General features: G+C 42.3%; 1 protein-coding gene and 1 pseudogene across 3 annotated transcripts; one reads left to right on the top strand and one right to left on the bottom strand.

The window, feature by feature from the left end:
• The first annotated feature begins 13042 nt into the window (after nt 1–13042).
• LOC100429573 (uncharacterized) lies at nt 13043–13978 on the top strand (annotated as a pseudogene).
• A 27168-nt stretch (nt 13979–41146) lies between these two features.
• On the bottom strand, nt 41147–113301 carry TRMT9B (tRNA methyltransferase 9B (putative)). Of its 3 annotated transcripts, XM_015144778.3 has the most exons (5): nt 113162–113301; nt 73974–74140; nt 57523–57677; nt 52484–52657; nt 41147–44555 (listed from the first exon to the last, which is right to left on the bottom strand). In XM_015144778.3, the coding sequence occupies exons 2-5, from the start codon at nt 74030–74032 to the stop codon at nt 43519–43521; spliced, it is 1425 nt and encodes a 474-aa protein (XP_015000264.2). In that variant the 5' UTR covers nt 74033–74140; nt 113162–113301; the 3' UTR covers nt 41147–43518. The 3 variants fall into 3 exon arrangements, with proteins under 3 accessions (XP_015000264.2, XP_028708195.1, XP_015000269.1); XM_028852362.2 differs by lacking the exon at nt 113162–113301 and having other exon boundaries at nt 73943–74140; XM_015144783.3 differs by lacking the exons at nt 73974–74140; nt 113162–113301 and having other exon boundaries at nt 52548–52657; nt 57523–57537.
• Nucleotides 113302–144179: the final 30878 nt, after the last annotated feature.

The raw sequence follows: 144179 nt of genomic DNA, 5'->3' as shown, positions 1-144179 counted from the left end.
ACTGCCACCTCTGCCTCCCAGGTTCAAACAATTCTCCTGCCTCAGCCTCCCAAGTACCTGAGATTACAGGTGCCCACCACCACGCCCAGCTAATTTTTATATTTTTAATAGAGACGGAGTTTCTACTTGTTGACCAGGCTGCTCTCGAACTCCCGACCTCAGGTGATCCACCTGCCTCGGCCTCCCAAAGTACTAGGATTACAGGCATGAGCCACCGCATCTGGCCGAGTCAGCCCAGCCATCCTGACTTTTTGTTCTGGCAAAATTACTCTCTTCCATGTCTACCTTCCAAGTAGCTAAATCAGAGATCCGGCCTTGGGGCAGGCTTGAAGAATCCCTGTTTTTTGGTCCTCAAGAGGACCTACCAGGGTCTGGGACAATTCCAAGACTTGTGTTCTTAAAGAGGAAAGAAGCCTCACATACACGGCTCTCGCAGAGCTCAGGTAGAGCTCAGGCAAGGCTTGGGAGGCGGCCCTGAGGTTTGGGTGTGCCATCTATGATAACAGCTAAGAGATCTGAAGCCAGCTGTCTGGGTTCAAACCTCAATTCCAACAGCGCTGGCTGTGTAATGTTAGGCAACGTCCCCAGCCTCTCTGTGGTTCAGTTTCCTCACCGTAAAAGGGCCACAATAATAGAGCTGCTCTAAAAATTAAGTGAATTCGTGCATATAAGGTATTCAGAACAATGCTTGGCACATGGGGGACTTCAATAGACAAGTATTGAACAGAGTAACTTAGCAATTAGTAAAATACATTCATGCAGGCCAGGCACGGTGGCTCACGCCTGTAATTCCAAAACTTTGGGAGGCTGAGGCGAGAGGATCACTTGAGCCCAGGAGTTTGAGACTAGCATGGGCAACACAGCAATATTCCATCTCTAAAAATGTGTTTCTGTAACGTATATGTATATATACAATCATATATTCACAGTGTATTTATAATACACAAAATAGTGGAATACAGACTTAACTATACACAATGGTTACTTCTAGAGAAGGGGAAATGCAAATTTCAGCTTTTTATGCTACACATATATTCTTGTATCATCTGAAATATTTAAGCAAATTGTATGTATAAATTTGCCCCAAAACGCATAGCAGAACAATGTAGTTTTGACTCAAAAATCTTCAAATCATGATGGAATTGTTCTGTGAAAGTTATAGAGATGAAAATCTCCCTCCAGCCTAAATGCTCTTTCATATGACCTATATTACACACACCAATGCAGACGCCCCAATCTTTTCCCCACTGTCATAAGAAGTTTTCAGTGAACTGCATTCCCCTTTACAAACTAGATGATAGTTAGAGTTACCAGGCAAGAACGTGGATCCAGCTCTGCTTTTTCAAAGCCCAGTGTTCCTCACATAATAGCAATGCATTCTTCAACCGGTCCACTGCCCCCAACACCTGACCTCTCTGTTGTACACAACTCAGCGAGGCCTGGGAGAAAGCAGGTGCAAATTTCACTTACTCAGTAACAACACATCCCGCCTGATTCCTCTGCTGGGCTAGTTCTCAAGTCATCTTTTTCTAAGCTTTCATTCGGCTCTACCACATGTACCTAGGCTGGGTAAAATACTTTACCAGGTGTTTTTTTTTTTTTTTTTGAGACAGAGTTTCACTCTCTAGCCCAGGCTGGAGTGCAGTGACACCATCTCGGCTCACTGTAACCTCCACCTCCCGGGTTCAAACGATTCTCCTGCTTCAGCCTCTCAAGTAACTGGGACGACAGGCGCACCCAGGACTACCACCACACCCAGCTAATTTTTGTATTTTTAGTAAAGATGGGTTTCACCATATTGGCCAGGCTGGTCTCAAACTCCTGACCTCATGATCCTCCTGCCTTGGCCTCCCAAAGTGCTGGAATTACAGGTGTGAGTCACCACACCTGGCCTACTTTACCAGTTTTATTCCTGAATTAAACCTGTTATTACTATCAATAATGTCAATCAGTGCCATTTCATTCACCCTATGACACACACACACAAAGCACTCCATACTCGCTCCACCTATCTGCTTTTCTGCAATGGCCACAGTGTTCCCCATCTTACATGAGAGGCACAGACAAAGACAACGACTTCTCCAAGGTTTTGTAATTCACAATCAGTGGCAGAACCAACATGACCAACCACGTCTGGCCAAGGCCTGTGTTTCAGCCACACCATCTGGTTGCTGCCCCTAAGGCTTAATGGTCAAGTAACAGATCACTCCAATTGCAGAGGCTTCAGAAATGCCTTCCACCATGGTACAATGGACGGTTCGCTCTCAGGAGGGGAGGCAGGGGTGGGAATCAGCACACAGTTCTGCTAGGTTTCTCATGCAGGGCACAGACTATGTATTTTGTGCCTTGCTTTGCAGGTGAAATGTCTCCTGCCCCCTGTACAACAGCTTTCTTTGTCCTCTCCACATAAAAGTACAACTGAGTTCCTCAGGGGAAGGCAGTGATCACTGCCCTGTGCCACACCTGACTGATGTCCAAACAAGTGGACACACAGGCTCTTCTCTTATGGCCCAGGCTGCCCCCATCTGCTAAGCATCAAAAACTACACATAGGATTTGCAGAACATTAATGACATGGAGGTGACTGCTTTATCTCTGTTGAAAACTTACTGCACTCTCTTAAAAAAGGGAATTCAGGAAAAGCTGAACATTTGAAGCTGGCTGGCTGTAATCTTCAGCTGCTGAGAAAGCCTCAGCTCCTCGGTTCCACTGTGGAAATCCAACTCCTCCCTCAAAGTCCAACTCAAGTGCACCTCCTCTGCGGTGCCTGCCCCTTCCTCCCTTTCACAAGCATGTGTTCCCTCTGCAGTCCCAGAGCATTCTATCGCCACCTCTGGAGCCACACTGTCCCAGCCTACAGCCAGCTCAGTGCGCAGCTGCGTCTCCCTGTGTGTACCTGCAGGCCCCACCTGGGCTGGAAGGCTGCCTCCTTCTCCTCCGCACAGAGGTGGCACTCAGGAACTACTGAATGAGGGAGGGAGTGGAGGAGCAAGATCAGCCAAGGGCTACAGGGAGTGACCTGCAGCTCCCAGCAGGAACAGCCCCTGCCCTGCCAATCCGGAAGTGCTGGCTCTGTTCTCAGCAGGGCCGCTAAAAGCTCCGTTATAACAGCTCTAGGCCACAACGGTCAACTTGGTGTCAGGCCCTAGAGACACCAAAACTCCTAACAAATAAAGAGGCCGTGTATGCAGCATGCTGGTTAAAAGCACAGGCTTCGGAGTCAGAGCTTGAATTCCGCTTATTATGTGACCTTGAGCAAGATATTCAATGCGTCAGTCTCATTTTATCACCGGCAAAATGACGACATTATCTGCCACACAGTGTTGCTGAAAAAGTAAGAGAGGTGACAGACGCAAAGTGCTTGGCACTTACCTACTCTTACTGGTTTATTACAAAGAAGAGAATACGGGAACAGCCAAGTGCAAGAGATGCACAGGGCACACCACGGAGCAGAGATGTCGGGGCTCCCATGCCATCCCTGGAAGTGCCACCTCCCCAGCACCAAATGAGTTCACCAAACCAGAAGCTCCCCAAACCCAGTATTTAGAGGGTTTTATGGAGTTTTCATAACATCAACATGATTAAGTCATTGGTTACCCGTGACTAGCTCAATCTCCAGCCTGTCTCATCTCCCCTCCCAGAGGTAGGGGTGGGGCTGACATGTCCAACTCTATACTCATGACTCATCTTTCTGGCAACCAGCCCTGATCCTGAACCTGTCTAGGGGCCGAAGCCACCTGTCATCTCATTATCATACAAAAGACACTCCTATCACCCCAGAGATTCCAAAAGTCTTAGAAGCTCTTGTATCAGGTATTGAAACCTAAGACCAAATATTATAACCAATGATGTTCCTATCACTCAGGAAATTACAAGGGTTTTAGAAGCTCTGGGCCAAAAACCACGAAGAATACTAAATATATACACTATTGTACTATGTATCCCACTATCACAATAATTTTTTTTGAGACAGAGTCTACCTCTGTTGTCCAGGTTGCAGTGCAGTGGTGTGATCTCAGCTTATGGTGCGATCTCAGATCACTGCAACCTCCACCTCTCAGGTTCAAGCAATTCTTGTGCCTCATCCTCCTGAGTAGCTGGAACTACAGGTGTGCAACACTACAACTGACTAATTTTTGTATTTTTTAGTAGAGACGGGGTTTCACTGTGTTGGCCAGGCTGGCCTTCAACTCCTGGCCTCAAGTGATCTGCCCGCCTCAGCCTCCCAAAAATCTGGGATAAGTCATGAGCCACCGTGCCTGGCCTCACTATCACAATGATTATACTGAGAGGATGGGGGAGAAAAACGTGGGCAACAGGAGGAGCGGGGAAGGTAAGCAGCCTGAATTCTTGTCTTCCACAGTAGGACATCTCCCTGTCTTTCACACAATCTAGAACGAGCTAAAACATAAACACAGTAACCTCCAAGGAGCAGGTATCAGAGTGGAGAAGGGTAAGGTAGGGGATTGCTGGGTTTTGTCCTAAGCCTTGTTAATTTCTGACTCTTAGAGCTGTAGGCCTGTACAACTTTGCTAAAAATGAGTATTTACCTGTAATCCCAGCACTTTGGGAAGTCAAGGTGGGCGGATCACGAGGTCAGGAGATAAGACCATCCTGGCTAACACGGTGAAACCCCATCTCTACTAAAAATACAAAATATTAGCCGGGCGTGGTGGCAGGCGCCTGTAGTCCCAGCTACTCAGGAGGCTGAGGCAGGAGAATGGTGTGAACCCAGGAGGCAGAGCTTGCAGTGAGCTGAGACTATGCCACTGCACTCCAGCCTGGGCGACAGAGCGAGACTCCATCTCAAAAAAAAAAAAAAAAAGAATATTTAGTTTTTAAACAAAATCTGATACTTGACCAACAACAATAGTATATTAAGTGATATGGTTTTTTGGTTTTTTTGTTTGAGAGAGGGTCTTGCTCTGTTGCCTGGGCTGGAGTAGGTGGTATAATTCTAACTTACTACAGCCTCAAATTATTGGGATCAGGTGATCAACCTCTCGAGCAGCTAGAACCACAGGTGTGCACCACCATGCCCAGCATTCTTTATTTCTTTTTTTTTTTTTTTTTTTTTGGTAGAGGTGGAGGTCTCACTATGTTGCTGGTCTTAAACTGCTGACCTCAGTGGATCCTACTGCCTCAGCCTCCCTAAATTCTGGGATTACAGGTGTGAGCCACCACACCAGGCCAAAGTGGTGTATTCTAAAATTTTTTGGAATCCAACGAACTTTGAAAAAGTATGGAGAGCTATAAATCATCTCCCCATAAACACACATGGATGCATATACACAAAATTGTTGTACAGGATTTTGGGGACTTCATAAAGTTCTGAAAGCCAGGTTAAAAACCTTAGGATTATAGATTCTGGTTTTTTTTTTTTTTTTTCTTTTTCTTTTTTTTTTTTTTTTGAGACAGAATCTTGCTTTGTCGTTCAGGCTGGAGTGCAGTGGCGTGATCTCCGCTCACTGCAAGCTCTGCCTCCCAGGTTCACGCCATTCTCCTGCCTCAGCCTCCCGAGTACCTGGGACTACAGGCGCCCGCCACCATGCCCGGCTAATTTTTTGTATTTTTAGTAGAGGCAGGGTTTCACCATAGCCAGGATGGTCTCAATCTCCTGACCTCGTGATCCACCCTCCTCGGTCTCCCAAAGTCTGGGATTACAGGCATGAGCCACCGCGCCCGGCCCTAGATTCTGGTTTATTAAAGGAAATGCATTTCAAGTCAGAGTTTGTCATTTATTGCACAGGAAAATAAAAACTTCGTTAAGAAAATCAAAAACACCCACATGATAAAATGAGGTCCTGCTTGGTTTTAAACTACTTGGTGACCACCATCGGTTGTTTTCTTGACCACAGGATGCACCTAATTCCTAACTATTAATAAAGGTACAAACATTGTTTATTGGGCTTTTGGCTTCAGCCTTGAAACAATCAGATTCTCTCAAACTCAGGAATGTGAATGACTGTTGGGTTGATGCAGCTGTTTCCATTCTAGAAATGGACCTGTAATCATGTACTTTTCACCCAAGAAGAGTCCTTTGTGTAAAACTTGAAAAGGGAAGGTCCCAAATTCCCCATATGGTGTTTCTTCCAGTAGAGGAATTACTCTAATGACTTCTTAGCAAAACTTACATGATCAGGGCAGGTCATCAAAATACTCCAGAAAACAAAGTTTAGCTCTGTTTCTAATGGACCTGTCTCCACAGCTATCAGTCTCACCAACAGCCTCACATCAAGTCAGAGGAACGGTTTTTTCATTTAAGAAGGATCTTCATGGCTGGGTGTGGTCGCTCATGCCTGTAATCCCAGCACTTTGGGAGGCCAAGGTGGGCGGATCACGAGGTCAGGAGTTTGTGACCAGCCTGGCCAACATACTGAAACCCCGTCTGTACTAAAAATACAAAAATTAGCCAGGCTTGGTGGCACGTGCCTGTGGTCCCAGCTACTCAGGAGGCTGAGGCAGGAGAACTGCTTGAACCCGGGAGGTGGAAGTTGTGGTAAGCCAAGACTGCACCACTACACTTCAGCCCAGGCAAGAGAATGAGACTCCGTCTCAAAAAAAAAAAAAAAAAAAAGAGGGATCTTCATGTTCCTGCCAATTTGCAAAAAAAAAAAAAAAAAAAAAAAAAAAAAAAGATTGATATCTGCTAACCAGAGGCAATGAAAAGCACCTCCCAGGCTGCTGTAGAAAGTGGATCGGTAACTGTGGTGGGAGATTCCAACCCCTGAGACCTGTGACTATGTCATGCAGCAAAAGGGCTTTGCCACAGGCCTTAGGAAGAGTATCTTGGGCTATCCAGGGAGGTCCAATCTAATCCCATGCCTGTAATCTCCGCACTTTGGGAGGCTAAGGCAGGCGGATCACGAGATCAAGAGATGGAGACCATCCTGGCTAAAATGGTGAAACCCCATCTCTACTAAAAATACAAAAATTAGTCGGGCATCATGGCGGGCACCTGTAGTCTCAGCTACTCAGGAGGCTGAAGCCAGAGAATCACTTGAACCCGGGAGGTAGAGGTTGCAGTGAGCTGAGATCATGCTACTGCACTCCAGCCTGCGCAACAGTGCGAGACTCCATCTCAAAAAAATATTTTAAAATAGGGAATAGAACTTTCTCCGAGTGCAAGAAGAGAAATGCACACAGGGGAACTGGAGAGCCTGACCAGGTCCCTGGCCTACCTAGTCCTGAGCTGATGGGACCACGTGCAAAGACCAGATAGAGGCCTCAGGAGCTGAGGGCAGCTCCCAACAGATGGACAGCAAGGGAACAGACACCTCAGTCCTGCAACCACAAGGAACTATATTTGGCCAAAAGCACTTGGAAACAATTCTCCAGTGAGGAATGCAGCCCAGCCCACATGCTGATTTTTGCCCAGTGACATCCACGTCAGCCTTCTGCCCCATAGAACTGTGACATGATACAATTTCAATTGTTTTAAGTCACTAAATTTGTGGAAATATGGTAAAGCAGCAACAGAAATGAATACAGTGATTCACGTGGAAACCCCTAGAAGAGTGTCTGGCACAGTGTTGACACCTGACAAGCGTTTCCTGATTTCCTTACATCGCAAGGTAGGGCTGGCCACACTCCATCCAAAACCATAGATGATAGACTTGTTCTAACAAAACAGATTCAGTGAATTATAAATGGCCCAGAACACCTACAAATTTTAGGTTTCAGGTAAGTGATTGCCTTTCTTTTCACTTAGAAACCTCCCAATGCTCATCTTACTGATAAACTCTAAGTACCAGGCAGGAGACTAAACACCAGACAAACCCAGCCCCAGATGCCCTGAGGGAGCCCGTCCCAGCACTCACTCCGCTGCACTGAAATGATGTCCAGGTCAGTTGATCCCACTAGACCAAGAACTCCAGCTCTCCATGTGTGAGTCACCAGTGCTGCCTCTGCATCTCTGCTTCTAGGATGGTGCTTCTGCACTTCACAGGAAATCTGTATCAATGTTTGTCAACACTATATATGACAGTGTCACTTAATATCTGCACAGAAAACATCAATTCTTTGAGGACCAGGGCTGAGTTTATTAGCCTTTGTACTCCCACTGCCACTGTCTGAGACATCAGAGGCACTCGGTAGAAGTTGGTGAAGAGAAAGAAAAGGCAGAGGAGAGAGAGGAAAGCAGGGCCAACACCGCAGACACAGATTCCGAGGGGGCTGGAGGAGAGGCAGGACAGAGAAACTTCCTGGATGCTGGAATGGGGTTCACTGTGATACCTGCTGCTGGATTTCAAATGTCAAAGGTGACGCTTTGCTGACCTCGACGTCTGACTGCCCTTTAGCTTTCCCAACCTCAAGACAGGGCACTTAGAAACTGCAATGTAAAGAAATTATGCTTCATCAAAGCATTGGAATGTTATTTACATGGACGTTCATTATTGCCTTTTTTACATGGGAATGTAAATAATTGAAGAGATTGTTAAAGACTAAATCATGCACATTCAATAACTTTGTAAAATATTAATGATAACTGAAACACAAATTTTGATGTTCCCCAAAAATGCTAACATATAAAACAATACTGGCCAATTAAAGATAGAAAACGATCCTAATGAAGCTCCCTGACAGACACATTAAAACTTCTCTGTACATTAAACATTTGGGATTTCAAAGGAAAACCCAGATTCATTCCATTCTTAATATGGCGTTTAAAAAAAAAACTTAGGTAATACAATATTTCATTTAAAATTTACAAAATTCCATTACATTCATAATTTCGTTTGATCCTCAAAACAATCTCCTGAGTTAGGCAGAACAGGTATTACTAACAACTGACTCCATTTTACAGGTAAGGGAACTGAAGTTCAGCAAGTACTTGGGCTTAACAAAAGCTTTAATAGGGCCACATATCGAAATCAAATCCTCTGCTCAAAAGAACTAGAATAAGTTATCTTTTACATATTATTCATACTTATATCCTGTCAATATCCAAAAATGTTTTGAGGTAGCCTGCAATAATAGACACCTATCCAATAAAAACATTAAAATGAAAAACGGGGAAAAAAACAGCAGGTGATATGGGAGACAGACGAAGGTAGATAGCAAAGACTGAGACTTATAATCTAACAAAACTTCATCTCTGACCTTCCAGTTCCAGGGAGATAACGCTAAAGGAAACAAGATGCTTTATAGACTCATAAACTGACAAAAGAGAGGTTGCATCAGTTCTTAACTCTGAAACACTCCTAGCAGCCATAGCAAATCTCTAGGACAACATACCAATGGCATCAAAGCAAGAGTATACTTCAGTGATAGAGTGAGTTAAGTTCCCTGTTTGGGACCCAGGCCAGGGCTAGAGAAAAGAACTCTGAAATGTAGAGCTCAGAAATACATCCTCTATTGGCCACAGGCAGTGGCTCACACCTGTAATCCCCAGCACTCTGGAAGGCTGAGGCGGGCAGATCACGAAGTCAGGAGATGGAGACCATCCTGGCTAGCACAGTGAAATCCTGTTTCTACTGAAAATACAAAAAATTAGCCAGGCGTTGTGGCAGGCGCCTATAGTCCCAGCTGCTTGGGAGGCTGAGGTAGGAGAATGGAGTGAACCCAGGAGGCGGAGCTTGCAGTGAGCCGAGATCCTGCCACTGCACTCCAGCCTGGGCAACAGAGCAAAATTCCGTCTCCAAAAAAAAAAAAACAAAAAAACAAAAAAAAAACATATATATATACCTTCTGTCTTCTCCATACCCATGTGTCCCCTTCCGTGAGAGACTTCCTTTCATTTAATCCATATAAAAATCAAACCTACTCTAAATGAAAAATACCTCGACACAGAAGCAGCATTAACTAGTTAAGTTTTATTAAGACATTAATAAAATCTAGAAAACCATAAAGAAAATCTCGTCGCGTTTTGAAGCCCTCTCCTAAGATCAGATTCCCCAAAAGAACGAAGTGCATGGGGCATATAACAAAGATCTTTTCCTAAACTAAGAATGCAAATCAAAATAAAGGCAAAATCCTACTGAGCGAAGCAAAAATTGTAATTCAGTAGCTCAAGACTTGACCAAATGGCTATTTTTAATCCCTATAATCATCCAAATAACTAGGAATAGCAGAGAAAATTGTGTCTCCTTTCTACAGAGACACATGGCTTTAAGAAACTCAAGCACATCAAATTCCCACCTTACCAAACAGATAAATTGGAAAGGAGCTTAGTATTTTATTTTTAAATTATTTATTTACCTTTTTATTTTTTAGAGAAAGGGTTTCACTCCGTCACACAGACTGGAGTGCAGTGGCATGATTATAGCTCACTGCAGCTTCTAATCGGGCTCAAGTGATCCTCGCTCCTCAGCCTCCCAAAGCGCTGGCATTACAGGTGTAAACCACAGCACCCGGCCTGGCTCTTTTAAAGAATTAATTAGCATATTCCTTAGAATTGTAACTCCTTTATAGGTCATTCAACATGTGATGCAATTTTTTACAAGTGGTTTTTTTTTTTTTTTTTTTTTTTTTTTTTTGAGATGGAGTCTCACTCTGTCGCCCAGGGTGGAGTGCAGTGGTGCAATCTCGGCTCACTGCAACCTCCACCTCCTGGGTTCAAGTGATTCTCCTGCCTCAGCCTCCCGAGTAGCTGAGACTACAGGTGTGTGCCACCATATTCAGCTAATTTTTTGTATTTTTAGTGGAGACAGTGTTTCACCATATTAGCCAGGATGGTCTCCATCTTCTAACCTCGTAATCTGCCTGCCTTGCCCTCCCAAAGTGTTGGGATTACAGGTGTGAGCCACCACACCCGGCCACAAGTGGTAATTTTCAACTATGCTTCAAACCATTACACAAGCCAAGTACATCTACTCAAGGCACTCTCAAGTTTCCATTTACTCCCATTTTACTCGACAAAATAAAATGTTAAATTGGAACATATTTCACACGACACTTAAAAGATCAACAAAATGCTCCTGAAAAGTTCTGAGCTCAACAACTCCATTAATGAGAAAAAAAAAAACCAACTGGATATAGAGAAGATGCTGCACATAAAACACAATTGTGAAGAATATGCAAGATATTGCCAAAAAGCTGCTTAAGTTTTCATCATAGATACTTGTCCTTAACTCTGAGATAAAGTATATACTCATGTAACTAAACTCATTTAAAAGCAAACAAAGGGGAAGAAGAAAAAGAACTTCCACTTTAGAATCCGCATTTTCAAAGGCCTCCATTATTTACACCATTGCGGGGAAGAGAATTTTTCTCTGCTATATTTGCTTGAAAGAATTAAAGGTGTAGGGCAAAAATTCTTGGGAATTATTCAGTTTACGATCCTCAAATGTGAGAAAAATGAAGCCCAGAAGAGAAGGCCTTCCAGGAGAATTCCAGAGCCGGAGGTAGACCCAGTACATTGTTTTTGTTTTTGTTTTGAGCGGAAGTCTCACTCTATGGCCCAGGCTGGGGTGCAGTGCAGTCATTTCACTCACTGCAACCTCCGCCTCCTGGGTTCAAGCTGTTCTCCTGCCTCAGCCTCCTGAGGAGCTGCGATTACAGGCGCCCACCACCACGCCCAACTAATTTTTGTATTTTTAGTAGAGACAGGGTTTCACCATGTTGGCCAGGTTGGTCTCCAACTCCTGACCTCAAGTGATCCGCCTGCCTAGACCTCCCAAAGTCCTCGGATTACAGGCGTGAGCCACCGCACCCGGCCGACCTGGTAAGTTTTAATCAAGTACTCTGAACTATGCAACACTAGGAAGTAATAGAAAAAAAATTAATCTAAAATCCCTCTGGAGAGTCAAAGAATTGCAGATTTAAAATAGCATGACTACTTGGATTCATGGTATTGAAAAAGGACCTCGCATTTACCCGCATGTACAAACTGCCTGCGCACTTCTATCAGAGCATTTTTCAAGCTGTGCTACAGTTAACTATGTACTGCCCAAAGCCAATCTCTCTCTGCAGATCATAAGCTCTTAAACACCAGGACCTCAGGAGAACAAACAAAACTTCAGAAAGAAGGGAGCCACCAAACAGAGTTCATAGCAATGGGTCAGCAGGAGCTGATGACTGGAGGTGCGCGGTAGCGTTGGGGTCTGGGACAGCGGAGGGCAGAGAAGGCAAAAGGGCCTGCATGACACGCTACAGGGCTAGGAGCCACAGCTGTGGTGATTAGTTCAGTTTTGTCTCCTATGCCTGTTACTTATACACCATCTCTTGTTCAGAAAGAACTTCAGGTTGAGTATTTGGACTCCTTGAGCCTTCTGCTGTTTGTCTCCGGGACGTTTAACACTCTTAAAAGGGGAAAACTGTCCAGTTCGATTTTGCTTCCCGGTACATTACAGGTTTTTCAAAAGTTTGATGAAAGCATTCACTAAGGAGTGATTCCACTTTCTTCGGTGGCTGAGAAATACGCGTCTGAGGGGCAGCATCAGGTCTTCCCATCAAGCTGAGGTCGGAGTCTCCCCACCCACGGACCTCACCCTCGCTCTCCCCTCATAAATCTGACCTCTAACTGTAACTGCCTTGGTCTCATTCCGTGGGTGTGGATGCTCCTGCTTGAAACGCATTTTCCAGCCCGCCAAATTCTTGGGAGAGTTTCTTCCACTCTCCAAGCGCTGAGAGCTACAAAGTTCAATCTGGCTTTCCAGATTTTTTTTTCTTCCCATTACTAACGGAAAAAAATCAAGAAGCGCCGGGCAGAAGGGCCCTGCTCCCGCCAATAAGAGCCCAGCCCGGGGCCAGAGCAGGAAGTGCGGCGGTGGGACGCGCGGCTACAGCCCCTCGACCCCGGGGACCCGCCGGCCAGGGCAGAGGTCAGTGGGGTATGTGTGGCCGCTGCGCGACAGCTCCGGGCCCGCGCCTCTCGCTTCCTCCCGCCAGGCAAGTGAGAGGATAAACCATGGGGCGGGGGCAGTGCGCCCCCACCAACCGCGCCCCCCGCGCACGGACCTCCACTACACGCGCGTCCCAGGCGGGGTCGACCCAGACGAGCCACGGGGCGCCGCACAGCCCCACTAGCAGGGCGGCCAGGACACACGCGCGCGGGTCCACGCAGCCACCTATATAGGTGACAAAACACTCAGGAAGCCGTCATGCGGGGCCGGGAAAGAGCCCCCACGCAGAGTCACGGACTCCCTCGTCCGAGGGTCCGCGCAGTCCCCTCGGTGAGTCTGGCGAAGCAGTCTTGCGCGAGGGAGGGCGGAGAGGGCGGCGGAGTCTCCCACTCGCCATGACCTGGACCCCGCCCCACGAGTGGGTCCTCGCAGGGCCCCCTCTGCCGCACGCGGGGACCAGCCACGCCGCGGGGGACTGGGCAGAAGCCAGCGCCCGGGTCCATGCAGTCCCCTCCGCGGCAGACGCGGGGAGCCGGGGAGCAGTGGGGACCGGCCCCCACCCGCAGGGCGACCATGACCCCCGCGCGGGCCCACGCGGTACCGCAGCAGGCTCTAAGCCCCCGGTGCCGCCCAAGGCCGAGACAAAGCCCAGGCGCAAGGACCCTGGATCCCGACTTCGGACCCTGCGGAGCCCAGCTCGGAGCCGCCACGCCCGGGGCAGAGACCCCCGCCCGGTCCGGAGACCCCGTCGCCCGTGGCACCGTCTCACCTCAAGCCGCCGCCTCGCAGCGCTTGCTCCTCACCGCGGCGCCTGGGCCGACCGGAGCGCAGCTGAGCAGCCAACAGAGCCGCCGCAGCCTCAACAATGGAGCCCCGGGGCGGGGCCGCCGCCGCCGCTTCAGCTCGTGTTCCCAGCTCAGGATCCGGCTCGGATCAAGGAGCTGCAGCTGGCGCGGGGCTGCGGCCGGGAAACACACCGTGCAGGTGCACACGGCCCCGCCCGCCTCCCGCCGCCCCGCCCCCAGCGGAGCCGGGCGCCCAGGGTCCGCCCCCCGGCCAATGGGGAGCGAGCTGCGCGGAGAGGGCGGGGCCTGGGGGAACAAGGGGAGGTTGGGCGGGGCGGCGCTGGGACTGGGCGTGCGGCGTCCAGCGGGAGGACGGGACCCAAGAGCCCGCCAGATCCTGGCCTCCTAGAAGACCTAGCTCAACGTGCACCTGGAGTCTGGTCTACAGGACGCGCTTATCTCAAGCCCAGAACTCAGGCTTTTAGGGCAGAGAGCGAGAGACAGGCTTGCTTTACAAAAAGGGAAACTGAGGTCCAAGGAATAGGATTGCCTGCTGCCCGAAGTCACGTAGTCCCATTCACTCGTTCACCTTGTCATTCAGCAAACATTTGGAAGCACGTATGTTGGGCGTTAGGAGTGAAGTAGGGCAAGGCGCGGTGGCTCGCGCCTGTAATCCCAACACTTTGTGGAGCCGAGGCAGGTGGATCACTTGAGGCCAGGAGTTCGAAACCAGACTGGCCAACAAGATGAAACCCCATCTCTGCTAAAAATACAAAAACTTAGCCGATCGTGGTGGCGCGTACCTGTGATTCCAGCTACTGGGAAGGCTGAGGCAGGAGAATCGTTTGAACCTGGGAGGTGGAGGTTGCAGTGAGCTGAGATGGTGCCACTGCATGTGCTCCAGCCTGGGCGACAGAGTGAGACTCTGTCTCCAAAAAAAAAATTAATAGATGGGAAGTAGAAGCGAACTTAGGCCTTCCCTGAAGGAGCTCAGCCAAGGAGTACCTGAAATGTCTCTGCATCTCTTTAAGGTCTGATAAAGGAACCAGGAGCGAGCACTAATCACTTCCCTTTCCTGCCTCAGAGCTTTCACGTGTTTGCTGTTCCCCACCTGAAATGGCAAGTACCAATGGTATTTATTTATTTATAGAAATGAGGTCTCCCTATGTTGCCCAGGCTGGTCTCAAACTCCTGGCCTCAAGCTATCCTCTCCTCTCAGCCTCCCAAAGTGTTGGGATTACAGGCATGAACCACTGTCCCAGCCCTGATCCTCTATAAAACGTCTTTGCTCATCTTATTTGAGCTCCCTGCTTCATGTGACCCCACACCCTTGGTTTCCCTGTACCTCCATAGCTGCTCCTTGGTGGGTCCCAGGGACCCACCCCCTTCTCTGACCAACTTGTATATGTCTGAACTCAGGCCAAATGCCCTTCCATTTGCAGTGGGCACTGCCACAGGAAATCTCATGCCCTTCCGGGCTTCACAAACCATCCACATGCTCTGCTGCCAGCCAGAGACATCCATCCTAGTCAGATGCCCAGCCCTGACCTTTCCCAAAGCCCCAGTTGGACACAAGGAAGCATCTCAAATTTTCCGCGGGCCAAAACAGAGTGCTTTATTAGTGCCCTAACCTGCTCATCCACATTCTTGTGATTCTCTGTAAACAGCCCCTCCATCCACCCAGCTGCTCAGGTGAAAATCTCAAATCCTCCTCCAGTCCTTCCTCCCCGAACCTCTCATGCAGCCCTCTGCCTTCCTAGGACACTGAGCACCCCTCACTCCCAGTGCCGGCTGGGGTGCTGTCTGAGTGGCTGCCACCCACGTGGCATGAAGTGTGACCTCTTGCCCGGTGTGGTGGCTTACGCCTGTAGTCACAGCACTTTGGGAGGCTGAGGCGGGCAGATTGCTTGAGGCCAGGAGACTGGGACCAGCCTGGCCAATATGGTGAAACTAAAATACAACAATTAGTCAGGCATGGTAATGCGTGCCTATCATCCCGGCTACCCCACCCAGGAGGCTGAGGCAGGAAAATTGCTCGAACCTGGGAGGCAGAGGTTGCAGTGAGCCAATCACACCACTGCACTTCAGCCTGGGCAACAGAGTGAGAATCTGTCGCAAATTAAAAAAAAAAAAAAAGAAGAAGAAGAAGAAGAAGGAGAAGAAGTGTGACCTCTCTAAGGCAAGGCAGTGTCCCACTCTGATTCACTTCCATGTGCAAAACAGGACCTGCACCCTGAAGGCACTCACTCAGGGAGGCTGCTGGGATGGGTGGATGCACAGTTAGGGTTTTCATGGTGGCTGGGGCTGACCCCATCCCCATCGCTCTTCCCACACACACCTGCACACTCATCACTCCCACGCTCCCACCCACCACTGAAAGCCTGGCCCCTAATCTGATTTGCCTAACGAGGTCCCCGGATGAACAACACATGCTTCCCTACCTCTCCCCTGTTAGGGCCCCACCGTGTTCTGGGATGTACTCAGGGATCAGGAGAACAAAACCTCAGGGAGTGAAAGGACATTCCAGGGTGCAGGACTCGGCATCCCCCTCCATGCCCTCACCCCTGCCTGACCCCTGTACCTGGACAGCTCCTACCAACCCTTAAAGTCTCACCAAGTTCAGTGGTGGCAGCCACACCCTAAAGTGACTGTCCCCCCCAATGACCTATGACCTTGCATAGTCTTACTGACCTTGGGTACGAGCAAAACCGGTGACTGGCTTCTAACCCATAGAGCCTGGCAAACGCAATGGGATGTCAATGTCACATGCGTCACCTTCCCACACTAGAGAGAAAGGTTCCGCCTGCAGGCGCTACAGGAGGGAGATGCTGTGCTGAGAAAGGACCTTTGAAGGGGCCCCGTAGGCAAGGAAGCAAAAAGCTGGGCCCTTGCCAAGCGGGTCCGAGGAAATGAATTCGGCCAGTAACCTCGGCGGACCTGGAAATGGATTCTGCTCTGGTGGAGCCTCAGATGAGGATGCAGCCCAGCTGCTTAGCGTGAGATCCCAAGCACAGGACCCGCTAAAATGTGCTCAACTCCTAGCTTGCCAAAATTGGCTTAAAGGTGTGTGTTGTTTTAAGCTTCTAAGTTTTTAGTTATTGCCTATGAAAGTGTTAAAATATGAGACAATAACTTAATTCCCCTCCCCATCACACACATTCTTCTTTCTGGCATTCATCACAATTATACTTACTGATTTAAAATCTCCCTCTTGACTGGGTGCAGTGGCTCAGGAGTTCCAGACCAGCCTGGCCAACATGATGAAACCCCATCTCTACTAAAAATACAAAAATTTGCTAGATGTGGTGGTGCAATACTGTAATCCCAGCTACTCCGAAGGCTGAGGCAGGAGAATTGCTTGAATCCAGGAGGCAGAAGTTGCAGTGAGCCAAGATTACACTATTGCACTCCAGCCTGAGTGACAAGAACAAAACTGTCTCAAAAAAAAAAAAAAAAAAATTGTCTCTTGCCACCAGCATGAAAGTCCCATGAGAATAAAAATGGAAACTCTTGCTCATAACAGTGCCCCAAATGCCCAGCACAGTGTAGCTCTAGGGCAGTTGGTCGATGCTGGACGCTGCTGGTTGCAGGGCCCAGCTGGCCCTCCCAGCTGCCTTCTCCCTGGTCACCTTCCATTGTAGAGAACAGAATAGTTTCTTGCCTTTCCAGAGTTCCTCTTAGTGGGGATTGGCCAAGTGACATTGTCCTGCCCCGGGAGACATAAGCGGAAGTTGGCTGAAAGGTTTCTAGCCGTGGTGTGCTGGGGCAATTTGAACCAGGACATGACAGCTGACTGTCCATTGTTCAGGAATTCTGTAAGTTGGTTGTTCAACACATTCAGTACTTAAAAATATTAAATAATATAAACTCGCAAATTAAAAAATGCATTAGACCAGATGCAGTGACCCACGTCTAACACATTGGAAGCCTGAAGCAGGAAGATCACTTGAGCCCAGGAGTTCAAGACCGGCTTAGGCAAAAAAGGAAGACCCTGTCTCTACAAAAAATTTTAAAATTAGCTACGCATGGTGGTGTGTGCATGCAATCCTAGCCACTCAGGAGGCTGAGATGGGAGGATCGCTTGAGCCATCTGTTCAAGGCTCCAATGAGCTATGATAATGCACTGCACTCCAGCCTGGGTGACAGAGCCAGACCCTGTCTCAGAAATAAACATATTTCATATATTAATAAATTTATAATAAATGTGTATATATACACATTTATGTATTATAATTATATATTTAGACATAAATGTCTATTTCTTGTTTTATTTATTTATTTATTTTGAGACGGAGTTTAACCCTTGCCGCCCAGGCTGGAGTGCAATGACGCAATCTGTGCTCACCACAACCTCCACCTCCTGGGTTCAAGTGATTTTCCTGCTTCGGTCTCCTGAGTAGCTGGGATTACAGGCACGCACCACCACGCCTAGCTAATTTTTGTATCTTTAGTAGAGATGGGGGTTTCTCCATGTTGGTCAGGCTAGTCTCGAACTCCTGACCTCAGGTGATCTGCCCACCTCGGCCTCCCAAATTGCTGGGATTACAGATGTAAGCCACTGTGCTCAGCCTATATGATATATTTACATATTATAATTATGTATATTAATTTTATATAATTATATATAAATATAAATATAAAAACTTTCCTTGCCTTCTCTTGTTTCTACTGACAGTCAGTCCCATGACTTCAAATGCTCTCTACATGTAATAATTTTAAATGTATATTTTATATATATATATATATTTTTTTTTTTTTTTCTTTTTGAAACGGAGTCTCGCCCTGTTGCCAGGCTGGAGTACAATGGTGCAGTCTCAGCTCACTGCAACCTCTGACTCCCGGGTTCAAGCAATTCTCCTGCCTCAGCCTCCCAAGTAGCTGGGCTTATAGGCGCCCACCAGCTAATTTTTGTATTTTTAGTAGAGACAGGGTTTTGCCATGTTGGCTAGGTTGGTTTCGAACTCCTGACCTTAATTGATTGCCCACCTCGGCCTCCTAAAGTGCTGGGAATACAGGCGTAAGCCACCTTGGCAAAAAATATTTTTCTATTTCCAAACATTTTACATGAGAGGAAAGTGGAGAATAAATCATCTGACACTCTACTGTAAAAAAAATCTTTGTGCCTCTCTTCTTTTCATCTTTCCTAATTGTACATATTACCAAAATGTCTTTAGGTTGAGGTCCCCCCATGAAAACTTTACAGGGTGTTGTGTCCTCAGCCACCCTCCTGTCTTTTCCTAGTCCTGGCATTTTAGAACTGTCTGGGGATGACCCAGGATACCCACAGTGGCCATGTCTATTGGAGGGTCTAGTGAGTATCAGCCCCGGGGTCACCTCATCCCCAAGGACAGCCTGAGGTGGGGGTAGAGTCTCTCAGGGGAGCAGCTGGATGCTCTTGGCCTTAGAGGAATCTCCTGGTATAGTTTCATCTAAAATGGTGACCCCTTAGGGTTATTAAAATTTTAGGACATTAAAATTAATAGACAATTCAATGTAGGATCCACGGTGGACACACAGCATGTTTACAATTTTGTGAGTAATATCATCTCCCCCTCTAGACATTACGAACAGTATCAAAGATAAGTGTTCTCTGCAATATAGGGAGGAATATCATCCTCTCGCCAACTGGATATTAGGAACAATATCAAAGGAGTGTTTTTGACCCCTGTGATATTGGGAGTAGTATCATCCTCTCCCAGGTGGAAATTAGGAACAGTATCACCGGGGGCATGTACACCCCCTGCCATATTGAAAGTAATATCATCCTCTTCCCTCCTGGATCATGGGAACAACATCACTGGAGGTTGTATACTTTCTGCGATATTGGGAGTAACATCATCTTCTGTGCCTTGGAATATTGAGGACAATATCACGGGGGGGGGCGTGTACATCTTCTGCAATATTGGGAATAATATTATCCTCTCTCCCCCTGCATATTAGGAAAGATACCACAGAGTGGGTGTTCACCTCCTGCGATATGGGGATTAATACCATCTTCTCCCCTTCCGGATATCAGGAAGAGTATCACACGGGGGTGTACAGTGTCTGCGATACTGGGAGTAATATCAACCTCTTGGCCTTGTAACATTAAGAAGAATATCACACGGTGGATGTTCACTCCCTGGCATATTGGGAGTAATATCAGCCTCTTCCCTCCATGGATATTAGGAATAATATCCCAGGCTGGGTGTACGCCTCCTGCTCTACGGGGAGTAATATCATCCTCTCCCTTCTAGGATACTCATAACAATATCACAGGGTGGGTGAACACAGCCTGCGATACTGGAATTATCATCATCCTCTCCCCCTCCGAATACTACGAACAATATCACAGAAGAGCTGTACCCTCCCTGCGATATTGGGAGTCATATCATATGCTTCTTCTGTGGATATTAGGAGCAATATCACCAGGTGGCTGTCCATTCATTGCTATGTTGGGAGTCATGTTTTGAGAAATTCAGAAATGCTTTCTCAAAAATGAATAAAGTGAGATTGTCACCTCAAGTAAAATAACAAAGAGTATCTGTTGCCAAAGATAAAATCTGAACTCAAGAGAAAATAAAAACTATAGAAAACTTATGTCTATCACAGTGAGCTTGACGGTTTCCTTATAGAGACTATCCTGATAAGATTGGTGGTAATATTGTTAAAAAATGACTTTTGATGTTGTATAATAAAATTTGTTGAAATTGAAAGATCTATATAACTCAGTGAACCAGTATCTTCCAAATGTTACAAAATCATGCATGGATAAAATGTATTCAAAGTGCAGAATAAATCAATGGAATCCCTGTAACAGAGGAAAAACTCCATTGTTAAAGTTGCACAAAACTCCATTGTTAAGGCTGCAGATTCCACACTGAAATTAACTTCTGAGAAACTAGTACTTACTGAACTTAGGTATAGTGTCACACCATAAGCACCAATACCTGAAAAAGCTATTAAAATATTTCTCCCCTACACAGAGGCTGATTTTTCTTCACGAACTTCCACTAAAACACGTTATTACAACAGGCTGAGTGTAGAAGTGGAGTGGCTATGAGAATCCAGCTGTTTTCTATTAAGCTAGACATTAAAGAGATCTGTAAACTGTAAATAACATCACTATCCTCACTACATTTTTGTTTTGTTTTGGAAAATGCATTTTTCATAAACTGTGTTATTTATATTAACATATAATATATTACTTTTACTTTTATATGAATAAATAATTTAAGACTTCCCCAGTAATATTATTTAATTTATTTTATTTTGAGATTGAGTCTCACTCTGTCACCCAGGATAACGTGCGGTGGCACGATCTCAGCTCACTGCAACCTCACCTCCCATGTTCAAGTGATTCTCCTGCCTCAGCCTCCCAACTAGGTGGGATTACAAGCATGCACCACTATGCCCAGCTAATTTTTTTATTTTTAGTAGAGATGGAGTTTCTCCATGTTGGCCAGGCTAGTCTCGAACTCCTGACATCAAGTGATCTGCCCACCTTGGCTTCCCATAGTGCTGGGGTTACAGGTATGAGCTACCACTCCCAACCCTGAGTATTATTTGTGAATATAGTAAACATCAATAACCCACACTTAAAAAGCCATTTGGAATCCTCAATTTTTCAGAAAGTAGGTGGGTTCTGAGACCAAAATATTTGAGAACTTCAGATGCAGATTAGGCCTAAGAGAACTCGCCAGTGGCTCCACTGTACACGAAGCATTTTCTTCTCACTTTTCTCTTTGAGGCCCAAGTCCACACAAATTAAAACAAAATAGAAAAATTAAATGGGGCCAGGCACGGTGGCTCATGCCTGTAATCCCGACAATTTGGGAGACCAAGACAGGTGGATCATTTGACTCCAGGAGTTCAAGATCAGCCTGGGCAACATGGTGAAACCTCATCTTTACAAAAAATACAAAAATTAGCTGTGTGTGGTGGCACGCCTGTCGTCCCAGCTACTTCGGAGGCTGAGGTGGGAGGATCACCTGAGCCCAGGGAGGTTGAGGCTCCTGTGAGCCATGATTCTGCCACTGCATTCCAGCCAGGGTGACAGAAGGAGACCCTGTCTCAGGAAAAAAAATATATATATATATATGTAAAACTTAAATATATATGTAATATTTACTATATATAATTTTTATATAATTATATATAATACTGTATAAAATTTAATATCTATAAATATATATTAAATATCTAATATTTACTAAATATTGTATATATGTCTGAAAGAAACGGCTAATATTTCCTGGTGTGTCTTCATGCCATAGAACATTGACTCTCATTTCTCATTTTCACCTCAGAACTATTCTGGAAGGCAATAGTTGATCAATCTCATTTTGATAGAGGAAGGAAGAGGCTCAGAACAGTTAAGTAAGTTGCCCAAGGTTACAAAGCTAGTAAGTGGATAATAGCTCCATAGGTTTTCTCAGCATTTCCCATGAGACCAGGATGCATCTGATGATTATTGGAAATATTTAGGTCCAAAATACTTTTGCCTAAAGTATAAGCACAATTGAGGTGAAATATGGCTTTGATTTGTTTGAATTATCCCCATAACTGCCTTGGTATGGCTGCTTTCCTGGGCCAGGGAAGACAATGGCATCACAGCGGTCCCCAAATTTCCTGCAAAATTCTATAAACCAGCTGGGACTCTCTTTAAACTTCTTGGTATAAATCCTCTTCCAAAGGAAAAGGATGGTTGGAGTTATTTTTTTTTTCTTTTCCTTCTGTTTTTGTTCTGGCATTCTTTTGTGAGTATGGAACTGATTACTAAATAGGGTCAAACAGCTTGAGTCGGGCTTCCTGTGTGAATGTGAACAGTGCTGATTTCTAGCCTTGCATTTGATATGTTATCTGTGGCGGCTGTGCCCGACGTTGAGGTTTCAGATGGCTTCCTTCAATTTCCTGTATTGTTATAATTGTGGCTGTGTGTGCACATGTGCACGTGTGGGCAGAGAAAGCAGTGAAGACAGAAGAGAGGATGTTTCTCTGTGTTTACTTGGATTTTGTGATTTTTAGTTAGATATTGAGAGGGCCACATGTTTCAATGGAAAGAGCCCTGGTTAGCAGAAAGGAAGGTCCTGTCTTGTCTGCCACTAATTGCCTGTGTGGTTTTTGGCAAATATTTAGTCCTCGGGCCCAGTTCTGCTTCCTTATAAGGCCCCTTCCAGCTCTGAAATTTTGTAACTCTGGTTTCTACTCAGAGCTTCACTTTCCAACTCCCCACACTTGGCTGTTCTAAAACGTTTGTTTTGCCTCCTGATTTTACTTTCCATGCCTTTTTTGTTCTCCTCCACTTCTCATTACTATCCCATAGCCTTTTGGATTTAAGTTCTTCTAGAAAAGTTCCTCCTTTCTCAGCAGTTATATTTCAGCTTCTGTTGTCTCTGAAAAAAAATATTACAAATGGTCAACTTTATCTTGGAAAGAAGATCCAGAAAGTGTTGGCTTCCTGTTTTGTTGGTGAGATGTGTAGAGCTTGGAGATTGGACTGTGGGTCAGGATTCCCCGCTAAACCTTATATGAGATAGCTCAGAGCTGCTAGGCAGGCAGCTATTTCTCTCTCTCTGCTGTTTTTATTAAACTCAATTAACTTTAAATATGCAGGATAGGCCAGGCGTGGTGGCTCACGCCTGTAATCCCAGCACTTTGGGAGGCCAAGGCGGGTGGATCACGAGCTTAGGAGATTAAGACTAGCCTGACCAACATGGTAAAACCCCATCTCTACTAAAAATACAAAATTTAGCCGGATGTGGTGGTGCGCACCTGTAATCCCAGCCACTCAGGAGGCTGAGGCAAGAGAATCGATTGAACCTGGAGGCGGAGGTTGCAGTGAGTTGAGATCCCGCCAGTGCTCTCCAGCCTGGGTGACAGAGCGAGACTCCGTCTCTCTCTCTCTCTCTCTCTCTCTCTCTCTCTCTCTCTCTCTCTCTCTCCCCCCCTCTGTATATATATATATAATAAAATATAAATATATATATATAAAATTATATATATATATATATATATATGCAGGATAATGGCATATCTAATTCATCTGCTTTTATGGCCCAGGATGAATGTTTAAATGGAACCCGGAAATGAAACTTCTCGTTTTTCATCAGCTTCTAGTTCCAAGCTGATGGCGCCCCTAGAGCCTCCGCAAGTGGGTCTGGCGCCATCTGGTGGTGGGATGCGCTGATGCTTCGCTGCCTGATGGACAGAAAACACAGTGCGTAATGAAGAAAACCTGTTGACTGAAATACACGCAGAGACTTAAACAAAGGACCGGTGACATTTGCAGCACATGACTCAGTAGCCCAAAAGTTCAAATTTGTTATTAAACATGCAAATTTGTGAAAGTTACAGAATCTTTGGGACCATGCAAAGTGAAGATTGATAGGTGTGTGCACTTTAGGCATGAGGCATGTTCAGTTTGTAACTTTGTAGTGAGATGCTTGTTCTTAGTATGGAATCCAGATGTTGTCTGCTAGTAATTTATGCTCCTGTGCAAAACGTAGGCAAATTGGTTAATTTTTATCAATCTCATTTCATCTTGTTCTCATCTGTAAAAGATCATGTCTAAGGACCCTTACACGCTTTAAAAAATTTCAAGGAACCCCAAACATTGCAGTATTCTGATTTCCTCTGGTGATTTTATGTGCCTCACAGCCATGCTTTCTTCCATCCTCCAAGAGTTTAATGTTAACAGGAGGCGTGGAAGTAATACTAAGAATTGTCATTTATTGGATGCTGCTATGTTTTTTGTATTCTCTTAGGTAGTTTAGCATTCTAAAAATTCTGGCTTACAAAAGTCTGTAACGTAAGTATCACTGTGCTCATTTTACAGATAAGGCGTGTAAAGCTTACCGCACTCTGCTTTCCATGTTTACAAACTAAAAGATAAATGAGAAACAAGGAAGAAATATGCTAATTGTCTTTATAATTCAGCACAACACCGTTTACAGTGCATTTACAGCTCAGTGTAATTTGCCACTTTGCAACAATACAAAATGTCAAGTATCCAAGCCACATCATCGCTCTATCTTCACATACTGATAAAGCTGCTGCCATACCGCAAGTGTAGGAAGAGTTTTAAAAATGCATTTTCCAGGGTGCCAGGGGGAAACAAATATTTGCCAAGACCAGAGCTGGTATTTCACAAATCTCTTTTCTGTGAGCTGAGGAGTGAGGAGAGGTGGAGTGACAAGCCGTCAAGTGGAATTACCATGTCCCAGATACTGATGCAAGGATGGCGAGTGGCAGAGGACTATTGGCAGGTGTCTCGGGCATGGCACCAGAGCAGCACTCCGTTTCTGTTGACCGGTTTGTTTGGGTCTTCCTTTTAAAAGTCGGTCATCCTTTCCCAAAGAGTGCTCTGTAAGGTGTTCGTACATTTTGTATGGAAAATAAAGCTTTTGAATGAAATATTATGAGAAACAAGTGGCTGAATACAGTTAAATGGGTTTCTTTGCTCTAGTATAGGATTTCTTGAAACCTTTCATGTGTCAATGTGTACTTTTAACATAATTTATAAATTAAATGTATTTTATTATATAAATTAAATGCAGGTGATAGGGTTTGGCTGTATCCCCACCCAAATCTCATCTTGAATTGTAGTTCTCATAATCCCCATGTGAGTCGGGAGGGACCTGGTGGGAGGTAATTGAATCACAGGGGTGGTTAACCCCGTGCTATTCTCATGATAGTGAGTTCTCACAAGATCTGATGGTTTTATAAGGGGCTTTCCCCTTCTCTCAGCTTACATTCTTCTCCTTGCTGCTGCCATGTGAAGAAGGACATGTTTGCTTCCCCGTCCACCATAATTGTAAGTTTCCTGAGGCCTCCCCAGCCATACAGAGCTGTGAGTCAATGAAACCTCTTTCCTTTATAAATTACCCAGTCTCAGGTATGTCTTTATTAGTAGTGTGAGAACGGACTAATCCAACAGGTCAAGGTTAAATAATTCAAATAACCCCAATAGCTGGGGAGCTGGGGATAAGGCAGAAAATGTAACCTTTCTCCCAGAGCTAGGACTCCTTCAGCCTAACTACTTTAGCAGACTTGTGTGTGTGTAAATTTCCAAAAACTACCCTAGTAGCATCACATCGCTTATGTGGCATAGTGCATTAAATCTGATGAATGTTGAAATAATGCTCTGTAGATGTCAAACAGCAACCCTGGTCCACACTTACATAGGGCAACAATGAACCCAGTAACAGCTTCTCTTTTGAGGAGGGCTTGTGCTCTCTAGGTGGTACACCCTCCTGCCGTTGCACCCTTAGGTCACCCACCTGGCTCCTTGAGACATTGGGGTTTGTTTCCAATGGTTGAAATGAATGATCAAACCCACACTGACTTGATATCCAGACATACTTCCCTATATCATAGATATTAGTCATCAACATTTTAGGGCATAAATTATGTTTCAGAGGTCTATTGAGAATTCCTGCGCTGCTAAACACTTGGGAAAATCCCAGACCCTGATGCATTGCATCTTACCATTTGCTTTGTTTTGTTTTTTTGTTTTTTGAGATGGAGTCTCACTCTGTCGCCCAGGCTGGAGTGTAGTGGTGCGATCTTGGCACACTGCAACCTCTGCCTCCTGGGTTCAAGCAATCCTCCTGTCCCAGCCTCCCGAGCAGTGCCCACCATCACGCCCGGCTAATTTTTAGTAGAGATGGGTTTCACCATGTTGGCCAGGCTTATCTTGAACTCCTGACCTCGTGATCCACCCGCCTCGGCCTCCCAAAATTCTGGGATTGCAGGCATGAGCCACTGTGCCCAGCCACATCTTACCATTTTAATAGCAACATCTTTACTTTGTGCCTGGAACTTTACATGCAGGAACTTGATGAATCCTCCCGGCAGCCCTATAAAGGTAGGGGCATGTAACATCTTTGGTGTATAGAAGATGAACTGAGTCAGAGAGTAGTTAAGCAACTTTCATCCCTACACAACTTCCAGAATCTCTTAGTGACTCCTACTGTTTCCCCTAGTTAGCCTTTGATATTCTCCATGAGATCTGCTGTCAGAACTTCATCTGATCCTGATGCAGCCTTGCTGACCTATGGAATTTCCCCTCCTTTTCCAGTGCTTACCTCTCATTAGGACCCATGGGTCATTCCTCTGAGCATGACACACTGGGGCAAGTGTCTGTGTCAAACTCTGTTAGAAGTTTCTATATTAAGATATAAAGAGAAAGAAGCAAAAAGCAAACTTTTATGTACACTCTGACTTCAGTTATGGGAAATGTGTGGAAAAGAAGTCTGTAAGGAAACACAGTGATGACATTGCATTAGAGTTGTAGGACAATGGATGTTTTTCTTCTATTTTCTTAATTTTATGAAATACGGTATGTCAGTTATTAAATGAGAAAGGTTTACCTTCTGACTAATTTAAATATTTCTTTCCAAAAACTGAAATATGTCTATCAACTCAGATGGTTACCAGGCAATATCACAAAATATGCATTTTTTTTTTTTTGAGATGGAGTCTTGATCTGTTGCCCAGGCTGGAGTGCAGTGGTACAATCTCGACTCATTGCAAGCTCCACCTCCTGGGTTCACGTCATTCTCCTGCCTCGGCCTCCCGAGTAGCTGGGACTACAGGTGCGTGCCACAACACCTGGCTAATTTTTTGTATTTTTAGTAGAGATGGGGTTTCACTGTCTTAGCCAGGATGGTCTCGATCTCCTGACCTTGTGGTCCGCCCATCTCAGCCTCCCAAAGTGCTGGGATTACAGGCGTGAGCCACTGTGCCTGGCCAATATGCAATATTCTTTAAAATAGTTACCATTTATCAATTGCTTAATAATTGTATCTTACATATGTAACCTTGAACCCCTGTAAGAACTGACCAAAGCAGCTATTATTATTATTATTACTATTATTATTTTTGAGATTGAGTCTCACTCTGTCGCCCAGGCTAGAGTGCAATGGCATGATCTTGGCTCATGGCAACTTCTGCCTCCTGGGTTCAAGTGATTCTTTTACCTCAGCCTCCTGAGTAGCTGGGACTACAGGTGCAAGCCATCACACCTGGCTAATTTCTGTATTATCAGTAGAGACAGGTTTCACCATATTAGCCAGGCTGGTCTGGAACTCCTGACCTTGTGCTCTGCCCTCCTTGGACTCCCAAAGTGCTGGGATTACAGGCATGAGCCACTGCGCCTGGCCCAAAGCAGCTATTATTATACACTTTTTGAAGCTGAGGAAACCAAGACCTAGAGAAGGGCAGTGATTTTTTTTCCAAGAACACATTGCTGGATTTACATGGCCAGGCTCATGTTACTTCAAAGTGATCATCATCACCTAATCATTCACCTGGTAGAAACATATTATTTCCATTTTCAGGGTACTCAGAAATTTTGTTACTGTATCAAGATCACAGGAAGAGTGTTTGAGACATCACCAGAATCTACAGCCTCTGATGGTGCTCCTGGGTTCAACTTCTAGCATTACAGGCATGCTAGCTTGTCTCCAAGATGGCACCCATGAGCCCTAAATTCCTGGATTGATGCTCTTGCCTAGTCCTCTATTGTGTCATATCAAGGCTGTTCTGAGTAACCAATAGAACACAGCAGAGGTGATGGCATGTCACAAAGTTAGGTCATAAAGGACATCATGGCTTCCATGTTGCTGGCTTCCTCTTGGGTCACTTCCTCTGGAGGAAACCAACTGTGTGTTGTGAGATTTAAGCAATCCAGGGCAAGATCTACATGGTAATGAACGGAGGCCACCAGCCGACAACCATGCTCGTGAGGGATTTTTAGAGGCAGACCCTCCAGCCCCAATCAGGCCTTCAGATTACTGCATCCCACATTGACTACAACATTGTGAAATGACACTGAGTCAGACTCATCCAGCAAAACCACCGAACTCCTGACCCACAGACACTGAGATAAATGTTGTTTTAAACCACAGAGTTTTGGGGGTAATTAGTTACACAGTGATAGATAATTGATAGACATTGCAGATAACTTGTCTCTTTAGTCCGCAAGACTTTAGACAGACAGGAACTCTACTTGAAGATCTATTCTTAAAGAACTACACCTGGTCAGGCAGAGTGGCTTATGCCTATAATCCCAACATTTTGATAGGCCGAGGCAGGATGATTGCTTGAGCCCAAAAGTTTGAGAACAGCCTGGGAACATGGTGAAACCCCATCACCACAAGAAACTTTTAAACAATTAGCCAGTCATTGTGGTGTGTGCCTGTCGTCCCAGCTACTTGGGAGGCTGAAGCAGGAGGATTACTTGAGTCCAGGGGTCAAGACTAAAAGTGAGCTGAGATTGCACCACTGCACTGCAGACTGGGCAACAGAGTGAGACTCTGTCTCAATTTAAAAAAAAAAAAAAAAGAACTACACCTGAGAATACTTCTCTGTATTGGGATCTGATTTAAATAATTACAACCTGGACTTCAAACCTGGACATCCTGCACAAGTTTGAGACTTTTGGGAGGAGTTGAGAGGAATGAGAGTATTTTACATGTGGGAGAAATAGAAATAATTTGTGGCCAGATGGTGGACTGTGATGATTTAAAATACATCCACAGATTATTTAATATTCCTTTCAAAAGATAGAACATAATTCCCCTCCACCTGAATGTGGGCCGGTCTTAGTGACTTGTTTGTAGTGAATAGAATGTAGAAGTGATTGTGTGTGATGTCAGAGACTAGGTCATAAAAGTGATGGTGTTTTCCGGCTTGCTCTTACTCTTGGATGATCTGCTCTGGGGAGAGTTGTGAGTAGACCTCCAGCCCACAGCCATGTGAGTGAGCCTCTTGAAGAATGGATCTTCCAAGTCCAGTCAAACCTTCAGGTGACTGCAGCCCCAGCCAACATCTTGGGAGACCCTGAGTCAGAACCCATGCTAAGTCACTTCCAGATTCCTAAGCCTCAGAAACTGTGAAGAAAAAAAAAAGTATGTAGTTTTAAGCCCTAAGTTTGGGGCGTAATTTATTATGTAGCAATAGATAATATGTCTGATATGCTTTAGCTGTGTCCCCACCCAAATCTCACCTTGAATCGTAGCTCCCATAATTCCTTCATGTTGTGGGAGGGACCCGGTGGGAGATAATTGAATCATAGGGTGGTTTCCCCCGAACTGTTCTCATGGTAGTGAATCAGTCTCACAAGGTCTGATGGTTTTATCAGGGGAAACCCTTTTTGCTTGATTCTCATTCTCTTCTCTTGTTTGCTGCCATGTGAGACGTGCCTTTCACCTTCCACCATGATTGTGAGGCCTCCCCAGCCATGTAGAACTGTGAATCCATTAAGCCTCTTTTTTTTTTTTTTTTTTTTTCTTTTTGGTAAATGGTCATGTCTTGGATATGCTTTTATCATCAGCATGAAAATGGACTAATACAATGTTATTGCTGAAAATTTAACTTTATAATATTTTCATATTTGGATGAGAAAAAAGATTTTAGATAAATCCAATCAAACTCTTTTCATCCTAAGGTAACAGAAACAGAGTAAATTGCCTCTATTCTTGCTCCTATTTTGTCCAGTATAAGCCCAGCAATGCCATTTGTCTTTATTGTCTATTTTTTTTTTATTGTAGAAATGTATTCAATCACTATATTTAGTTTAGAGAACTTTGCTGTAAACAGAACATTCAAAAAATTTTTAAATATATATTTTCTGAATAGCTACTTTATGATGTACACTGGGCATCCAGAGGCTATAAAGATGAATGAGGTACAGTTCTTATCTTCATGGAATTTCATCTATTCATGGACTATTAAATAATTAAAAAATAATAATAATATATATTAAAGTACCAAATGATATATATCCATATATTCTAAATTGTCTATTACCCTTTTACTCCTGTCTTTTCAACTTAGCCCTTGCAACTGAGATCTTTCCTAAATTTTAAGTACATTTTATTTTAAAAAATCTTTTAGAGACGGAGTCTCACCCTGTCACCCAGACTGGTCTTGAACTCTTTGCCTCAAGCAATCCTCCAGCCTCAGCCTTTCAAAGTCCTGGGATTACAGGTGTGAGCCACCGCACCCAGCCAATTCATTTATTTAAAGCTGAAAATACCACCAGGTGTGGTGGTGTATGCCTATAGTCCCAGCTACTCCAGCTACTCAGAAGGCTGTGGCAGGAGAAGCCCTTGAGCCTAGGAGTTCTGGACTGCATTACAGCCTGGGAGACAGAGCAAGACCCTGTCCGTTAAATATATATATATTTATATATTTTTATATATATGTATATATTTTTTATATATTTATATATTTAGAGATTTTTATATATTATATATATTTATATATTTACATATTTTTATATATATATATATAAAATACAAAGTTAAAAACTCACATATCAAAGTGTATACTCCTGAATTCACACAGTGACACACCCATGTATCCACACAGTGACCCACCCCTGTATCCACAATTAGATTTGGGAGCAGAACATTACCCAGCCCATATCCTGAGGAGCTGTTATTTTGCCTTCCATCGCCATACAAAATGTTGCCAGTTTTTGAAATTTGTGAATGGAATGATATATGTGATTTTTGGTTTGGATTCCTTCACTTAAGTTACGCTTGTGAGATTTACTTTTGCTGTTCAGGGTAGCAGTAAATTCCCATAGCTCTATTACATTAAATTATATGAATACACTTGTATAAATACACTTGTCCATTCTACTGTTGATGGATAACTTGATGATTTCCAGGTTTGGGCTATAATGAAAAGTACTGCTAAGAACATACACGTACATATCTTTTGGTAACATAGAACTCTTTTTATCTGGTCTACACTGTCAGTGGGAATCGCTGGGTCATAGTGTACTGTCTTAGATTGCACTTTTAGCTCAGCTCTGTCTCCCTCTCTATGTCCTTGCTGTCTGGCTTTTCAGTATCTCCTATTAGTGGAGTTTCAAGTTTTTCCACATCTTGTTCCACATCTGCAACATCATTTGATATTATAACTCTTTTTTTCATTTGAGATGTTCTTGAGTGTTTTTTTATTTTTTACCTAGGTTTTCTCCTGTGCTTGATAAGTCTGAAGGAATTAGAGAGAGAGACCGTGTAAAATATAAACTGCTCCTGAGTCTGAAATAGGATGCATTAGAAGATGTAACAACTTGTTTGACAGACCCTTGTTCTCCCTGAACAACCAGATTTGTCTGAATTCCTACCTGGTTACCAAGTCGTTAGTTACCAGTTGTTTGTTGGTTGACTAGTTAGTATCAACTCAGCATTGGTCGGTTCTGTATGGATGTATATGTATATATATAAGATATGTATTTAAATATATATAAGGATGTATATTTAAACGTGCTGATGGCTTGGTGTGATGGCTCACACCTGTAATCCCAGCACATTGGGAGGCCAAGTTGGGAGGATCGCTTGAAGCCAGGAGTTTGAAACCACCCAGGGCGACATAATGAGACCTCCTCTCTACAAACAAACAAAATAGCTGGGTGTAGTGGCACACACAAGTAGTCCCAGCTACTCAGGAGGCTGAGACAGGAGGATCGCTTGAGCCCAGGAGATCGAGGTTACAGTGAGCTATGACTGCATCATTGCACTCCAGCCTGGGCAGCAAGACCCTGTCTCCGAAAATAAAATAATAACAATAATAATAATAATAAATTGTCCTGGGCATATGAGGATTTTGATTCAGCATCCGGCTTTCATTCTCCAGAAGAGGGCAGCCTCATTCCATGTTTTGTCTGTAGCCTCCCTGCAGCCACCTCCTCCCTCCTCTATTTGCTAAAGGGCAGGCTTTATTTGTTAAGCGCATGACAGCCTCCTGGGCAGCCAGGTGGGAACTTGGGAGGTGTTTTTTCTCTTTGTTCTTCCTGGCTCTCTAACCAGATTCTAGTTAATTCCACCTGAGGTCTGGATGTGTCCTAGTTTCATTTCTAGACCTGCTGTCCCAGCTCTCTACTGTGTCTCCCAACCTCCTGCTAAAGATCCCTCAAATCTCAGAGCCTCCCCTCCCCTCCCTCACCTTCTCTCTTTTCCAGAGGAATGTTTCCAAAGCACGTGCTCAAAAACGTTCCAAGGCTGTCTAGCATTTGAAGAAATAAATACGTGTGATTAGGTTAAAGTCTAAATCCCCTGGTGGCATTCTTGACCACTAAGAATCAAACTGCAATCCACTTCTCCACTTTCCTCTACTTGTACTCCCCTCAAAAAACCCACATTTCCGTGGAGTGAGCAGAACTAGCGTTTGAACAACTTTAGATCCGAGTCTAAATGCAGAGCTCAATGTCTTTACTTTCCATCCATATGACCGTGGCCAGGAACTTAACCTCTAGGAACCCTGGTTTTCATATCACTAGATGGGGCTCAGTGGTACCTGCCCCTCATGGTTGGTGTAACAAATAAACTTTGCTACGAATGTAAGAGTTCCTGGCATAAAGTGACCACATGATAAATGATACTGTCATTGTCATCATCATCAATTTACTTAATTTACTCTGGGCTTCGCTTCTCCTCTGCCATTGTCCAAATTCCCTGCTCTCCTGCCCTACTGAGATTTCATCTTGTGAGGTCCAGCCTTGTGTCACCTTCTTTAGATAACCCTCTTCCTCCCCCAGCATCCCAGCGTTCACTGCTACTTCTGAGCACCCTCATTCAGAGTCAGGTAAAAATTCGTTCACCCAGGTTTACTGGGCACCCCCAACAGCGCCAGCACTATGCAGGTACTACAGTGAAAGAGGCAGACAAGTCCCTCCCATGGTGACAGGTATACTCTCACAGAGAAATATGCTTAAATAAATACATAAATAAATATGCGTGATGAGTTTCAAAAGGAAATTCACGTAACTCCGGGACCACAGAGCAGGAAAATAGCTTAGAGTCTCTTCTGTATCAGGGGCAGGTGCCCCAAAGGCTTCCCTCGGAAAGGCACGTCGAAGCTGAGATGGAAGCCTGATTAAGTCAGGCCAACTGAGGAGTGGAATCACTTTCTAGAAAGAGAGAACTGTGCCCCTCTTATCTGTCCTGCCAATTTTAAATTCTCCAAGATCAGACACTGAACTTTTTTCCCATAAAATCTCCAGCAGAGCCTGGAAAGGCCCTTGCCTATAGGAATTCGTCAGAAATTGATGAACAAAAAAATGCAAAGAAATGGCAGCTTTTAAAATTGAAGTCTTTAAAACGATAGGGAAATAAGCTCTTTCCATTCCTGTGTTTTCTGTCCCTTTCTCGGGGTGGTTACCTATTTTGAGTCCCAAGATGATATGGTAATGAAAAACTCTAGTTCTTCACAGACCACCTCTTCTGAGGGCCGAGAGCTCACAAGATGGCTTGGGTGAGGGTTGCTTCAGGACAGCTTCTTACCCCCGAAGCAGGAGAATTCTACCCATGTGGGGTGTGCAGGTCACTTTATCCATCACACCGAAGTTCCTTCCTTAGCCAAAGAAAGGAGTATAGGGTTGAGTCAGACACCCTAACAATCAACTTCTCCTGGACTCATCTTATTTCCTGGAACTTTGGGGCTCCACTACATTTGTTTTAATGAGAAGTTTTTAGTTGCCTCTGGGGTGGGGACAGTGCTCCCCCACGCAGCAAGAACCAGGCCTGTGGAAGTGGCCCCCCTATGCAGTTTGAAGGTGGCAGCTCCACTCACTCTATGCCAAGCATGGACACAGGAATCGTCGCGAAGCTTCCCGGGCAGGCAGGCCAGGGCTCAGGCTCAGCGCGACATCCGGGGCTATTCCAAGTCAGGTTTCTTCCACTCCTGGGCAGCATCTTGGGGGCTCAAGTTCACGGCTGCGAACAGCTGCTGGCGAGTGGGGCTGTTCCCACCCTCCCCTCAATGCAGAGTCTCCGTGGGTAAACCCTTTGAGGGCCCTGGCCTCTCAAAGATGGGTGGGGTTCACTTCAAAGTGGCTGTGAGTTCTCTTCTGCAGCAAGAGAGCTCTAACAGAGGCCTGCCTACCCTGATTTTTCAGGGGTGGGGTGTTGGGAAGGAAGGGGTATCTCTATCTCAACTTACCACGCCCTTCATTTTCAGTTATTGTGAGCTGTTTCATTGCAAGAGAAAGAACAACTTGTAACTGATGGTCAAATATCATTCACTGGTGGTTTTCGTTTTTACACTTGGACGATTAACCCCGAGGACCAAGTCCACATGATTAGTGTTCATCAGTATTCAAACAATCATCTAGCAAATAAATAAAAGCGTATTCTTCACACCTGAGGTCTCAGAGAAGGTGGAGAGAGGGCACTTGGTCCTAAGGGCCTGAGAGGAGAGGTTATCTCCTAAGAGGAGACCTACGATGCAGGAAGTCAATGAAGCTGGGACATGACCCTCTATTGCCAGCTGATCCCAGGAGCTGAGTTCCATCAGCCGGGGCCGGGGCTCTTCCTCCCCACAAGGCTGAAGGCAGGCGGGCAGTCGGTGGTGGGCGGGAGAGCTCCTCTGTTGCTCATTTAGAGAAGTTCCTTTAAAACGGCAAATGATTGTTTGTTTCTGGAGGTCAGGGCAGGGGGTGACATGGAGGATAAAAATACTGTGGTCCCTCGATATCTGTGGGGAGTTGGTTCCAGGACGCCCTCAGATACCAAATCCATGGATGCTCAAGTCCCTGATATAGAAATGATGCATAGCATTTGCATATTACTGACACACATCCTGCCTTAGACATTAAATCATCTTCAGGTTCCTTATAATACATTACACAGTGTAAGTAGTTGGTATACTCTATTGTTTAAGGAATAATAACAAGAGAAAATATCTGTACGTGTTAGCACAGACACAATCTCCTTTCTTCAAATATTGCTTGAATCTACAGAGGTGGAACCCAGGGATCTGGAGGGATGACTGTGCTAGGTAGAAAAGTGACTGGAGCTGGAATGGCCTTGGTCAACTATCCCCCTTAACAAAAAATTGGTGGAGACATAAGGGAAAACTTGTGGCTGATGCAGAATGGTTTTTTAACTGCTAAATTGTAAAGGTGTAAAACGAGTAGTGTTGTAAAATACCCTAAATGCAAAGGGCTGTAGATGGTGAAAGGGGAGAAGATCAACATGGAGCTGTGGGATCAGAGGCATTTCTTTGCAGATGGGACCTGAGTGGGCTGCAGTGTGACAAAGATCTGGATGGATGCATAGGACAACTGTCTGGAGGAATGCAAACGCAGGTGTGTGTGGAGGAATGCAGAAAGAAGCATATGGATCTGGTTCTTGGCTTTGGAAGTCACTCCTTCTTGGAGTCAGTGGCTCCCAAGGTTTCTGGTATCCCAAGCATCTGCTGCTTTTCCTTGCACACACGTGCACTTGCATGGGGATTATCTTCTATGCCCTGCATCCGGGATGGGGTGGGGAGTGAAGTGTACTGACGTTGACAGTTTCCTTCTGATTTCACCCATTGAGAAAACTGTAAAACCCACTATACATCTGTTAAATATATAATTTTAAAACTGAATTTATGCTTAGATATTTCAAAAATAGAAAAGAAGCACAAAGATGGAAGAAGGGATGGCTTCTAAAGACAATAACTAGCAATGTTTTTAAACTGGGAGGTTTCTGGCAGAGTACAAAGCACAGGACTGAGGTCTCACTGATTCTTGCCAAAGGTCAGCACAGAGTGAATTTTATTTGTCATGATTTTTGTCTTTCAAGCAGCCACCTGAGGGCCAAACTGATGCTCAGGGAGATGGAGTAGCTTCGTCCATCACAGGTGAGGAGCCGTCAAGCTGCGCCATGTCAGGGCACCATCTGCTGCAAGATTGCATCCCTCTGAGTGGCATGAGAGCCACAGCAGGGCCGGCACAAATCCTCCCTCGTTTCACACCCCCATGCTGGTAATGAGCTGACAAGCTGCAGATGGAGCAGGTCAGGAAAGAGAACAAACTTGCCTACCTCCCAAGCAACATACAAAAATGACATCCTTTCTAGATTAGGACCACATTTGCATGTATACACTTTTGGATAGTCTAATACATCTTTATTAATCTCCAAATATGTATTTTTGGTCAATAACATTATTTTAATAACCATTAAAGATAATCTAGTATTAAATGGTTAATTTTGCTTCACTTAGATAAAGATAACAGAATTCAAATACGAACTTGCCCCGTCTGGTTGAAGTGTAGTGAGAGCTGACTGTGTGAACTAAATAATGCTTGTCCTGTACAGAATGGAGAAGAAAAGCAAAGTTTTGTTCACCTGGGAGCCCATTTTTTAAAAAATGCATTGATACCTAACTTAAATAATTGAATACATATCATAAACATACAAATTACACCATTTAAAATATACTTACTACAAAAAGATCCTGAATATTTTTGTTAATGCAAATAAAATTTCTTCACATTATTTTAAGAGTCAAAATATTTTACATCAATTTGTGCTTTTAAAACTATTGCTAGCTTCCCCTGGGAAAAGCCAAAATAACTGTATATTGTAGAAAAAAGTTTTTGCACTTTTGACCCAAATACACATATCAACACAAGAAGAGGCACAATAACATCTAATAATTGTTTTACATTTACCTGAAACAGACAAACAAACAAAACCTAGTTATTCAATGAAATACATTTCTATGGTAATTGCTAATTTGATGTTTTCACACGTGCACAAAAGAACTACTTTTTCTTGGTCACTAACGACAGCAAACCCTAGATGTCTAGGAATATATATATGTGTCATATATATATTTACATACATACATATTTAAGAGAGCATATGAAGAAAATAGGACAGTTTGCACATACATATTCAAAGCCTCTCAGAAATTCCACTTAGGTCCACATTAGTGAGCCTTAATGTATTGCCAGCGTTCTGTGTAAATAACCAGAGAAGTAAAACAAACTTTAGTAGTGGAGTCCCTCCTTATACATTAATAGAAAATCTAGTTATAAGTGGTATGATTCGCTCATAAGAGGTCAGGAGTTCAAGACCAGTCTGGCCAATATGTTGAAAGCTCGTCTTTACTTAACAAAAAATACAAAAATTAGCCAAGAGTGGTGGCACGTTCCTGTAATCCCAGCTATTTGGGAGGCTGAGGCACGATAATTGCTTGAACCTGGGAGGCAGAGGTTGCAGTGAGCTGAGATTGCACTACTGTACTCCAGCCTGGGTGACAAAGACATGGTCTCAAAAAAAAAAAGAAGAAAGAAAGAAAAGAGAAAAATGCTTATCACTTAACCAAATTTTTGCTAAGGAAATGTAAATATAACTGTACCTTCTTCAGGGAATTCAACGTCAGAGTACACTGGCTTAACTGCAGTGACTCACTCGTTTTTCAATGCGGAGGTAATATTCATAGAAAAATCAATATTCCATGTGGAGAAAATGTATTTTTCCTGTGGATGAATTACTGATTAATTGGGTTGGAGTAAACTTTACTTTCTGCAGCTCTAGTATTTATTTGTCAAATGAAGATCCAATCTGGCAATCATCTCTTACAAATGGTCCATCAGATTGGTCAGATAGATTATTCTATAGCTCCAATCCCTCCCAGATAAAGTCATTGATTATCTGTATATACTCAATTGGGGAAGACCCGCATCACGAGAGGACAGAGTATGTGATGTAACAGAAACAATTCACACCGCTGTTAATGTGTCACAGACAGTGGGATCCCTGGGGAATTAAAAATAGGACAATTCAGCTAGAATTTTCTCTTTGATCAACTCCAGTTTCTGATTGTGCTCTCAAGCTGAGCCCTTTCTATTTGCATTACAATTTCAATCCTTAGTTGGTGAGAGTTCTTTTTCAATGTTTGTACTTCAGTTTTGTAGATAACTGAGGTTGCAGATATGGAGTTTATACTGTCAAAACAATCATCAAATCATCAAAATAATCATAATTTTGAGTCAAGATTGGAACAAGAGGAGTTAAGCATTATGGTTGTTTGAGGGTCTGTTAATGCTTCTCTGATTCCCTTCCACTTTCGTGGTTTTCCCATATGCTGGACGCGTGTATAATAACACTTACCTCATGTGCCTCTTGATGGAATGAAGCCTGTATCGTGCATTTTTCTTTGGAGAAAGATTACAATTATGGCATTTGAAATCCAAGTATATATCTAGGGAATGTGGGAATTACTTGTCATTATGTAATTTCTTATGAAAGCCTTGTCTAAAATAGCAGATTGCAGAACAGAAAAAATCGGGTGCAATTGCAGGAAATGAGACTGAAAAATAATTCAGAGTTAGTTTATGAAGGGCCTGAATGCCATCCAAAGGAGTCTGCATTTATTCTGTATTTTTCTGAAATATATCTCACAGAACACTTGTGCTACCGGATGTTAATATGTCTAGGGCAGGCTAGATTAAGTCTAAGTTTTAGTAGTCCTTAAATATGCTAATATGCATCGTGATTCTCTAAGGGAGGGTTTTTTGTTTTTTGTTTTTTTTCTCAAACTAAACAATATAACTTGGTAATAGGCACACAGAGAATATGAAGAATGTTCCAGCTTGGCACCTTCAGGTCAGTTAAGTCCAATATTCTGGGTACCTTCAAGATGCCAGATAGTCATTCCTTTGTATCATATGTATCCAGCACACAGCAGATTGTGTATCCAGCACACGGCAGGGCTTAGCAAACAAATGGAGTGAATGAAATATCCGAATAGTCCTCAGTTGCCTTACTTATAAAATGGGAAAACAATCATATAATTGTTGAAAGGTTGAAGAGTTGGAGAAAAGTGGTCCCAGAATATTTCACAATCAAGTACTATTTTTTAGTTCAAATCAAATTAAAACAGATTTACAAATGAAAACATAAAAGGAAAAATAGGTAAGAGACTACTATTGAATTACTGTCTAGCTGCGTAACCTTTGCTTAACTTTTCCAAAGCTCATTTGTAAAGCGGATAATCACACTTACCTTGAAAGGCTCTAATACTCTGCCAAGCACATGAGCTGGGCCCAGGGGTGGGAGTATATGGTGTTGTGGTTAAGAGCAGAGGCTAGGAGCCAGACCTGAGTTTGAATTCCAGCTCTGCCTCTGACTAAATGTGTGATACCTACTATGTGTGTAACCTTAAGCAATTTAATTTCTTTCTGCCTCAGCTTTCCTCATCTGCAAAATGGGAACAATAAGTATACTTATCTCGGAGGGCTGTGGTGAGGACTGCATATAAACTAATGAATGTTGTATATTAAGAAAAGTTCACAGCTATTCGTATTTCAGATTTTCTATGTAATCGGAAAGAGATGCTGAGGCCTGCCCTAATTTGTTCTTAGACTGCAACTGCTTGACTGGCAGTTGGTTCCCATTTCCTCCTTCCTCCCAAACTGGGTGTTCACAGCTCACATTTAACCTGTGCCCGCCCCCACCAAGTCCAACTCCCGAGTTAGACCTTCTGTTCTCCTCCAAACCCCTATATATGTACATATATATGTAGTAATTTAATTTAAAAATTCACCAGTGCTTTTTTTTTTTTTTTTGGTCATTAATATTCAGGGGCATTCATGTTCCTAGCTGGTTTATATTTGGATTGTTTTTTTCTCTGGATTATTCCAAATTTTTGCCTATTGAGTTGACGGCCACTTAAAAGACAGAGAAATTCTTGGCATGTAGAATTTGGAAGGAAATAGAAAGGCAAACAAGAAATAAGGATGAGCACTATTCTGCACGGAGATCTGTGATGAGAAAAGAGAACCAAACCAAACTCCAAGATGTTTGTGTAGCTAGTTTGTTAGTTACTTTGATATGCTGGTGTCATATCATCACTATGCTGGCAATTGGAAACAATTTAAATAGGCGCTTGAATTATTCCCACTGTAACATTATTTTGATTCCATCCTTTGTCCACGTTAATGCACTTCCCCCAAATCTTTTGAAGATTCCATGGAATTCCTCAAATAGACAGTGAGGCATCAGGAAGCCAACAAAGTTTTGTTTTGTTTTGTTTTGTCTGAGATGGAGTTTCACTCTTGTTGCCCAGGCTGGAGTGCAATGGCACAATCTTGGCTCACTGCAATCGCCACCTCCCAGGTTCAAGGGACTCTCCTGCCTCAGCCTCCAAAGTAGCTGAGATTACAGGCGTGCACCACCAACCCGGCTAATTTTTTGTATTTAATAAAGATGGGGTTTCACCATGTTGGTCAGGCTGGTCTCAAACTCCTGACCTCAGTTGATCCACCCACCTCGGCCTCCTGAAGTGCTGAGATTACAGGCATGAGCCATCGTGCCCAGCTGCCAACCAAGTTTTTAAGAATCCTCCAATAATCCCCCAAACTCTCCCTTCTCTTTCAGATAGTGGGACTCTGTGCTCATGCCAGTAAGTAAAGAAGAAGGAATAAGACAGACACTGTGTGATCTAGTATTAATAAGGAAGTAAGTGATCAAATTACTCCAGCTAGATCGGTAGAATCTATTATCAAGCACGTTGAGGCCGATAGCATTCACAAATCAAGTGTCTACGTTTATACTCACTGATGACTCGTGTATCCTTTCGAGGACAAGTAAGCTTTTTAAATCATCAAGACGTTTACATTAGTTTTGCTCTTCAATGGCCTTTTTAAAAAAAAAAAATCCAAAGGCAGAAGTTAAATTTAAAAGAGCTTTCCATGTGACTACCCCAAAGAGAGATTATCAATCACCAAATTAAATATTTGTATACAAAATAATATCTGGATGCATAGATTCTTACGTTCATCAGATGAAGAGTGAAAGAGTTATTAGTCACCATGCTTTATTTACACCCCTGTCAAAATTACATGAAAATATTTCTCTCCAAAGAACCATTCTAGAGAACCCTTTCATACAAAGTGGTGTGTGTACATCTAAGAGGTTGCTCAGTTTAGCTCAAAGGCTAAAGAGTCTAGTAAACTGAGTTCCACCACGTCGTGACTTTTAAGTGGTAGGTTACCACCAGAAAGAGACGACTTCAAGCACAGATTTCTAGCAGCAAGGCCAGGATTAAAAACCCATGTGACAACAGGCTTCAGAGAGAGGAACAATCCATTCCTAATTCAAAGGCCATCAAGCCCCAGTTGTAAGAACATTTTTGACTCTGAGAATCTTCTCTTTTTACCAAGAAAATCCCTTACAGTCATGGTTTAACATCCTAAATTAAGGAATAGAAGAAACCAAATTAATTTTTAATTTATACTCCGCATATACATGTTTTCAATCGTTCACTACTGCAGGATGTACACTGAACGGATCATTTTCATCAGACAACCTCATCTACCAAAATGGTGATAACACAATCTTATTTTGAAGCCAAAAGAGAGTTATAAACATCAATCGTTTTCAGATATGCTTTAAACATGTTCAAAAGTAACATCATTATTTTAAGTTATAGCACAATCATTAAAGGAAAAAAGAACCCAAGAACAAATGAAATTCGTTATTATTTTAGTTACTTTTAGTGGAAAAAATAAAACAAGATTTGGATTTTCAGCCAGGATAAAGTAAAAAGACTCTTGCCAGATGTCCACTTTCTCATTCATGAACTACTTGAGACTGTACTCCTGGGTCAGCTTATTTCTGCTTCTCCTGTCTCTAGACCTGTCTTAATTATATTTGTGTCTCAGGATCCATGATATAGATTTAAACAGACCCATGGGCAAATCTAAACACTGACCACACAGTGTCCAGTCTATTCATTTCTCTACAAAGTGTCAGAAATTCAACCTTTAGTAAGTAGAAGTTGATTCTACCTGAATTCCTAACATAACTAATAAAATATAGTTGCCTTCAATAAAATAAATGCCCAGATACTATTTTAAAGGATACAGCAAATCCCAGTCATACCTCTACCAAGGCTAACTATGCTGTACCTTAATCTGTTTGTTCTCAGAGCCAAAATCAGTGCTTCACCTAGATTCTCCTTTCCTAAAGAGTCTGTCAACTCAAAAGAAATGCCTAGTTCTTGATGCAGACTCATCATTAGTCAATCCTGGTCTTGGATATTCATGCTTCTAATAAGCATGATTGATAACAATCTTGCTAATAAGCAATAGTAATATCAATCTTGAATATTCATGCTTCTAATAAGATTGGAAGAATACCACTTGGGTACTTGCATATAACTACTAGTGCCTACATCCTCCACTACTTACAAGCTAACAGTGCGTTTATCAATATTATTATTATTATTATTTTGAGACAGAGTCTTGTTATACTGCCCAGCCTGCAGTGCAGTGGTGCAATCATAGCTCACTGCAGCCTTGAACTCTTGGACTCACGTGATCCTCCTGCCTCAGTTTCTTGAGTAGCGTGGATGAGAGGCTTGCACCACCACACCTGGCTAATTTTTTATAGAGATGGGGTCTTGCTATGTTGCCCAGGCTACTCTTGAACTCCTGGGTTCAAGTGATCCTTCTGCCTTGGCCTCCCAAAGTGCTGGGATTACAGGCATTAGCCACCATGCTCAGCCTAACAGTGCCTTTAAAAACCTCCTGGGTTACATTGAAAACCTTACTATTACATGTCAACTTATTTTGAAGCAAGTTAGCTAACAATTTAGAAAAGTCCTTGTAACACTTCTTGGTTCTCTCTACTGTTACTCAGTTTTCTGAAAACTTTAAGTAGAAGCAAGACCTTGGCAGCAAGATAAGTCATCACATGGTTCAATGTATATTTGTGCAATGGATCGTTTACCTATTATCTTGCACACTGCTCTCAATTATAACCTGAGAACCAGAAATTATCCCCTCACTTTATAAAAATACTGTTTTAAAAGATTATTTAACAGCATCATCTTTTTAAATCCATGTGTAACACTGAAAAACACTATAAATGTATTTTATCTCTCAGGGGTTAAAAAAAATCTGAGCTGTACTGAAGGGCATTTTCTGTTGCTTCTTCAGATCTTTTATATTAACATTTAAGCACAAATACCCTTTGTCAAGTGCTTTCAGTGCCAGGATCTGTGCTTATTCAAAGATAAAAACAAAAACAACCATACAATTCACAGCCTCTGCAGACCAAATCATAAATGTATTAACCAATAACACTGAATGCAAATTCAGGTAACCATATGAAACCTAGTGAAAAAAATGTGGTTCGTCTTTTGGAGGAGTTGTCTAAAAGGATCCAATCAATCACAACTTCCCTTTTTCTCTGCAATGATACACCAGTTACCATGATCATTTCCAGAACTCAGGATACGGAGCTCTGATACATTCTCCTTGAGCAGACTGCAGAGCTCCCCTTCTCGAAACACGTGGTAGTAGCGCATAAAGGCTCTGGAGTCCAAAAGATCAGGCTGTGGATCTTCGATAGACATTGTATCATCTGCGTTGGAATCTGTGGAACCGACTGCAGAAATCCTTCTCAATATTTTACTAGCAGAAGGATTATCATCTTCTAAGTTACCTGCATCCACACAATTTGCACTGGTATTAGTGCTATCCAGAAAACTCCCCCCTCCATTTCTCCTCATTTCTCCTTGATGGTCTCCATTTAAATGCTTCAGAGTGCCTGGTGCTCTCAGCCACTCTAAGTGTTTTCGAGAAGAAGATTCCACAAACACTTCCTCATCTAAGTTTTGCTCTTTTGTTGAAAATGGCTCTTGGTGATCAAAGTCTAAACTAGAGTGTCTGGAAGGCTGGACTGTTACAGTGCTATTGGCCCAAACTTCTGTGTTTTTCAAGGGTCTTACTCTTTCAATTTGCTTCCTCAGAGTTGACTCATCCAAAGACCTGGAGAAAAACCAGGAGCGAAATGATTTTCCTAATGTGTTGTAGAATCCATATTCTTCCTCTCCTTCCTTAGAAATATTTGCAAAACAAGTTCTTGCCATAGCAGGTTCATAGTCCACGCTGTGGGACCGTTTTGAACCACACTGCTCTTTAAAACAAACAGAACAGCTACACTCAGAGCAAGGAGGATGGTAGGGATGGCTTCTTTCTGAGTGTCCACACTGCCTCTTCCTCCCAGACTGGCTGGACTCTGAGAAGAGCTGGGAACACAGGGCCCTGTTCCATGGAACGAGCACGTCTTGCTTCTCAAAGCGACGGTTCTTTTGCTCCATTGCCCAAACGTAAATCATCAGCTGGCCTCCAGGAACCAAGACCCTGGCCATTTCTTTTATTGCTCTGATTCTTCTTTGTTTCGTAGAAAAATGATGTATGACTGAAAAAGACAAAACTAGATCTTACTGTGTATGCACACACATAAACCCACACACGTATATACTGGTGTTTACCACATAACAATGATGACATTTTGACATCTAGTAAAACCTTCTTATTTCCTCCATGGCAACGATGATGACAGAAATAGCACAGGCCTGATTTTAGGAGAGATATAAATTTTAGCTTTGGCTGCTGTACTTTAATATTAGATAGCTGATCTTGGGCAAGATATTTAAGTTCTATAGATTTTAACATGCTTCCTCTAAAATAAGAAGTCTAGAGTCCATAAATCCATAAAGTCTCTTCCAGTTCCAAAATACTATGGATTTTCTTAACCAGAAGGATGGCCAATGTGAATTACTAAAATTTGAAAGGGATATTAAGTGTTCCCTGGTTGAATTCTATGATGTAATTGAATGTTTTAATGAATACTTTGTACTTCTAAAGTAATAGCTGAGAAGTAGAGAAATATATTAAAGATTGTTTCTCTGTCTGGATAATGCAAAGATCAGCCAGCTCACCACAAGTCCAATTGATTGCTTATAACAAGATATAAAATAGTTGTGTCTATTAAAAAAATCAATGTCTATAGGTCATCATTTTACTTTCAATTTCTGCAAAGTCAAAATGAGCTTCAAGTAAGACTGCCTTTATTAAGTCATAAGTGTGTTATTAGGCATAATTTTATCCACCAATAGACAGAAAGTGCTAGTCTGTTAGTTCTTGAGGGAGTGTAATCACAGTACTGTGTCAAGAGAAAACTTCAAATTATTTTTTCCTACACAGACCTACCAATATATCAGGGAGGAAATTAATCTCAAGCAAAGTTTCTTGTTTTGATATGAGTTGTGAGGGCAGAGATAGAGGCTGAAAGGGTTGCTCTAAGGGTCAAAATAATCCAACTGTTAGTGGTGATTTTAGGCAAACTAATCTTTGTAGTTTACCTGCCACAGAGATATATTAAATATCAAAAATGGGGTTTGTGTACAGATCAAACTAGTAAAGAAATATCACTCAACAGATACATTTTGTATTGTTAGCAATCAAGTTTTCATTCCTATCCACAGCACACGAACTTTGGTATCTCCACCATGCAGTAATGTAAGAAAGCCAGAGGTGTGAGGGTAAAATGGGTTTGAAGAACAAGACACCAGTGTATTTTATTCTGCTAGATTTTTTTTGGTAACTAGTTTTGTGATCTTTGACCAATCACTCCATCCACCTGGCCTCAGACTGCCGCCACCCACCCCCCAAAAGAAGAGTCCTTTAAAATGGCTCATTTGAAAGCAAACCTTTCTAGAAGTAGAGTCCTGATTACTAAGCTAAGGAGGTATAGGAGTCGGGACTGAGAAAGACTCAATCCACTGCTAATGCTCACAGTTATCCGTGGTTACTAAGGGCCATTAATATCTCCCATGCCACGTGCAGTGGCTCATGCCAGTAATCCCAGCACTTTGGGAGACTGAGGTAGGTGGATCACTTGAGGCCGGGAGTTTGAGACCAGCCTGGGCAACATGGCAAAACCCTATCTCTACAAAAAAATACAAAAAAATTAACTGGGCGCAGTGGTGTGTGCCTGTAGTTCCAGCTACGCAGGAGGCTGAAGTGGGAGGATCATTTGAGCCAGGGAGGTCGAGGTTGCAGTGGGCCATGATCATGCCACTGCAGTTCAGTCTGGCCAACAGAGTGAGACACTGTCTCAAGTATCCCCCATATGTATATATGTATCTCCCATAACTTGCACCTAATTCACTTTAGAGCTTCTTCTATGGGTATATTTTCTAAATACAATCCATCTTCATTATTCATGGATTTTGTGTTTGCAAATTTGCCCACTTGATAATCAATCGCCCCCAAATCAATACTCCCCAAATTGTAATCCCCCAAATCAATACTCCCAGACGTTCATGGTCATTCACTGACGAATGCAGAGGGTCAACGCGAGCCTCTCAATGCACGTATTCCCAGCTGAGATGAAACAAAGCAATGTTCTTCCTTCTGATTTCAACTCTAATACTGTAAACAAGGGTTATTTTTGTGATCTATTTTGTGCCACATTTTCTGCATGTTTGTGCTTCTTGTTGGTGATTTTGCTCTTTGAAATCGCCTCCAAACATAGTGGTGAGGTATTACCTAGTGCTCCTAAGCCCTGGAAGACTGTGATGTGCCTTACGAAGAAAATATATGAGTTAGATAACTTCATTCAGGCCTGAGTTGCAGTGCTGTTGGCATGAGCCTAAGATCAAATAAACTGTCTTTAAACCGAAACACACATAAAACAAGGCAATATATTGTTCAGCTGACAAAAATGTTGTGACCAGAGGCTCACAGAAACTCAATCCTGTATGCCTCTTGGGATTCTATATTCCACTGAATTTATTAATTCAGTGTTCACAGAGACTTTATAGAACATTACTACTGTAGATAATGATAATTGACTGTATTTTTTGGGGGGTGGTATAAGACCAAAAAAAAAAAACATTAAAATGGGACTATTTTAATAAAATGGTCTCTTCAGTAGACTCGTACATCAACATTCAGAATTTTATTGGGCTTCAAAGTAGGTTTTTTTCTTTGTTTTCATTTTTGTTTTGAGACAGGGTCTTGCTCTGTCACCCAGGATGTAGTGGCTCCATCTCAGCTGGCTGCAGCCTCTGCCTGCTGAGTTCAGTTGATTTTCCTCTCTCAGCGTCCTGAGTAGCTGGGACCACAGGTGTATACCACCACACCCAGCTAATTTTTGTAATTTTTGTAGAGATGGGGTTTCGCTGTGTTGCCCAGGCTGGTATCGAACTCCTGAGCTCAAGCCATCCTCCCACCTCAGCCTCCCAAAGTGCTGGGATTACAGGCATGAGCCACCATGCCTGGCCAAGTTGTTTTTTTAAACAGAAAGTCCTTATTTATTCGTTTATTAATGCCTGAGTGACAATTCCTTTCCAATCAGATGTAATACTGTAATTTCACCCAGGAATATCAGTCTTTTATATTATGTTTTATATTTAAAGTGTAATAAGTAACAGCCTTTAAACCAAATGTTCTTAAGAAAAAAATAGCTGGCTGGGATGGTGGCTCACACCTGTAATTCCAGCACTTTGAGGGGCTGAGGTGGGAGGATCACTTGAGCTCAGGAGTTCAAGACCATCCTGGGCAACATAGTGAAACCCCATCTCTACCAAAAAAAAAGATTAGCTGGGTGTGGTGGTGTGTGTCTGTGGTCCAAGCTCCTCAGGAAGCTGATGTGAGAGGATCACTAGAACCCAGGAGGCAGATGTTGAAGTGAGCCAAGATCACGCCACTGTACTCCAACCTGGGTGACAGAATACGACCCTGTCTCAAAAAAAAAGAAAAAAACAAAAATCCTACAAATGATTACTTCTTTACATGTTAAATGCATTAGACATGCATACACATGCATGTTCTATTAAGAAACATTGTAAATGTATCAAAAATGGGAAGTGAGAATATATTTACCTGAAATATCAATGTCTGGAAACTATGTTGAATTTTTTAAAGTCCTTTTGTTTAAAAAAATCATAATTACAACTTAAAGGCAAAAGTAGTACTCAATATATGTATCCTAAAGCAGTATTTTCCTGCTGAGAGCCCAGACAGTAGGTAGGTTGAATTCAATTACTGGATTTCAGATTCAGATGAGAAGTTACACACGATCTCCTTTAATGTCTTGTTCCATCTTGATATTTTATCATTTGTTTACATTTAACTTTTCAAGTGTACATGCCTCGCTTCTCTAACCTTCAGCATTCAGAATCTGCAGGTTTAGCGTAAAGCAGGCTTTTTTTAAACATCAGTACTATTGACATTTTGGGCTAGATGATTCATTTTTTTGTTTTTGTTTTTGTTTTTGTTTTTTGAGACAGAGTCTTGCTCTGCCACCCAGGCCGGAGTGCAGTGGTATGACTTGGCTCAATGCAACCTCCACCTCCCGGGTTCAAACAATTCTCCTGCCTCAACCTCTCAAGTAGCTGAGACTACAGGCATGCGCCACCATGCTCGGCTAATTTTGTACTTTTAGTAGAGATGGGTTTCACCATATTGGCCAGGCTGGTCTTGAACTCCTGACCTCGTGATCCACCCTCCTCAGCCTCCCAAAGTGGATAATTCTTTATTGTGGGAGCCCATGTACTAGATGACATTACACATACACACATCCAGTTGTGACAATTAAAAATGTCTCCAGACATTGCCCATGTCTCCTGGGGAAAGGGGGAAGGCGCAACATAACCCCCAGTTGAGAAGCACTAGCCTGAAGGGCATCGTTGATTGCTGCTATGTTAATACGCCACCACATTTCCCTAGGATGTTTATCAGACTATTCCAAAGGTAAGTAAAATGATGCTTCTTTTTCTAATCCACCAGTAAATGAAGGCATAACTAGGTATGATGCTTAGCTCACATTATCATTATTAAAAGATATGGAAAAGCAAACATATATATACATATATATTTCCTGTTAAACAGGAAGTGCCAACATATAGAATTTTAAATAGAGAAGTAAATATATAGGGACATACGAGAGACAGTCTATTGAAATTTCTCATACTATACTTTCTTGTATATATTATTCATATTTATATATTTATTTATATATATTTCTTATAATATAGGTCCCTATATATGTAATAGGAGAATTTCAGTAGACTCTCTCTCTTATGTCTCATACAGTCATATATGCACACTCACACATATATATTTTACCTTTTATATTTATATATGTTGTGTGTGTGTGTGTGTGTGTGTGTGTGTGTGTGTGTATGTTTTTTAGGGACAGGGTCTCACTACGTTGCCCAGGCTGGACATAAACTCCTGGGCTCAAACGATCCTCTCACCCCAGCCTCTCAAAGTAGCTGGGACTACAGGTGCCTGTCACCATGCCTGGCTGCTGTAATATAGTTCTAAATGTGAAATCTAACTGAAAATAACCACATCACATTAATTCATAGTTACAGATCATACAAACGTGTGCTGTTTTTCCACTCAAGGAAGCATTTTAAATTCGAAGATGGTAACTAGGTGTACTCCATTTTCTCTGAGGGCAAGGCATGAGATGTAAACTGAAAATAGAGAAGGATGGAGCCAGATATGCATGGAGCATTTCCTAAGCATAAGAAAGCTGGTCTATATCCCCTTCCTTCACCAGTGGCTCCATGGCATGGTCTGGATGTAGGTGGCTTTGCAGACTAAAATGAATTTAGCCTGAGCATGGTGGCTCATGCCTGTAATCACAATGCTTTGGGAGGCCAAGGCAGGTGGATTGGTTGAGCCCGGGAGTTCAAGACCAGCCTGGACAATATGGCAACCCCATCTCTACAAAAATATTCAAAACAATTAGCCAGGCATGGTGGTGTGTGCCTGTAGTCCCAGCTACTTGGGAGGCTGAGGCAGGAGGATAACCTGAGCCCAGGAGGTCAAGGCTGCCACAGCACTCCAGCCTGGGTGATAAAGTAAGACCTTGTTTCAAAAAAATAAAAAACTCTTGAATCATTAAAAAATCCAATAACAATTTGAAGGTTTAAATAGTTAAAAGGAAAAAAAGTAAAATGAGTGTAGACAAAAGAAAAGCAGAGTCCACACATTTATCTGACTTTCTAATTTAATTTAATTTAATTTTTATTTTATTTTATTTTATTTTATTTTATTTTATTTTATTTTATTTTATTTTATTTTTGGAGATGGAGTCTCACTCTGTTGCTTAGGCTGGAGTGCAGTGGCGAGATTTCGGCTCACTGCAACCTCTGCGTTCCGGGTTCAAGCAATTCCCTGCCTCAGCCTCACAAGTTGTTGGATTACAAGCACCTGCCACCATGTCCAGCTAATTTTTGTATTTTTAGTAAAGACGGGGTTTCACCATCTTGACCAGGCTGGTCTTGAACTCCTGACCTCGTGATCCACCCGCCTCGACCTCCCAAAGTGCTGGGATTACAGGTGTGAGTCACCGCGCCTGGCCCATTTCTTTGACCTTTCTCCAATTTCTAGTTAAGTGGAATGATCAAACCAAAACCTTTTTCCACTAAAGATTCAAAGCATTGTATAGTGTTGCTTAATTCAACAAGGTTTTCTCCTGGTTATAGACTGAATGCTTGTGGCCCCCAAGACTCATATGTCGAAGTCCTAACCCTGAGAGTGAACGTATTAGGAGATCAGAACTTTAGGAATTTTAGACAAAGTCATGAGAGTGGGCCCCCATGATGGGATTAATGGTCTTATAAGAGAGACCAGAGAGCTTGCGCGCGCTCTCTCTCTCTCTTTCTCTTCTTCTCCTTCCAGTCTCCCGCTACATTCCACGTGATGATACAGCAATAATTAAGCCATCTGCAAGCTGGTAGGAGGGTCCCTACCAGAACCTTACCCTGCTGGCACCCTGATCTCAGATGTGCAGCCTCCAGAACTGTGAGAAATAAATGTCTGTTGTTTAAGTCAAGTCTATGGTATTTTGTTATAGCAGTCTGCAAAGGCTAAGACAATCTTCTTTATGCTTACAACCAAAATGGATCTAACAGTTTCAACTGCAAACGAGGCTATCAGAGAGCAAGTTTCCATGGCAACCATCTCTTGCCAGTCCTTACTAGTTCCAAGGTTATGGCTTCTAGGCAGCCTCCCCTCACCATACGAAGAAACAGTCCCCACCTAATGTTGGATTAATCAATCTTTCATGTATTTTAGGAAAAAGAGCAAATCATCTTATTCTGCATTTTTGTCCTGAATAACTCCATTTTACAAAAGATCATCTTTCTTGGATAAAACTTGTTACTCAAATAGGTTGATTTTTTTTTTTTTTTTTTTTTTTTGAGATGGAGTTTCACTCTGTCACCCAGGCTGGAGTACAGTGGCACGATCTCAGCTCACTGCAACCTCTGCCTTCCCAGTTCAAGCGATTCTCCTGCCTCAGCCTCCTGAGTAGCCCTGCCTCAGCCTCCTGAGTAGCTGGGACTACAGGCGCTGGCACTATGCCCAGCTAATTTTTGTATTTTTAGTAGAGATGGGATTTCACCATGTTGGCCAGGCTGGTCTCAATCTCCTGACCTCTTGATCCACCCACCTTGGCCTCCCAAAGGGCTGGGATTACAGGCGTGAGCCACCGCACCCAGCCAAATAGGTTAATTTTTAAGAGTGTATTGGGACAAGTAATTTGCTTTGCAAAAGATTTTTCCATTGCAAAACAAACAAAAAAACCTTGTCATAGGATTCCTTTAAATATCAAGTTTCCCTGTATATTTAAACATGGCAGGTGTCATGTATTCTTTACCTGCGTGTATTTCAGGCATGGATTTTTTTTTCCCCATTTTTTGGCATGTGTGTTTTCTGGTCACACCCTTTGGGAAGATATGCAAAACACATTCCCTAGACTCATGAACAATCTCCGGCAGTATATGAGCAGAGTGGCATTATAAAAACAATGCCATCCAAGACCAGATGGGACACACCTTCTCCCTGAACCTGACTGCCCGTGAGTGGCAGATTGGTCCAGGTGACATTTGGTGTGTGAGCCCTAGAATTCTCTGCTATCAAAGGCCACTATTTTGGCCTAAAAAATGGTAACATAACTTCTAAAAATCTACTTTGCTTTGCATGAATCTGGCTTCATTTAAATATAATGAAGTGCTGTTTTCAATGAGTAAGATTCCTTTTATCCTTTCTTACTCATAAATAAAAGAAATTGAAATGAATCATAAAAAAACTGCAATGACAATTTGAGGGTTTAAATAGTTAAAACAATCATATGTGCCATAAATACATTTTGGAGTTGAGTCAAATCACTCAAGTAGTTGAAACAATTATTTTAAATAATTGTTTAAAAGAAATTACATTGACATTTCTACACAGAACAGATGGTGAGTCATGAGAACAGACTAAACCATGTCAATTATTCTCATGGCAAAGGGTGAATGTGTGATCCGGCTGCCTTACCTCCTATGGAGATGACGGCATCGAAGCCCTCATCCCTAAAGGGGAGATTAAGGTTGTCACATACCATGGCTTCACATCCTCTATCCCGGGCAATCTCTACCAGTGGCCCACAGTAGTCACAGCCCACGGTATGTACCTGGCTGTTCACTTTAAGATACTTTCCAGTCCCACAACCTATAAGAGAAAAACCTGCATTACATGCTGTCCTCAATGGAAAGTGTGAAATAGTTCATTTGTCTCATAACAAGAAATATAATTAACTTTTTTTTTTTAATTTTTTGAGACAAAGTCTCGCTCAGTCACCCAGGTTGGAGTACAGTGGCGCGATCTTGGCTCACTGCAACCTTTGCCTCCTGGGTTCAAGCAATTCTCTTGCCTCAGCCTCCCGAGTAGGTGGGATCATAGGCGTGTGCCACTGTGCCTTGCTAATTTTGTATTTTTCATGGAGACGGGTTTCTCCATGTTGGTTAGGTTGGTCTTGAACTCCTGACATCAGGAGATCCACCTGCCTCGGCCTCCCAAAGTGCTGGGATTACAGGCTTGAGCCACTGCGCCCGGCCAACTTTTTTTTTTTTTTTTTTTTTTTAACTAACCAAGACAGAATACAACATGGTGTGAAGATATTCACAAAAATAAAAGTCTTCAGCGAATACTTACATATTCTCATATAGAAGAGAGAAAGGCCATAGGAAAAAAATAACATTTATTGAATATTTAATGAGGTAATGTCCACAGGGCTCAGTACACTAGTGCAACCAAGGCACGTTAGCTGATCCATGGCAAGAAAGGTAGTTCTAGTATCCCAGAGACCGTGTGCAGCCTCTAAGCTCACATCCATATTTCATTGTATATACACGCATGTTACGGCCTTTATTCTCCTGTTGTCCCTCCAAAGATTCTTACCACTTGCTGACTGCAAAACAAACTGTCAACAACTTTTCAATTATTTATACACTAAAACATGCCTTTCAACTTTTAAAAATTTGAACTTGAATTAGAAAAGCATTTTTAACATTGTTTTTATCCAATCTCTATTCATTGCTACATTTAAAATGATCTCTATGGGCCCAGTATACAACTTAGATTATAAAAACTACTTTTTTTTTCTTAAATAGACAATTTTTGATATTCACTTTCCAGTGGAAAAGACCTAAATAATTCAGGATTTACAAAGCCCAAAGGTTTAGATCATTGAGGTCTTACTGATGTTATGGTTGAAGAAGGTAATAACATGAATGAATAACTACCTTGAAACAAAGCCTTCTACAATCGAATACTTTATATTATATTCTATCACAGATATATAATCTAATTCCTTTCCAGAAATATTAAAAGAAACCATTAGAGCCTATATTTGTACCTATTGACATTACCTATACAATTTTTCTACCTGAAAAAATATCTATCACTATTCAAAGATGATTAGCTTGCTGCTTCTGAAATACATCAGGACACTGCAACCTCTGCCTCCCAGACTCAAGCGGTCCTCCTACCTCAGCCTCCCAAGTAGCTGAGACTACAGGCATGTGCCACCATGCCCAGCCAATCTTTTTTTTTACTGTTGTTGTATTTTTTGTAGAGATGGAGTTTCACTATGTTGTCCAGGTTGGTCTCGAAGTCCTGAGCTGAGTGATCTGCCCGCCTCGCCTCCCAAAGTGCTAGGATTACAGGTGTGAGATACCGCTCCCGGCCTATTTGTAGTGTAATTTGTAGTGGCAAAATACAGCAAACGACATATATTAAATGTTAATATGGCATTATTAGCACAGAGTGCTAGGCAGCTTTTAATACTGGGTAGCTCTATAAAAAATAAATATGGAATGATTTCCTCAATATATTAAAAGTATAACAAAAGCTAGGAGTATAATTAATAGTATACTACCATTAGTGTAACCAAAAAAAGGGAAACTACCCATCACACACTCACAGGCACAAATACGCTTATATTTACATAAAACGTCTCAAAAAGATCATGCAAGAAGCTAATAGCATCAGAGGCCTCTGGTGTGGGTTGCTTGGTGCCAGTGACCGGGATGGGAGAAGATTTTACACTACGCATTCTTTTGTGCTTTGTTGCTGAACCATATCGGTGGGTTACCTATTAAAATACTTTTACACATTTTGAACCACTTGTTCTCATCCTTTAACTATTTTTCTTGTGACTTGATGGTATTTTTCCTTTTTTTTCTTTTGAACTTATTCCTTCTGTTTGATACTCTGAACATTTTAACCAACATCTTGCCATTTCCTACACCTACCACACCTGCTTTGACACCCCAGCCCCAGGTAACCACCATTTTAATCTCTCCTTCTATGAGTCCCACTGTTTTAGATCCCACATATAAGTGAGATTACGGGGTATTTGTCTTTCTGTGCCTGGCTTATTTCACATAGCATAATATCTTCCAGGTTCCTCCGTGTTGTCGCAAATGACAGGATGCTGATCTTTTTTTTTACAGTGACATTGAAGAATGCTTTTTTATCAGCCGGGCGCAGTGGCTCACGCCTGTAATCCCAGCACTTTGGGAGGCCGAGGCGGGCAGATCACGAGGTCAGGAGATTTGAGACCATCCAGGCTAACAGGATGAAACCCCGTCTCTACTAAAAATACAAAAAATTAGCCGGGCGAGGTGGCGGACGCCTGTAGTCCCAGCTACTCGGGAGGCTGAGGCAGGAGAATGGCGTAAACCCGGGAGGCGGAGCTTGCAGTGAGCAGAGATCGCGCCACTCACTCCAGCCTGGGCGACAGAGCGAGACTCCGTCTCAAATAAAAAAAAAAAAAAAAATTATCTAGATTTCTATGACATATGTTGCAGATCTTTTTACTTAGTTTGATTTTGGTCTTTTGACTTGAATTGTATGTCTGTCTACATTTTTGTCTTGTGGAACTTTTCCATTTTTATAGGGTCAAAGTTATCCGTCAATACAGTTAATCCTCATCAATTACAGCTTCCATATTTGCAGTTAATCTACCTGCTGAAATTTATTTGTAACCCCAATGTCAATACTACAGCACTGCATGGACATTATCAGACTTATATACTCACAGTGCAGCAAAATATTTGAGTCACCTGAGACCCACATACCCAACCTCCTTTTTTCAGCTCCCATACTGTAATCGTGTGTCCTTTCCATAATCTATTTAGGGCCACGATTTCTCCATTTGTACAGTTTTTACTGGTGATTTTGCTGTTTCAAAGAGCCTAAGCCTGGGGCTGAAATGCCGTCTAGTGTTCCTGAACATAAGAAGGCTGGGATGTCTCTGATGGACAAAATATATGTGTTAGATAAGCTTTGTTCAGGAAATAGTTATAGTGTGTTGGCCATGAGCCTAATGTTTATGAAATAATGATACATAGTAATCAAGGTGTCTTTAAACAGAAGCACAAATGCAACAAGCTTACACATTGGTAAATTGATAAAAATGTTGTGACCCAAAGCTTACAGGAGCCTAATCCAATATTTCCCCTATGAGTAATGATTCAGTATTTGCCATTTCAATGCTTATGATACATATATGAAATGTAAGTACTGTGAATAATGGCAATGAACTGTATATTCTTTTATGATTTCTTTTTGTATGTGTATCATACATAGGCATTTTGCCTCTGAGAATATTTTAAATAACAATCTAGTTGTCATCTAGTCCTTTAATGAGCGCATTTCCTTCTACTTAAATCTTTGCTTCATCTGGAATTTATTTTGATGTAAGGTGTGAGAAAGTAACTCTCTGATTGTATATGTCGTTATCCCAAAGCCATTTACCTAATAGTTCCTTTTCCCCACTGATTTTAAGATCCCGGTACGTGGCTTACTTACATTAACAGGTGGTAATAGATCCAAACTCACTGCACATTCTGAAACTAGATTTATTATTTTTTAAATTACATGGTAGAGATATTTTTCAAAGACTCCCAATTTCCATGTGACCTGCACCCCTTCCCCAGATTCCACATTACTCATACCATCTTCAGCAAGTCACAAGTTCCAGTATGTCTGTTTCTCTTACCAGTATTTAGAGTGAATATCAAACTAGACAGACTTTGCAACTACAGACTTAACGACTCATGGGTGCAGTCAGCATGCAATTGTTAGAATGCAGTTTTAGGTGGGCAGGCCTTGCATGAGATTCCAACCACAACTTAAGTCTTAGTCCTAGATCTACTAAGCTGTGGTTTACCAGTTCTTGATTTAGGAGGATGCTGAACCAATGTCCTCCAGACAAATAAGCTATTATGAAAATACTGTCTAATTAAAGATATGCTCCTATAATGAAACACCTACAGAATAATTAAGGGAAAGGACCCATGAGATTCATAAGGCATTACTGGACCTCTTGCATAATCTCACAATTCTATAGAAGGCATGTGAACCACTCAAAGTGAGCCACCAGCAGTGAACACATTTGGCAAATGTGAAGGTCTTTAAATTTACAATGGTCAGTTTCACAAGCCATCATTTCCATCCTAATTTATTCAATCAATGTTAGGTCCGTTTTGGTGGAGGATGTACACAAAGGCCCTGAAAAGTCACTGTCTAAATGTAAAGTTTGAGGCCAGACATGGTGGCTCATGCCTGTAATCCCAGCACTTTGGGAGGCCAAGACAGATAGATCACCTGAGGTCAGGAGTTCAAGACCAGCCTGCCCAACATGGCAAAACCCCGTTTCTACTAAAAATACAAAAAACAGCTGGGCATGGTGGTGGGCACCTGTAATCACAGCTATTGGGAGGCTGAGGCAGGAGAATCAGTTGAACCCAGGAGATGGAGTTTGCAGCAAGCTGAGATTGCACCACTGCACTCCAATCTGGCTGACAAGAGTGAAACTCCATCTCAAAAAAAAAAAAAGAGTTTGAGAAAGTTTTTTACTTGCTGCTGACTTGACTGTCTGAGTTTCTGCTGTAAAATGAATATTCTAGGTACTGGCATGCCAAGGGTACAATTTCAGGATTCTTATTAGAACAAAAATAAAAAATGAATCTGAAAAGCAAAGGCTCAATGGAAGATATTTCATGCTGCATGGCCCAACAGTGGGTTACCTATGTCTGCGATGATGCTGCCTGGCTTCTGTTCTTGGAGGAACTGGCGGACACGAGGCCACGCTTTGCTCTGCAGGTCACTGAAGTAAGGGGCTGTGCTCTCGTACACGTTGTGCACATGCTGCTTCTCCAGCTGGGCGGCTTCATGATCCATCCTGGGGAAAACAGGACCAACCCAAGGCATGCAGGTCAGCCTATGCACCATAGGTGACTGAAGGAGGATGCATATTTCCCAAACTTTGGAACCTACAACTGCAAAAGTCTTGCTGTTCACACACTTTCTTATAAGCTGCAAAGTACAATACCTTCACTGTAACCATCGTTGCCAAAAGACTAGCAAATGCACGGTTTTTACCTGCTATGTTAAGGAAAACAATGGTTTGAAAATGAGTTAATTATTATATAATAAGTTCCTGGACAAGATGAATTTTTTTTTTTTTTTTGAAGTGGAGTCTTGTTCTGTCGCCCAGGTTGGAGTGCAGTGGCACGATCTCTGCTCACTGAAAGTTCCGCCTCCCAGGTTCAAGCCATTCTCCTGCCTCAGCCTCCAGAGTAGCTGGGGCTACAGGTGCCCGCCAACACACCCGGCTAATTTTTTGTATTTTTAGTAGAGACGGGGTTTCACCGTGTTAGCCAGGATAGTCTTGATCTTGACCTCGTGATCTGCCCGCCTCGGCCTCCCAAAGTGCTGGGATTACAGGCGTGAGCCACCGCGCCCGGCCAAGATGAATTCTTAATTTTAGAAGCATAACCAAAATTCTTACTAAACGGTTTACTTTGGATAACACCATTGTATCTGATGCTAAATAGATTTCAAAATTTCATAACAGGTAGCTCACCATTTCAACCCAATAACGAAGCCCTATTAATTCTACCTTTTTAGCGTTTGGGTTCCAGTCATGTCTCTATATCACTACTGCTTTTATTTTAGTATAGGTGCCCATTTCTTTACTGAATTACTTCAACAGCTGGCAAACAGTTCTATTGCCCCTCAATTGCTTTTCCCAAGTTCAATTACGTCATAATTATTTTTGTAAAATATAGGACTGATTTTGTTGCTTCTCATTTATTTATTTTTAAGTTTTGTGGGTACACAGTAGGTGTATATATTTATGGAGTACATGAGACGTTTTGATACAGGGATGCAAGGCTCAATAATCACATCAGGGAGAATGGGGTGTCCATCATCTCGAGTATTTATCCTTTGTGTTACAAACAATCCAATATACTTTTTTAGGCATTTAAAAATGTACAAATAAATTATTTTTTTACTATAGTCACCTTGTTGTGCTAGCAAATACTAGGTCTTACTCTATTTTTTGTACCCATTAACCGTCTCCACTTCTCTCCCACTCCCCACTACCCTTCGCAGCCTCTCGTAACCATCCTTCTACTCTCTATATCCATGAGTTCAATTATTTTAATTTCTAGCTCTCATAAATAAGTGGGAACTTACGAAGTCTGTCTTTCTGTGCCTGACTGATTTCAGCTAACATAATGACCTCCAGTTCCATCCATATTATTGCAAATGACAGGATTTTTTTTTTTTTTTTTGTGGAGTCTCGCTCTGTCACCCAGGCTGGAGTGTAGTGGCATGATCTCAGCTCACTGCAACCTCCACCTCCCGGGTTCACACCATTCTCCTGCCTCAGCCTCCCAAGTAGCTGGTACTACAGGCGCATGTCACCATGCATGGCTAATTTTGTGTATTTTTAGTAGAGAAGGGATTTCACCGTGTTAGCCAGGTTGGTCTCCATCTCCTGACGTCGTGATCCGCCTGCCTCGGCCTCCCAAAGTGCTGGGATTACAGGCGTGAGCCACCACGCCTCGCCCGGATTTCTTTTTTTTTTTTTTTTTTTAAAGCTGAGAACTCCATTGTGTATAAGCACCACATTTTCTTTATCCATTCATCTGTTGATGGACAGTTAGGTTGCTTCCAAATCTTGGCTGTTGTGAATAGTGCTGTAATAAAACATGGGAGCATGGGTATCTCTTGGATATATTGATTTCCTTTCTTTTGGTTATATACCTAGGAGTGGGATTGCTGGATCGGAAGGTGGCTCTATTTTCGTTTTTTTGTAGAATCTCAAAACTGTTCTCCATAGTGGTTGTACTAATTTACATTCCCACTAATAGTGAATAAGGGTTCCCTTTTCTCCACATCCTCACCAGCATTTTTTATTGCCTGACTTTCAGAGAAAGCCCATTTTAATTGGGGTGAGATGATGTTTCATTGTAGTTTTGACTGGCATTTCTCTGATGATCAATGATGTTCAGCACTTTTTCATATACCTGTTTGCCATTTTTTATGTCTTCTTTTGTGAAATTGTCTATTCAGATATTTTGTCCTTTTTGTTTTTTATTTTATTTTATTTTATTGAGATGGAGTCTCACTCTATCACCCAGGCTGGAGTGCAGTGGCGCAATCTCAGCTCACTGTAACCTCTGTGGCCAGTTCCCCAGGCCATGAGCAGGTCTAGAGGTGCTGTCTGGGAGCCAGGGACTGGAGTCAAAAACCTTAGAAGTCTACTTGGTGTTCTATTGTACTGTGGCTGAGCTGGCGCTCCAGCCACGAGATGCAGCCCTTCCCACTCTTCCCTCCCCTTTCCAAAGACCCCTTCCCCACTGTGGCCAAGCTGGTACCTAAGGTGCAAGGCAAAGTCCCCTTTCCTTGTCCCTCCACTTCTCTTAAGCAGGAGTCTTGCCCCACAGCCACCACAGCTGGGAATGTGCTGAGTCTCATCTAGAGCCAGCAAGGCTCAGAGTCTCACCCAGGTCCACAGAGTACTACTTGGCTATCATTGCTGGTTATGCAGGGCCCAAGGGCTCTTTAGTCAGAAGGTGATGGGTCCTGCCAGGACTAGCTCCTTCCCTTCAAGGCAGCAGGTTGCCTTCTGGCCCAGGGAGTGTCTAGAAATGTCATCTGGGAGGGAGAGCCTGGAAAGAGGGCCTCAGGACTCTGGTGGGCCCTATCTTACTGTAGCTGAGCTGGTATCCAAGATACCAGACAAACTCCTCTTTACTCTTCCCTCTCCTCTCCTCAAGCAGAAGGAAGGGCTCTCTTTTGGAGCCAGGAGCTGTGCAGCCTGGGTAGCGGGAGGGGTTGGTGCAAGCACTCTCTTAGCAGCCCTTGCTGGTGTCTCCATAGGTGGCCTTCCCTCCTCCCCACCTAGTCCACTGGCTCTGAGGCCAGTTCAGCAGGAGGACTCACCTAGGAGCCGTGGCCTAGACTGCCTTTCGAGTTTATTTAGTATCCCAGAGCCCTTTAGCCTACAGTGGTGAGGCCTGCAGGAACTCAAGTTCAGACTGCTGGGATCTGCAATTCCCCTCTGGCTAGGGCTGGTTTAAATGCTCCCTCTGTGGGCAGGTGTCAGCTGAGTTCAGCCCCATGGTTTTGCCTTCTACTGTGACAGGGCAGCACTGAGTTCGATACAGTGTTTCACAAACGCAGTGCTCTCCCTCCCCTAAGCGCAGATTCTCTCTCCATGCCACATGGCTGCTGCCAGGGGGTTGGAGGAGGGATGGCATGACCAATTCAAGACCATCTTTCTCACCCTCTTCAGTGCTTCCTTTAGTGATATGAAGTCAAAACCAGGCACTGTGAGTGCTCTCCTGATTTTTGGTTCTCATGTAGGTGCTTTTTTGTGTGTAGATAGGTGTTAACTTTGGTCCTTGTCGGGAGGGTGGCGGAGGGAGGACACACCATCAGTGGAGCCTTCCATTTGGCCATCTTACTCCACGCCACTCCCCTCAATTCTTACCTTCAACTTCTTCAGAGGCATTTTATAGCTTGTCCCATTGGATTCAGCTGGCTTAGGCGGGCACATAAGGCTCTTTCTGATCTAGCCTCACCAGACCTCTTAAGGGTCATTTCTCACCATCTTTCCTCAGCATTAGCCTTAATACCCAATGACCCATTGTTTCTCAGCGGTGACACGTTCCTTCTCATCCAGGGGCCTGAACAGATGCTATACTTTACCTGGCTAAATTCTAGTCACTCTTGGAAAAGGCATCGCCTCCTCTAGGAAGGCTTTCCTGACCTTCCAGGCAGGATAAGGGCAACAGGGAAGGAGTAAGAAAAGCATGAGAGCAGGTCCCATTTTGGGCTTAACTGTGTAATTACTCTATTCTATTTTGGCATGTGAGTGAGTGCTAGCCCAGGGAAGTGGCCAGGGGCCCAGGTTGTGGCTTTTACCAATCAGTAGGAAAGTATTTTCAATCATTTAATAACCCATTTGGCCCTACTGATGGCTATCAGCTATTGCATCCCATGCATACCTCTATAGGGATCACAGAGTCCTGTAATCGTTGAATTCAGATAAGATATTTTTCTCTGGCAGAATCCGCTGGAAGACTCTGGAGAACAAAGACTTGTCCTATTTAATACTGAGTTCCCAGCACTTAGGACGCAGCAGACCCTCAGCAAATGATCAAATAAACACACATCACGGGAATGGAATCTGGCTCTGAGTACAGAGGGTAGTACTGGCTTTGGTTAGCAGAGGGACTGATCACTCTGAGGAGCTGGGGAAGGGAGGGGACCCGACACCTGCAAAGTAGGCAGATGGGAGTGTAACTAGAGAGAAGGTACCGTCCCTGGACAGCGTCTGTCCCCACACCTCTACCCCTGTCCTGGGAAGTGGGAAGTACTTGGGTAAGATGGTGTCTGCCAAGTTACTTCCCTGTATGGAGAGAGACTTTCAGACTATGCGAATACTGTTTCTTATTTGCTCACCCGCCAGTTTCAGCATCTACCAATGATTCTTGCCCTAATTATTACTACAAGTATCACCAAATGATGATAATATAATTCCATCATTCCTTCCGTTTCAAGGAAGAGCTATTCAGGATTTACTCTTAAAATGTAATAGGTTGTCTTTAATCAGTATGAACCAACCCACAGCCCCTGCAAAAAATTCTAGCAAACTCCTGAATATAAATCTAATTTGTGAGGTCTGACAAAACTTCCACCCAAATTGAAACAGCTTATGTTGCACCTTCAACTGAAATTTACAAAGTAAACATATGGCTGGCTAGAACTGCCCACACAAGAGAAAAACAGAAACACTATGTGCTTTTCATTTAAATCAAAATCTCAGTAGATTTTAGTCTATTTACATTTCCCCTTCCTCAAGGAATCAATCAAGCAATACAATTTAGAGAACACTAGAACAAGTAAGTTTTTCTTTACTGCACTTGCAAATGTTAAGTGGTAACCAACATAAACTGGATTCCTTGCACTATGCAGTTTACAAAATGACTCCAATTTCAAGCTCAGAATTTGTAGTATCTGAACAGCACCCCCTGAGATCTTGCCCTGAGTTTTCTATGGCCTCTGCTATCATCAGGTAACCTAAGAGTTATTTTTAAGTGTATAAGCAATATGAATCTATTTTGTTTTTCTGATGCTTTCCAGTTAACTTTATAAACACTGCAGATTTAAATTTTAAACGCTGTGGATTTAAATTTCCTACACTATTTTCCACATGAATTTTATGTATATAAACAAATTCCTTGAGTTTGAAAGTGTGACTAAGCTAGTACTAAAACAGGAGCACAGGATTCCAGATGAAGCGAGGGATAAAGGGTTTGGATTAGCCAGGATTCCTAATCTGTGTGCTGTCAAATTGCAGACTCATAAAATAATCCACATAAAAAGTCAGTATTTAAAGCCTCACATTGTGTCCCTCCTTTGAGATTCAAAATGCACCCCAGCATACTACAAGTTTTGAAAAATCTTTTCTCAGAATTACTGGGTCTAACATACTCTTTCTGTCTTTAAACACCTTCTGTGTTTTTAGGAAATAATATGCGAAAGACACTTTGGAAATGCTAATTTAATGTTTTGCAATTTAAGAATGTCCCCCAAACAAAGGAAGCATTTTTCCTGAGCATTCTTTTTCATTCATGTAGTTTTAGTGAAGTATGTTATCTACAAATCGTAACTTCTAAGATGGTTTATAAAATGACTGAAAGTATGAGACGGTAAACATTTTAACTAGAAAGTCAGAAGGATGCACATCAGAGTTGCTCATTGCTGTCGATCCAAGAGAAACTGCTTCTGAGCCTGTGCCTCCTCTTTCCAGGGATCCCCGCCTCACTGAGTGGACCCAGGTTGAAAACCAGACCTACAGGGAACCAGTCCATGGGTGAGACTGACCCAGTCTTGAGAATTTGAACTAAAAGGCCTGAACAGTCAAATGACCGCAAGTGGTTGGTTGTGATCACTTGGAGTCTGTGTTAGGGAGTCCGTTTTTAGCCATGCACATATGGATGAACCAAAAGAATATTTTTCTGCAAAATAAATGTAGCTGTAGGAAACAAAAAAACACGATGAGAATTTGGGATGCTTCATAACATGGCGGGGGGAAAGGCAGAAGGACTGGGGAAGTCTAGTAGACGATATTCTAGTTCTAGTCCCTATGTAGGCTCTGGACAGGGTCTCAGGGTCATTCAACTCGCAAGAAACCTGTTCATTTTAGAGTACCACCCTTGCGTCCTGAGGTACCACATTTCCTAACTTTGAATCTCAAATGGATACCCTGTTCTAGCCCTAAAATATTCTTCACTTGAACTCATTTCTGTTTCTACAACCACACCTTTCCAAAGGCAGGCAAACTGCTTTTTTTATTAACATTTTGAAATGATTATTTTACACTTTAAATAACTAGTGTGCAGTGATGCTGACACACAGTGTTGTAATATCTTACCTTTATTGCTACTTTTCAAGCAACCTGTAAAGCTTACAATGTAACCTTAAATCAAACCCCCAAAATTGAATGCTAATGATCAAAAGAAATCATAAATATGATGACAAAAACACAAATGAAACTGAGTAGACAAAGATACATCTAACTTTGCCAGGGGGAAGCTGATGTAGGCACAGAAGAGCAGACCCCTCAAACATTGAATCATCTTTGTTCCTTCCCTTGCCCCACAAACTCTGCCTATTTCTAGCATTTATTCCTTGGAGGATGGAAGAGAGGAGAGAAAGTGACAGAAAGCTAACAGGAGAGTGAGTGGCCTGGCATGTTTCCCAAGGCTAGAAAAACAAAGAGAAGGACATTGGCAATTCCTGCTTCTAGCAACAGGGTTCTATTGAGAAGTCATAAATGTTTAGTTTTCCTGCCCTGGGCATGTGATTAGGCTAACATTTTTCTACCTACTTGAATTCAGGTAAACCCTATGTGACTTGCTATAGCATAAATGTGATCCCAGTGTGTTGCTTGCCAAGTTCCCCATCCCTTGTCTCTGCAAGGAAAGGTTCCTTGTCCCGGAGGCATCAGCCTAGGTCCCTCAGAACTCTTGAGGGAGAGACATCATGGGTATTCTAACCCCACCTACCAAAAGGAATAAACAGCTCAGTTCATCATATGAACTGCAAAATATCTAGATCATGAAAAAGTAAAAAGTATACATCAATTTTTATTAGATGACAACTTGTTACCATATAAGTTCTCCCTTTTTTCTTCATAAAGATTAAAAGTTTTCTTTCTCATAGATATATATTATTAAAAAATTGAGAGAAAACTGGATACAGTTTTAAATCCTACTTTTTTGAACTTAATATTGTGAACCAAGTGGCAACTTCTACCTACAGTCTTCTCTGCCTTCTCAAAGAAACATAATCTCCACAATCATAATTCCACAGCACTTGAAATATATCGCGTGCTGTAAAGTATTATAATGGCTTAAGTATTTCTACTAGATTCTGAACTTCTAAAGAAGAAACAAGATTTCATACACATCTTTGGTTAGCCCGTAGTATCTAGCACTGGGCCTAAATGTAATAGGTCTAAATACGTTTAGTGAATACATGAATGATGGAACTCTAGCCAATTAAACAATTATTTCTTTTACATTTTTAAATCATATTAACAGTTTTATTTAGGTATAACTGACATATAACAAACTGCATATATTTAAAGAATATAATTTGATGTTTTTACAAAAAAACACACATGTGTGTGTATGTGTGTATGTATCTGTGAAACCATCAAGATACTCAAGATAATGAACATATCCTTCCCACAATAAATCAACCCTCCCATCTTCCCCTACCCTGAACAATCTTTCTTTTTCTTTCCCTATTTTTTTTTTTCTTTGAGACAGAGTCTTGCTCTGTCACCCAGGCTGGAGTGTAGTGGAGCAATCTCGGCTCACTGCAACCTCCACCTCCCAGGTTCAAGAGATTCTCCTGCCTCAGCCTCCTGAGTAGCTGGGATTACAGGCACATGCCACCACGTCCAGCTAATTTTTGTATTTTTGTATAGACGGGGTTTTACCATGTTGGTCAGGCTGGTCTTGAACACCTGAACTTGTGATCCACCCACCTTAGCCTCCCAAAGTGCCAGGATTACAGGCGTGAGCCACTGCACTCAGCCTCTGAACAATCTTTCTTAATGTCATGTTTCTAGGCAAAGAAATAGGGATAGAGAGGTGGACACTGACATATATATCCAACGACAACAATTTCAAAGGCAACTTTGAGCATTTGATGTGTCGACAAATAAAAATAAAAAGGTTTCCCAAGTTTTTCCAGTTCCTTAATGATCACTGGAAAGCTACAAATATATTCGCACCCAGATGCAAATAGTAAAAATATTCCGAGGAACTGAAAAGGCTTCCAGGGAAAAGGTTTTTCGATTGTCTCATCAAGGAGATGAGACTCTGTACTTGAGCCACAGAAATCTAGTGAACTCTGAGAAGGCTGTGTCCCCAAGAGTGGCTCCTTGTCCCCAGGGAGGAGGTGCTATGACTGAATGTCCTCAAGATGGTGCTTATTACACCCGCTCCTCCTAAGACGTTAGCACAGAGACCGAGGTGATAGGCTATAAGCACTTAGCCCTGTCATCAGAAAGGATTTCTCATTCGTTTGTGACAGGAACTTCCATTACCTCTATCTTGAGTTTCTTTCTGTACCACACTCTTCCCTGCAGTGAGTCCTCTATGTTTGAGCTCAATGGAAAACACACGTGGCTTTAAAACAGTTCTGTCTCCAAATACTGACATACGGTTATGAATTAAAACCTCTTGCTATCATATAGAACAATAAAGCTTTTAGAGGAAAATGCGGAACGTCTTCATGACCTTGGAGTAAGTTAAAATTTCTTACAAAGGGTCATATAAAGTGCTAACCATAAAAGGAAAAATAAAGTAGACGATATTAAAATGAACACACCATGAAGAGAGGGAAAATTCAACCCCCAGAGTGTGAAGAGGTATTCATAGTACATACAGCTGACAGTAGAGTAGTATCCAGAATATAAACAATTCCTTACAAATAAAAAAGCGATAGACAGACAACACAACCGACAAATGGGCAAGAGACTTTAACAGACACTTCACAATGGGCAGGAGATGCGCAGGAAACACACACAAAGGGGCTTAACTTCACTAGTATCAGGGAACTGCAAATTTAACCCACGATGGGATCCCACCACCTATACAAAAGAATGGCTGAAATGAAAAACACAAGGAATATCAAGCGTTGGTGAAATATGGAATTGGTGAATTCTAATACACTGCTGGAAGAAATGTGAGTTGTTTCAATCTGTTTGGAAAACTGCCTGGCAGTAACAACTAAAGCTAAACATATGCATATCCTATGGCCCAGCAACCCCACTCTTAAAGGTATATACATATATCCAAAAGATATGGACACCTATATTCACCTAAAGACATATGCTAGAATATCCAAAGAAGCACTCTTCAAAGTAGCCCAAATCTGGAAACTGCATATGTGCCCATCATCAGTGAAATGATCAAATAAATTGTGGTATATTCATAGAATGAAATGCTACCAGAGTTAAAATAATGAAAGTTTTCAACCATATGCAACAATATGGATCAATCTCTATATCTGTCCATTTTGTACTGCCGTAAAGGAATACCTGAGGCTCGGTAATTTATAAGGACAAGCGGTTTATTTGGTTCACGGTTCTGCGGGCTGTACAAGCATGGCACCAGCACGTGTTTGGATCCTGGTGAGGCCTCAGGAAGCTGTTACTGATGGTGGAAGGTGACTGAGGAGCACGTGTGTCACAAGGTCAGAGAGGGAGCAAGAGAGAGGGGAGGAGATGCCAGGCTCCTTTAAACAACCAGCTCTCATGTGAACCGATAGAGCATTAACTCACTCATTACCACAAGGAGGACACCAAGCCATTCGTGAGGGATCCATCCCCATAACCCAAACACCTCCCAACGGTCCCCACCTCCAACATTGGGGGTCACATTTTAACATGAGATTTGGAGGGGACAAATATCCAAACGATAAAAATTCCATAAATATCATATTAAAAGGGAAGTCCACAAAAGAATACACACTGTAGGATTCCATTTATGGAAAGTACAAAAACATGAGCCAATAGATAGATCAGAGAAAATAAAATAAAATAAAGTACAAAAACATGTAATCCCAGCACTTTGGGAGGTCGAGGCGGGCAGATCATGAGGTTAGGAGATTGAGACGATCCTGGCTAACACAGTGAAACCCCGTGTCTACTAAAAATACAAAAAATTAGCCGGGCGTGGTGGAAGGCACCTGTAATCCCAGCTACTCAGGAGGCTGAGGCAGGAGAACGGTGTGAACCCGGGAGGCGTAGCTTGCAGCGAGCCGAGATCACGCCACTGCACTCCAGCCTGGGCAGACTGGAGACTCCATCTCAAAAAGACAAAAAAAAAAAAAAGTGCAAAAACAGATAAAACAAATGTGGGCCATTAGAAGTGGGATAGAGGCTGCCTGGGGTAGCACCTGGCGGGGAGCACTGGGGGTCGGAAGGTGGTTCTGGGGTGCTGGTAATGTTTCTTGATGTGGGCTCTGGTTACATGAGGATGCTTAGGTTATGAAAGATTCATTCATTTATTTGTACGTTTATGATACATGTACTTTGGTCCATGTATATTTCTATTAAAACTGCCTTTTGCTTTCAGGCAATTGCCTTTATTTTAAACCATGTTAGAACTTGAAACTGAGCAGAGTATCCTCTCTCATCCATGTTCTGCCATTCCCCTGAGAGATGAATGCCATCCAGTCAGTGCCTTCCGGGCAGCTAGAAACTGGAGATCACTGGGTTCAGAGATGAGGTGAAATGTCAAAGCAGTATCCCCATTCAATAAGATTATGTCATAGTATATACAGAAACTGCTAAGAGAGTTTTAGCTCAGAAGAAATCTAACTGAAGAAATAAGTGACTTAAATGAGGTAATGTCCAATGCCAGATTATCCAGTAACCAGCGAAGAATAGAGTCCATTTGCTCTCAATAAAGAAGTTGTTTCAGTTAGGGCAGCAGGTAAGTGACTCATCAGGATGATGAGAGGAAGGAAATTCATTCTACCTACCTTATATTTGTGATCTTATTACACATTGAAGAGCTTTACTCAATAACTCAAAGTGAAATTAAGGATGAATTGTGCCAGCCACAGCTTCCAAGTAGCACAACTATAATAATATATGAGGATTACTGATCTCAATAAATAGATGGGAACATAAAACTGTGTAGAGGTCCAGCAAGGAGGCTACATGATCCTCCGCTTGTAGCAGCAGGTGGTTGCTATTGCTACTTACCTTCATTCTCTAATTACCTTGCTGTTTCATTGTTACTGTTACTCGTTAAGACAATTCTCAGTTACTTCAGTACCTTATGAAGAATGTATGGACAAACTAGAGTGTCCTCATTTATTACTCCCATGTGGATCATCTGTAATATTCAGTCTACTGTTTATGTGGCTCTTTATATGTGCAGTTATTGGAAAAATCTGCTGAGCTTTTTATTCTGCAGAGAATAAAATCTTTCTGAAGGATGTTATAGTGTTTATAAGCCTTAAAACCTAAGACAACAATGACTTGGGGCCTAATTGATATCTGGATGGTGAATCTCCCGAAACACACACAACTAACAGAAGAATCAGTGTTCCCTCCAAAAAAACCAAACCTAGAACAAAAACAACACAAAGAAGACAAAAATATGTATCAATGAAGTTTTTTTTAATAAAAATCAAGAAAAGAATCAAGATAGAATGACAAGGAAAAGAAGAAAGAAACCAGGGGAAGTAAAAGGAGAAGAAACGGGGGAATGAATATATGTACTGAATGATTATCATGTGGTTCATATATGTTAGCACAAAGAAAGCCAGAAACGGGGAGTAAGAAAAGCAGACGAAGAGCTAAGAGCTATGACTTAATATGTATAAAGAATAAAGAGTAGAAAAGGTAAAAATATATAATTTTGTATATATTTGTTTATATCTACTCCAATTAGCATTCAAACTAGATTTATATAATCAAATATCAATTGCTCGTATAACTTTTTACGCATGTATCACTAATGGAAATTAGATTTTGACGACTTCTAACTGCAACTGAAACTTGCTTGAACCTTTGTGTTAAGAAACTAAAATCCAAAATAATGCCAAAGGTTAAAAATTCTTGCTCTAGAAAGTCTAGAGTTGTATTGCTTTGAAGTTTAATATATTATGTTCATTTCCAGAATAATAGGAAATTATTAAAAAGGGAAATTTTCAGTGAGCCCTATGTGTGTGTAAGCTGACACATCTTCAAATGAATGCTTGAGAGGTCGGGAACTGCGCCTTGGAACTCAGCCTAGAAGCATGGGCAAGATTTGAAAATTTTTGTTTCAGCCAGGCGCGGTGGCTCATGCCTGTAATCCCAGCATTTTGGGAGGCCAAGGCGGGCAGATCACCTGAGGTTGGGAGTTCGGGACCAGCCTGACCAACATGGAGAAATCCTGTCTCTACTAAAAATACAAAAATTAGCCAGGCATGGTGGTGCATGCCTGTAATCCTAGCTATTCAGGAGGCTGAGGCAGGAGAATTGCTTGAACCTGAAAGGTGGAGGTTGCAGTGAGCTGAGATTGCTCTATTGCACTCCAACCTGGGCAACAAGAGCGAAACTCCATCTCAAATTAAAAAAAAGGAAAATGTTCGTTTCTTGTCATTTAAATTGCACTTGCAAGAAGAATCAATTCCAGGGTTCCCCAAAGGTGGACAAGTCACTGTGCTTTTCAGGTCCTCTTAGCCTGCTTTTCAGGGAAAGTAGCAAACTTGAGAATTCTAACATAAGTAAGGCATATAAATCAAGTCACTTCAGGGCACTTGATGTGTTTGAAGAGCTGACCGCTACAGAAGGAAGGAAAGGAAAGGGAGAAAGAGTAAAGATGCTTAATCCACGGAGCTAGAGGCATGCAGGCATGAAGGTAATGCATAGTCAATACCTTCTAGTCAATATCAGTGTCTTCTTAAAAAATGAAAAAGCTTCTAGTCAATATCAGTATCTTTTTAAAAACCAAAAAAGACATTAGTTTGAAAGAGCAGAGGGTCCATCAGAGGTAGTAGTGAAAAATAATTTTGGAGATCTAAGATTCTGGGGAATATCTGATCCCTTCCCAAGCCTGAGGCCACGCACATATGACCACTATTTGCAATCGCAGACATTTTAGAGATTAAAATACTTTTAAAAGCCTCTGTTTATCCTCTGTTCCTCTGGGGAACTGCACCTCTCTCAGACTCGAAGTATCACTGGGGCCTGCCAGGCACACTGACAGTGGCAGTGCGGTGGGTACATGATGCAATCTCAGACAGTTATTCTCCCTGGCCTGGGAAATTGACAAGAGGTTGGAGCAGAACTGATAATGGCTCAGCCCTGAAGCAAAGATCCTCATGTCTCATCCCAAGTTGTAACTTTCCTAAGGTTTGGTTTGCAGCGGTTCCTTTTATTGTGCCAGCTACTTAGGCATTCCCAACACATCCTCCTCCTTGCTTTAGTTCATTTTGACGTGTATAGCAAAAGGACTAAAGTATTACAAACTTGAATGCTCCTTCACAACAACAGCGTCTACCCCAGTGGGGGCCACAGTGAAAGAGAGGTACCATGGCCACTAGGGTTGCCAACGGGACTCATCACAAATGGTTGAAGGGACTCTTGTTGGAGCAAAAGAATCTACTGAGATGGCAATGTGCTATTGGAATGCCAGCCTAGAAGATCAAAGTTGTTGCAGTGCTGGCACCTTTGCCCCCTTTCTGCCTTTCTGTTTGTACTGCCATCCCCTAGTATCTCAGCTAGTCTAGCTGGTCTGTCTGTTCCTCTCGCTGTCTCTGCGCCGCCTACATCTATCCCTTCTAATATACTCATAATGATGGGAGTTGGCAACACAACCTTCTCTGTTAATGTCCACTTGGCTGGAGACACAACACATTCCTATAGTAAAAGGTAACTGCGTAGACCACGTATCACAGGTGCCATTTCTGGTTTGCTGGCTACAATTCATGATTTTTCTTCTATGAATTCAAGAAAAGTTGGTTAGAATCTGTATTTCATGCCGGTGCAGGGTTAATTTTTCTATACAACCCATTGGATAATATTCACTCCTTCTTGAAAGCCCTTCAGGGGACCTCTACTGCCTACGGGATAGCACCTGCACTCCTCAGTCTGTCATGAAAAGCCTCCCTGACCTGGCCCAGTCCACTTTTCCAGTCTTATATCCTGCAACTACAGTACCTCAAGCTCTCAGCTCTACCCACACAAATCTACTCACTTTTTCCCAAGTGGGACTTGCTCAGGACCTTATTCAGGTCTTTGCTGAAGCCAGCAGTCTATTCTCTCTCACCTGCAATGCTCTCCTATCACTTCCTCCTGCCAAAAGCTTCTGGTCTGCAAAGTCTAGCACAGTTTCTTCCTCCTACATAAAGGATTCATGGATAACTACAGATAAAAATCATCCGTCTCAGTACTTTTTTTTTTGGGGGGGGGCGAGATGGAGTCTTGCTCTGTCACCAGGCTGGAGTGCAGTGGCACGATCTCTGCTTGCTGCAACCTCTGCCTCCCGGGTTCAAGCAATTCTCCTGCCTCTCAGTCTCCTGAGTAGCTGGGATCACAGGTGCACGCTGCACACATGGCTTGTGTGTGTGTGTGTGTGTGTGTGTATTTTAGTAGCGATGGGGTTTCACCATGTTACCCAGGCTGGTCTCGAACTCCTAAGCTCAGGCAATCTGCCTGCCTCGGCCTCTCAAAGTGCTAGAATTACAGGTGTGAGCCACTGTGCCTGGCCCCAGGACTTCTATAAGCTGCAAACTTATTATCTCTATCACTCTTAGGGCATTTTTCCAGATACTGTCATGAACTCTCAACTATATATATGTTCCCAACTAGATTATAAGGTTTTGGAGGGCAGAGATGGAAATGTGACGTTTTTATATATCTATATCTATATCTCATCTGTACATCATAGAGCCTAGGATAGTGCAGAACACAGAGCATCACTCAATAATTAATTGTAGAGCCAATGAATCAAGGAGCTGTTTCTTAGCTCCCTCTGCAAAACAGCAGTACTTTACTCTGTACAAGCTGGTCCTTGACTCTTTGGTCATAAATCCTAAAGAGCCGGCTGTGAGTCAGTGGGCACTTGGAGGAAAGCAGAACTAAGACTGAGCTTTTCCAGTTTTATTTTGTGTTTTCTGATTTGCTGCCCCAGAGGTCTGTTGTTGTTGTTGCTGTTGTTGTTTTGAGACAGAGTCTTGCTCTTGTCGCCTAGCCTGGAGTGCAGTGGTGCGATCTTGGCTCACTGCAACCTCCGCCTCCTGGATCCAAGCAGTTCTCCTGCCCCAGCCTCCTGAGTAGTTGGGATTACAGGGGCCCACCACCACGCCCGGCTAAGTTGTGCATTTTTAGTACAGATGGGGTCACCATGTTGGCCAGGCTGGTCTTGAACTCCAGACCTCAGGTGATCCACCTGCCTTGGCCTCCCAAAGTGCTGGGATTACAGGCATGAGCCAACGCAACCAGCCAGGTCTGTATTATAGGTACAATCTAGGCATACAATGGTCACTTTTTCATAACTAAAAAGCAATATAAATACTGGAAATGGTTCTCCTGTTATAAATGCCACAGAGGACACAGAATTAAAAAAGAGAGAGCATAAAATTCTGCTTTAAAATTCAAAGACATACTTAAACTACAATTCTAAACTGAAAATGCAAATTGGCCCGCACAATTAAAAGACAGATCTTTTATGTTATAAAAAAGACCTAATTACAAGATGCATAGCTTTTTAATTTTACTTTTTAATACATGCGACTTCACACTTAACATCTATCATTTCCAAGTACAAATGATACTGTAAACTTTTGTGTGATAAAAATCTCATTTAAAAATATGTTTAAGTCCTACCAAAGCATTTTGCTTTCTAAAAATGCTAAATATGTTCTCATAATTTTTACTTACCCTGTACAACTACTTTCAGATACTGTTTCCACCTTGTGCAAAAACAAATTCCAACATACTTTATATCACATTGTCATAAATTTAAAATTATAGGGATTGGGAAGAATTAGATTCGCTAAAGATGCACATTGCTAAAAACGCCTCATGGTATGTGAGTTGCTGAAGGGCTGAAAGCTACTAACCTGAGTCATCCTGTGATTACAGGAAAATTACCTCTTGTCTTTGTGAATCACGGCAGTCTCCACCTCCAGAGAGTGAGAGTTACTTCTCATAACTTTCTCAATGTGTAACGTCAATGAAAAGTTGTAGGAGTGAAATCAAATAGTGCAGTCCTTCTCATGATAAACCACTGGTGTGAGTCTCTGAAGGGAGCACAGGCCCTATCAGGAAGAAAACAAATCGTAAATGTCATTTCACATGATAAGTATATGAAACCAGCTACAGCCCAGGTTGACTTCCTGACCTATGCATAAATTACCCAGCCAAGTAGGGATTAGAAAGAATTGTTAATATGTGGAGTGTGCCAGAATTATAAAAGTAGTTCAAATCAATGGGCCAATAAATCAATTCCTAAGCTTTCTATAAAACATACAATACTTTCTCCTAAAGTTAAATTGAATGATTTCATCTTGTTCCTGGGAAAATTGCTAACATTGAGAGTCATCTCTGATTCCAGGGGCTCAATTAAATGTATACTATCTAAGACAATATTACTAAATTGTACTAAATCATTCCAGTACAATCGGACTGCTCAATATTTTCCATATTACCAGCTACTTTCACCAAAAACCACTTTGTAATATAGAGGTCTTGTGGTATACAATGAGATCCCGAGAGATGCCTGATGTGATAGGAAAAGCCCATTCTGTAACACCTTGGACCCTAATTGCTTGTCTGCAAGTGGGGTGAATGGACTATAATCTAAGTCCCAGCCTGCAACCATTTTGCCTAGTTTCCTTTTCACTTGTGTGTTCACCACACTGCCACAAACTGTACTTCTCATTACTCTCAGTGATTCCCACGATGGCAGAGTGCATGTAGCATTCCTACTCAGAGATGCATGTGGCTTCCCCCAACATTCCCCTACACCAGCCCCACCCCAGTCCTGGCCCCTATTTAAAATATCATTGATCTGGATGTGCTTTGGAAAGCTTCTCTCTAGTCTTCAGAACTTGCCTATAGATTTTAACCCCAGCTACGTCTCACTCACATGTAGGCACATGATCTGTGCCGTTGAGAGCCACAGAAGCTAACTTGTTAGAAGTGCATTTAAGAAGCATTTTGAAAGAGCTACCAAAGCACCTCATCTTTGCCCATGCAATTTTAGAGCCTTCCTTAATTATAAGAGAGATGATGTTTGCTGACTGAGTCCCTATGACAGGGTGAAGCTAAAAGCTCTCTGTTCAGACTTACCCTGCCAGGCTCTGACCTGGGCAGTCAACTGTCATCAGACAATGTGGTTGTCTACGCGCCTTTCCTTCAGGCATTTGTGCCTTTCCTTCAGGCATTTGTGCCTAAATGTGTTAGACCCCTCAGATAAGCCACCGAAGGCAAAGTCTTGAATGTCCCCGTCAGTAAGAGTACCAACGAGAAGAGAAATTGTAGCTAGTGTAGAAGTAGGAGGCATATGTAAGCTACCTGGGCAGGAGGTTTGTCTATATGCCAAATCAGGCACCCAAAACACCTACAGATATGACTGATTTCGCTTCATTTTCCTAAATTCGGATCCAAATTTGCCTCTGTCTAAAGTACATGAATCATATCACCTTCTCCAAGAAGTTGTTGGGCAAAGATAGAATGTGGTCATATCTATCTCAAAGGAGTTGAATTCCAATTGAGTCTTTTCATTAAATCAGTCCTATTTAGTATTGAAAAAAACACATTTCTTCCCTTCTTCTCTTTGACTAAGCAGGAGGCCATCTTCTAGGGCAAGGTCTGTACCTTAAACCTTCTGAAATGAGCCATGCATGTATTTTCCTGGGAAGAGGGTCAGCACCTCAAACCACGGCTCAGGGGCAAAGCCAGATTTTTGGGAAAAAAAAAAAAAGAATTTTCTGTATTAAATTAAAAATACACATTCATCTTTTCAACAAATATTAACTGAATCTCTGGTGAATGTAAAGCACTAAGGATAGAGATAAAACAGCTCTCACCGCATTTGGGACCCCAGAATTTAATATTGGAAGCATACAAATAAATAGAAAATTAAAGTGTAGGAGAACCTTTACTTCTGGGATGGATACATCCTGAGCTAATGTGATTCCCCAAACTCATGCCTTGCCTTATTTAATACCAAGAATCAAGATTATTTGATATAATCATCTACAAAATAATAGAATTGATATGGTTTGGCTGTGTCCCCACCCAAATCTCATCTTGAATTGTAGTTCCCATAATCCCCATGTATTGTGGGAGGGACCTGGTGGGAGGTAATTGAATCATAGGGGTGGTTACCCTCATGCTGTTCTCATGATAGTGAGTGAGTTCTCACGAGATCTGATGGTTTTATAAGGGGCTTTTCTCCCTTTTGCTTGGCACTTCTCCTTGCTGCTGCCATGTGAAGAAGGATATGTTTGCTTCCCTTTCCACTCATGATTGTAAGTTTCCTGAGGCCTCCCCAGCCATGGGGAACTGTGAGTCAATTAAACTTTCCTTAATAAATTACACTGTCTCAGGTATGTGTTTATTAGTAGCCTGAGAATGGACTAATACAATAATCATATATTTATACAATCATTATAAAATAATTATTTTGTGTCGTTGCAAATTATTAAACATCACGGACCTTTAGGTCACTTATGGTGCTCAAAATCACAGTGTCAATACCCCTTATCTGGTGTGATGAATGTTATGATGTGGGTGTGCACCCATGCTACAGGAGCACATAGGCGATGCAACTAATCCAGCCTGGAGTGGGAAGGGGGAGTGAAGGCTCCTTCAAGGGGCTGACACCTAAACTGAAGTTCAAAAGATGAGTGGGGTCAGCCAGGTGACAAGGAGAAGTGGGTGATTCCAGGCATATGAAACAGCATATGCAAAAAGAAAGACACAAAGCCAATAAATGAATGACAACAACAAAACAGCAACACACGCACACAAATATATACAGATGGTCCCAGACTTATGAAGGTTTGACTTTATGATGGTGTGAAAGTGATATACATTCAGCAATGATTGTGCTTTGAATTTGGAATTCTGATCTTTTTTCCAGGCCAATGACATGCGGTGGGATCCTCTCTCACAATGCCGGGAAGCCACAGAGAGCCACATCTCCCAGTCAGCCACATCATCATGAAAGTAGACAACTGAGATTCGACAGTGTTCCTTGTTGCCAGGTGATTTTGCCCAGCTGTCAGCTAATGTAAGTGTTCTGAGCACGTTTAAGGTAGGCTAGGGAGGTAGGCTATGATGTTCTGTAAGTTAGGTGTATTAAATGCATTTTTTTTTCTTTTTTTGAGACAGGGTCTGCATTCTGTTGACCAGGCTGGAGTGCAGTGGCACCATCACAGCTCACTGCAGCCTTGACCTCCCAGGCTCAAGCGATCCTCCTGCTTCAGCCCCCCAGGTATCGGGGACTATAGGCGTGGGCCACCACATCCGGCTAATTTGGTTACTTTTGTAGAAATGGGGTCTCCCTACGTTCCCCAGGCTGCTCTCAAACTCTGGGCTCAAACAATCCTCCTGCCTTTGCCTCCTGAAATGGGATTACAGGAGTAAGCCACTGCACCAGGCCTAAATGCATTTTTGACTTACAATATTTTCAACTTGTAATGGGTTTATTGGGCTGTAACCCCATCATAAGTTGAGAAGTGTCTGTATTAGTTATTTGCTATGGGCCAGGCCCTGTTGTAAGCATTTAACACGTATTAACTCATTGAATCTTCCCAATAACTATATAAAATAGGAACTACTACTTCCCCCATTTTACAGATAAGAAAACTGAGGCACAGAAGACCTAAGTGATTTTCCCAAAGTTACATAGCTAGTAAGTGGCAGAGCCAGGATTTTAACCGAGGCAATTTGACCCTAGAGTTCACACTCTTAACTATACAGATGGTGAGGAGAAATGGAAGCAGGGAAGCAGATGGTGAAATAAGAGGGTGGAAGAATGGGTAGGAGTCAGATCACATAGGTCCTAGTCCAGCTTCTGAACATCATGGGGGAACCACTGAATTATTTCAAAAAGAAGAATGACAAAATTTGATCTGGGTTTAAGAAATTGCCTCTGGTAGTAGTGTAGACTGGCATTGCGTGGATGGGTCCACAATGAAGACAGAGAAAGAACTTGGTTAAATATGTTAGCAAAGAATGATATTGATAATGCTTAGAAAGGATTCAATACAAGCGATATTAAGGAGAAAGAACCAAATTAATAGGACCTGATGACTCATGAAAAGTTAAGGCAGGGAACATGCTGAAGATGAAGCTCTGATAATAAGCCTGATACAGTACAATGTACCCCTACTGTCCTAAAATAAAGAAGAAGAAAGAATACAAGGTAAAGCAAAGGAAACTTTTAGTAATGGCCATATATAAACTCTAATAAACCCTTCCTTTGTAATGTATGTGTATACATCCAAATTAGTTTACTTAAGATGTATGCACTTGCAGGAAATAGGATACAAGAAGGACTAGATACTGGTAACTGATTTTGAAATGCTATGATGGTCAGTAATGCATTATACTTTATATTACGGTATGAGCTGTTTGAACATAAGTTCTATAATTGACGGTAGCACTTTCTAGACAGGAACAATATGTCTTATGATCTCTGCATCTTTTTCAGTATTTTTACAATGTTCAATAAATGTCTACTGTATAAATACATGAAGAACAGAAAAGAAGGAAGAAGAACAGTGCAGGGGTTCACTATCAGAGGAAATGCGATAAGACGTCGAGGTTTTAGACTTGGGCATGTTGTCTCTGTGGTATCTGAAGGACCACAAAGTTAGATGGACATGAAGCTCAGGAGAACTTCATTTAAACATCAGCACTGGCTGGGCATGGTGGCTCACACCTGTAATCCCAGCTTTGGGAGGCTGGGATAGGCGAATCACCTGAGGTCAGGAGTTCAAGACCAGCCTGGCCAACATGGTGAAACCCCATCTCTACTGAAAATACAAATACAGTAATTTTTTTTGAAATTACAAATAGCCAGGTGCAGTGACACATACCTATAATCCCAGCTATTCAGGGGCTGAGGCAGGAGAATTCACTTGAACCTGGGAGGCAGAGGTTGCAATGAGCCAAGACCATGTCACTGCACTCCAGCCTGAGCAACAGAGTGAGACTCCATCTCAAAAAAAACTAAATAAATCAGTAAATAATAAAATAAAATAAAACAATCATTATCCTAGTACACAGCCCATTAGAGACATTAAGTATATTAAATCAAAAGAGAATACATATAGTAAGAAAAGAAATGGAGCTAGAAGAGGAAGAATCACAAACTCTTAAGTCTCATAGATGTTAGCATCAGAGGAGAGACTACCATGTACGCTAGAGCTCTATTATAATTAAATTTAATTTGAGAAATGTTGACTAAGCACCTACTAGGCAACAGATGCTTTGGTAACTGTAAGACAAACAAAGATGGGTGGTCCTTACTCTCTCGAAGCTACAGACTAATTCAGGAGTAACACAGAATAACAGCTGAATAACCATAGCCAGGGGTAAGCATATGACGGGTGGATACAAAAGTATAGACAGCAAGCAATATTAGCTTTTCTAGATTGGGGTGACACTTGGACTCTGGTTCTGACTCCCTCTAAAAATGAAGCAAGTAAAACAACCTCATAAACATTTTCTCGTCTACACAAAACTCCTCAATGATACACCAGAGAGATTACAACGGAAATGCTAAAGAAAGGAACAGCTGGCATCTCTCCTTGAAATCCTATGAGCAGAACAAACTCAGAGCTTCAAAACAACAAAATACGTTGCATCTGGAGAATATGATCCTCTCTGGAATCCCATCAGGGACTAGAAAGTTACTCCCCATAACCACGTTGAAAGAAAGTGAACAACGTGAGGGGAGTTTACCTTAGGGGAAGAAATCAAATACCCCGAGAGCACTTTGTTTTCCTCGAAAAATGTCAAGGAGCACGTGTCTAAATGGCCTTCATTAAGAGTAGGATATTAGCCCCAAAAACGAAATAGGGGAAATGAACATGACAACATCTGGGTGGGGAGTGTGAGTGTGTGTGTGTGTTTCAGGGAGTGGGTGTAAGAGGATAATGTAAAAATTAGGAAAAGAGAGTTCACGGCTTAATATTGATCATGAGATCAGTTACCAAAGGCCATTCCTCCTCAGGCAATGATAAGGCCATGTTCATTGCAACTATATTACAATTCATTTTGATTTTGTAGATGAAAGAATGTCAGAAATGAACAAGAAAATCAAACACGAGAGTGAAGAAAAATGAAAATATAGCGGCCGGCTTCCCCTAGGCGTTGGCTGCTGGTGTCAGTTTGACAAAAACAGCTCTCGGTTTGTGTTGAGATAAAAGCAATAGGTCCCCCAAAATAGTACCTTGGAAGAAGACTGCTCTGCTATTACATATGAAAGGCACTTCCAGAGAAGAAGTGGAACATGTATTACTCATCCTCTTTTCTCCCAGGAAAGAAGGTTTAGGCAGGATAGAGGACAAAGAATCCCAAAGTCATTTTACTGAAAAAAGGTTGCTCAAGAAAGAGCTTTTAGATGAAGATCATGGTTTTCAACCATAAAGCTATAAGTTATCTAATGATTTTTCTAAGGATGGAATTAAGGGGAAATGTGACAATAAATTATATATTAGTGTATTTCATAAAATACATTTATAACACAGTTGATCCCAAAGAGGCACTCATGGGATTATTAGAGTTTGAGTATCCCTTAACCGAAGTGCTTGGGACCAGAAGTGTTTCGGATTTTGGATATTGGAAGACTTGCATAGACAGAATGACATTTCTTAGGGATGAGACCCAAGTCTAAACACAAAATTCATGGATGTTTCATAATACCTTATATGCATTGCCTGAAGGTAATTTTATGCCACATTTTTAATAATTTTGTGCATGAAACAAAGTTTGTGTACACTGAACCATCAGAAGGAAAAGGTGTCACTATCTCAGCCACCCATATGGACAATCTGTGGTTGTGTGACAGCACCATTGTTCCTGACTCTAAATTTATATGCTTCTGATAAGCAATCGTGTTCATATACTTATTCACGCTTAAATACTTAACAGTAAAAATAGGACACATCATTAATACAGTTTTTTAAAAAAAGTGTTCAGGGTAGCCGAGCAGCACAACATCAGATACCTGTGTCAGCTGTTAACAGCAACAAGTAAGGGCAGGCTTTCAGTCTCCATCTGCAATGCTGTGTTTTCATTAAAAGGCTACTGTACACTGTATTTTATTTTTCAAGGCAAGAAGAAACATCAGAAGCAGTTGAGGGACCAAGAAGAGGGGCCTCTAGGGATGAGGAGACATTCTGCTAGAAAGGTTTTATTGTTATTGGTTTTTTTTTTTTTTTTTTTGAGACAAAGTCTTGCTCTGTTGCCCAGGCTGGAGTGCAGTGGCACCATATCGGCTCACTGCTGCCTCCGCCTCCTGGATTCAAGCGATTCTCCTGCCTCAGCCTCCTGAGTAGCTGAGACTACAGGCACCCGCCACAACACCCAGCTAATTTCTGTAATTTTAGTAGAGACGGGATTTCACTGTGTTGGCCAGGCTGGTCTTGAACTCCTGACCTCAGGTAATCCGCCCTCCTCAGTCTCCCAAAGTGCTGGGATTACAGGCGTGAGCCACTGCACCTAGCCGGCTAGATGGCTTTTAGAAAATGTTTCCTCCAGAGTCACCTGCCTCATTAAGATTTTTTTTTTTTGGTCTTGGAACTCTCAGATTTTATAAACTGACGTGATTTCTTGTGTTATGGCTGCACACTGCTCTAGTCCTTCAATAAGCCCATCGTACCTTTTCACCATGCCATTGACAGGCGCTTTTTCTGCAGTGTTGACAATGTCATCTTCATCGTCACTACTACGTAAATGCTTCCTTTTTCTCATCACCGTTACTCATAGGGGTATCTGCAGGTCTTTTTGACATTTTCAACAATATCTTCACACCACAGAGCAGGAAATAAGCAAAAGACCACATTGAGTAATGCACGCAGGTCTTGGCCTCATGTGGGGCATCATGGGGAACCCGTCGTTGGTGCCCGAACACAGGTCATTTTATTACACTTTGTGAGCATGCTCGTGTGGGGAAATTTGGGCATGTGAGGAGAACATAGATCATATCTAAAGAGGGATGGAAGGGCCTTTTGTCCCTTGGAGATGCTGAAGAAACCATGTGTCCCGTGCCTGCATTTTGACTGCAACCAGTCACATGAAGTCAGGCGTGACTTTCACTTGTGGCATCACGTGGGCACTCAAAAGTTTCAAATTTTTGAGCATTTCGGATTTGGAATTTCAGACTAGAAATATCCAACCTGTACTAAAAAGATAAACTAAATAAACTCTGATTATGATTTTTTTTTTTTTTTTTTTTGTAGATGGAGTCTCGCTCTGTCACCCAGGCTGGAGTACAGCAGTATGATGTTGGCTTACTGCAACCTACGCCTCTTGGGTTCCAGTGATGTTCCCACCTCAGCCTCCCGGGAAGCTAGGATTACAGGTACCTGCCACCACACCCAGCTAATTTTTGTATTTTTAGTAGAGATGTGGTATCAACATGTTGTCCAGGCTTGTCTTGAACTCCTGACCTCAAGTGATTTGCCCACCATGGCCTCCCAAAGTGCTGGGATTACAGGCATGAGCCACCGTGTCCGACCCTGATTATGTATTTGAATTTCAGACAGAGTCTATGTGTATGCAAAACATAGTAGAATCTGGACTGTCATGGATCTCATGGTGTGGATTCCAGCTCTGTCATATCCCCCTTGTGAGTACCCCTGCCCCTTCCCTATCACCTCCACCTGGGATTAAGTCCTCACCTGGGCCAGGAGTTCTCACTCTTGCAGATTGCACAGTACAGAAAAATCTCAAAGGGACAATTAGAGAACTAGAGGGACCAGCTGATTTTTTACTTGAAGGCAAACACATGGATAGGTATGTAGATAGATAGATATAATAGATAGATACAGAGATTGTAAAGCCTATTATTTACTATTACCACAATTTCATAGACAAATGGACAATTTTACCCTCATAAAATTTAGGAAGTCATGATCTCAAACCAAAGGAGAGTCCTTTGAAATTGAACAGAATTTATGAAGAACTGACTATATCAGGTTTAGTTTTCTCATTTCACTACAGATTGATGAAAACGTTGTCACCTCCCAACACTGGCTTTGGGAGGCTGAGGAAGGAGGATCACTTGAGGCCACATGTTTGAGATAAGCCTGGGCAACTTAATGAGATTCCTATCTCTACAAAAGATTGAAAAATAGCCGGGTGTGGTGGTGCATGCCTATAGTCCTAGCTACTCAGGAGACTGAGGCTGGATGATCACTTGAGCCCAGGAGGTTGAGGCTGCAGTGAGGTATGAACACACCACTGCACTCCAGCCTGGGCAATAGAGCGAGACCCTGTTTCTATCAAAAAAAAGAAAAACAAAAGGAAAGGAAAAAGAAACCAACACTGGAATAAAGAACTGAGTTTGGGAAGCAGATAACATAATGGTCTCCAATCTCACACGCTCCGTGCCGTCACACTCAAGTCCTGAAAGTCATCCTCTATGTCACCACTGTATCACTCTCTAGCTCTAAAGTCCAAATACCTGAGCATGTCACCTAAAGCCCCCAGGATCTGATCTGCATCTTCGCTCATGATGTCCCACCCGCAATTCGCGCACCCTGTGCTCTGCCAGCGCCATTTGAAGTAGCCAGCCAGTGACTTCTCTGTGACAACGAGAGGAGGACTTTGCACCAGAATGTAAATCAGTGCATTACTTCTATCATAGAGAAACTCTTGCAGTGATCAAAGAAACAAACAAAAAAGGAATCCGCATAGTGACTTCGTGGATTTATATTCCAGCACAAGCTCCTTATCTAGTGCCACTGCTCTTCCCTCTGGACTTGAAATTCCCTGAAAGCTTTGGACATTTGATACCTTCGTGCTTTTTACTCATCTGTTCCCTCTCTGCCTGGAATTTCCTTTCTCCTCTACACCACCTAACAGACCAAGTATCTCTGATGGTTCAGCTTGTGTCACGAAGCCTTTCTTGCCCCCCATGTAGGATTCGTCTTCTGTGCTCTCTTGTACCTCTCCTGTATTATATGGTAGGCTTTGGCACTAGTGCTGTGGTTGCAATCTGGTTTATTTTGGCTTTAATATCTCAGGGCATTTTCTACTCAACTCCGTAGTGTGCAGTGCTGGTGGGATGCAGAGCCTTGCCTTTCACCATAGACACGGAAGCAGGGAGCTTTCCCCACTCCCTGTCCCCTGTTGAGATGGTGTCGTCCCGCCATGATATGCCCACATCCTAACCTCTGGAATCTGGGAATGCGACCTTATTTTAGATGTAATTAAGGATCTCAAGGGGAGATCATCCTGGGTTATCTGGGTGGGCCCTACACGCCAATGACAAATGTCCTTGAAATAGACAGGAGAGAAGGCGGAAGGCAGATACTGGAGTTACACTGGCACAAGCCAAAGAGTCCCTGCGCCCACTGGGAACTGGAGGAGGCAAGGAGGAATTTTCCTGTGGAGCCTTCAAAGGGAGCAGGGCCCTGCTGACAACTTGATTTAGGACGTCTGGCCTCCAGAGCTGCAAGAGAATACATTTCTGTTGTTTTCAGCCCCCAGTTTGTGGTCATTTATTACAGTAGCCCCAGGAAACAAATATAGATGCCTGGTCCTGTGACCTAGATTCAATCAACCGTGAACTCTTATCCTGGACTCTGAATGCAAAGGGAGTCATTCAAAGGCACAGGCGGGGTGACAGTGTCCTGGCCACATCATTCCCACTAATAGGGGCCCTTGTCCTTCTCAGACAATCAGGATTCAAACCCATTCTCCAACCCAGGTTCTCCTGATTCTGTACAGTCCCTGCTGTATTCCAGACAATGTTCTTCTCTGTTTAAGAAATCCAGAATTCCTTTCTGTTGCCTGCAATTCACAATTTTAACTAAATTTTTAAAAACGTGTTGGTCGTTGTTCCGGCCATTCCAAGAGAAATATGAAGATTCTGAGAAACATCATTAAGTCCAGAATGGGACTCTGGCAACCAGTGGGGTACAGTAGCAGAAAGCTCATTTAACTAATCACCTGTAGTTGTAGGATTTAGGTCTCCAAGTAGGGCAAGGCTTTGGGAATTAACACCGTTCTCACTGGAGAATGCTACCAAGGGCATGAGGAATTCAAGAAGGCAGGAAGGCATTTGAATGAGCTTAAGAAAAAAAAATACTCAAATCATTTTTTATTTTATTTTTATTTTTTATTCTTATTTTTGAAATGGAGTCTTACTCTGTCACCCAGGCTGGAGTGCAGTGGCATGATCTTGGTTCACTGCAACCTCCCATTTAATTCTTAACTCGACACAGGCTTGATTCTCTTATCTCTTGAAGCGGTAGTGCTAAGGCAGCTGAAATACAAGCTCTAGGTTAGTGAGAATCTATAGGCTGCCAAATTACTTGAATTCATAGCCTCCCCAAATATTTTATGTGAAAGTCAGGGCATTGCCTGCAGGGGGCAAAACTGGGCCCCGAGAAGAGGAATGAGAATTTTTGGATGCAGCCCTCCCTCACTCCCCTGAAAAGGACAAGCCTTACTTCCTCATAGGCCCGCCATGCCCCCACCAGACGGAGTTTCCTGTAAGAGGGAGAGAGCTCAGCCCATTCCACACCACCATGTTCCCTCCCCTTCTCACTGTCCCCAAGTCTGTAACTGGCCACTTTCCTGCAGGTGCCAGAGAAAAAATATTACAAAGTCAGACGCAGAAGGTTTACACACCAGATTTACAGCCCATTGAATTCAGAAGGAAAAGATCTGGGGTAAGTATCCACACATACGGATTCTGAAGGTGACTGCCAAAGAGAGAGGAATGTAATTATAGACTGTACTAAGTTTATCAACATGGGTGAGCTTACCAGAGAGTCTGGGCTTCATGTGCCAACCTGGGCGACTGAATGCAGTTCTAGGAGCTTGCTCATCTGTTAAATCAAAACCTGGACTCAGTGGTGGCCTAACCAGAGTTGAGATGCTGTACATTTCTTGATCAAAGATCAACTAAGGCATGGCAAGTGGGCCTGTTTCATGCCCTGCAGTGGCTACTGTATTGGCTGGTTAGTGACACAGAAACAGTCTGGGAAGAGTCATATAAATGAACTTCTCAGAATTGCTCATAGTGCAAGAATCTATCTATCTATCTATCTATCTATCTATCTATCTATCTATCTATCTATCAATCATCTATCTCTCTGTTGCGGGTGAGCAGCAACTGTCTGGGCCAGTGGTGCAGGGGTAAACAAATTTACCAAGACAGTTGTAGGTAAAGAGAGGCAGATTTATTAGAGAAAGTAGGAAAACATGCCGCCAGAGTGCAATGGGCAGAATCAGTGGAAGAGGAGCTGACTGCCAGGAAACAAAGGCTTGCTGGAGATTTTATAGAACGATTCCTGGGTTGATCGATAACGCCAAGGTAGCAGGGAGCTCACCTGCATTATTCTGTCAGCCAAGGAGCTTGATGATAAATTGCAGTGTTTGATGATGAGCAGGAAGTTTGTGAGTTATGCACGTTATTTGCTCAGAAGGGCTATATGTCCTGGGCCATGAAGAAAGGCAGACCTATAGCTTATTTGCTTTCTCTCTTTGCTCTCCCCTGGTCCTGCCAGCCTGACTCCTTTTCCCTAATTAAGACTCCACACTATCCCACTATCCTTTTTTTTTTTTTTTTCTTGGACACAGGGTCTCGCTCTGTCACACAGGCCAGAGAGCAGTGGTGCAATCACAGCTCACTGAGGCCTTGACTTCCTGGGCTCAAGCAGTCCTCCCACCTCAGCCTCCCCAGTAGCTGGGACTACAGGCACATGCCATGGCACCTGGTTAATGTTTTTGTATTATTTTTTTCCTTTTTTTGTAGAGAGAGGGACTAGTTATATTGCCCAGGCTGGTCTTGAACTCCTAGCCTCAAGCCATCCTCCCACCCTGGCCTCCCAAAGTGCTGAGATTACAGGCATGCGCCACTGCGCCCAGCTGCAAGTATATATTTTGTTTGTTTGTTTTTGAGACGGAGTCTTGCTCTGTCGCCAGGCTGGAGTGCAGTTGTGCTATCTCAGCTCACTGCAGCCTCTGCCTCCTGGGTTCAAGCTATTCTCCTGCCTCAGCCTTCCAAGTAGCTGAGACTGCAGGCACGTGTCACCATGCCCAGCTAATTTTTGTATTTTTAGTAGAGATGGGGTTTACATCATGTTGGCCAGGATGGTCTCAATCTCTTGACCTCGTGATCCACCCTCTCAGCCTCCCAAAGTGCTGGGATTACAGGTGTGAGCCACCATGCCCAGCCAAGAATATTTTTAAGTCCAGAAAATAAGATGGTCATGGTGACCTCCTTGCTTGACACTCTAGGGCTTGCTCCATCGAGGTCGTGAATAGGTTGACGGCTATCTGTGTGCACAGTAACATATGCCTCTCCTCTCCAGGCTGATCTTGCCATTGGCACTGCTGAGTGCTCCATCGACCAGCAGAAGTAATAAACCCTGAGCCCATGGTATTATACAAAGCTTCAAGCGAATCAGCCATCTGTCTGACAGCAGGCTGATTGTCTGGGGTCACCTTCCATCCCGGAGGGGGCAGCAACTGGAGAGGAATTCAATAGAATAGACATTTAATCTGCATTTGAATTTTCTCTTTGCCCACCATGCTTCTATTTGCAACACCATCTGCTAGCAACACCTCCGGGAGGCTCTCCAAGGAAGCTTCTTTCCTCTCAGACCTCCATCTGGGGCATAAGCAGGCACAGGCAGGATTTGGGAGGAGGCAGCAGAAGCAGAGGTCAAGTTAGGTTGAACAATGGCTTTGTCTCTTGCCTGCAGGTCACAGCTCCTGCTGGGCAGCTCTTTCCTAGGGTTAAAGTTATGCCAAGTTCTGGAATCCAGTCTTTCTCTGTTCCCTTTCAGGCTAAGGATGGTAGTCCCGTCACTGCTAATCCCAGGATGCTTCGCGGTCCCTAGTTAGTTTTCTTAACCTCGCTGATGCTTTGTGAATAGACCCTTTACTAAATTCTCTTCAGTAACATCTTTTGAATATGCCACTTTATACAGAAATCTGTACTGATATGTCATCTTTTTTTTTTTTTTTTTTTTTTTTTTTTTGGAGACGGAGTCTCGCTCTGTCGCCCAGGCTGGAGTGCAGTGGCGCAATCTCGGCTCACTGCAAGCTCCGCCTCCCGGATTCACACCATTCTCCTGCCTCAGCCTCCTGAGTAGCTGGGACTATAGGTGCCCGCCACCATGCCCGGCTAATTTTTTTGTATTTTTAGTAGAGATGAAGTTTCACCATGTTAGCCAGGATGGTCTCAATCTCCTGACCTTGTGATCCGCCCGCCTCAGCCTCCCAAAGTGCTGAGATTACAGGCGTGAGCCACTGCGCCCAGCCTTTTGTATTTTTAGTAGAGACGGGGTTTTACCATATTACCCAGGCTGGTCTCAAACTCCTGACCTCAAGTGATCCACCCGCTTCTGCCTCACAAAGTGCTGAGATTACAGGCATGAGCCACTGCACCCAGCCCATATGCTATCTTAATGAAACTAATATATAGTATCTCACACAACCTTGCTGCTGACCAAGAAATTCACTTTATAGTTAAAAAAAAAAAAAAAGTAAAGCATAAACAATGCCCTATTACTGATCCTACCACGTACTCATCACCTAAAAATCCCTGGCCTTTTACGATGGTAAAAAGGCTCAGTTAAGCTGCAAGTGGGAAAATCTTCAGAGCTGGGAAAGTGGCATTGTATATATTGTCCTCCCAAGGGAGAACTAGTGCAGGTGCCGAGTGTGGCAGCAGAACCTCACCAGTGGCACTGGGTCCTGGTCCGACTGACTGTTGTACCTAAGACTCCTGGCATGATGGAGCTTCTCTGGGGCACGTTTATTTTCCAAGTCTAGTTCTCTGGCTTTCTATGTCCTCCATATTTCAATAAATTCCTGATTAGTTCAAAGATCACGAGTCAGTGTCTGTTGCTTATAATCAACAACCATGGCTCACATAGAACTGAGAAAACATTATCGTATTCATTTGTTGGTGCTTATTTATTGCCCCCAACTTTTACTCTTTCTGGACAATGACCATACCTGTCTCATTTCTTTATCTGCAATGTCTGTCATCATATCTGGCAAATATGGTGGTGGTGGATTATCATCAATTGAAGGAATGAATGCCCCCAAATAGCTAGAAGCATCAATTTATTTATTTTTATTTTTATTTTTGAGACGGAGTCTTGCTCTGTCACCCATGCTGGAGTGCAGTGGTGCCATCTCGGCTCACTGCTACCTCCACCTCCCGGGTTCAAAGGATTCTCAGACCTTAGCCTCTGAAGTAGCTGGGATTACAGACACGTGCCACCATACCCAGCTAATTTTTTGTATTTTTAATAGAGATTGGGTTTCCCCATGTTGGCCAGGCTGGTCTGGAACTCCTGACCTCAAGTGATCTGCTCATCTCACCCTCCCAAATTGCTCGGATCACAGGCATGAGCCACTGTGCCTCCCCTAGAAGCATCAATTTAAGAGCATTTTTTTTTCTTTCCTGCTACTTTTAGAAGAAAGGACCAAATAAGAAGTTCTAAATTTTATTCTGGGGTCAGTCTATATATGTTCAACAATTATATGATCAACAAAATATTTGATATCTATATCAAGTATAGTATCAAGCATCAAGTTCAGGGGAGTGGCCCACTTTGATTTCCATGGGCCTATACCAGCAAATCTACTAATCTATTTGTATCTCTTCTCATAGATTCCTGGAAGAGAGATGAGGATGAACTATCTGTACTTCTAGAATGCAAACCCCACTAGCCGTACACGGAATCCTATGTTCTGGACAATTAACAGCTTCTCTCCTGTAATTTTCTTCTCTCTCTTCTCAATCATTAATTTTCCCCATTAGTGTAAAAATACACTTCAATAGCTCAACTAAAAAAAACAATTGCTTATGTATGACCATAGACCATCATCCAGTCTCAACCCTAACTTCCCTGCTTCCTTTTATGGTAAAGTTTTTCACAAATAATGCTGCCTCTATTTGTTGGTTTTCCTTTGATCTGAAAACTTTAGCTTTATGATCTTTTAGGGGATCATAAAACACCTGTCAACCTCAGCAGTGAAGGGCTGCACCCAGCAAGCTGTGTAACCAGGGGAGCTACTTTAAAAAAACAAAACAAAACAAAACAAAACCCTGCCTGCTGCTGTCCCACCTCATGTCCCTTTTCATGCAAGAGAAGTGAAATGCTTTTATTTTACACCTAATGCAGTGGTTTACTTTTCATCAACCCCACAACATTACTTTCACTGCAGCGCAGGCAGCACTCCAGACTGCCACGTTTTGCTCCCAGCTTTCATCGCCACTTGAAACATCTGTCAGCCAACCTCTTATCTGGAACAAGCAGGACCTATAGGTGACTTCATATCCCTGGAAACCTATTCTGTAGGGGCTCATTCTTCCATTGCCCTTGAATGAAACTCGGGCAGGGCCACAGATTTTTCATAAATTTCAATAATAAGTAAATGCTCTCCAAATCACAAAACGTTCTCACTTCTGACATTAAGATTCCCCGTCCAGTGTAAAATCCAGGCTCCACGTTTCATCACCGTTTGAAACTTCTCATCTCCAGCTTGGACCTGCTGCTATCAGCAAGCTTGCAGTGGGAAAGGTGGCTTCTTCTCTTGGTGCATCCTTCACTCCCAGTTCAGTAGTTAATGGGACAGGGTCGCGGTGGTGGTGAAGGGAGCCAGCAAGTAGAGGTTAGGGAGCCAGAAAAGTCCTTTTCTTTTCTTTTCTTAAGAGACAGGGTCTTGCTCTGTCATCCAGGCTGGAGTGCACTGGTGCGATCATGGCTCGCTGCAGCCTTGAATTCCTGGGTTCAGGCCACCCTCCTGCCTCAGCCTTCTGAGTAGCTGGGATTACAAGTGCTTGTCACTATGCCTGGCTTAAAAAAAAAATTAAATATATTTTTAGAGAGCTCAGGCTGGTCTCAAACTCCTGGCCTCAAGCGATCCTCCCATCTCAGCCTCCCAAAGTACTAGGATTGCAGGTATGAGCCACTGCATCTGGCCAAAATGTTCTTTTTGACTGGTACTGGTGTGAACTGAGTTCAGTGATCTCTGGGCACGGTGGGAACTAAAGGCTGTTCTCGTTCATGAAGCATTTTGTGGACCTCATGGAATCTTTCATTGGCTCTGTGCAGATGCTCATGGATGAAGTCCTTTAGCCAGCAGTTTTCTGAAACAGATAATCCACTGTCCTGCTGGCTGCCTATGACAGTTCCATGTCATCCACCCCTACACTTCCAACATGTTTCACCCGCAATCTCTTCACCTCTCCAGATGAGATACTAGCCAATGCCATCTGTCTTTCGTGGCCCACATCTAGTCCAAGGAAAACAAGCGCCTTTTTTCTCTCTTCAGTGAGAGTAGCAGTTACTTCTCAAGCAATACCCACTATGCTGCCATAGATTGCTTCTACCAGTCTTTAGATTTTTCAGGCATAGCTCAGTCCAGACCACTGTGTCTGAGATCTCATCTGCAGTGGCACATATCCAGCTTTCTGTGTGGTCCTCCTGAAGCCCCTGTCACTTGACTTGAGAATGGGGAGAAATACGTTCTTCTTTCCTCCCACGATGCTGTGCGTGTGTTGACAAGGGAAGGGGCACCCACAGCATGCCAAAAAAAAAAAAAAAAAATCTTCCTAGATACATATTCTCCCCAGTGTCCAACTGGGTGTTGGACTAAGGGTCACAAAACCAGATGTCATATTATTCAGCCTTACAAAGCAATGCAATTCTGACACATGCCACAAACACGGATAAACCTGGAAGACATTATGCTCAGTGAAATAAACCAGACACGAAAGGACAAACGCTGCATGATTCCACTCATGTGAGGTTCCTGGAACAGTTAGACACACAGAGACAGAAAGTCGAATGGTGGCTGCCAGGGCCTGGGGAGTCAGAGTAAAAGGGGCTTAGTGTTTAAGCGCCCTGGAGGTTAACTTTGGGGAGATGACAAAGTTCTGGCGATGGATAATAGTGATGGTTGTACAACACTGTTAATGTATTTAACGCCCCTGAGTTGTACAGTTAAAAATGGTTAAATGGTCGTTTTTATATTATGCATATTTTACCACAATAAAAAACATTTCAGTCATTTCTTCTGCAAGTCCTGCTTGGGCAGTCTAGCAACTAGCTTCAGAACACGAGAGTCATTGTCACCTAGCGTATTTGGGACTGTGCCTGTTATCAAGCCATTGTCGCTCCCCTCCAAACACTCCCTCCTACACACCGCTTTGTGTGGAGAGGGCGGGGACTCTGTAAACAGCACTGCTTCTTTACTGTCTCTGCTGACAGGGGACACCACAGGGAGCCTGGAAGGACAGGGAGGGAGAGGGGACCGGCTCCTCTGTTTGCTTCCTGTTTCTGCCAGAGTTGGCCAGCAACAGCCCTTCGCCCTGGCAGCGGCATTTGTTTCCGTTAGCAGTCGGTTAGTTTCCAGTTTCTCTCACTTTCCCAGGACTAGCTCTTTTGCACACCCCCAAAAGACACCTCATCCACAAGCAAGGCTCCTTCCAAGAGACCTGCCTCCCAACTCCTTAGGGACTCTCCTCTGAGCTCTCGAAGTCTCCGCACCAGCTGGCCAGCCCCGCCTCCTCAGGAGTCTGGGTCCCTGTTCTGCAGACCCCTTGTCCAAGCTTCTAGGTTCTGAGAAGCTCATTTTCTTATCTGTCCCCTCAGCACAGGGGCGGCTGCTTCCTGCTGTTGTTCTTGCTATCCTGCCTCATTTGTTCCTTCTTTGCATTGCTCGTCTTCTAATACCTGTCTAACCAATTCCTTATGTTAAATTTTCTCTGTTAACATAACTGATGGGATTTTCCCTCCCAGACTCTACGTAACACTGCTGCATTTTTGCGCTATTGTGCAAAACATGAAAACAATAAAGAGTTCCTTTTCAATATTTGGCTAGAGTTATTTATGGCTTGTCTCTCCCAATGAGTTTATAAATTCCATAAAATCAGGGTTTTGGTTTTTTTTTTAATTTGGTTCACTGATGCTATGTTCTGCATTCTAAACACGGCCTGGCCCAAAGTAGGCACCCAATTATATCTGTTGGACAAATAAATAGGAAATATTTAAACATAAAAAAAGTAATTTTGGTCATGAAAACATGCTTGTGTAAAAGCGATAACCACATCTAAATATATTTGGAGGAAAGTAAGTAGCTGAACTCTCTTTTTCTGAAATTTTTAGTAATATCCATTTTCTGCTTCCCCCCACACCCATTTTCTTGTTTGCTAATTTTTGTCAGTGGTGTTTCTCCTTTTTTTTTCTCTTGTAGATTAGGGCATGTTATCCATGGATAGTCATTCAGCCAGTAAAATACTTTTTAATGTCAACTGTATACTGGATATCACACTCGATGCGGTAATGACAAATTCATTTTAAATCCAGCTGATACACAATTTGAAATTGGCACACCAATACCATATGTTAAACCTCACAAAGAAAACTTCCGAAGTAGAACTCAGAGGATTTCATTATTATGAAAAAATGCTGTAGTGGGAGAACCCTGATGTCATAGGCCCAGCTCTGTCATTCCCTGGCAAAGTGACCTTCAGCAAAGTATTTAGCTTCTCTGCGTACCTGCTAATCCCCTTAGAAATAAAGAAATACCAAAATGAAAAACAAAACAAAAAAGAAAAAAAATTGGACAAAGGGGAAACAAAGAGAAAGAAAGAAAAATAAATACCAGTATTTGATACTACAGTAGGGAAATGATAGTTAACAAAACTTTATTACCTATTTCAAAATAGCTACAAGAGAAGAACTGTACTGTTCCCAAGGCAAAGAAAAGATACATGTTTGAGGTGATGGTATGCAAATTACTCAGATTAATCATCATATATTGTATACATATGTCAAAATATCACTTGTACCCCCAAAATATGTACAACTATGACACATCATTAAAAATGCAAAAAATGAAGAAATACAGATACTTTCTGAAGTGCCTCTCCTCTTTCAAGACTGAGCTTTCATATAGAAATGTGCTTTACACATACGTTTATTACAGCACTATTCACAATAGCAAAGACTTGGAATCAACCCAAATGTCCATCAGTGACAGACTGGATTAAGAAAATGTGGCACATATACACCATGGAATACTATGCAGCCATAAAAAAGGATGAGTTCGTGTTCTCTGTAGGGACATGGATGCAGCATGGAAACCATCATTCTCAGCAAACTATCGCAAGAACAGAAAACCAAACACTGCACGTTCTCACTCATAGGTGGGAATTGAACAATGAGATCACTTGGACACAGGAAGGGGATCATCACACACTGGGGCCTATTGTGGGGAGGGGGGAGTGGTGAGGGATAGCATTAGGAGATATACCTAATGTAAATGATGAGTTAATGGGTGCAGCACACCAACATGGCACATGTATACATATGTAACAAACCTGCATGCTATGCACATGTACCCTAGAACTTAAAGTATAATAATAATAAAAAGAAAAAAGAAAAAAAAGAAATGTGCTTTAACATCCCCCAAATCACAACAGAACTTTCGAGCATCGGTAGCCAATATACAGACTTGAATTTCTTCTTATCACAGTTCCCAAACGCATCACCCTGTACAGACTAAGAGGCTAGAAAGACATGAAGTGACTGACAGGAAGCCAAAAGTGTCATAAAAAGCCTCGGTGCCAATTCTATTTCCAGTTCCAAATAACACTGTGATTTTCTGTAGTAATACTTTTTAAACTTGGCTGGATATTTTTAAGACCATTTTTAATCCATGGAATAGTATTAATACTGACAGCAGCATTAACCATCTCACACATTTGAATACATTGCAAGTCTCAAAAGAGGTCAGCATAGCCGGCTTATCTCTTTCACGCATGTAGATCTGTAGGACCGCCTAGAAGGCGTCTGCTCTAGATCTGAACAACAGAGTCCATGTTTAGCAAGAAGCCCTGCACCAAGCCATGAAAGTGGACTGGAATCAGGGAGCAATGAGAAGAGGAAGGCACCTGCCATAATGTGCTGTCCTCACTGTTAGGTTGGGATGGAGAATAGTGAATACATGACAACCTAAAAGTTGGGCAAATACTACTTTGGAAATAAAAGTGAATAAATGAGGAGAAATAGGCTTACATAAAAAACAGGACCAAAAATTCAAGGACAGTGAAGGAAGACACTGGCCTGTTTAATAATAACAGATGTCTACAAGCTAACAAAGTCAATTTGTTTTGTTTTGTTTCATATATTTTTGTTCACAGAAGTAAAATAGTTTGCACATACCTGGAAGAAAACCAAGTGGAACTGGAGTTATCACCAGAAGAGGGCTAAAGGGAAGGGAGGTGAGCAACAGTGAGGTCACCAAGGATCTGCAATAGTTCTGCCTCGTTAGGCATGGTTGGCCCTCTGTACCTGAGTTCCACGTGGGCCAATTTGATCAACTGTGTATCAAAAACATTTAAAATCAGAATCATGCCTGTAATTCCAGCATTTTGGGAAGCTGAGGTGGGAGGATGGCTTGAGGTCATGAGTTTGAGACCAGCCTGGGCCACATAGCAAGACCATGTCTCTACAAAAAAAAAAAAAAAAAGTAAAACATTAGCTGAGTGTGGTGGTGCAGGCCTGTAGCCCTAGTTACTTGGGAGGCTTAGGTGGGAGGACTCCTGGAGCCCAGGCGCTCGAGGCTGCAGTAAGCCGTGATTGTGCCAGTGCACTCCACACTCCAGCCTGGGGTATAGAGTGAGACTCAGCCTCTAGAAAAAGGAACAAGAAATAATAAGAAGAGAATTTTTAAAAAAGAAAAAGTATTAGGAAAAATAAAAAATAATACAAATAAATGATACATTATTACAACTACTTAGCACTTAAATTGTATTAGGTTATTGCAAGTAATCTAGAGATGATTTAAAATAATGGGAGAATGTATACAGGTTACATGCAAATACTATGCCCTTTTATATCTCAGAGTTGAGCATCCATGAATTTTAGTACAGGGGTATTGGGGTAGAGTGGGCCCTGGAACCAATCCCCTTTGGATGCAAAGGAGCGTGTGTGTGTGTGTGTGTGTGTGTGTGTGTGTGTGTATCTATTTATATATAAACAACACAAAAACATAGGAAGATAGATTTTCAGGCCTCTGTGAGCCCAAAGGTAGCTGGCCTGTCCCAGAGCCTAGGATGGATGGAAACCTGTGTAATCAAGAGAGGACGGGCCTTTCAGTTCTTTTTGTTGTTGCTTTTTGTTTTGGTTTGTTTTGTTTTTTTAAGACACAATTTCACTCTCTTTCTCACCTAGGCTGGAGTGCAGTGGCACAATCTCAGCTCACTGCAACCTCCACCTTCCAAGTGATTCTCTTGCCTCAGCCTCCCGAGTAGCCAGAATTACAGGTGCATGCTACCACGCCGGGCCAATATTTTGTATTATTAGTAGAGATAGGGTTTCACCATGTTGATCAGACTGGCCTCGAACTCCTGACCTCAGATGATCCGCCCGCCTTGGCCTCCCAAAGTGCTGGGATTACAAGTGTGAGCCACCACACTCAGCCCACTTTTTGGTTTTATATATGTAAGAGCAGGCTTACATGACCACTGCTGAAGGCCTGCAAATGTGTTGCTTCTCCATGGGGTGAGTCAGGCCAGGCCTGTGTAGATAATGAACAGCATGGCTCTCTACCCACCATACTTCACCTCTTCTAGTAACTGACCTTGTCAAACAGGACCACACCTCCTGCGAGAGGTAGGGGTGCACTCTTGTGACTCAGGGAGGGGTCTTCTGGGCTGCCAGCTGCTCAGGCTGCCCCTCCCACCCTGAGGACTGATTCCTCCCAGAGTGGGTAGCTGAACCTGGAGTCCATGTGGCCATCGGCTCACAGCTCATGCCTCCAAATGTCACTGTCTTAAGATTCCAATGAACCTGATTGCATTCCATTAAAATGCAGACCGCCAGTTAGAAAGCATTAAGGGATTTTGGTAATTTATTTAAAACTATTTAGCTCTTTACAACAAATATACCAGAAATTGCTAAAATGTCTGTCACTGGATAATGTCTGTTTATGAAAGGAAAAGTCTCCTTTTGTAGCAATTCCCGCCAAACAGCAAGGCTGAGGTTTTCTAAATTAAAGAGATGAAAACGAGGAAGATCCGCCCACTTCCTCACTCTTCTTGCCCTCATCCCCATCACACAGGTCACATGCCCGGAAAGTCACATACTCCTGTAGAACTTTATAGTCTCTTGGGATGTATGTCTTCTGTGACTTGAACATTTCATTTAAAATAGCACTTTTGGCCAGGTGGTGGCTCATGTCTCTAATCCCAGCACTTATGGAGATCGAGGGGTGGATTGCTTGAGCCCAGGAGTTTGAGACCAGCCTGGGCAACATGGTGAAATCCCATCTCTACTAAAAATGCAAGAATTAGCTGGGTGTGGTGATGTGTGCCTGTAGTCCCAGCTGCTCAGGAGGCTGAGGTGAGAGGATTGTTTGAGCCCAGTAGGCAGAGGTTGCAGTGAGCCAAGATCGTGCCACTTCACTCCAGTTCGGACAACAGAGCAAGACCGTGTCTCAAAAAGTAAATAAGTAAATAAATTAGAAGAATGTTGTCTTTTTTAGCAGCTGTATAATAAGGACCTTCAGCCTGTCCAATGACATGGAAAAATTAAACTAATAATAATGCTTCAAAATTGACTTGTTAAGCTTTGTCCTGCTGACCACTTTCATGCTGACCATCACTCTATGCATAAAGATGTATTTAATACTCTTCTGACATTCTAAGTGGTGAGTAATTGTAATTCTACTATGGAAGTGACTACTCACTTAAAAAGAAAAATTGAAAACTCAGGAGGCTGTGCCATTGTTAAGGAGCTGCTTTAATTAGAAAGGACGCATTTAATTATTAGTTCATTGGTGGGGAAAAGCAAAAAACAATCTAAATGAAGAGGGTCTGAGTTGGTCAAATGTTAACTGGAGAATGTCATCCTTTTTTAATGTCAACTTCAACCCAAGAAAAATCTCCAGGGTAAACAAATCATCCTTGTCATTATTGCTGCCATTTGGTTATGGTCTGATGAGGTTCAGTCTTTGTAGGGGAGCTATAGGGTGCAGTAGTAGTTCAGAAAAGGATTTTTCTAGACTTATAGTCCTAAGGTCAAGTCTCAGCTGTGCCACTGGCTAGTCCTATGAAATACATTTGTTCCTAAAACCTTTGATGACTTTTACCACTGGTATTTAACTTAAGTGATCAAAGATTTCTGGACATTGTGCATATCTTTGGATGATCATTTCAGAAAGAGAACAAATTCAGGAGATGACTTACCCAGGATCCTAGAGATATATCTTGCTTGGACATGAAACTTGTAAAACATTTCTGCTTCTCAATTCAAATTTTGTGTACTGTTAAAAAATACCTAGAATGTCATGATCTATCCTTCCCACACCTTGGGAGTATTCACCATCGGTGTCTGTAAGGAAGGTGAGTACTAGAGTACTACCTAACCCTAAAATGCTGTTGGATTATAATCTCATAATATAAACATGGAAAGGAACACTGTAAAATGAAAGCAAGGTAGTAAGAATGTGGTAAAGTCTATTTTTTTGCTCCTCTAGGAAAACAAGGCCTGCAGACTTCCCCACTGTACCCAGCTCCTCAACAAACCCTATGAGGCCCAGGCCCCATCTCGAACAGGATGGTTCCCCTAACCCTATGCGTTAGAAATGAGGGTTCTCTGAGAGTTCCCACAGCATCTAGTTCTTACTCTCATACTTTGGATGGTATTCATGCGTGCCATCTCCTGTATTAATCAAATAAGTCCCAGGCTAAATAAATGGACACTGAACTAAAAATGTAGACCAATTTAAATAAATGCTGTGCCACATGGCTTGACAATAGAAATAGCTGTATTATCATAGAAATCTTTCCAACACATGCTTTTATGTCTATCTCAATAGTCTATAAATAACACATTTTTTATTGGTAACATATGAGCTAATTATGACAAAGTATTACAGAACAGCAATGTCTAGCTTGTAAATAACACATCTTTATTGATAACATAGGGGTTATCGATAAAGATGACAAAGTATTATACAGTAGCAATGCTTTCCGGAGTTCACAAAGTGTCTGCATCCACACTAAATGGCACATGGCTGTATTTGTTTGGAGGGTTTCTTCCCCCCGCCCCCACCCTGAGCACAGAGACAGGGCCTCACTCTGTCACCCAGGCTGCAGTGCAGTAGCACAATCATAGCCACTGCAGCCTCCTATTCCTGGGCTCTAGTGAACCTCTTACCTCAACCTCCTGAGTAGCTGGGACCACAGGAATGAGCCACCATGCCAGGCTCCTGTTTTTTTGTTTGTTTGTTTGTTTGTTTGTTTTTACTTTTTGTAGAGATGGAGGGTCTTATTATGTTGCCCAGGCTGGTCTTGAACTCCTGGGCTCAAGCGATCCTTCTGCCTTGGTCTCCCAAAGTGCTGGGATTACAGGCATGCATCACATGCCTAGTCGTGGAGTGCTTCTTTTTTTCTTCTTCTTTTTCTTTTTTGAGACAAAGTCTTGCTCTGTCACCCAGGCTGGGGTGCAGTGGCACTACCTTGGCTCACTACAACTTCTGCCTCCTGGGTTCAAGCAGTTCTCCTGCCTCAGCCTCCCGAGTAGCTGGGACTACAGGTGCCCTCCAACATACACGGCTGATTTTTCTATTTTTAGTAGAGATGGAGTTTTGTCATGTTGCCCAGGCTGGTCTTGAACTCCTGAGCTCAAGCAATCTGCCTGCCTCAGTCTCCCAACATGCTGGGATTACAGGCATGAGTCGTCGTGCCCCAGCCTGCCCCATTTTGCGGTCGGCTGTCATTTCTCACTCTCATTGTGCCTGTCTCCATAAGCTCCTCTACTTTCTAATTTCCTGCTTGTAGTATACCTTGGGCTTAAAAAAAAAAAAATCAGACAACTAAGCCTTTTGGGATCCTATCAAAAATATGAAGAAAAAGACTTTCAGGTCATCAGAGGGGTCAGCTTCGGATAAACGAGTTTGGTGACATCCTGTACTGACAGCTCACAGGCCACCTTGGTTCTGGACAGGCATCTGGATGCTGGGGAAAGCTGGCCACACCATGTCTTCCTGCTAAGCCCTTGGGTAGTCGGCCTTCTGATTGCCAGCCTTTGGCTTTTTAGTCACATCTCCCTGCCACCATCTCTATGCTCTGTGTTCACTGTGGTGCTAGCTCTGTTTCTTTCCAACTGAGCTCCTCAATAGCCTGGATTCTGTAGTTCCCTCCAGAGTCTCCGAGTCCACACCTGCTTAGTATCTACAAAAACTAATGCAGCCATATGGCTTGAATGCTTACATCACACACAGAGGCTTTTGGTTCTGGGTAAGTGCCACAATTATGAAAACTGCACTGAAGTAGGAAATAACGCCAGTTGAAAGAATGGCCTCATTTGCAGGCAGCTTGCACTGTATTTCATAAGAATGTGTTTGACATTTTAAGCTTTCCTGTGGCAGCAAATTGTACTTCTCCTAGTGGGAGGAGTTACGAAGTCTGCGACCAGAATAAACCAGACTGTTTTGGAAAGTTTGATTTTTTCAGTTTTCATATTCCATTTTATGACTGTGTTTGTTTTTTCAGAGATAAGCCGGTGTATAAGAAAACAGTCTTATCTCTGAACCAAGCATATGGCTCACACCTGTAATCCCAGCACTTTGGGAGGCCGAGGTGTGAGGGTCATTTGAGGCCAGGAGTTTGAGACCAGCCTAGGCATCATAGTGAGACCCCATCTTTACAAAAAATTTAAAAAAAATAAAAAAAATTAAAAAAAACATTAGCCTCGTGTGGTGCATGCTTATACTCCCAGTTACTCAGGAGGATAAGGAAGAAAGATCACTTGAGCCCAGGAGTTTGAGGCTACAGTGAGCTGTGATTGTGCCACTGCACTCCAGCCTGGGTGGCAGAGACCCCGTCTCAAAAACAAACAAACAAACAAATAAGCAAAAACAAACAAAAAACCACAGTCTATTATTTAGAGTTAAAAACTACAAATACTATTTTTTAACCTCAAGGAGTTCTATCATAAACTACCTTAAAAATAAAAAAACAAATTAAACAGGAATACAGAACTCTGGCCCGAAATTTAAAATTACAAAATAAATAAGACAAAGCATTCGACCTGAAGTTCCTGTGGCAGGATGGAAATGTTCGGGTAAATGGCTATAAAACATTTCACAGAAGCTAGGAGGCCACCTATTTTGTAAAATGCACAACTATTTTAGTTATTGCCAAGAAAGATGAGGATGTGTCATCAACTGTAAGATGTACCCCATGTCAATGATGTTGAAATGTAATGTTTTTCAAAAAGATGAAATATGATATTTTTGAAAAATAGCTTTAAAAGAACAAAAGTAATATCACAATAATGACATGAGTCTTTTTGAGTTTCCTTAGAAAAGCCAATATTCTACCTTGATCATCAAATCTTTGTTTTAGGGCATCCTAAATTGTTAGAAAATGAGAAGTTACATAGTTCTTGTACGAAAAGACCAGAGTCAAAAACAGGTGAATGGATTACAAAACGAAAGCTGATGCGATTGGTGTCATTTATAAATATCCGGGAATCAACCAGTATGGAAACAATATTATTGGTTTCTTGAGGAGCAAGGACTAGAATCCACACGGGCTGAATCCACGTGTCTACAGATCTATCATGCCACGCTGCAGTCTAGTTTAAATAAACAGAAAACAGGAGCTACTCAGGTACAGCTTTAATGAAGGCAGCCATTGCACAAGGTTTTAAAAAACTTATATACATTTTTGTTTTGTTTGAGACAGGGTCTTCTTCCGTTGCCCAGGCTGGAGTGCAGTGGTGCGATCATGGCTCACTGCAGCCTTGACCTCCCAGGTTCAAGCAATCCTTCCTGCTCAGCCTCCCGAGTAGCTAGAACTACAGGCACACTCCACCACTCCCAGGTTAATTTTTGTTTTTGTAGAGATGGGGTTTTGCCATGTTGCCTAAGCTGGTCTTGAATTCCTGGACTCAAGAGATCTGCCTGGCTCTGTCTCACAAAACACGAGGATTACATGCGTGAGCCACTGTGTCCTGCCAGTATACATGTGCTTTGTTTGTTTGTTTGTTTTGTTTTGTTTTGCTTTTGTGACAAAGTCTCACTCTGTCACCCAGGCTGGAGTGCACTGGCACAATCTCGGCTCACTGCAACCTCCACCTCCCAGGTTCAAGCGATTCTCCTGCCTCAGCCTCCCAAGTAGCTGGGACTACAGACACATGCCACCACACCAGGCTAATTTTTAAGTAGAGACGGTGTTTCACTATATTGGCTGGCTGGTCTCAAACTCCTGACCTCATGATCCGCCCACCTCGGCCTCCCAAAGTGCTGGGATTACAGGCGTGAGCCACTGCGCCCAGCCGCCAGTATACATGGTTTAGTGATTACTATTTACTTGTAATAAAAAGTTCTATGTAAAAATATAACATAATTTTTCCTCCATTTTTTAGCTATTCAATTATTCTTGAATTTCCTGCTTTAATGGATAAATCATAATATTCAGCAGACTGGGAAGAATCCAAACCCCCAAACCATGTGGCTACAAGTTTTTAATTTGGCAATTGAGTTGACAAGGCCTACCTCATCTATAGCAGAAACACACAGCCACAGCATGAAGTCAGTCAGCTGTTAGCTGCACAAGTGGTAGGATTTATAGTAGGTTCTGCCTTTCAAAGATTCGCTCTCATTCTAAAGTGGTATGCTACACATAAAACCATCCATCTGGCCAGGTGCAGTGGCTCATGCCTGTAATCCCAGTACTTTGGGAGGCCAAGGTGGGCAGATCCCTTGAGCTCAGGAGTTCCAGACCAGCCTGGACAACACAGCCAGCCTCGTCTCTACAAAAAGTATAAAAATTAGCTGGGTGCAGTGGCACACACCTGTGGTCCTAGCTACTTAGGGGGCTGAGGTAGGAGGATCGCTTGAACCCAGGGGGCAGAGGTTGCAGTGAGCCAAGATCACACCACTGCACTCCAGTCTGGGTAATAGAGGGGGACTCTACTGAAAAAAAAAAAAAAGCTATTAATTTTATGTCAGAACACATCATCTTAAGGAGAACAAAAATCTTCTGTATGCACATACTGCCAACACATTTTAAAAGGCCCACATTTTAACAAGTAGAATAGACAAACTATCAGGCAAGAAATCATAAACTATTTTGGCTGAAAAAAATCGTTACAATTATCTAACTCAACATTCTACATGCAGGTTTCTACACATAATGTATACGTATGGGTGTGTCTACATAGCTTTTTGAAGGGAATGACATATGATCAAGCCCATTTTTCCATAGTTATGATGGTTTGCTAGCAAAGCAAGAATATCAAGGTCTGCATTTCTGCCAACTCAATGCATAGCCCCAAGAGCTTCTTACAGAGGAAAGCTAGCATGGAGAATCCAGTCCATGTCTGTAGGATGAAACATTAATGGTAGAAGGTTGGAGAAACTTGTAGATGGTTGGCATTGCAGCTTCAGGGCTGGCATTCTCTCTGGTTTCAGGTGTGTCTGTTAATGGATTCTGTGGTCTCTCACCCAAGTCTTTAACTAATATGAAACTGGAAGGCAAGGAAGTGGTCTGCTGAGAAGTCTGATTGAATATATTCTCCTCGCCTGTTGAAAACTTGGTTGAAATGTCTGCACTGAAGGTGCAGTGTAGCTGATTAGATGTTTCCTCTGGGATTAGGGCAACAGAGCTGCTCTGTTTTGTTAATTCTCTTGACTTGGAGCTATGTAGCCTACCATTTGACCTGTCATCACTTGGAGCCCTGAAGTTAACGTTTTCTACAACTCCTGTGCTAGCATCAAGTGATGTATTTGTTAACTTAAAAAAAAAAATTATGAATTTTTTTAAATTAAAATCTTGCATTGGTGTGGTACTTGGGTTACAACTGATGAACCACTATTGATATTTATTATTAACTAACATTCATAGGCTATATTAGGATTCACTCTGTATTAGACAGTTCTTTGGGTTTTGCCAAATGCATAATGTCACATATCCACCATTACCGTATCACACAGAATAGTTTTTTGTTTGTTTGTTTGTTTTGAGACAGAGTCTCACTCTTTCACCAGGCTGGAGTGCAGTGGCACAATCTCGGCTCACTGCAACCTCTGCTTCCTGGGTTCAAGCGATTCTCCTCCCTCAGCCTCCCGAGTAGCTGGGACTACAGGCACACACCACCACGCCCAGCTAATGTTTGTATTTTTAGTAGAGACATGGTTTCAATACATTGGCCAGGATGGTCTCGATCTCTTGACCTCATGATCCACCCGCTTCAGCCTCCCAAAGTACTAGGATTACAGGCGTGAGCCACCGCGCCTGGCCTAGTGTTATTGCCCTACAAATCCCTTGTGTTTAACCTATTCTTCTCTTCCCCTCCCACTAGACCCAGGGCAACCACTGATCTTTTCACAGTCTCTAGAGTTTTGCCTTTCCATATGGCAATTAGCTAGAATCACACAGCATTTAGCCTTGTTCAGACTGGCTTCTTTTACTTAGTAATATGTATTTAGGGTTCCACCATGTCCTTTTGTGGCTTGAAAAATCATTACTTTTTAATCACTAAATAATATTTCATTGTAAGGATATATCATAATTTGCTTATCCATTCACCTACTGAAGGACATCTTGGTTGCTTCCAGTTTTTGGCAATTAGGAACAAAGTGGTTACAGACATTTGTGTGCAGGTTTCTGTATGGACTTGCCTGTTCATTTTTCAGTCTTCACCGATACAGGTACTGTCCAAGGAGAGCAGGCCTGGGAACACTGTCCATTCTGGGCTGCCGTAAGATACTCCGTGGGCTCCATTTTTCTGAAAGCTCCTTAATACCTGTTTGGCTCTCAGCTACCATTTCTGATCGTCAGGTAACTTCTGCAGATGTATTTTCTTAAGCTTGGTTACTACTAATGACTGAAATGTATCTGTTTTCCTCAAGGCTGCCATTTTAAATGAGCAGATTTCCTCTGTTGACTCCTCAGAGCGTCAAAACTGGCTCAGAGAATTAAACAGGGGGAGCAATTCCCATATAGTAAATGCAGCAACTCCGTATTTGTCCCAGACACATGGACATTACTTTCCAGGACTATAAAGCTCCAGTGGAAATTGTGTTACTTAAAACTTCCAATGAAGGGTTGCATTTTGATGTCTCCACTTCCATAAAGGGATTGTCTAAATTGAGATCAGCTGCACGAATGTTCTTGACACTGGCATTCAGGTATCTAGTTCCACAGCCAAAGGAAGAATACTTTTCTCTGTACCTGGAAGCTCCCTATTCTGTTGTAGCCTGTCTCCTTTCATCTCAGCTTCCAAATCAACAGATACAGATTAACTATCCCTTTTCTGAAATCTTTGGGACCAGGCCAGGCGCGGTGGCTCACATTTGTAATCCCAGCACTTGGGGAAGCTGAGGTGGGAGGATCACTTGAGCCTAGGAGTTCAAGACCAGCCTGGGCAAAGTAGGCTTTTTGTGACACCTAGTATATACAAAAAGTAAACAAAATTAGCTAGGTGTAGTGGCATGAACCTGTGGTCCCGGCTACTTAGGAGGCTGAGGCAGGAGGATCATTTGAGCCCAGGAGGTTGAGTTCCAGTGAGCTACGATGATGCCACTGCACTCCAGCCTGGGCTACAGAGCAAGACTCTGTCAAACAAACAAACAAACAACAACAACAAAAACAAAGGAAAAGAGAAAAAGGGGCAGGAGAGGAGAGGAGAGGACAAAATCCTTGGGATCAGAAATGTTTCCAATTGTGGCATATTTGCATAGATATAAACCAGCAAAATTCATTTGTGATTTATATACACATAGCTGAAGGTAATTTTATATAATGTTTTAAAATAATTGTATTCATGAAACAAAGTTTGGACTGCGTTTTGACAGCAATCTGTCAAGGAAAGTCAGGTGTGGGATTTTTCCACTTGTGGCATATCATGTCAGTGCTCAAAAATTTTTGGATATTGGAGCATTTCAGATTTTGGATTTTCAGGTTAGGGATGCTCAACCTGTAGTTGTTAGTCTGTACCCTTTCACTCGGGAAGTTCATGGTCCCCTGTGTTACAAAGATGGTCTTGGTCACATGGAGAATTCTTCTTCTTCTTCTTCTTATTATTATACTTTAAGTTCTAGGGTACATGTGCCCAACGTGCAGGTTTGTTACGCAGGTATACATGTGCCATGTTGGTTTGCTGCACCCATCAACTCATCATTTACATTAGATATTTCTCCTAATGCTATCCCTCCCCCAGCCTCCCACCCCTGACAAGCCCTAGTGTGTGATGTTCCCCACCCTATGTCCAAGTGTTCTCATTGTTCAATTCCCACCTATGAGTGAGAACATGTGGTGTTGGGTTTTCTGTCCTTGTGACAGTTTGCTGAGAATGATAGTTTCCAGCTTCATCCATGTCCCTGCAAAGGATAGGAACTCATCCTTTTTATGGCTGCATAGTATTCCATGGTGTATAGGTAACATGGAGAATTCTTTTGTTCAATCTCATGCTGGTTCTTTGTGCTACTGAAGGTCATCATTCACTTTGTTCAGATTCTGACATTGTAGATGCCAGCCCTGTTCATTTAGAGACACACACCTGTGGTTAATGCATCATGGTAGTTGTTACAGAAAAACTAGCTTCCTTTCTTGTATGGAGATGAAATTTAAGATCTTGGGTGCTTTTTTCAGCGGTAGTTTCTTTGAATTACCTGATTTTTCTGATGAATCCTACAGAGGCATAGCTGGGCACCAATGTGATGCAGTACTATGCTGGAGGAACAGAATCAGAAATATCTTACAGAGGAAAAGAATGCCTTCTTTTCCTTCCATTTTTAATTTCTTCATTTAAAAACCAATACTTGGGTATATACCTAAAAGAACTGAAAGCAGGGACTCTAGGAGATATCTGTACACTCATGTTCACAGCAGCATTATGTACAATAGGCAAAAGGTGGAAGCAAGCCATGTATCCGAACTGCAGCTGAATGGATAAGCATAATGTGGCATAAACAGACAATGGGATACTATTCAGCCTTACAAAGGAAGGAGATTCTGATATACACTCTAACATGGATGAACGTTGAAAATATTGTACTACGTGGAATAAATTAATCACAAAAGGACAAATACTATATGATTCCACTTATATAGTATATTAGTCTGTTTTCACGCTGCTGATAAAGACATACCCGAGACTGGGTGATTTATAAAGAAAAAGAGGTTTAATGGACTCACAGTTCCACGTGGCTGGGGAGGCCTCACTATCGTGGCGGAAAGTAAAAGTCATGTCTTACATTGGCAGCAGGCAAGAGAGCTGCAAGCTGGTACAGGGAAACTCCCCCTTATAAAACCATCAGATCTCGTGAGACTGACTTACTATCACAACAGCAGGGAAAACACCCACCCCCATGATTCAGTTACCTCCCACCAGGACCCTCCCATGACATGTTGAGAATTGTGGGAGCTACAATTCAAGATGAGATTTGGGTGGGTGCCCAGCCAAGCCATGTCATATAGGTTCCTAGAATAATCAAACGTATATAGACAGAGTGATTGCCAGGTACTGTGGGGAGGAGGGATGGGGAGTTATGGGTGAATGGGTATGGAGTTTCACTTTGAGAAGATAAAAACATTCTGGAGATGGATGGTGGCGATGGTTGCACAACAATGTAAAAATAAAGGTCACTGAACTGTACACTCAAAAAACAGTTAAAATAGTATATTTCATTCTATGTATATTTTATTACAATTTTTAAAAATCAGTATTGCAGTTAATGCAATCAAGCTATAATACTAGCACCTTAATCTTGGGTGACCATTAAGTCCTGGTCACCCCAAGGTTTGCTGAGGCAGTCTCTATTTATGCTTCTGTATTCAGGGCAATCACTAATCATTCCCTCTTCACTCTCAAAAGTGTCCTGGCTTGAACAATAAGTCATCTGATCACCCTAGATCTATTTCATAATTGTATAAATCATTGAATTGCCATCTTTGTATGCAAATGCCTTAACATTCAGAACATACCTGTGTTTTCTTGGATTACTCTAATCATAAATTTGATGTCCCATGGAAAGTTATAGGCTCTGATAAAATTTTAAAGGCTTCTGATTACTTTCTGAACACTGATTAGAGCAACAAAAGTAGTCCTCATTTCTTATAGACACATGATTTCTCTAAACACTAAAACCCTCTAACATTTGTCAAGCTCTCCTACTTCACTAGCTCTGTGTTAAAGGGAACAGAGAAGAGAAATACATGGTTCCAGACAGTTGCTATTTCTTGTCTCTCTTGGCTACCTCTTTGCTGTTGTTAAAAATATCAACAAATATTCCCTGAAGTCAGAAATATGTTCATGTTTCAATTATTTCCATCTTCCACCTCACCATGAGAGAACACACCACTTTCTCTTCGAGTAACCTACTGTTCTGCACTTATAATAAAAGGACCATACTATCATAACCTTATTGTTATCCACCCCCTGGATGAATATCTTCTCTCATTTTCCAACTCCAAATATCAGAGGTAAATATAACACAATTTTGTTCAATAATCAAGACCATCCCTTGATGTGCTAATGTAATTTGTAAGTGCAAATGAACTGGTAATTTATTGCTTAAAAATAGAAGAGATCCAATCATATCTACTTCAATAGTTTGGAAAAAAAGGAATCTGACAGGCACTAGGGTATGAAATAAGTAATTAAAGTGAACTCAAGCATACTCTTATGTTATTCTCCAATAAACGAGTCATGTCTATTCCTGTAATCCTTAAAATGAGCATGCTGAAAGTTACAGGGGAGAGAAGGATTTGGGAAAAACACAGATAATTCATCTGACGAAAGAACTAGCAAGCCAGGTGCTATTATTTCTCTCTTAGGACATTATTGTCTTCCTTTGTATTGTGGTTCATTAAATGAGTAGACTATCTGTGGCTTTGAGAAGGAAAAATAATTTTTTAAAAATCATTTTCCTAATATTTTACCTTGATGATGAAACCAAACCTAAGGAACATTATTTCCATTCAATTAGTACCACATGCAGAGACAGGCGCTTGGTAATTTTTAGTTACTCATTTGCTTGATGCTTTTTCCAGCAATTTCAGTTGCAAAAGGATAACATCCATCTGTTTGAAAAGGTAACTGGTTAGCAACTAACTCCTTTAAAAATTTTTTACAACATATCCTCTTACCTTTCCAAAGTCAATCTCTACCAGCTTTAAAAATAAATATTCTAGCCAAATCTTGGATGAAATATATTTTAGATATGTGTTAGGTATGATGGATTGTCACACAACATTCACTCCTATCTCCTTCAGGTGTGCATCCCTCTATCTTTGAGGCTAGAAACCTATAAGCTGCATTTCCCAGAGTCCCTTGCAGCTAGGGTTCTGGGCACAGTGTTCTTCCAGGGAGATGAGCAGGGTAAGAAGGAAGGTGGAGAGCATCTAAGGAAAACATTTGCTTCCTTGTTTTTGTTGTTGGTAGCAATGTTCAGTCACTAGCTTCCTAGGGTGGAGAGGCATTTTGCAGCAGTCTCTCTGATCAATGGAACATAGCCCGAAAGGTGCACCCTTGATGTTAGCAGTTCTAGTGGTGGTTCTGATTCCCATCCCCCAGGCTGTGGCAATGACAGCAGCAACCCTGGGGGCCAATCAAGCTTGCTGCCTGGGAGCCAAGACATGAGGCTCAGGCCAGGTCCCCTCCTCTACTTTCAGTTGCAACCTTCATTCCAACCTTCTTGTGAGCACCTAATTCTCATATTCAACCCCTTCATGCTTGAAATAGTTAGGATAGTTTCCATTATCTGCAACTTGACGGAGAAGAAAGAGAAGGTAGAAATGAGCACATTCAATATAGCAAGATGGGACGTCACATCCCAGAAGAACCATGGAAGTGGCAAAGGTTGTGCCTATTTGACATTCGCAGTTACACCTTTAAGAACAAAAAGCTCAAAGGCTGCACCTTCCAGGACTACCCAAATCAGGACTAACAACCCTTTAGGGCCTAGGGTTGATGCCGAGACATATTAACAAAGGCTGGGAAATAATCGTCCGGACCCCTAGAGAGAAAAGAAGGGAGGATAGAAGGGAACAGGGAAAAGCAAAGAGAAGAAAACCACGCATATGTGTGAAGAGGACCATACACCAAACCCCTCAAGTGCCCATCTCCCCCCACCACCTCATCATCATCTCTAAAAACAACCACAGGTTACTTCTTTAACCTAGCTGAGTCAAAGGCCTGTCTAGGGTGGAGGAGATGCAAGTGTGACAGCCTCTGGCTCCCAAAGGACACTGGTTACTAAGAGTACAACATACTCTATACTCTATGCTATAGGAGTATTCAGTATACCCAGATGGGGAACTGAACCAGTGACCCATATATTCAGTTCTAGAGTCAATTAGGCAGCAACCTCTCTGCAGCCTCCAGGAGATGATATTTAGTCAACATATTCCTACTTCTTGTTATAAACCCCTCTTTATGACTGCTCACAATGTGCCAACTGTGTACTCAGCATTTTACACCTAGTCATTTGCTCCATAGCCACCTGGGGAGGTGTCATTATCTCCATTTCACAGACAAGGAAATGGCTCGGAGCTGGGCTTCAATCCAGGTGATCCAGTTCAAACTCTTAAAATGCTTTCTTTGAGTGGTTAGAAGTTTCTCTGGATGAGAAGTGAGTATCCAAAGTCAATGATGTTAACTCCTTTTGAAGACGTCTCCGCTAGGAGGTCTATGCAATGTACTTTCTCTATGGCATCAAGAGAAGTGAATCACAAAAGCTGAAGGACATTTAACTGGCCATTTGGCATCACTCTTCAGTCTGTCCTTAAATGAATTCTCCAGTTATCTTAATGCTTTCATGCCATTCTTTTCAGAAGAATTCCTAATTTATCTACAAGTGAAAACATAAGATTGCACAGACAAGTGCTGACAGCCTAATTTCAATAATGTATTATACCAGGGGCTTAATTGCAGTGAGAGCTTTCACTCAATTCCTGTTTAAAAATACAAATGAGAACTTTGACATGTAGTAAACACAGGCATTTAATTGCATTTTGCTCTCAACATTATGAGCCTGTATAGTGCCAAGTATGTCTTGCTTGTGTCTTCTTTAAAGCAATGATAGAGTCTTCTTCATAAATCTGTTTCAAATTGTGGAGACTAGTTCTCTAAAGGAGCATATAAATTCTTTACAAGTGAAATGCATTTAAGCATCCACATATCCACCTATCAGAAATACTATAAGGTCTGGTCTCTTCTTTACAACCCTTGCAATCTCCAGTAAGATATGGCTGTCAAAGATACACATACACAGAGATTTAAGATATACTGGGAAGATCCCTGCTCCCATTGACCTTCCAATTTAAGGCAGAGTTAACTATCCACACAGGGTATTCCCAATTTCACATCCCTCTGGTAAGTAAAATTTTATTAAAACCTTTGAACTACCTTGGAACTTTTTCCATATTAAGATATACACGCAAAATGGCACATTTCCAAAGGACATGATTACGGCAATTGAATCTTTCTAGAAAAAAAAATTTCTTTGGAGTTAGAAAAAGAGTGTATACAAAGCTCCCTTCTCAAATCTGATCAAATGCGTTAATAAAGCAGCAGTTCTTTGGCATAATTTCCTCAGTAACAAGATATGTCCCAACTTCTCAAGGTCTCCTTCAAATAAGTTATAGGTAACCAATGACCATCTGACAGCCACTTCCATTCTCCTAAGTGATCTTGCTATGAGCAACTCTAAGGCACCACTCTTAATACTGGACAGTTCTTTACCCTGTATTTACCTTCAGCCAGTCATCAAGGACAGAGAAAGCTCCAACTCTCCCTTCCCCAAACTTCAAACAAGTTAACCATTCATTAGCTAAAAGATAAAGGCTTCCGAGGTGGGTGGATCATTTGAGGTCAGGAGTTTGAGACCAGCCTGGCCCACAAGGTGAAACCCCCTCTCTGCTAAAAATACAAAAACAAAAAAAAAAAAAATTAGCTGGGCATGGTGGTTTGCACCTGTAATCCCAGCTACTGGGGAGGCTGAGGCGGGAGAATCGGTTGAACTCAGGAGACAGAGGTTGTAGTGAGCCAAGATCGCATCACTGCACCCCAGCCTGGGCGACAGAGTGAGGCTCCATCTCAAACACAAACAAAGAAACAAACAAATAAATAATAAAAAATAGAAAGATAAAGGCTTCCATTTGCTGATGTCACATGAATAATAGCACTTTTAGTTGCTGAAACAGGGTTAAATGCCAATGGTTAGCTGTAATATTACCAAAATCTTAACCTAAAACAGTGTAGATATATTTTAGCTCTTTCTACACACTAAATTTTCAATGTACATTTAAATTCATGCCCACCACCTAACATAAAGCTCTGCAAGTAGACGTTTACAGCCTTATCTTCTTTCTACATAGAGCACTGTGGGCTCACATCATTTATCACAAAGAACCCAGGTAATATAAAAAGACCCAGCCGGGCCCCATCCCAGCACTTTGGGAGGCCGATGTGAGCGGATCACGAGGTAAGGAGTTGGAGACCAGCCTGACCAACATGTTGAAACCCCGTCTCTATTAAAAACACAAAAATTAGCCAGGCGTGGTGGCGGGTGCCTGTAATCCCAGCTACTTAGGAGGCTGAGGCAGGGGAATTGCTCGAACCCGGGAGGCGGAGATTGCAGTGAGCCGAGATCGTGCCATTGCACTACAGCCTGGGTGACAGAGAGAGACTCCGTCAAACAAACAAACAAACAAATCCCACACATAGCAAATAATATCATACAAATCCTTACCTTCCTATTTTGGCATTCCTTCTTAAACTGTATTTTCATCGTGAGTTTTGAAAACTTTCTGGCTTCAAGTTATCTTAGTTCTTTGCCTCTTACTAATTAAAAATCAGTTCCCCAGGGAAAGATACACGTGCACTCCATGAAAAAATACGAATCCATTTTAACCTTTAAGGCACTAGACATGTTCTTTATCTCTGAATTCTGATTTATCTGATCTCACACCCAAAGCACATCCCTCAATCCCTTACGGCATGGCAGTCTCGCCTCTTTTGATCGTATCTAAGTTTGCAAGGTAAACAGGCCACCCTGGGCTACCAAAAGGCAGGGGAGGACCAGGAACTCACCCAGGCGGCCGGACCCGGGCGCGGGCTCCGGAGCACGCGCTAGATGACTTGTCGCGCCCCCTCCTCCCCGCGGGCGGGCGCCGAGGCGGCGGATCTAGGGTGGAACAGAGGCTTCTCTCCGCTCCCCTCTGCAGACCATTGTCAGCGCCCGAGTCGCCGGCGCTTTCTGCACGGTGTGGGGACGGACAGCAGCTCTCCCGATGCGAGTAGTCACATTGCTGTCCCGCAGCCAGGGGCAAAAGCTGCTTTTGCATCAGAGCCGAGGGCTGCACCAGGTGTAACTTCCACCCCTTGACCTATTTTAGAGTGTGAGGACGAAAGGAAGAGGAAAAAATAGACGGAGGGCGCGCGGAGGAGCGGGCGGCAGGGTGCGCGCGTGGCCGTGGGGGAGCGCGCGCGCGGGCCCGGGCTAGTGTAGGGGCTTCCAAAGAGAAGTTGCAGCGAGCCCCTGCCTCCCGCGCCTGGGCCCGCTCGGGGGTGCTTTGCTAGCCGCTCCTCCCGCCTCAGCCGCAGGCCAGCTTGGTCCGCCCTACTCCGGCGCCCCGCGCGGGAAGCGCAGCTCCCGGGGATCCCGGGCTTTGGGCTGGCCCCGCGACAGCCGCGGGGAGACCGCCAGCGGCCCCCGCCCCAGTCGCCGTCCCCGCCTCCCCGGGCTGCCTTCACCTTTCGGGAGGCGGCGCTCCGGTTCAGCTGTCCGGGAACCCAGGCCTGCGGCGCCTCCGGGCAGGGAAGGCGGGCTGGCGGGCGGCGGAGCCGGGGACTGTCGCCTCCCCGCTTCGTTCCCTGCAATCGCCCCGCCCGAACGTGCCCGGGAAGTGAGGCTGGGCCGCGCCCGCCCGGCCGGGGACAGGGGTGACCTTCCGGCCTCCCGCCTTGCCCTTGTTGGCGATGTCTCTCGGCGTGGCCCGTCCTGCGTAGAAGACGCCCCGGCAGGCGCACCTGGTCGGCCCGAAGCGCATCAGCGTAGTACCTGGGGTGACGGCGACGTGTGACTTTAGCGAGGCTTTTCTCACTTAATTTTTACAGCCCCGGACTTCAGCGGAAATGCCCCCTTGGGGTCGGTCCATTGGGATAACTGGAGATGGGGGATTAAGTAGGGTGCCACGGCTTAGACGCTCCAAATCATTCCAGTACACAGCATGACTTATCTGTTGAGTTTTGCAAAACAAGCCCCATCAAAAAAGCATCCATCAAAAGGCGGGTGGAACTTACAAGTTTTTGCCCAAAACTGGACACAAACCTTCCCTCCCCCCATTGCTTCTGTTACAATAGCGTTAATTACTTTCTTCCAAGTCCCTAACGTGATAATATCTCCAACCGCCTATTATTAAACAACTCCCTTATCATCAGGGACCTATGCACTTTAACAATGCACGTTCCCAGTGACGAAAAACGAGCACGTTTAGTAACCGCTCTGCCGCCCTTGGTATAGAGGTTCGTGCTCCTGATCCCCTGCCTAGGGGGCAGAGTTCATGTCGAGCTGTTTTTTCCAGTCCAGGTTATTTATGGGTACCCAACTACAGGTCTCACATAGACACTGGTCTATAACAGGTTATTTGTGGGGACCCAACTACAGGTCTCACATAGACGCTGGACTATTTCAGGTGCTACTAAGAGGGTTGGTGGAGATCAGCATATAGTTTCTGATTCTGGAATGGTTTTCTAGTGCCACAGTATATTGAGTGGGGTAGAGTGGGGGAACATTTGTTTGGGCTTCTCTTTATCGTCATGCCCTGGATAATCAGATTGACATTTTCTTTTTCTGTAAAGGCCTCACATTCAAAAAGAAAGAAAGAAAAAAATAAAATAAAATAAAAAACACCACGAGTCTGGTATTCTTGAGCTGAACGCCAGCTACAGAAATGCAACTGCTCATCCTTTTGCTTCCATTCACTGGAGCTACAACTGCAATATGTCCTTGGACACAGAAGATGTGTTGGATACTGTGATGTTCCTTGTCCTCTTCTAACAGTGCATCAGGCGACAAAGTATACCTAAAGTATAGGATAGTGCCTGGCAAATAGTAGGACCTGATAAATACTTGTCCAGTGATTGAGCAACTGTGATAAACAGGAAAGTAACCTAGCTTAACTTTTGCAAGAAACCATGCGAGAAATCAGTTGTAGGTGACATTGTCTGGGAAGGCATCCTGGAAGTGGTGGCCGGTACCTGATTTAAATATTAAAAAATGGCTAAGGACTAGGTGAGGTGGCTCATGCCTGTTATTCCAGCACTTTGGGAGGCCGAGATGGGAGGATCGCTTGAGGCCAGGAGTTTGAGACCAGCCTGGGCAACATAGTGAAATTTCATTTCTGAAAGATATACAAAACATTAACTGGGCATGGTGGTGCATGCCTACAATCCCAGCCATTCAGGAGGCTGAGGCAGGAGGATCGCTTGAGCCCAGAAGTTTGAAGTTGCAGTGAGCTATGCTTGCACCACTGCATTCCAGCCTGGGTGATAGAGACCCAATCTCAAAATAAATAAATAAATAAATAAATACAATTAGGGAGTGGAAGTGAGATAGTATATTTGATATGCTTTCAAGATATAATAGAGGCAGAGATTCTTAACCTTTTGTAGGTAATAGGCCCCTATGAAAATGTTTATAGAAGCTTTGAAACCCCCTTATATAATAAACAAATGTGAAATATTTGCATATATTTTCTGAAAGTTCACAGACTGGATGAAGCAGATGTGTAGAATTCCTAGAGACTCGTGAACTATGACATGAGTTACCAATGTCTTTCTTATTTGGAGGCAGGTAGAAAAACAAAGAGATTTTTCTAGTTGAGACCATCATAAGAGGCATTTCAATGACCACCAGTAGAATTTGGGTAATAGTTGTGGAAATGGAAAGAAAAATGTACTGTAAAGAAAATTTGTACACTAGAGAAACATAGCTAGACTTTTAAACCATTTATGTTCTTTTTGTACCTGAGAATTTCACTTTCATATCTCAGCAAAAAGGGGAAAGGAATAGATAAAAAAATGACTGTCAAAATATTGACAGTTGCTGATGCTGGGTGCACACGTGGGGCTTTATTGTATTATTCTCTCATTATTTGTGAGGTTTAGCATTTTTCATTTAAAAAAAATTTCAGTGGATTTTTACTCTTGGTAGTCATACCCAATCCTATAGCATTTCCTAACTTGGGTTCTTGGAATGGAGATTTTTGTATATAAAAAAAGAAAAAGAAAACAATACAAATAGGCCAGGGATGCCACATATAAGATTGTTATTAATAAGCAGAGTCTTTGTAGAACCATATGTTTTCTCTGAGGAAGAATTGTAAAGTGTGTTGGCCATAGTCTCAACATAAATTAGACAACTATGAAACACTGAACACGTGGTTTTCTGGTTTTTTTGTTTGTTTTTTGTTTTGTTTTGTTTAGTTTTTTGAAATGGAGTCTTGCTTTGTTGCCCAGGCTGGAGTGCAGTGGTGCCATCTCGGCACACTGCAAGCTCTGCCTCCCGGGTTTACGCCATTCTCCTGCCTCAGCCTCCCAAGTAGCTGGGACTACAGGGACCTGCCACCTCACCTGGCTAATTTTTTGTATTTTTAGTAGAGACGGGGTTTCAACCATGTTAGCCAGGATGGTCTTGATCTCCTGACCTTGTGATCCGCCTGCCTCGGCCTCCCAAAGTGCTGGGATTACAGGAGTGAGCCACCGCGCCCGGCCTTCTGTTTTTTTCTAACATTACACTCAACTTCATTGTATGTTGCTTAACTTTCTTTATCATTACATTTTATTATTATATCATGCATATAGTTTATATACTCATATATTATATATTCATATGCAATATAAATATATATATGCAATATGAATATATATTCATATGTAATATATATTTTATGTTTATATAATATAAATTATTGTATTATATGTCATATACATACATATATTTATATATAGCAATATATTTTATATATATTATATATACAGATGTTCCTTGCATTATATGGTTCGTTTACAATATTTCTACTTTATGATAATTTGAAAGCAATGCGTATTCACAAGAAGTCATACTTCTAGTACTCATACAACCATTGTCTTTCAATTTTTGTACAGAATTCAATAAATTACATGAGATATTCAACACTTTATTATAAAATAGGCTTTGTCTTAGATGGTTTTGCCCAAGTGCAGGCTAATGTAAGTGTTCTGAGCACATTTTAAGGGTAAGCTAAACCAAGCTATCATGTTCAGTAGGGTAGGTGTGTTAAATGCATTTTACAACACTTTCCATTTACAATGGGTTTATTAGGATGTAACCCCCCATCATAAGTCAAGGAGCATCAGTACTATATAATAGTATTATGACCTTTCTCAGTTAACTCAGTTTCTTTATTAGTCAACTGCCTGGGTCTGGCACACACCCCTTGAGGCTGCAGATGGCTGGCCATGATTCTCTGAGTGCCTGCCTTTCTCACTGCGTCCTTCTGAGCGAGGCAGCCCCAGTGCTTCCTTACACATAGGTACACAGAGGCTGCACACTTTCCAAATGTGACCAGTTCAGTCTAGCATGTCCTGTGGACTACAAGGCCGTTGCCCAGCAAAGCATGAAATTTCTCCAGCTTATGTAATAACTACTCCACACCTGAAGTCTCTTAAGGTGTGGCATTTAAGTCAGGAATTCACGTAAGTTCTTTTCCTAGAGCTTTTGACCATTATTTTACTTACCCTCATTGGCTATCACAGTCCTTCGCACTTAGAACTCAATGCACATATATGCATTAATATGCATGTATTGCCATAAGCCTCAAAATGTGCTGCATGATGCTCATGTTACCATTTCATTCATTTCAGCCTTAAAGGGCCTGGTCTAAGGTACAGGCTCTTAGCCATTGGGGGTGCTTACCTATTATTAGCATAATGGAGACTTACCAAAAAATTACTGTATTTTTACCCTCTTTTCTCCACCTTTCCAAGTCATCCCATTTTTTTTTTAGTGATGTTAGCTAGTTTAGCAGAATAACATCTTGATGCATAAGGAAGTGGAACCCTCACCAGGCTGAATGGTAGAGCGGGCAAGCTTAGCTTCAGATTACAGGAAGAAATTGTGAGGTGTGCTCCAGTCTCCAGTCTCCCAAACTGATCTTTAGGACACTGGAGACAAAATATTCCAACAACAGGGGCAGACAAAGCTCAAGCTTTATGGCTTCATTAGTTTTAAAGGATTCCCCGCAGTGACCCAGTCAGACTGGACTGAGAATCAAAGAGTTCACAGCTACTTATTAGTCAGCACAATTTAGAGACAGGAGTGCTAACCAAGAGCTTTCCTTGTCATTTTGGGATGTTCATGGGCTGGAGTCCCAGTTGCCATCTCCTAAAACCTAAACCCTTCAGTTCTCCAGTGATTTTGCTGCCAGAGAGTGTGTAGCTGCTGCCTTTATCCAAGATATCCTTTATCTGATATTCTTCACATCTGTGAAACCCAGAAGACCTTCCCAAGGTACATAGGGAACTTCCCAGCATTGGGAACAGGATGGTTTCTTCTCTCATAGGGTTTTATGCACCAAAAAAGAGAAATGCTACTTCTCTGTCTTCCTGAACTTTTTAAAAACTAGTCCTGCCAAGTCTCATCATTTCTCAAGTACCTGTCCTTGGTCCTCTGTTTTTCTGTCTATATAATCTCCCTGGACAACCTCATCCACCTTTCTAACTGCAAGGAAAACTCTGTGTAGATTTCTCAAAAATCTATATCTCTGAATTGGTCTTCTCATAAACCTGCAGATCCCCATGCTCATCTTGCCTGACATCTCCATCAGGGTGACCTCAACACATATGAAACTGAGGTCCTTTGCCCCCCGTGCACCTAAAGCAGCTGCCCTTTGCTTTCTTCTATAATCCCCATCCTCCCAGTCACCTGGCACATTCTTAGACTCTGCCTCTTCTTGTCCTTCATAGCCCACTGGTGACCACCGTCTGACAATTTTATATCTGTACTGCTTTTATTTATCAACTCTGCTCCCTTCTTATTGTTTCTATTCTAGTTGTTTATGTCCCATTACTTCCCACCTAGATGATTACAATAATTGCTTAATCTGCTCTTCTGATTTTCGAGGCCGTCTCTTCCATAAAAGATAATTCCAGACAAAAAGCTTTTGTCTAGACTAATCTTTCTGTCCTAGGAATTTATCAGTTCCTGATCTATATCCCTCTTGTAACATTTATCTCTAACCTTCGTATAAAGTATTATTTTATTCAACAAAGATTCACTGGACATTTATTTTATACTGAGCAGTCTGTGAGAAAAGCAAGGGGGAGCAAAACAGATAAGATATCTACCCTCATGGCACTTATAGTCTCGTGGGATGACAAACATTAATCAAATAATCACAAATATCACAACTAAAATGTGCAACCCCAAATTGCAACACACACCTTGAAGGAAGACTGCAGAGTTGCTAGGAGAGCTCGCAGGTCTCATCACTCTCTCAGAGGGAGGACTGTGTAGGATTCAGCCTTAGATCCTCAAAGTCTAGTCCAGAGCACTGCACGTGGAAGTGCTGAATAAGTTTCTGTTGAAGGAACATATGCATCAAGAAAAAAAATCAAAACAAACAAAAATCCCCACAAAAAATGAAAAAAGAATAAAACAAAGAAAAAAAAAGCCTCATATGCATCTACTTCTGACATATAAGTGTGTGACCTTTTCTGTACTACACAATACTGAATAAAACACACGCCGGATGTTCCCTCAAATACCAACCTCAACACGTAGCCATGTTAGCTCTTTGCTTTTGTTTCCATGACCACAAGTCCATGGGGCATCTAATCTCTAAACACACCCTATTTTCTTTGCCAGCATTACAACATGTAGAAACTTGTTATCCCGGTAGCATTACCAAGAATAATTGTTGCTTTATGGTGAAAGATTTTATGCATGCTTTAATACTTTGCTGTTATCACCAACACAAACCCATCATCCCTCTTCCTTACAGTTTGGAATGTTTGCTGAAGATGTCAAACAACATTGTTTCTTTTGCCTCATGGGAAACTGGGTCATCCTCCAGCTATCCTTTGTGTCATTTGCCAGCTTCCTCTCCATCTCCAAAGCTGTTTGAGTATTACCTCTTCATCCTCCCGCTCTTACCTTTTGTCTGTCACTCTTTCATCTTTCTGCTATTGTGATCATGTAATTTTTGGAGTCAGCTTTTCGCTGGGACACTGAGTGACACATATCACTTGGCTTATTTTATCTCTATTTTTTTTTCTTTTTTACAATACTATTACATAATTCGTTTCAAGAAGTACTTTTGTGCATAGAATCTCAGGTCTGATTTGGGTGTGTGTGTTGTTTCCAGCTTTGAACAAACAAGGACTGGAAAAGATGAGCTTATTTGTCATGGTAGGAAAAGAAAAACTGCAAAAAAATACAATAAATCTCACCAACAGAGAATGTGTTATATAAATAAGGGAGCAACTACATGTCAAGAAATGCAGAGCCATGATACTGAAGACAATTTAATGACCTAGAGATACAATGCAGTGTTAAATAAAAAGCATTTTCACCCTAATATTTTAAGATTATATAGTATATTTACATATATGTAGGGGAAAATACTGGACAACTATACAAAAACATGACTAATGATTTTCTCTGGGTGATGGAATTTTATTTTCATATATATATATGAAAATATATATTTATTTTCATATATATATCATATATATATATTTCATATATATATATATCATATATATATATATTTCATATATATATATATATATACTTTTTTTTTTGAGAGGGAGTCTCGCTGTGTCCCCCAGGCTGGAGTGTAGTGGTGTAATCTCGGCTCACTGTAATCTCTACCTCCCAGGTTCAAGCAATTCTCCTGCCTCAGCCTCCCAAGTAGCTGGAATTACAGGCAAGTGCCACCAGGCCCGGTTAATGTTTTTATATTTTTAGTAGAGACAGGGCTTCACCATGTTGGTCAGGCTGTCTCAAACTCCTGACCTCAGGTCATCCACCCGCCTCGGCCCCCCCAAAGTGCTGGGATTACAGGCGTGAGCCACTGCACCTGGCCTCGTCTATATATTTTTTATTTTTATTTTTTGAGACGGAGTCTTGCTCTGTCGCCCAAGCTGGAGTGCAATGGCACAATCTCTGCTCACTGCAAGCTCCGCCCCCTGGGTTCAGGCCATTCTCCTGCCTCAACCTCTCGAGTAACTGGGACTACAGGCGCCTGCCACCACGCCCGGCTAATTTTTTGTATTTTTAGTAGAGACGGGGTGTCACCGTGTTAGCCAGGATGGTCTCGATCTCCTGACCTCGTGATTCGCCTGCCTCGGCCTCCCAAAGTACATATTTTTTAAAGGGAAAGGGACCCTATGCAATTTGGGAGCAAAGCAGATCCCTATTTATAGCCACAACTCTTGTCTCATAAATTTTATCGCTATTTCATCACTGCTCTTACCAATCAAGTGTGTGAGGAGCAGTACCAACATAGTGCTCTCTTGTTCTTTCTCTTTATTATTATTTTACAATCTCTAGCGCAACAGTACAAGAAAGTCCAATTGTTTCAAGTGAAGGAGTCACAATGACCTCATCATTCTCATTGTAAAAAGCTATTTCATGTCTATGTCAAAAATAATTTGCCTATTGTATTTACATCCTGTTTGTTAGGTGAAGGCAAATGTTGGCTCCCTGGCTAAGTGTCTTGATTAGATCTACTTATTAGTAATGGTAATCTTGGGTTTGTATGAAAGTCAGCTCTAGAAAAAATGGAGAAATAGGGTCTCTGTGTGTGTGTGTGTGTGTGTGTGTGTGTGCGCTCGTGCATTTTGTGTACTTGTGCACTCATATGTGCTCATGTCATCCCTAGAGATTTGATTCTGGGGAAAAGAAAGGGTGAATTTTGAGATGGTTGGTTTTTATTTTTCTCTGAAGATATTTTTTTAACTTTTTGGGGATACAAGTTTTGAGATATTTTCAAATAAATTATCACTTAAGATTAGATTCTAATGTATGTCACTAGAAATTAACACATTGTAATATAGTTTCAGAAAGCTGTGCCATAAGAAAATTTTGTTCACAAAGTATTTGCAATTGGCAAAGCACAACTCTTATCTTCTGAGAGCAAGCAACACAATGAACAGAACAATGAACAACACAAAGTTCAGAACAATGCTGAACTCCACTTTAGCATTGCGCTCAGGGTTCAAATAACCAGAGTTCGGTGACTCTGATCTTAATCAAGACCTCTGGGCCTTAAGTCACTTATCTAAAAAGTGAGAGGGTTGAGTTAGATAATCACTGAGATCTCCCACAGTTCTTAAAAGAAAAAGCATTTTTGTTTCGATCTGGAGTGAAAATGTAGAGTTGTAAAATAAAGAAGAGATTTGGTGCTTTCTTTTTTGCATTCATTTATGATCTAAACGTTCAGTAGGAAAAATTCCCATTTTCCAAGCTGCGTTTCAAAAGACTGGATGTGGAGTTAATAGTTGATAGAAGCTTCTATTTAATTCATCCGAAAAATTTAGGAAGAACTTGTGAGATGGAAGGGGAAGGAGACTTATTCTGAGATGCTCCAGAGGGCAGACTTGGACCAGTGAATGCAAGTTATGAGGAGGAACATTTAGACTAAATTAGAGGAAAAGATTTCTAAAGTTCCAACTGCATAAAAGTAGAGCTTTTTCAAGAGGCACAGCTCTTTGCCTCCGAATGGGCAGAGGAATCGGCCAGTTCATTTACTGGTGATGTTTGCAGAGGGTGCCCATACGTCAGACAGAAAGTTGTGCCAGACACCTCAATGTCCTATCCTGGGCTGGGGTTCTTTGATGCGATGTGACAATGTACTTTGGGAAATGACAGAATACACAGTCTTTTCCGGTGTTTGGAGAAAGAATGAGCCTAGTATTTTCACAACACAGCCTTTGTAGCTCTAATTTCTCTTTCCTGCTCTGATGGTGTCACCTTTTGTACTGGTGATGAAGCTCATTATGTTTGGAATAGTAGTCAAGGTATAAGTAACGTGAGAAAGAGATGCAAAGATTGGTTTCATCCAATTTATCTGAGGGATCCAGCTGAGACTAGAACAGGGAATCTGCCTTGGAGACCATGAAGAATGTTTGCATGGGTAATCAAGGAAAACGGGGTCCTAGTTTCGGCATAAGACTGCACGTACCTGTTGAACTGGAATTTGTACTTTCTTCTTCCCATTTAATGTGAAAGATGAAAAGGAAAGAGAATAAGCAAATGAGAAAGAAAAGAAACTTTATGAGGAATGCAAGCCTCCTGTAAATGATCAGGCCCAGAGAGGCAAAGGAATGAGGCAGCAGTCATGCTCCACTTCTCCCCTGGAGCTGAGCTCATCATCTCTAGAATCTGCTTGCTCTAGACTGACTGTCGCCACAAGTAGCTGTAAATTAACCTAACAATGCCATGCACTGGACACCATAACTAACATCCTATAGTTTAAAAATATATAGCCAATTACTAATCATTGTCATTTCCATAAACCAACGGGAATTTCTGACAACTTGTCTGCCTTGTTGCCTTTTAAAACCTGCTTGTAAGAAAGGTTGAATGAAGCTCATATCCAAAGTTACTTGGGTCTGAGTCTTCCAGGCAGCTGTCCTCATCTTGGCTCAAGTAAACACTTTAAAATTATATTTTGTGCCTTAGCCTCTTCCATGAGGTTGCCACAAATAACGATTATCAGTAGGAAGATGACCAGAAGCATTTTAAAAATCCAACTGAGCAGTCAAAACAGCCACTAAAGGTCAGAGAAGGTATTTTTTTCTTGTAGTTTGTCTAAAAGAAAAATAAATTACCATCATGAAACAAAAACAACAAAACAGGAGAAAATGCCGTTCGCAGGAGAAGACTGCAGGTGAAATAGCCCAGAGGTTGAAGTCACTGCTCAGGGTCAGGCAGGTGGGAAGTTGTCTTGGCTTCTCCATCTTTTATTTATTTATTTATTATTTTATTATACTTTAAGTTCTAGGGTACATGTGCACAACATGCAGGTTTGTTACATATGTATACATGTGCCATGTTGGTGTGCTGCACCCATTAACTCATCATTTACATTAGGTATATCTCCTAATGCTATCCCTCCCCACTCCCCGCCATCCCACGACAGGCCCCGGTGTGTGATGTTCCCCACTCTGTGTCCAAGCATTCTCAGTGTTCAATTCCCACCTATGAGTGAGAACATGTGGTGTTTGCTTTTTTGTCCTCGCGATAGTTTGCTCAGAATGATGGTTTCCAGCTTCATCCATGTCCCTACAAAGGACACGAACTCATCCTTTTGTGGCTGCATAATATTCCATGGTGTATATGTGCCACATTTTCTTAATCCAGTCTATCATTGATGGACTTTTGGGTTGGTTCCAAGTCTTTGCTATTGTGAATAGTGCCGCAATAAACATACATGTGCATGTGTCTTTATAGCAGCATGATTTATAATCCTTTGGGTATATACCCAGTAATGGGATGGCTGGGTCAAATGGTATTTCTAGTTCTAGATCCTTGAGGAATCGCCACACTGTCTTCCACAATGGTTGAACTAGTTTACAGTCCCATCAAGAGTGTTAAAGTCTTCCTATTTCTCCACATCCTCTCCAGCACCTGCTGTTTCCTGACTTTTTAATGATTGCCATTCTAACTGGTGTGAGATGGTATCTCATTGTGGTTTGGATTTGCATTTCTCTGATGGCGCATCTTTTTTTTTAATTGCAGGAGAGAGTTCTTCCATGATTTTGGACAGTGGCTCTTTTCTTTCCCCACAGCAAAGCTTTTCTACATTTACTATTCAGGCCACATACGGCAACTGTAAAGTAACATAGTTCACTTCTCTCAATTCTATCTGGTTATAAATTGGATCAGCATAACCTGGAGCACACAATTTAAGAAAAATGTCAAGCACAATTTTCCTATATTCAAACTTAATACATGTTAAAAGAAAATTTTGTTTACACAAAGATTAACTTGTAATTTCATAATCAAGATTCAAGAAATATTCATGCACACTGTTGAGTCAAAAAAAGAAAAAAAAAAAGGAGGCAGGTAGGCACAGTGGCTTACACTTGTAATCCCAGCACTTTGGGAAGCCAAGGTGCAGATCGCTTGAGCCCAGGAGTTCGAGACCAGCCTAGGCAACATAGCAAAACCCTCTCTCTACAAAAAAAAAAAAAAAAAAAAAAATAGGCTGGCATGGTGGTGTGTTTCTGTAGTTCCAGCTGCTTGGGAGGCTGAGGCAGGAGAATTGCTTGAGCCTAGGAGGTCGAAGCTGCAGCGAGCTGTGATCATACCACTGCACTCCAGCCTGGGAAACAGATGGAGACCTTGTCTCAAAAAAAGAAGATAAAAATCCTGCCATTTGTGACAACATGGATGAATCTGGAGGGTATTGTGTTAAGTGAAATAAACCAGGTATAGAAAGACAAATAACATATGATCTCACTTATATGGGAAATCTAAAAGTCTATCTCAGAATTAGAGGGTAGTGTGGTAGTTACAAGGGTATGGTGTGGTGGTGGGGATGTAAGTCAAAGGATACAAAGTTTCAGTTAGATAGGAAGAATGCCTTCAAGAGATCTATTGTAAATATGATGACCATAGTTAATAAGAAAATCTTGTATTCTTGAAAAATGCTAAGAGAGTGAATGTTGAGTGCTCTCACCACAAAAATGATAACTATGTGAGATAACACATATGTTAATTAGCTAGATTTGGTCATTCTACAATGTATATATACTTCAAAACATCATGTTGTACATGATAAATACAGACAATTTTATCTGTCAATTAAAAAGTTTTTAAAGAAATATTCATGCAAAAGAGAAAGTTATCTTACATGGAAACAAAAATGAACACTTTTTCTCAAGATTGCAATTTATACCTAAATATATAAAGCCAAATAAATGTATGCATTCTCTATACCTTAGCTTCAGCTTTAAAGAAACTCTGCAATGGTTTGGGGTTCTAGAGTCTGGTATCTCCAATAGTCATGTTCAAATGTCAGTAAAGTTTTATGCTAGAAATTATTTGGAATTATTCCAATATGTATTCATTCAGGATCCAGGAAATGTTAGAGAAAAAAGGGGAAAAAATGAGAATTTGAAAAGGTATGTTAAGTGTTTACTATTGACTAAGAAAGAAAAAAAAATTAGAAACAAACAAACACATAAAAAACCTGTTTGCTTCTCAGCAGATGAATTTTTAATGTTGCTGGCCAATTATTCTAAGGCAAGAGCAAAGTCAAGAGTTTCCTTGGGGAGGTCTTATCTTTAGGAGAAAATAACAGATGAAATCACATCATGTTAATAAAGCAATTATGTATGCATACACAGTTTAAGAGATGTAAAGGATTTTAGGAATAATACAATGCAAATAAAAGAAACAAATGTTTACCCCTAAACTTCTGCATGACCAGGAATATAAAAACATCCACAATTGTACCACTTAAAAATATCATTGTTAATATTTTGGTGCATTTCCTTTCTGTCTGTGTCAATCAATCAAAGTTGGGATTACATTGTATTCATTTTTACTTTAAATTGGATTTTTTGTGCAACATATCGTGTTGTTAAATAATCTACAAAAACATTGATTTTTAACATCCTCATAATCTTTCATTAAGAAAGTATTTATCATATGCCCCGTGGCGGACAAAGTACAATGGTGCTTTAACTCATGTAATCCTTAGGAGATCCTCAGGAAGCGTTAGTATTATTCCTGTTATTATCCCTATTTTTTCACAAATGGGGGAAACCGAGGTTAAGGGAGGTTGAGGAACTTTCCCCAAGCCGACACAGCTGGGCTGTGACTTGCAATGATTTGCATCTAACTCTAACGCCAGTATTATTAATGATTGTGGTAAATTTTCTCTATGTGAGAAATGTAAATGATTCAAATGAAATGTCAAAATCTTTTTTTTTAACTTGTCAGAAGATCAAGTAACTTTTTTCAGGTGTACTGACTAAATCGCCACGACAGCTGTGTGAATTGCATCTTTCCTTAGAGAGTAAATAATACTGTCTGTTTATCAAGGTCTTCAGTTTTCATTTACACTTGTCTGATTTTTTAAAGGCCAATACATTTGGTCTATGCTTGGAGAATACTATAAGCCTACCTGAAAACTATGTAAGGAAATCCAAATAACAATATATTTTGCTGCTTTTTCAGAATAGCGTTATATGAATAATAATTTAAAACCATATAAAGTGTTGTTTTGGATATTGTCATTTACCATGTGCCACATTGTACTGTAATTCTCTCATTCTGTGTGTCCTCATCCCTGTTTAAATTGTAAGCACCTTCAGTAATTGTATTATTTACTGCATTTTCAGAGTTGAGTGCATCCTGTAAAACAGTTATTCAATATTTGCTTCCATCCAGCTACTTGGGCGGCTGAGGTGGGAAGATGTCTTGAAGTCTGGAGTTTGAGGCTATACTGTGCTATGATTGTGCCTGTGAATAGCCACTGCACTCCAGCCTGGGCAACATATCAAGATCCTGTCTCTTAAAAAAAAGAAAATTAAAAAAAATTTCTTTGCAATGTACATAATGGTGTTCATGTTTCATGTATCAGTAACTAAATACAAAGTACTTAAACACTAAACAATAGTCCTCTTAAATAAATTGGTCTTTATAGATAATATTGTCTCTGTGGCAAAGATAATGTTAAGTGATCAACAAACTAGGATCAGTTATCTCTTGGGCACTCAGGAGACTACATAGCCCAGTCTCCTTTGTGTTTAAATGGGACCATGTCCATGTGACTTAGTTCTGGCCAACAGGATGCGGGCAAATGATGCATGGCAAGTTCTAGTCCTTACTCTGTACAGCCTCCTCTATGTTATGATCTCTCTTTCTTGCTCTTTCATTCTCTGTCTCTCTTTGTCTGCTGAATACAGGGAGAATTAGTAAGGAAGACAAATCCAAGAGATTCATGAATCTCCATGTGGAAGACCACAGTCTGAATTCTAAATTTGACTGTGATGTGAGCTATTGAGATTTGGGGGTTGTTTGTGATAGTCTCTAGCATCCTATTGTGTTTATCAGGTATTGAGTTTCAGTTGTGCCTCAGATACATATCAACATACCCTCTACTATCACATCTCTCTTCCTTTCCCTCATACTGTTCTCTCAGCCTGACATTTCCTCTTTCCATATTTTTATCTATTAAAACTCTACATATGACAGAGCTCAAATGCCCCTTACATAAAGCTTTGTTTCATATCACAGGCAAAATAATCTTGCACCACTGTAACCCATCACAGAATTTTCTTCCCATATTCCACATCCATAGATGAGTGCTGGCCACCATTGTATCCCTAATGCCCAATGGTTAGCACTTACAATAATTATCCAACAAATGAATGAATTAGTGCATTTCATTTCTCTCACAGGTTTGAAACATTCCCTGTGTATAGGATCATGTCTCATTCATCTTTCTACTTCTCAGAGACAAGCGCAGAACTTGGAACACTGTAGATACTCAAAAAATGTTTGTGGAATGGCTAAGGTATTATTACTGATGATTGAGAGAGGTGCATTTTTTAAATATAAGTGTTCATCAGAGTTTTATAATTCTTCAAGTATTTAATAACTTTCACAGAGGGGCAATTTGTCATTAAATTTAATCTAAATTCCTTTTGTTGCAATTTCAAGTCTTTAATGATTCTTGGTTCCCCTACAGTCACAGCACTTTTGAGCACGAAGAGGCTCAGTTCTCAGAAGCTATTTCTGTCTTCACTGATATATTTACAGAAGAGGTGGTAATGATTCAACTGCTCTAAATCAATACTGCTGAATTATTTCAGGAAAGACAGGGTTTTTAGACACTTCTCCCTCCATATATTCTTTTTCCCTTATGGTTTCTATAATTAGTCACAAATTTATGCTTGTATGAAGGTGAAAAATTGAATATCATTATTTGGGGAGAAGTGAGGGAGATGGCAATTGGTGACGCCTACTCTGTTGCTGAAGGCTCAGTAAGTAGTACTATAAATAGAAAAGAAACTAGGCCAGGCACGGTGGCTCATGCCTGTAATCCAAGCACTGCAGGAGCCAAGGAAAGAGGATCACTTGAGCCAAGAGTTCGAATCCAGCCTGGGCAACATAGTGAGACCCTGCTTCTACAAAAAAATTTAAAAATTAGCTGGGGTGGTGGCCTGCACTTGTAGTCCCACTACTCAGGGGGCTGAGGTGGGAAGATCACTTTAGCTCAGGAGTTTGAGGTTGTTGTGAGGTATAACTGCACCACTGCATTCCAGCCTGGTGACAGAGTAAAACCTGGTCTCAAAAATGAAATAAATAAAATATTTATTTCCCAATTATAAAATCAAGAAATGTGTATCATATGAGTAAAATGGTAAAAGTTGCATGGAATTAATTATCAAGAATTTGTAATTATCCAAAGCATAAACATAATCTTCTGATTTCAGAAAATATATCTAAGCATTGAAAAAGCCCACCGTGGTTGTTATTGCACTGAAATGGCCTCCAATCATATCCTGAAATGCAAAAATATATGTTTATTGCTAACTATTATAAAGACAGCAAAATAAGATTTTATAGTTTAACTGTACAGCTAATATCCAAATATATTTTGGTAAAAATTCAAACAATAAGGAAGATGTACAAAAGAAAGGGCCCTTTTGACAACCTCCTTCTCCCCTCACTTGCCCTTTCCTTCCCAGAAGTAGCCTCTGTTAAGGGTGTTTTATTCCTCTAGACTTCTGTGCAATTACAAAACAAGTATATTCTTATACAAATAGGATAAAAAGTAGCTTTTATATAAATATTGCTGAAATATGTTGGATATTTGTTCCCCGCCAAATCTCATGTTGACATGTAATCCCCAGTGTTGGAGGTAGGGACTAGTGGGAGATGTCTGCATCATGGGGATGGGCTCCTCATGAATGGCTTATCACCTTAGTGATGACTGAGTTCATGCAAGATCTGGTTTAAAGTGTTCAGCATCTCCCACTCTCTCTCTCTCACTTCTGCTCTGGCCATATGACATGCGTGCTCCTGCTTCTCCTTCCACCATGAGTAAAAGCTTCCTGAGGCCTCCCCAGAAGCCAAGCAGATGTCAGCACCATGCTTCCTGTAAAGCCTGCAGAACTGTGAGCCAATTAAAGACTTTTCTTTGTTAATTACCCAGTCTCAGGTATTTCTAGCAATGCAAGAACAGCCTAATATCATTGCCTGCTCATTTCACTTCCCCTGATTTCGTAGAGTTGGATATCTTTTTCTTACTGATTTGTAAGAGTCTTTTTATTAATTCTAAGCCCTCCTTTTTTTGCTATAAATGTTGCTAAAATTTTCTTCCAGCTATGAGACTTTTAAATTTTGTTTACGTATCTTTTGTCATATAAAAGTTTTCAGTTTTTAGGGAGTCAAGCCTATTAATCTTTTTTATACAGTGGCTTCTGGGGTTCATATTTTGTTTTGGAAATCTTCTTCCTATGATTATAAAAACACTTGCCTATATTTTTGTGTAATGGCTTTGTTCTTTATTTATTTTTGCTATGGTGAGAGATAAGGATCATGTCATCAAAGCAGTATGTCTCAATGACCATTCTGACCTTCCAGACTTCCATAGAACCAGGGTTTGGGGATGCGAATCTCATTCTACCAATCAGAGGTTCTCACAAGAGACTTTGATTTGAACTGAATTATTTTGAGAGAAAGAAAGGGCACGCGGCATTCACTTTGCAGGCTTGGGTCGTGGCAGAAGTAGCAAGGCCTGAAATCAGCAACTATGGTGGCCGCTTCTCGTCAGGCAGATGGATTCCTGTTTTGGCAGCTTCCTGAGAAGTGGTGTGGTTCTGAAGTCACTGCTGTGGTAGAAACTTCGGATTTCTGCAGCTTCCCCTTTTGTAGTACATGCATCAGTTCTCGGGCTGTTTAGTTCTGTGGTTTGGTTTTGCTGGTTATTCCTTAAAATAAAGACTGGAATCTTTTTCTTCATGAATTTGCTGCAAGGTTTGTGTACTCCACGTACCCTCTAATATGTTCCTTTTACCTTAAGCTAGTTTGAAAGAATTTTATTGTTTGAAACTAAGAACCTTGACCAAAACAAATATGACATTCTGTTTTTGCCCCGAATCTATTTAAACGCCATTTATTGCACAACCTTTTTCCTACCTGAAATGCCTCTTTTCATAAGTCTTAATAATTATATTTGAAGGATCAATTTCTTCATTTTTATCTATTGTATTGATCCGTTTACCTACTTTTGTACTGATTCCACACAGTTTGTTTTTTTTTTTTCTTTTTGAGACGGAGTTGCGCTCTTGTTGCTGAGACTGGATGGCAATGGCACGATCTCTGCTCACTGCAACCACCACCTCCCGGGTCCGAGCGATTCTCCTCCCTCAGTCTCCTGAGTAGCTGGGATTACAGGCGTGCACCACCACGCCCAGATAATTTTTTTTTTTTTTTTGTATTTTTAGTAGAGATGGGGTTTCTCTATGTTGTCAGGTTGGTCTCAAACTCCCAACCTCAGGTGATCCTCCCGCCTCGGCCTCCCAAAGTGCTGGGATTACAAGCGTGAGCAGCCAATTCCACACAGTTTTAGTTGCTATAGTTTTATATGATGGCTTACTATGAGTAGGGATGTTTCTTTCCATTGATTTACTTTTTCAGAATGTCTTCAGCTGGTCATGAACATACTCCTTCCCAAATAAACTTCAGAATTATTTGGCTGAGTTGCATAAAATGTACCATCAACATTATGATTTCATTTACATTAATGTAGAGTTTAATTTGGTAACATGCTTTAAAACAGTGGTTTCCAAACCTTTTGGTGTCAAGACCCCTTTATATTCTTGAAAATTAATAAAGATGTTACAGAGCTCTTGTTTATGTGGGATATATTAGTTAATATTTGTCATGTTAGAAATTAAAACTGATAAAATTTAGAAATATTTATTAACTAATTAAATGTAACGATAAAATGTATTGTATGTTTATTAGGAAAATAACTATATTTCCCAAAACAAAAGTATTAGTGAGAAGAATGGCATTATTTTACATTTTTGCAAATGTCTTCAATGTTCAGCTTGATAGAAGGGACGTGGATTCCCATATTGGTACAGCAATCAATCTGCTGTGATATGTTGTTTTGAATGAAGTATATGAAAAAAATCTGCCTTACACAGATATGGAATTGGAAAAGGAAAGACTGTTTTAATAGCCATTTCAGATAAGTGTGGATATTTTCCTTTGCTACTGCACTGCAACTTGATAAGTAGTATTTTCATAGAGGTTAGCTAAAATGTTGAATCTGAAAATTTGTCAATGAAATTTTTTACTCAGATTCTTTAAAAGCCATTGATCTGTCTTGTACTTTTAATTAGATCTTTTATTCATGTATTTTGCAACATGATTCACTGATCATCTGGCAAACACTGGTTCACTGAGTTATGGTGATCTTCCAAATATTAACACGTCTTATACGAAATCAAGATAGCACACTCATTAATATCACCACTGATCTGATTAGAAAAGACTTCAATCATTGAAAAGCTGACATGCTCATGATGATAAATCCAAATTACCCAAAATTTTAAGTTTCATCTAAAAGCTTAAATTTTTGTTTTTTTGTTATTATTTTTTATTATTAGAGATGGGATCTTACTACATTACTCAGGGTGGTCTTGAACTCCTCACCTCAAGTGATGCTCCTGCCTCAGCTTCCAGAGTAGCTGGGATTACAGATGTGAGCTACCCCACCTGCTAAAAGCTTGAATTTTCTCCTTAGCAATAAACACAGTCAGTTGTTTTCTTTGAAGCAACAGGCTCACCTCATTCCCTTTGTTATTATTTACTTATTTATTTATTTTTTTGAGAGGAGTCTCACTCTGTCGCCCAGGCTGGAGTGCAGTGGCCTGATCTCCGCTCACTGCAAGCTCCACCTCCCAGGTTCACACCATTCTCCTGCCTCAGCCTCCCGAGAAACTGGGACTACAGGCTCCTGCCACCACTCCCAGCTAATTTTTTTTTTTTTTTTTTTTTTTTTACATTTTTAGTAGAGATGGGGTTTCACCGTGTTAGCGAGGATTTCGATCTCCTGACCTCATGATCCACCTGCCTCAGCCTCTCAAAGTGCTGGGATTACATGCGTGAGCCATCGCACCCAGCCGCTTCATTCCCTTTTAAGGAAAATATCAGCCCAATACCCCAGAGTTATCTGTTATTTGTTCTTTCAAGTAAAAACAGGATTCCATGAAAAAAAAGAGAGTAAATTATCAGAAAAAAAATTTTGTTTAAACTTTATAGAGCTTTTTGGAGATCAGAATTGAGGATAAGGAAGAGTGGGCCTGAATTACATTTATTTCATTACTGATTTCTCCATTTCATAGTTCATACCCGGGCGCTCATTATGATGGACTTCCGTCAGGAATTGGTGGGTTCTTGGTCTCGCTGACTTCAAGAATGAAGCCGTGGACCGTCGCAGTGAGTGTTTCAGCTCTTAAAGATGGTGTATCCGGAGTTTGCTCCTTCAGATGTTCAGATGTGTCTGGAGTTTCTTCCTTCTGGTGGGTTCGTGGTCTCGCTGACAGGAGTGAAGCTGCAGACCTTCACGGTTAGTGTTATAGCTCTTAAAGGTAGCACATCTGGAGTTGTTCACTCTTCCGGGTGGGTTTGTGGTCTCGCTGGCTTCAGGAAGGAAGCTGCAGACCTTCACCCTGTTATAGCTCACAAAGGTGGGGTGGAGCCAAAGTGCAAAACAACAAAGCTTCCATAGCATCCATTGGGACAGGAATAGGTTGCCTCTGGCAGACTTGGGCAGCCTGCTTTTATTCATTTATCTGGCCCCACCCACATCCTGCTGATTGGTCTGTTTTGACAGGGTGCTGATTGGTGCATTTACAATCCCTGAGCTAGACACAGAATGCTGCTAGACAGAAAAGTTCTCCAAGTTCCCACTAGATTAGCTGGATACAAAGAGCACCAATTGGTGCATTTACAAACCCTGAGCTAGACACAGAGTGCTGATTGGTGCATCTACAATCCTCCAGCTAGACATAAAAGTTCTCCAAGTCCCCACTAGACCCAGGAGCCTACCTGGCTTCACCTAGTGGATACCACACGGGGGCTGCAGGCGGAGCTGCCTGCCAGTCCCGCACCGTGCGCCCGCACTCCTCAGTCCTTGGGTGGTCGATGGAATCGGGGACCGCGGAGCAGGGGACGGCGCTCCTCAGGGAGGCTTGGGCCGCGCAGAAGCCCACGTTGGGGGCGGGAGGTTCGGGCATGGCAGGCTGCAGGTCCCTAGCCCCTGTCCCTTGGGGAGGCAGCTGAGGCCCCGCGAGAATTCGAGCGCAGCACCGGCCAGCCGGCACTGCTCGGGGGACCCGGGGCATCCTCTGCAGCTGCCGACCTGGGTGCTAAGGCCCTCACTGCCCAGGGCCGGCGGCGCCTGCCGGGCGCTCCGAGGGCGGGGCCTGCCGAGCCCACGCCCATCCGGAACTCGCGCTGGCCCGCGAGCGCCACGCGCAGCCCTGGTTCCCGCCCGCGCCTCTCTTTCCACATCTCCCCGCAAGCAGAGGGAGCAGGCTCCGGCCTCGGGTAGCCCAGACGGAGGCTCCCACAGTGCCGTGGCGGGCTGAAGGGCTCCTCAGGCGCCGCCAGAGTGGACGCCGAGGCCGAGGAGGCACCCAGAGTGAGGGGTGCTAGCGTGTTGTCACCTCTCAGACTGAATAATCCATTTATTCAGAAAAGGTCTTCAAGCAGTGGAAAGTGGACAAGCTCGCTAAGGTAAATTCAAGTTATCCAAAATTTTAAGTTTCACTGAAAAGCTTGAATTTTTATTTTACTATTTTACTTTCTTTGATTTTTTTTTTTTTCCTGCAAAATACATATCGAGCCCCTGCCATGGACTGAGCCCTGTTCTTGGTCCTGGGTATAACTAAACAAAATTGCAACCCTTACATTTTAATGAGGTGGCAGGGGTTGTAACTGTGATCCCAGGTAGTACAAGAGCTACAAGGAAAAATAAAGCAGAATGCGGACCTAGAAAATGTCAGAGGTGAGGGAGGTGGTGGGATGAGTAAGGAGAGGTGTGGGCGGAGGAGGGCAGGCAGTGCTACTTAGGGTGTTCAGTGAAGGCTGCGGAGGCCTTTTGGCCAGACCTACCTGCGACGTAGGACACCAAGCAGCATGATGAGCACTGGGGCAGAAACCTTTCTGGGCGGAGTGAACAGCAAGTGATCTAGAAGCAGGCGTGTTCTAGCAGGTTTCAGGAAATGAAAGAAGGCCAGGGTGGCCACTGAAAAAAGAGCAAAGAGAGTAGAAGCGAATCCTGCTGTCAAGTCTGCTAAGTACTTGGGATCTTTTTCTTAGCAAGATGGCAAGCTGTTTGAGGAGGGCCGTGAGCAGGGCGGTGACCAGCGAGGACTGTGTGTAACAGGGTGACTGGCTGTTGTGTGGTTAAGTAGGGGAGTGCAATGAATGAGTCCTGAGGTCTGGCGCTCAGGATCCATTCCAGTCTCTTTCTCTAGTGCTCCGCAGTGCTGCAGACCAGAAAGCAAAAACCACATACCCTGGATTCCTGTGTAGCTGGGCTTCTGGGTGGGACGGATGTAGGTTCCACCAATCGGAAGCACTCACATGAGATTTAGTAAGGGCAATTCTCCCACCTCAGCTTTCTGAGTAGCTGGGACTACAGGTGCACGCCACCAGGCCCGGCTAATTTTTGCATTTTTCAGTAGAGACGGGGTTTCGCCATGTTGGCCAGGCTGGGCTCGAACACCTGACCTCAAGTGATCTGCCCACCTTGGCCTCCCAAAGTCCTGGGATTACAGGCATGGACAACCATGCCCGGTATTATTTTTTAAACTCCATAAATATTTACTTCCCCTGCTAATGTCTCTTCTCCTTTGCCACCCTGTTGTCCTCCTTCCTTCCTCCCTGGATGATTCTTCACACAGCCTCTTTTTCCCCTGAAGATTTTCCTCTAGTCTTCCAATCCTTTCTATTTCCCTCAGCCTTTCTTAAGCAGGGCAGTTCAGCTTTAGCATCTCTAATATATAATATGCTTCTGCCCCATCTCAAGATCTGCAAACCTCAGACCCGCAGGTGACCAGAATGTATGCTCTCTAGGTAACATTTGAGGGGTTTTAAAAGACAAAGACATTTTTCTTTTATCATTCAACAAGCTAGTAAGACTATTTACCTTTATGGATATTTGGAGGATTCAGTGAGATATCAAATGTGATCTGCCTGGCTTACTGCCTAATACCTAGCATGTGATTAATAAAAATCAGGCCTTTAAAAAAATATATAGACAGGGTCTTACCCTGTCACTGAAGCTGGAGTGCAGTGGTGTGATCCTAGCTCACTGCAACTTTGAACTCCCACCTTAACCTCCCCAGTAGCTGGGACTACGGGCAAGTGCCACTACACCTGGCTAATTTTTTTATTTTTTATTTTTCTGTAGAGATGGGATCTCGCTATGTTATCCGGGCTGTGCTCGAACTCCTGGCCTCAAGTGATCCTCGATCCTCCTCGGCCTCCCAAAGTGCTCGGATTACAGGTGTGATCCACTGCACCTAGCCAGAAATCAGTTCTTGCTCTTCCTGACTTTCAGTTCTCATTTATTACGATTTATGATTTTATCTTTTTTATGTTTTAAGATCATGGAGAACAGCTAATTCACAATTGGAAATCATTCCCAAGAAAGCAAAGTTTGACACTTGCTAGTGTTCCCTGCCCTCTCAGCACATGGACAGGCATGTATTAGGGTTCAGTACCTGCTGGTTGACAAGGACTCACAAGTGGGTTGTGATTTATTTCAATTGGTTGCCTTGGGAGCCAAACATAGGGGACTGTGCTGATGTATCAAAGCACAATCAAAAAGATCTAAAAGTCTCCTTTGTTATATTTTCATATCTATCTCACTGTCCTTATCAGTCAGTTCCCACAGAATAGCTAAGAGATTAAAAAGCTTAAACTTAATTTTCTTGCTTAAACTCAATGTTCCAAGAGCCTTCCAACCTGACAGCAGTAAAATATTTAAGTCTATTAGTCTGTGGTTCCAGGAATTTCAGAGAGATGCTTGTGTCAAATGATTTCCAGCAAGGACATATTAAATTGCCTTTACCTCATCTGTCTGTGAGGATCTTGAAATGGAAGCTGTTTATTGGAGGGGTGCAGCCAGACGGTCAGAGCCTTTTTTGAAGGCCTCATCATCCAGCTCTTAGTTTATGACATTTGAAACACTTACTTGATGACAGAGATAGAAGTTAACTATTGATTCAAATGATTGGCAGTACTTAGCAGGACTAGGTACATGTAACTCAGACACTGGAATGGATTTTTAAATTAACCTCACTACTGGATCTGCTATTCAGCACCCAGATCTGGGAAAACACTCCCTTAAGAATCGAATGCTAAGTTTTCATTTTAAAGCCACACCTACCTATTACATTTCCAATCTGGAAATTTTGCGTTGGTAAATCATATTCAGCCATCACTCTGCATATCTCTGCCAGCCACCAAATTACCCCAAATATTGCTCCCTTCCTTGTAGTTCAGATCTGTCTCCACACTCGCTTGCTTGCTTTTGTTTTTTTTTTTTGACAGTCTTGCTCCGTCACCCAGGCTGGAGTGCAGTGGCGTGATCTCAGCTCACTGCAACCTCTGCCTCCCAGGTTAAGCAATTCCCCCACCTCAGCCTCCCGAGTAGCTGGGATTACAGGCACATGCCACCATACCCAGCTAATTTTTGTATTTTTAGTAGAGATAGGGTTTCACTATGTTGGCTAGGCTGGTCTTGAACTTCTGACCTCAGGTGATGCACCCGCCTCAGCCTCCCAAAGTACTGTGATTACAGGCATGAGCCACCGTGCCAGGCCTTCTGCACTCCCTTTCGAGATAGACCTTCTGCCTTATTCAATTTCCTAGCCACCATAATGCATGTGCCTTACCTGTGGCAGAGAGAATTCAACAAATATTTAAGCATAAAGGAGAAATTAAAAATGAGATCCAAAATTTGGAGTCCACTGAAGTTGTTTGTAACTTTGGAATACAATTCTTGCATTTAGGTTTTAACATCCCAGGAAGCAGATTGAAGTTGTTTGTGTAAGAATACCCCAATTACTCCTCCCCCAAAATTTTCTGTCTTCTCATAGGAAAGCAAAGTGGCCTCACTAAATGATAAGTATGGCCCTGTGTTTAGGGCTATCTGTCCCACCTCCTAAACATCCCTGTACCAAGTGTAACATGCTCCTCTGAGTCCAGGGTCCAGAGGTTTGGACCAAGGGCCATGGTCTGATTGTATTTTCTCAGTAAGGAAATTCTCAACCCAGTCAACATGTTCTACAACCCGTACACCAAACTCCGCATTCATAAACAGGTACCCCAGGATATAGCCATGTAGGAGCCATAGAATCAGAATACTGAAGAGACATAAACATCTAGGATATTACATTGCAATCCACTATCATTAAAAAGTCGGATTAGGCCAGGCGTAACTTTAATTATATGGATCGATAGTAATGATAGCTAAGAAGTCCTCTTAATTGAGCTGGGTTTCTTTTCCCCTTCCTTCCCTTCTTTCCTTTCCTTCCCTTCCTTCCCTTCCCTCCCTCCCTCCCTCCCTCCCTCCCTTCCTTCCTTCCTTTTTAAATCTGTAAAAAGAAACAAATAAAACTGTATTACTATGCCGTGCTTGGGAGTTGTATGCATTCATCGGGTCATAGCCTTCTTGTTATTGTGATGCAATTTTTTAATGAGCAAATGACATAGTATTCCTGGTGGATTCCTCTGACCAAGATTTCTATTAAGTTAATAGAAGAGATTAAATCAAGGTAATTTAAAAGATTTGTACTCTCTCTAATGCAGTCACTCATTTGTAAATCTAATTACAGTGACGAGTGCTGGGCTTGAGTCACGCTTCTCTAATAGGGAGTAATAGGGAGGTTTTAGAACTAGGCAGGGCCCACCCCTGAGGAAGGCAGAAATATCAGTGGTGTTTTCGGGGTTTGATTTCAGTAAAATAGATGCAGTGGAAGCAGGTTAGCACCTTCAGGTGTTCATCGGTGGTAACTACTAAAGAGATCACGGAGGAGGGAAAATCTTTCGTGCCCTCTCCTCATACGTTCTGTAAATGGATAGGCTAACATAAAGAGAGTTCCCAGCTGAAAAATTAAAAATATTGCATAACCATACCATCCAGGCTAGCGGGAACATCTCAGAAAGGATGGCCTTGTGTTTGAGGTGGACGATGGGGTTTGGAGGAAGTAGGGAAGGGCTGCCCTCTGATGGGGGTAGGAGGTGGCCTGGAGTGGGAGGCCTGGAGTGGGAGAGCCTCTCCATTGCACATCCACCTGTTTAAAAATTCGACTTGACTTTTCTCCTCTTTCTCTTTCTATCGGTTGGAAATTAGTTTGCACGGAAACATTTGAAATGCAGATAGCTCTGGGAGTCTGTAATCACTGCTATATCCATGGAACTTACTCTAATCCCTAATTTCTCAATGTGATGAGGCAGGGAGAGGTAGTGGAAGGTAGTCTAACTGTATATTTCTCACCTTTCATGTAGATACTAAATTTAGTATTTTTTCACTCAAAAAAATCAATTAATGGATATATTAAGTTGTACAATTTACTACCACAAACACTGTCAAATAGAAACTGGAGAAAGTGGTGCCTTCGGGGGAATGGAACAAGATGAGGAGATTCTAAACTTTCCTTTTTAGAAGCTTCTAAATGGCTTGATTTCCTTTTCCTTCTGTTACATGCAGGTGCCACTTTAATGAAAACAAAAGAACTAGTTTAAAATAATTTTAAAAGTTCACTATTGTCAAGAAGTGAAATTGACATGTTAAAGGTGTATGTACCTTTAAACATTTTCAAAATCCTGCTCAATGACCTGCAAAAAATGTCTATAATAACATTACTGCTACCAATATTGTAAGAAAGTTCTTATTCCACATCATCAATGTAAGATATTTTTAATTTTTAAATTGCCACTTTTCAGATCAAAAAAATGTTCTGTATATATTTCATTGTATAAATTTTCCCTAAATATTTGATGATGATTGATTATTTTTTTAGCCCAGTTAGTGAGTTTAGTATTTTTTTTTAACCCTAGCTTTAACCCTTGCAGAGTTTGCTAAGAAAGTATGGGATGTGCTGCTGGGTCTCAAAAGCCAGTAGTTGGACTCCTGGACATGAGGACTGATGATTCTGTGGTCTATTGGTTGGTGCAATTGGGGAGACAGGAAGTGGCCAACTGGCCTAGATGCTCTTTTGCTGTACCCCAACTGTTATGTTTATATTTGCCCCCCTCTCTCTCCTGCTCTCCAATCACCACCTCTAAGGTCAAGGTGAATTGCAACCCAACTCCCACTCCCATCCTCTGTTACTTATGTTTTGGGCTATGATCCGCCAGTCAAACATTTCATTGCTTTTCTTTTAGGGATTTCCCACAACTTTTGTTCAATTGAGACCATACTGTCTTATTTACTGGCATATTGAAAATATATACTTCATGTTATTTCTAGGGAATTAGATGCAGAGGGTGTATGAGTCCATTTTACGTTGCTATAAAGAGGTACTTGAGACTGGGTAATTGATAAAGAAAAGATGCTCACAGTTCTGTAGGCTGCACAAGCATGGCACCAGCATCTGCTCAGCTTCTTGTGAGGCCTCAGGAAGCTGTTATTCATGGTTGAAGGTGAATGCAGAGCAGGTGTATCACATGGTGAGAAAGGGAAAGAGAGAGAGAGAGAGAGGGAGGAGGAGTTACCAAGCCCTTTTAAACAATCAGATCTTGCAGTAACTGATAGAGCAAGAACTCATTCATTACCACCGTGGGGAGCACACCAAGCCATTCCTGAGCAATCTGCTCCCATGACCCAAACACTTCCCAGTAGGTCTACCTCCAGCATTGGTGGTCACATTTCAACATGGGATTTGGAGGGGACGAAACATCCAAACTCTATTAGAGGGATAGTTTGCTCAGTCAGCCATCTTTCTCTAGTCTCCTGGTGGTACAATGCCATCCCGTCAGGGATGCATTTGAGATAGACAGATAGATGGGTAAATGCATATTGATTTCAAACCATTCCAGTCACAATCTCTACTCAATGATTGTCTACTCAAGGGTGAGGACAAAGTGGGAATTGAAAACCAAGTGGCCCACAGAATGAGCTTCTGGCTGTGCTCAGTGTGAGTCTAGGGTTTTAAAATGCATATTTTTGGGGGGTACAATGTGACCTCTGAATGCAAGCCAACCACTTCATCTGGTGCTTAGCTGAAGAAAAAATGACCTGTTCCAACATGGAGGAACAGTTATGCTGGAATTACACAATTACCATAGGTCGCTCTTCAATGTGGTGGCTTCCTACAGAGTTCTCAATGGTAGTTTTGACTATAGGATATTTCACCTTTACACATTGACTTTAGAACCCATCCTCCACCCACAACATGAAAGGCATAACTCTATTGTATGAGCATGATCATTTTGAAAATTTGAAAAGTAATGAAGTATTTGAGAAAAACATCTAGTCAAGATCATAGTAGAAGAAAATTTTGCTCTGAGAGCAAGATACATGGAGAAATGAGATAGGAAGTGATTTGGGAGCATGAAAACAGTAAGTCAGACAGCAGCAGCAGGTAGAAACTGACAACTCAGGAAAGGAGTTGAGGTTCCCGCCTGCAACCTAATGGGAGCCCCACCAGACACCAGCTAGGGTAACCCACAACTCTGAAATTGACCAAATGGGACTTTGGGGCTTGGTCTGAAAACCATATTTACAATCTTTTAAATTTAATTTTGCTTTTATTTTTTGTAGATAGGAGGTTTGGTTGTGTTGCCCAGGCTGCTCTCGACCTCCTGGCCTTATGAAATTCAGCTTCCGTGATCTCCCAAAGCACTGGGATTACAGGCATGAGCCACCACACCCAGCCCATGTTATAATCTTTCATGTTATATGTACTGAAAAATATATTCTAAGTTCTAGCAACCGTCTTTACTTAGTCAAAATATTGGCTGTTTGTGTTTTTGTTTCCAGATTCCTGTCAGCAATTTAATATTGATTTTTGCCATCTGTCACTTAACTGTGTCTCTCAGATTTGTTTCAACTATGAAATTGCTACAAATGTACTTATCTAAATCATAGATAAATATGTTAAACAGGGCAGAACAAAGATGAGAATTGTGTGATGCTTTGCAAGAGGACACACCACCCCCCTGTCGTTTATAACCTGTAGAATTTTTTGGAATGAAAGGATTTTTCAGAACACTGAATGCAACATACATATTGCTGAGACCCAAAGACCTAGAAAGTGGGTTGACTGGTTCAATATCATACAACTAGTTATCCATTTGTTAAGAAATTCATGTGTGTGTATTTTGTTTAATCTCTTAAATGAACTGACTTTTGGTGGAAAAGCCTAGATACTCCCCAACACCAAGGCCAGGACTGTTTTCCACTGATTCCTTTGATAATGCATAATTAATCATCACCGTTGAATAGAGTTGTTTATATGGTTCTCAAAGCCCCTGATATGGTTTGGCTCTCTATCCCCACCCAAATCTCATCTTGTAGCTCCCATAATTCCCATGAGTTGTGGGAGGGACCCCGTGGAAGATAATTGAATCATGGGGGAAAGTCTTTCCCATCCTGTTTTTGTAATAGTGAATAAGTCTCATGAGATCTGATCATTTTATAAAGAGGAGTTCCCCTGCATGAGCTGTCTCTCTCTTTGCCTGCTGCCATCCATGTAAGATGTGACTTGCTTCTCCTTGCCTTCCACCATGATTGTGAGGCCTCCCCAGCCTTGTGAAACTTTAAGTCCAACAAACCTCTATTTTTTGTAAAATGCCCAGTCTTGGGTATGTCTTTATCAGCAGTGTGAAAATGGACTCATATAGCCCCTATGTCACTTTTATCTATATGTAAGGATATCATGGAATATTCTGTGAAATACTTTTGTTAATATTAAGATAAATTTGACTGTACCCTTCTCCTGCCCTAATAAGTCAATGATTATGTGGACTTAACTTGACATTGCTTGGATATTAATATATTTTACACTCCATCTTCAGTCCTGTTCCATTCTGTTATTCATTAAATTGAGGAAATCTTATCCATTGTGATAATTCCCAGAAACATATCATCAGCCCCTGTGTTTCCTCAGAGGTTCAAACTTTTCTCTTCCTATCTGTACTACAGACTTGGCAGAGTTTGGATGTGTGTCTACTCTGGATCTCACATTGAATTGTAATCCCCAGTGTTGGTAGTGGGGCCTGGTGGGAGGTGATTGGATCATGGGAGTAGACTTCTCCTGAACGGCTTAGCACCATCCTCTTGGTGCTGCCCTTGTGAGAGTGAGTTCATGAGATCTTTTTCTGTTTTTTGTTTTTGTTTTTGTTTTGAGACAGGGTCTTGCTCTGTCACCCAGGCTGGAGTTCAGTGGAGTGCATGGCTCACTGTGGCCTCAAACTCCCAGGCTCAAGTGATACTCCCACTTCAGCCTCTACAATAGCTGGGACTACAGATGTGCACTACCAGGCCTGGCTAATTTTTATATTTTTTGTAGAGATGGGGTTTTACCATGTTGCCCAGGCTGGTCTCAAACTCTTGGCCTCAAGTGATCTGTCTGCCTTGGCCTCCCAAAGTGCTGGGATTACAGAGGCAAGCCACTGCACCTGGCCAGATATAGTCTTTTCTGCTTTCTCTGTGGGAAGTGCCTGTTCATACTTCACCTTCCACCATGAATAAAAACTTCCTGAGGCTTCCCCAGAAGCAGATGCCAGCATTATGCTTCCTGTACAACCTGCAGAACCATGAGCAAATTAAACTTCTTTTCTTATAAATTACCTAGCCTCAGGTATTTCTTTATAGCAATGTAAGAATGGCCTAACACAAGACATCAGGCTCAACGCATCAAAAACTAATTATCTTCTCTTTGCCAATCCCACTTCTAGATCTCATTTCTGCTATGATACCATCGAAGCTGACCCAATTTTTTAGGCTGAAAACCTGTTTCAATTGCCTGCTTTACCTATTTGCTCATCAAGTTGTATCAATTC

Source organism: Macaca mulatta, chromosome 8 (assembly GCF_049350105.2).
Source record: "Macaca mulatta isolate MMU2019108-1 chromosome 8, T2T-MMU8v2.0, whole genome shotgun sequence".
Lineage (NCBI taxonomy): Eukaryota > Metazoa > Chordata > Mammalia > Primates > Cercopithecidae > Macaca > Macaca mulatta.
Note: the sequence above shows the minus strand (reverse complement) of the source record. Positions and strands in the feature narration are given on the sequence as shown.

What these genes read in the sequence shown, in the direction of transcription:
- TRMT9B (XM_015144778.3), bottom strand. Translation starts at nt 74,032, where the DNA reads ATGAGAAGTAACTCTCACTCTCTGGAGGTGGAGACTGCCGTGATTCAC. An exon ending in GTGATTCACAAAGACAAGAG is followed by an intron (nt 57,678 to 73,973) that starts GTAATTTTCCTG and finishes TGTTTTCCCCAG; the next exon opens with GATGGATCATGAAGCCGCCC. An exon ending in TGCCGTCATCTCCATAGGAG is followed by an intron (nt 44,556 to 52,483) that starts GTAAGGCAGCCG and finishes TGTCTTTTTCAG; the next exon opens with TCATACATCATTTTTCTACG.